This window comes from Nelumbo nucifera, chromosome 1, assembly GCF_055504915.1.
Source record: "Nelumbo nucifera cultivar China Antique chromosome 1, China Antique-T2T, whole genome shotgun sequence".
Taxonomy (NCBI): domain Eukaryota; kingdom Viridiplantae; phylum Streptophyta; class Magnoliopsida; order Proteales; family Nelumbonaceae; genus Nelumbo; species Nelumbo nucifera.
In genome coordinates this window covers 75,229,585-75,371,475 of record NC_142649.1, presented here as the reverse complement: position 1 = coordinate 75,371,475, position 141,891 = coordinate 75,229,585, and the positions used below count along the sequence as shown (strand labels likewise).

General features: G+C 39.4%; 3 protein-coding genes and 1 non-coding gene across 7 annotated transcripts; 2 read left to right on the top strand and 2 right to left on the bottom strand.

Annotated features, from left to right (window-relative positions):
* Nucleotides 1-24,374: 24,374 nt before the first annotated feature.
* LOC104604953 (uncharacterized) lies at nucleotides 24,375-31,904 on the top strand. Of its 4 annotated transcripts, none has more exons than XR_016068735.1 (5): nucleotides 24,375-24,970; nucleotides 25,902-28,064; nucleotides 28,189-28,297; nucleotides 30,113-30,612; nucleotides 30,718-30,974. It is a non-coding gene; the product is annotated as an uncharacterized LOC104604953 (transcript). The 4 variants fall into 4 exon arrangements; XR_016068737.1 differs by having other exon boundaries at nucleotides 24,376-24,970; nucleotides 30,347-30,612; XR_016068738.1 differs by having other exon boundaries at nucleotides 24,376-24,970; nucleotides 30,339-30,612.
* Nucleotides 31,905-36,472: 4,568 nt separating this feature from the next.
* On the bottom strand, nucleotides 36,473-59,406 carry LOC104604952 (eukaryotic translation initiation factor-like protein). The gene is made up of 6 exons (XM_010269534.3): nucleotides 59,134-59,406; nucleotides 57,830-58,844; nucleotides 57,550-57,737; nucleotides 37,743-37,779; nucleotides 37,304-37,371; nucleotides 36,473-37,187 (listed from the first exon to the last, which is right to left on the bottom strand). Exons 1-6 carry the CDS (start codon nucleotides 59,232-59,234, stop codon nucleotides 36,725-36,727), a joined length of 1,872 nt encoding a protein of 623 aa, XP_010267836.1. The 5' UTR covers nucleotides 59,235-59,406; the 3' UTR covers nucleotides 36,473-36,724.
* Nucleotides 59,407-97,957: 38,551 nt separating this feature from the next.
* On the top strand, nucleotides 97,958-116,634 carry LOC104604951 (histone-lysine N-methyltransferase ATXR3-like). Its single transcript, XM_010269532.3, has 20 exons — nucleotides 97,958-98,231; nucleotides 98,464-100,794; nucleotides 100,964-101,020; nucleotides 104,154-105,377; nucleotides 105,891-106,273; nucleotides 106,361-106,927; nucleotides 107,033-107,133; nucleotides 107,941-108,997; nucleotides 109,156-109,227; nucleotides 109,456-109,566; nucleotides 109,669-109,769; nucleotides 111,976-112,075; nucleotides 112,166-112,261; nucleotides 112,536-112,703; nucleotides 112,788-112,913; nucleotides 113,088-113,141; nucleotides 113,322-113,569; nucleotides 113,660-113,768; nucleotides 113,862-114,167; nucleotides 116,202-116,634. The coding sequence occupies exons 2-20, from the start codon at nucleotides 98,574-98,576 to the stop codon at nucleotides 116,376-116,378; spliced, it is 7,278 nt and encodes a 2,425-aa protein (XP_010267834.2). The 5' UTR covers nucleotides 97,958-98,231; nucleotides 98,464-98,573; the 3' UTR covers nucleotides 116,379-116,634.
* A 1,255-nt stretch (nucleotides 116,635-117,889) lies between these two features.
* OCT4 (organic cation/carnitine transporter4) lies at nucleotides 117,890-122,575 on the bottom strand. The gene is made up of 2 exons (XM_010269531.3): nucleotides 122,014-122,575; nucleotides 117,890-119,197 (listed from the first exon to the last, which is right to left on the bottom strand). The coding sequence occupies exons 1-2, from the start codon at nucleotides 122,426-122,428 to the stop codon at nucleotides 118,011-118,013; spliced, it is 1,602 nt and encodes a 533-aa protein (XP_010267833.1). The 5' UTR covers nucleotides 122,429-122,575; the 3' UTR covers nucleotides 117,890-118,010.
* Between the last annotated feature and the right edge of the window lie 19,316 nt (nucleotides 122,576-141,891).

The following is a 141,891-nucleotide window of genomic DNA, read 5'->3' as shown; positions in this document are numbered from 1 at the left end:
TGCTGTCGCCGCCATAACTCAGTTTTGTAGTCATCTTCGGCCACAAATGAAAAGGTCAAGAAAGACAAGAACAATAGAGAAGGTTGTCAGTTAACTACAAACAAGAGAAAGAAAACAAGAAGGCTAGAAGGAAGTTTGATGGTCAAGAAATGTAGAACCAAGGTTATGTCACCTGGCACTCTAATACCATGTGAAAAGGAAGAAGCCAAAAGGGAAAAATGTGTATGTTCTATTGACTTGCGATGAAAGGTATATATAGGCAAAACTACAAATTGCGATGAGGTGAAGTCCATCTGCGAAGAGAGTTTGTAAAAATAGTCGTAACTGTCTAACTAACTAACAACTTGACAGCTATCTAAACGAACTACAACTGTCTATCTATTACATTTGTTTAGACTTTAACATGCCCCCCTCAAGTTGGAGCAGGAGGTGGACGAATGCCCAACTTGGGTAAGCAGGTGTGGAATTGGTCGTGACCAAGTGCCTTGGTGAATATGTCTATAGGTTGTCCCTAGGAAGGAATATGAGCTGTAGTAATGAACTGCGATTGAATGAGCTCCCTTACAAAGTGACAATCTGTTTCGATATGCTTGGTCCGTTCATGAAAAACTAGATTTGCCACAATGTGTAGCGCTGCCTTGTTATCACAAAAAAGCTATATGGGTTATGGATGATCGAGTCCAAGGTGGTTAAGTAGCATGTTGTCGAGTGCGTTGTGATGGGGCAACCTGCCCAATCTGAATCACAATAAGCTCTAATTGTGAAATCACTAGAAGAGGATAAGAATATCCCATGGTCTGGAGAAGATCGGGGATATCACAAGACGTGCATTCCTGCATCAAGGTGTGGTTGTCGCGGATCAGACATGAACTAGGTGAGCGTGTTAACCGAATAGTTGATTTCAGGTCTTGTTATGGTTAGATATAGCAATCTACCCACAAGGCGTCAATATTGTGTTGGATCCTTAATAAGAGGACCAGTATTGGGTTGCAAATGATGATGTTGTTCCATAGAAAATGAGCTAGGTCGACAATCAGTCATGCTTGTGTCTTCAAGGATTCCTTTGATGTATTTTTGTTGATTAAGAAAAATGCCTTCAAATGTCCTAATGACTTCAACTCCAAGGAAGTAATGGAGGGCTCCAAGATCCTTAATGGGAAAATAGTTGTTGAGATATTTCTTGAGACTATTAATGTCATTGCGATCATCACCAGCTAACACAAGATCATCGGCTGAAACGTCATTCCTTCAAGGCATTGGCCAGTGTATCAAACCAGTTGTGGAAGGCCTGTTTTAGGCCATAGATGGACTTGTTCAGTTTGCAGACCCAATTATCTCTAGGTGGGAGTAGTCTGGGTGGTGGATCCATGTACACTTCTTCATGCAACTGTCCATGAAAAAAAGGCATTTTTCACATCTATTTGATGTAGATGCCAATGGCGGGCTGCAACAAGTGCCAATAAGAATCACACAATCACTAGTTTCGCAACTGGTGCATATGTTTCTGTGTAGTCCACACTTTTAACTTGGGTGTATCCCTTTGCAACTAGACACTCCTTGTAGCGTTCGATGCCACCATTAGGATTGGTCTTCACCTTGAAGACCCATCTACAACCCACAATGGATTTGTTGCTAGGCAGGTTAGTCAATGTCCATGTTTGAATGGTTTTGAGGGCTACTAACTCAATTGCCATTGTTGTTCTCCAATGATTAGATTTACATGCTTGCTGATATGTGGTGGGTTCCAAATTGGGAACATTGTCGATGACCATAGGTGGGTCAAGAGTGGCTAAATGAACCTTTAAAGCATGAATTGTTGGACAATCGTAGATGGATAGATGAGCTGAAAGTCGGTGCTCTCTCCTAGGTCGAGAGGGGAAATCAATGGAAATATTATCACTGTTTGGCAATTCAAGTGGAACATGTGTCAAATCCATGGTGGGCTGAGTTGTATTATGATTGTTTGTAGGTGAATGATCAATGGACTACAATGGTTTGGATGTAACATCATCAAATGCTGGCAAAGGTATGACTAGACTTTGGATGTCATTACTGAAAGAATTCTAATATGGAAACTGATCCTCAAAGAAGTGGATGTTTCGCAAGATGAACAATTTGTTCTCCTCCAAACTATACAGTGAAGCAAATTTGTCTCTACCTTGCTACAGTGTGCTTGTATAACAGAGGTAACCAAATGTTCTGAAATGATCATAGGTGGGTGCCCAGTGATACAGTAGTTCATTTGGTGTCTTACCCTTCAAGACTAAACTAGGGAGGTAGTTGATGATGTAGGCGGTAGTGAGAATGCATTCTCCCCAGGAACGTTAATGAAGAATGTCGTGTTCATTAAAGAAATATTTCATAGGCCCTGAATGGAATTCTTGTCCATTGTCTGTCCGTGTACACTTCACATGAGATTGTAATTGTGTTTGAACAAGATTACAAAACATAACTAGATACATGTATGCATCAGATTTATAGTTCATCAAATAACCCAAGTAGCATGAGAATGATCATCTACAATTGTGAGAAAACATCTAAAACCTAACAAAGAAGGGGTTCGATAACCACCCCAAATGTCTACATGTATTATCTCAAAACAATTGTTAAACTTAGTACTACTAATAGGGAAATGTAAAAGAGGTTGTTTAGCCTTTAAGCAAGTGTCACAACACCGCTCGTTATTACGTGCCAAAAGTTGTATTGCAGGGATCAAGGCCAGTCGTTCATAAGACGCATGTCCCAATCTTGAGTGGTAGAGACTGGAAGAAGTATCAGTATTTGAACCTGAGGAGTGTAAGGCTGCTAATTGTGTGACCGGTACAAAGTGGTAAAGACCATCACGCATCTTGCCGAACACAATCACTATCTTGGAGATCAGGTCCTATAATACATAGAAGGTTGAAAAAAAAAATTGCCACGCAGTTCAGTTGAGAAGTAATCATGTTGATTGATAGTAACTTGCACTTGAAACCAAAAATGAACAAAACATCTTTCAACTGAATCTTAGGTGTTATGTTCACAAAGCCATGAGATTCGGTAACTAATTTTGTGCCATCAAGTAGATGAATTGCCCTTCCAATCATTCTGGATTGGCTTTGATCAAAAATATCTATAGCGAGAGCCATGTAATCCAAGGCACCGCTATCAAGTAGCTAGTATTCGGCGTTCAAGATTGAGCAAGGATCTAAAGACTTACCAGCAAAATTGGAGGCAAAGGTTGCATGCTTACTCGCACCTAAGAAGGTAATGAATTGATGGTATTGTTCAAGTGACAGTCCAGGAACAGGGGAAGCACCACTACCTGCTCCAGGGGTAGGAACAAAGGATGTTTGATTCACAGAGTGTTTGGTGTTATAGTCATTATTTGTTCTAATTACCTATGATTTGCCCTTTTCCCATCCCAAAGGGTATCCAACCAATTCATAACACCGGTCCTTGCTATGACCCTGTTTCTTGCAGTGGTCACAACGAATCTTGTACCGTTCCTTCTATTTTATGGACAAACCTTTTGAACCAGAAGAAAAAGGAACAACAACTTCGGTGGTTGGGGAATGGGAAGTGGAGAACAATTAATGGTTCTCTTCTTGGGCAATCAAGGAATAGACCTTGGTGACAGGTGGTAAAGGATCCATGCTTAGAATGTTTGATCGTATGATATTGAAACGATCTCCCAGGCCCACCAAGAATTGATAAACCTTTTCTTTTTCCTTCTCTGTAATGAGATCTTTTGCTCCGCAACTGGATAGATCAATATTAGAGTATAAATAGAGAGTTCATCCCAAATCCCTTTCGTTTTGGTGCAATATGATGAAACAGAGAGATTTTCTTGACACAAAACAGCCAGTTCGTGCTTCCAATGAAAAATGCGCAAAGCTTTGCCCTGAGAAAATCTTTGCTTTAGGTCGAGCCAGATTTCTCTTGAAGTTTCAATATAGGCAACACTTAGGTGTAGTTCTCATGCCAGGGCATTGAACAACCACAAGACCACCATGCAGTTGCATTTTGACTAGGCTCTCAATTTTGTCGGTCTAGTGAGATCTAGCTTGCTTATCATTCCGTCCATGAATCCAATCTTATTTTTGGCACTGAGAGCATTGATCATTGCATGTCCCCAAGCCGGATAGTTTTCTCCCTTCAACAAGAACAATACATGTACTTCACTGGGATTGTTCGATGGATGAAGAAAATATGCTATTGACGGATCTATGAATGAATTGTTGTCGTCGCCATAACTCAGTTCTATAGTCATCTTTGGCCACAGATGAGAAAGTCAAGAAAGACAAGAACAATAGAGAAGGTTGTTACTTAACTATGGATAAGAGAAAGAAAACAAGAAGGATAGAAGGAAGTTTGATGGTCAAGAAATGGAGAACCAGGGTTTTGCCGCCTGGCGCTCTGATACCATGTGAAAAGTAAGAAGCCAAAAGGGGAAAATGTGTATGTAAAAACAGTCGTAATTGTCTAACTAACTAACAACTTGATAGTTGTCTAAACTAACTATAGTTGTCTGTCTGTTACATTTGTTTAGACTTTAACATGCAATCTCTATGTTTTTTATGGCTAAGACTTCATTTGTTTCCCACAATAGCTACAGAAGAAGAAGCAATGGCAGAACCGAACTTCCTCCCTTTGTTTCACCTTTACCCATTTAGTAGCTATAGAAGAAGAAGCAATGGCGGAAGTGAACTTCCTCCCTTTATTTCGTCTTTACCCATTCAGTAGCTACAGAAGAAGAAGCAATGGAAAGGCATTTTCACAGTGCAGCCTACTTCATCCCCACCCTTTAGTGCCAAAATAAATAAATACATATTCAAGCATCGACAATCTTCCCATTTTCTTCATCGACCATTATTGAAGTTTCATGACATCACCACAAGCAAGAACACCAACAAGTCCTACCAACTGTAGGGTCGTTCTTGTCCAAGGATCCGATGTTACGGGGATTATTATAGTGATCAACGACCCTCTCATGGTAGAGACGCAGTAGAGTTTATGGCTATGTTTGGTTCCTCAAGCTTGAAAACCCTAGAAATCTCTTACAACCAAGCCTCAACATTTTATCACCCTCCCAAATTAATATTTGTTTTTTGTTTATTCTCTAGTTCTCTAGAAGCAACAACAGCCAAGATAACTTGAGAGAAGAAAAAGCAGTGTGGTTGAGATGTATGATGCCCTTCGCCCCTTCCCTTTTTAATGACAAAAGAAAAAAAGGGGGGAACTAAAGGGAGAGAAGGGGAAAGAAGAAAAGAGAAAAGGGGAAAAAGAAGGACAAGGAGGAAGTGGAGGAGGAAGAGAGAGAGAAAGAAGGGCACCTTTGGTTCGTTGGGAGGTAGAAGTCGATGAATAGTGATTCTTCCAACATTTAGGGGCAGTTTGGTCATGAAAATCGCATCTATGCTGACATGGACAACATCATTTAATGAACACTAGCAGTGCTCTAACGGATGGTGAGATTTGGAAAACAAAAACTCAGTGACATGGATTCCTTGGAAGTTTTGAAAAGTTATGGTGAGTTCAAGAGAAATGCTGAAAAGTCATATATATGGTGAGTTTTAGACAATTTCCCTTTAGAATATCGAAAATTCTCCATCATTATAGTTTGTTTTACCGATGAAATCTTCTAACAAATCATCCATATGACTGATGCTAGATTTCTGATATACCCAACATTTTAAAAGAAGGAAACAACATGGTTTAAGCAATGTAAAAAGAAACTAATAAAATGAAAAAAAATAATCCATTAGGAAGAGAATTGAGATACAAAAATAGAGTAGATAGTATTTATTGTGGATTAAATAGAAAAATGACAATTTTATAATGTTAAATTTCTAATTACCCAAAAGTGTAGAATAATAAGAAGAAAAAAAGCCCACTTAATTTGACAAAGAAGGAAATGCGAATGATGAAGGTTTTTTAAAAACTCTCTTACATTGAACTCTTCCAAAACCCTAAATAAATTAGAAATTCTACTTGCTCTATTAGATTTTCATTCTGATCTTTTTATTTGGCTCAGAGTTATCAAAATGCCGTTTTCATATGTTTTGAACTTAGAAAAACTTAAAATAATATTTTTTTATTAAATAATTCATTTATCATAGGTTGTGAGGAGTTGAGATCTTCTCCCAACAAAACATGTTCCAACCCCCTACCAACGTGATCTAACACCGCACATCTCACCATGAGACTAGGAACCACCATAAAAGTGGGACCTGTTGTGTATGAAATGTGTGGTGTAAGATCATGTTGGTAGAGGGTTGGAACATGTTTTGTTGGCAGGTGATCCGAACATGGTTTTGAGGTTTATGCCTTTCTATTCTTCACGCCTTAAAGCTTGAAGCTTAGTCTACATTGGGCATTCCTTGTTTTAAGGACTCATCTCCTTTTGGGGGTTAAAAACTCAGTGTTCATAGGGACATTTTAACCACAAAAAGGAAAAAACACCTTAAAATAAGGAATGCCAAATGCAGATTTACACCTCTTTCTAACAAAGGCTTAAGCATCAAATCAAATTTATGAGACTTAAGCCTTGACTCCTTAAGGCTCAGTTTGAAAACAGTACAAGTAAAAGGCTCAATTTGGAAGGAATACAAATGCAAATACATACAAAATAATACAAAATACAAGGTTTCGCACTGAATATATTTGTATTTATAGTCCTTCCAATAGTACAAATACAAACATGTACAGTGTAATTTTACACTCTACAAATTTGTATTTATACTCTAGGGAAACTCTCATAACAAAGCCTTATTCCACAAGACTTGAGACTTTAATTAAAAACCATGATCACAACAACAAACTTTCATAGTAATGTGCATGTCCCATTACTAATAAAACTATAATTTCCACATACGGAATGCTGGTATTGCTACAAAACAATTGACACTGGAGGACCTTTTTTAGTCTATACATCTCCGAAAACGATGATAAACTAAAGGCAACAAAAGCTACTACAGCCTATCCCTTTCTTCCAAGTGTCATTGAGTTAGGGCCGAATGGAATCACGTTGCCCAGGACTGCAACCAGATTGGATTTGGATCTAACCCAGCTACATCTGCATTTGATCCGATTATCAAACCTTTAGATTTGAATCCGATTCAAAATCTAATATATAAGATTTGGATTGGATTCAGATTTAAAAAAATCTAATATATATATATATATATATATATATATATATATATATATATATATATATATATATATATATAATAAATATATACATATAATATCAGTATATACATAATTATATTACATATATAATATTTTTTTTCAAACTCGAATTTTAATCAAATTAGATGATACTAATCAAATACAAGTTCTAACATCTAAATCCAGGATAGTCAGATTCTGCATCTGAATTTTTGAAGTTCATTGATGGCTCTTGACGTTGCCATGTAAACAATTTACAGGTTGAGAAGTTGAGCAATCTCAATCTGTTGTGACCCCAAAGTTAAACATAGACGCACTAGCAATGAAAATACAAAAGCAGATAAGATGCATGATATTTCGAATTTTAACAAAGGACTGAAATGTCCATATTTAATTGAGAGTCGCGAGTAAGTGCTGCGACCATGGTTGCAGTAGATGTGGGTACTACTAGTAAGCGGAAAGCATCTTGGGCCTCTAGCACAGACTCTTAGGCCTGGCCCAAACATTAATCACGGACAAACTGGGCCTCCTGAGCTTTGTAAGATACCTGCTCACCATAAACGGCCCAAAGCTAGCTGCACCAGCTTGACCATGAAGCAACAAACACCACACAATTTCACGTATAATAAAAAGGTAAAATAGAAAACTAAATATTACATACACTAGATTACGTCAAAGAAAAATCTAGGTATTGAAATTTGAGACAGTGTTGAAGCTAAAATTTATATTAAAGTGAAATAAAATAAGAACTATCCATCACTTGGCTTGAGATAGAGTCATATGAATAAAATGATGATGACACGACAGCGATAAATGATAGAGGAAGAAAGAAGAAGATGATGGTACTGGTGTGTGAAATATCTTGTCTCCCACGGGATAAAGATGAATCAGAAATGGGTCGTGGACATTAATTTATGTGAGCTGAATTTTACGATCTTTCCCTGGAATCACAATCAAAGAACGGCTGAATGAGTGAGTGAATGGTAAGTGCAGAGCGCTCCAACAAAAGGGCACGATTATATAAAAATTGCCTCTGAAAATAAAACTTTGTTTTTTTTTTTTAATGGGCCTTAATCGCCCATGACACCGGTCAAATGGTCAAAATCCAGCATTGAGAAAGAGGGGCAGAATACAAAATCTTGCTATTGGTCTTTGTCACATTAATGGCCGAAGTGACTGAAATCAACAATCCATTGCTTTGTCGTCTAATGAGGCGTTAAGTAGTGTAAGCACGGCATTGATTTATTCTGATATATGTTTTATAATGGCTGATCGAAATGGGTGAATTAATGGTAATTAAGACCCTAAAACTCGTATATTGAAAAGGAGGGAGAATAAGCAGAGACGAAAACAACTCATTCCACGACAAGATTAATGTGTGCGAACGATATATAGTTTTTTCTTTTTAAAGGAAAAAAAAAAAAAAAAAGAAAAGTCTCATTAGCATGACTTCTATGTACCTAATAATATATTCTAAATTCTTCTTCTCTCCAGACACCCATGGATGGGATGGATGGATGTTCATGGGTGAATGAAACTCTCCTGAAAATATGGGGGGTAGAGAGAGATTTCGTATTTTAAAGGTAATAACCTGATTATTTATTTATTTGCAATCAATGAGGTTACTGGTTGTATGTACCAATGAACATAAGACAAGATAGCAGCGTCATAACACAAGTCATGTCGGGGTGCCTCCAAACATCTCAAATCTCAAATTCTCACTTGAGTGGACGTCGATTAGATTTAACAGGACTGCACTGGGACCATTCATGAATCATGAATCTTGACCACACTCTTCTTGCACAGGGCTCAGGTGTTTACTGTTTAGTGTATAGGCTCGACTCGACATTCGCGGCCAAACATGAACCACACTCTTGCACAGTATAGACAAGGGCAGAGGGTGATTGCCCTCTTTTCAAGGAAAACTGAAGGCCTTGCTGCTTGATGGGTAGGTACTACATGAAAATGGATTTTTATTTTTTATTCTTTTAAGTTGGAGTTGGAGATATATCTTTATTATGGTTAGATGGAAAGGAAATAGAAAGGGAGAGATGCGTGCTTTTGCGTCCTCATCCATCTGATGATACTGTTTTCGGCTCCACAGATATCCCAGTTGGTGGTGGTCACATGGTTAACAAGTTGCTTTCTTCCCAAGGAATTTTCTAGACACATCCAAGTAATGCTGTCCCAAGATGTCACGAGCACCATTGAAAAGACATGGTGGGAGATAAATTCTCAGTACCGAAATTAAATTATTGTGAAGGAAACCAGTTAAGATGTCTCCGCCTCTCCGCTCTCAGCTCTCCGGGATTGATTATATCTCGCTTGCTTGTGTTAATATCTTGGATTGATTCCAGATTGTTCTCTTCCCCTCAGCGACAATTACTAAAGTCCCCAAGTCTCGTGGACTACAATTAATACCAAAGCTCATCTCAATTTTGAATTCATCCTAATGCGTAAGTGGTTTGCCGTGAAGGGTAAATTGGCTAAGTTTTCATTTCGTAATTTCAGAATAAATAAGTCTTCCATCACTTTCCCCCTCTCATAACTAATTATTTATCTTACGATTTGAATTCGTATCAGCTAATTTCTGATTTCAAATTACATATTTGAATTCAATTTGATATCCAAAAGATATTGAAAATTCAGTTAAACATTCAAATATTTAATTTGATTTAAATTCGACCAATTAATTATTTTAGGCAATTAATAAATATATAAAATAGATATTTTATTTATATAAATATAATATATATTATATAAAAGGACAATTTTTTTAAACTACCCCTATTGTTTAGCTAATTCACAAACTCTACTCTTACTGTTTAACTATTGTCTTAAAGTATCCTTAAGTTTTCGGACAATTGACTAATTACTTCCCTATCGTTAGGTTTGCGTCACAATCCATCACAATTCGATTATATGCCACATCATGTGACTCTTATATTTTGAAAAAGTGGCAGTAATACCCTTTCTTTATAGAGAACCGAGAAATAACTCTCTTGGACAAATAAGAACATAATCTTTTCGAGAATATCTCTCCACTGCAACCTTCAAGCAAGTTTCTGAAGGTCTTTTGTACCCTGTCTTTGTGGTCATTCTTCTCGTTGTCGTCAAGTTTTGGTTGAGACGACCATAGTGATAGGGACATGTGCCTAGAGGTATCTTTTCTCGCTGCCGATATAGTACTCCTGGTCCAAGGGGCCATCTAAATCATTGCTAGAGTCGATACCAGAAGAATTATTCAAATCAACAAGTGTGCAGATGCACCATGAATCTTGTCCTCAGCAATTGTGAGGAGTTTCAGAAGCTCCCGCCTGCAAATGAAAATAAGAATAAGAACGTGAAGAACGTGAAGAACGGAGAACCCTCTTCATTTTTTGTTTTGTTTTTGACTTCTTCTCCCTCTTATTTTCTTTCTAATTTGAAAATTGCAGGTCAAGCTTCAGTTCGACACAGAGGGTAAAGCTTGCATCATTGAGTTTCATCGATCTGGTTGCAGACATGGAAGACAGAGGACGGAGGCCAAAGGGTCTAATTGCAAAAAAAGCTCTAATAATGGTCGAATTGATCTATTCGACTTTGATTAATGATATTTATAGAGTTACAAAGATAAGTCCTATCTTGATTAGGATGGGTTAGATGAAACCTAACTAGGATAGAGCTTATCTCACTAGGATAAGTTTATCCTTTACAAAAGTAATCTACAAAGATGAGGATTATCTACAAGGGAGAAGTACAGTAGAAGAGGTAATTACAAAGTGAGTTGGAGAGGGAGTCTACAACATCATAGAGGAGAAGAAGGAGTTCCACTTGCAGACGCCATACGTGCATGCGCCATGCACATATGCACATTATCATTTACACCCCCCCTCAAGCCCAGCTAGGGGAGCCACTGTGAGCTTGTGATGAAGGATCTCAAATTGTGGAAGACCAAGAAGTTTAGTGAGAATATCTGTGATTTGATCTGCCGAGGGTATGTACCATATATCAAGGAGCTTAGCCACAACTTTCTCTCGAATGAAGTGAATATCCAACTCGATGTGTTTGGAGTGAGAATGAAGTGCAGGGTTGTTAGCAAGAAATTTAGCTCCCATGTTGTCACACCATATCAAAGGAGTCGCAGAGAGGGAGACACCTAATTCTTGGAGGAGCATGTGAAGCCATAAAACCTCTGCAACAGCAGAGGCTAAGCTGCGATATTCTGATTTAGTGCTGGATCGTGCCACTGTAGGTTGCTTTTTAGAACTCCAAGAAATTAAGTTAGGACCAAGAAATACACAATATCCACTTTGAGAATGTCGATCCACAAGACAGCTTCCCCAATCAACATCAGAGTAAGCAACAAGAGAGAAGGTACGACATGGTTAAAGAAGCAGGCCATAAGTGATTGTACCTTTCAGATAGCGAAGAATCCTTTTTGCAACTGCTCAGTGGACCGTAGTAGGAGATTGCATGAACTGACATACCTTATTTATAGCAAAGGCAATTTCTGGACGAGTAATAGTAATGTATTGAAGAGCACCAACAATGCTACGGAAGAAAGTGGGATCAGTAAGCAGTTCACCCTCTGACTTGGTGAGATAAGCAAAGGCAGACATAGGAGTGGAGAGAGGTTTGGCATCATGCAGTTGTGCTCGATGCAGAAGATCATCAATATACTTGTGCCAAGAGAGATGAAGACCATGTGACGATCTGTGAAGTTCAATACCAAAAAAATAATGTGCAGAGCCCAAATCACGAAGAGAAAACTAAGAGGCAAGATTCTGAATGAGGGTGTTAGTGGCAAATGAAGATGAGCCTATAATGATAATGTCATCCACATAAATAAGAATTAAAATGATGTCAAAACCAGAACAAGAGATAAAAAGGAAGGAGCCCCAACTGAGGGGACGTGGTAAGGTAGAATCAGTGGATTCAGTAGTGGAAGATGAAGGCGCAACATCCTGAGGGGATGATGGGGAGGATGAGACTTCACCTGGAGAACCAATGTTTGAAGCAGCAACAAGGGGAGGAGCCCCAACTGGAGGAGGCGGGGTCAACAATGGTGGCAGTGCAGTAGCTGTATGATGAAGAAACAGAAAATGGTCCTCATTGAAAATAACATTGTGAGAAATAAAGACCCATCCTGTAGGTTGATGCAAATAAACATAACCTTTGTGAGAATTAGAATACCCAAGAAATACACATGAAAGGGAGTGAGGTTGTAACTTGTGCTTGTTATATGACCGAACATGAGAAAAACATTCACACCCAAATGCATAGAGTTCGAGGTAATCCGGAGGATGCCTAAAGAATTTCTCAAACGGAGAGCACGATCCAAGAACTAAAGTAGGAAGCCGATTAATGAGATAGGTGGCAGTGGAGAAGGATTCTAACCAATATTTAGGAGGGACTCTATGAGTCCTGAGAGCAAGACCAGTCTCAACAATATTGCGATGTTTTCATTCAGCTCACGCATTTTGTGCCTATGTGTATGGACATGATATACGGCGAGAGATACCCACATGATTAAAATAATTTTCAAAAGTCTTGAATTTAGAGCCACCATCACTTTGGAAACATTTAATTTTAGCATCAAATAATAATTCAACACTATCTTTAAATTTCAAGAACACATTAAAAGCCTCAGATTTGCAGGTGAGAGGAAAAATCCAACTATACCGACTGAAATCATCAACAAAAAGAATGTAGTAACAATAGCCAAAAGCAAAAGGTACTAGAGAGGGTCCCCATAAATCACAATGAATTAATTCCAAAGGAGTTTTACTAATAGTATGATTTCTGGCAAAGGGAAGTACCTGAATTTTGGACATTGAGCAAGCTGAGCAAAATTTAAATGTAGTACTAGAAATAAGAGGTAAATGCTGAGAAGAGATAATAGCTTGAGTCACTTTGAGAGCAGGGTGACCCAGGCGATGATGCTAGATCGTAGGGCTGGCATGAAAACCTTCAAACGTAGAGGGGGACGAAGTTGGTGTCATGATAGGGAGACGAAGTTGATACAAACCATCCTTATTCGGCCCTTGAAGAATTATCATCCCAGTGCGTCAATCCTTTACAAAAAATTCATCAGGATGAAATTCAAAGTAGACATTATTATCAGCAGCAAACCAAGCCAAAGATAAGAGCTTGAAGGAGATTCGGAGAACATGCGGAATATTATTCATAAGCAATGATCTGGAAGATAAAGTAGAAATAGTAGAAGATCCAGAATGAACAATCTAAAAACCTGAACCATCATCAATAGAGACTTGATCAGATCCATCATAGTCAGAATGGATTTGCAGTTTATTAAGATCTGAAGTGAAATGATGCGTCATTCCAGAATTAGGAACCAGATATCTGTATTCTGCTTATTGCCGCAGGAAGCAGCCATAAATGCCAAGGGTTGTGGTCATTTAGGGTTCTTCAAACTGTCAATATGTGCAAGTAATTTTCGATAGTATCTAGCAGAATGATTCCGTCCTCCACAAATATGGTAGGGATTATTGATATATTTCGAGGGCTTGGTGGAGCCATTACCCGAATGAGGTAGATCAATTTTATTATATTTCTTGGAATCTTTCCCTTTGGAGGCAAGATTTGCAGAAGGAGAGGTAGCATGTGCAGTTACGGAATGAAGCAAACGGTTTTCATGAGTGAGAAGCATACCTTGTAAGCTAGCAAATGATAACTTATCTGTCCGGGTAATGATAGCTATAGAGAAAGCATCATAGTCTGGACCGAGACCATTGAGGGCATGATGAATCAGCTGCGAATTTGTCAAAGGTTCTCCAATTGCGGCGAGTTTGTCACCAAGCACCATGAGATTTTGTAGATAGACGGTCATGGAGAGATCATTCTTTCGCAGTGCGCCAAGTTCATTTCTGAGGCCAACGGCACTAGCTGTTCCTTGAGGAAAATAGAGACTCTCAAGGGTTTCCCAAACATCCTTGCTGGTTTTGCTTTCCATGACTTGCGCCAGGGCTATTTCCATTAGAGAGGATAACAACCAACTGAAAATATAACGATCCTGCTTAACCCATTGTGTGTAGGGTTCTGTCATCAAGCAAGATGGACAAGGGTTTGTCCCATCAACATAGCCAAGGAGCTCATGGATCAAAAGTGCATTTTCAACTTGAAAACGCCATACAATATAGTTGGAACCATCCAACCGTACCAAAATCAACTGAGGAATGTGATTCCCCGATGCCTTGAAGTTGATTTGATTAATCGAACTATATGACAGGACGAAAGAAACCTGAAGAAGAAAAGAAAAAAGAGATAATTGTTTATGGCTCTGATACCATATGTGAATAATGGTTGAATTGATCTGTTCGACTTTGATTAATGATATTTATAGAGTTACAAAGACAAGTAAGTCCTATATTGATTAGGATGGGTTAGATGAAACCTAACTAGGATAGAGCTTATCTCACTAGGATAAGTTTATCCTTTACAAAAGTAATCTACAGAGATGAAGATTATCTACAAGTGAGAAGTACAGTAGAAGAGGTAATTACAAAGTGAGTTGGAGAGGGAGCCTACAACATGATAGAGGAGAAGGAGTTCCACTCGCAGACGCCATGTGCATGTATGTGCATGGTCTAGTTGATTATCATTAATTACAAAGTGAGTTGATTATCTACATGCACGTATGTGCATTATCGTTTACACTCTTTCTTGCATCGTCGAGTTTCACCAATCTATTTGTAGACTTGGAGAACAGAGGGTCAAGCTTCAATTCAGCATAAAGAATGAGAGGGAGCAGAGTCGTCGGTCTGGTTGACTTTGAGGATGGAAGGTCAAGCTTCAGTTCGACGCAAAGGATGAGAGGGAGCGGATCAGAGTCATTGGTTTGGTCGCAAACTTGGACGAAGGGTCCAAACTTCAATGTTGCCACTAATGCCCAATGTTAAGGCCTCTGCTTCTCTACCCCTCGCCCTGGCTATAACAACCACACTTATGGTTTGTTCCCAGAGAAAGCGGCAAGCTTGTAGAAGATGTGAAGCCCTTCCCTCTGCATATCAACAAAAAGAAGAAGTTGAAAACAAAACCAAACATGAAGAGAGGGTCCCTGTCGTCCATTATTTCCTCTTCTCATGTGCCTCAACACACCTCTTGGCTCATCTGAAGAGCAATGTCAAGGGAACAATTGGGACTACAAAGTCAAGACTGCGTAGTCGAGATCCCAATTGTGTCTCTCCAAGAAGAAGAGAGCCTCTCCTTCTTTGTATTAGAGTTTTTATCTCTCTCTCTCTCTCTCTCTCTGGGGCGAAGCTAGAATTTTTTTAAGGGGGGCCAAAACCTAAAAAACATGGATAGGGGGACCAAAAGCTAAGAAACATGGGTAAGAGGGTCAAAATGTAAGTGGAATTTAAATGTGTTTTGTGGGCATTTTGAAGGCATAGGGGGGGCCATGGCTCCCCTCCGCCACCCCTGGCTCCGCCCCTACTCTGTGTGTGTGTGTGTGTGTGTGTGTGGAAGATCTCATTCTTTAACGAGATCTACAACTCATTCCGACTCCTACCAGATCTACAACTCAATCACTATTTCGTCAACTTCACCCTTGGAGAATTGCCTTATAAACCCTGAGAATGAACTAGAGGGAGATCCCCTGTTATGCTAAAAACTTCTATGTCTCCTCCGTCCAAAAAATGGGTCGATCATCAGTTGGGTTTTATTTTAAAAAATCGAGAAATAATGGAGGGTAAATTTGACATTTTGCTTTTTGTCAATATTTAACAATGATGACAATTGTTAGAAAACTTGGGGATACTTTAAGACAATAGCTAAATAGTAGAGGTACTTTAAGAAATTTTTCCTATATAAAATATTTAAATGTTTTATATATTATATATAAGAATTAAATAATCGATGGAATTCAGATACTTATCGAATCAAGTCAGGTCATATTCAAATACAATTCAATTATTTAAAGTTTAAACAGTATGAACAGAATATACAAATTGGACTAATTATAATATTCCAATTTTCCAAAATTATGATGTAGGTGCATGTGGCATGCCTTGGATTGTGCCACATTGCATCGGTCGAATGGAATCCTGGCCATCCATCCATAACCGCCTCCAACCACTCCATGGCAAGGTCAACTATAAAAGGGGGTGCCCAACTCAAGGTAAATCCATCTTGCTCACTATTGCTATCTTGCATTCCTACTCTCAAGAGACCTCGCCTGAGCTCTTAAGGACTAAACGTTGAGCCCTTGTCTCAAATCTAACCTGACCCCTCTTTAAGCACCTGACTAACTTGACTGTCAGAGTCTCTGCCCCTGGGATAACACCCGGGGCCTCTAATGTGTACTTGAAGCAAAGTGAAATCGATCATATGGATGGCCGAACCATAGTTGAGCAAAATTTCAAAAATTTTCTTTTAGCCTTCCGGGAATCGTATTCCCTTATTTAGAAAAACTACATTTTCAAAGGTCGTTCTTGCACCGAAAACAAACCAAATTTGAAACCAAACTAGAGGGAGAAGTATACATAATACGGATTCCAAAAATATAGCTCCCAAAGTGGTAGTCCACGCCCAAATAGAATCCCAAAACCAGCCTCCACTGAAGTTGGCACAGCTTGGAATGAAGTCGGTTCAGCAACACAGTTTTCAGCAAAACTGCAATCCAACTCTTTGTACAAGGGAAGTGAGCACAAAATTTTTCTGATACTTTTTTGCAAAAATCAGAAATCAGACTGATCAAGATCAATCACAAAGGTGGAGAATGAATTAGGGTTTCTAAGGCAGCAAGAGCAGAGAGAAAGAGCTGATAACAGTGTGATTTGGAGCAGATCAAACTCTATTTTCTTAAACCTTAAGGAGCATCACTCCTATTCAAATTAGGAGGTTCTTAATCCAAACTTTTATTTGGATTTGGACTCTCTAAGTGGATAAGACTTATCCTCTTATCCTAATGGATGCTCCAGACCCTTTTCCCCACCCATATTCATCCAAGTTACATAACTGCTTAAGTTGTCATGTGACCACTTGATTAATCCAATTAATCATGGGTTTTAGGCCCATTAAACAAGTGGCTCATGTCCCTAGGTAGTTGCTGGCCCATTTAGGTTCACTTTGTATGGCGTGGGATTCCAACAATGGCCTTACATAAGCCCACATGGGTTCGGCCCAACCTCTAAGAAAAGGCCTGGCCAAATTCACTATAAAGTACAGTGAACCCTTGAGTCCATCAGTATGGTCTCTTAATGGGCCCAACATTTACAATTAAATGATCCTTGAGTCCAGCCATCCTATGAAGGCGCAAGGACAATGGACTTAAGTAAGATATAGTCCATCAGGTAAACAACCCTTAATGGTCTCTTACACTTAACCTCTCAGCCCATAATAATCAAACACTGCCCGACAGGGAAAGACCTCTCCCCAGACTGCAAGGTGTAGTATTGCACTCTTTGCTCAGATGGGTCTCGGGAATTAAAATCTTTTTTGCAAACAATTTTTCTTAAAACATAATATATAAATATCATATAAATATATTTTGCAAAACAAATCTCAAACATGATTGAAATCGATTGCTGACAGTTTTGGTTTCCATCAAAGAGAGTGCAGTCCCAATCATTCACTTTGTCTGACAAAGGGGTTGATCATATCTCTATGATCACCCACTCAAGTGAATTCTCAGACTGCCCCAACATACCCAGGTTTTGATCCCCAAAGGATCTCACTGATTGGCATATCAAAAATAGTCCGATCCGACATCAAGTGCAGTACCATAATCTAGTCCAGGGTGTGTAACTTTTCAGTTTTGCCCATCAATCTCTAAGGTCCAGAGCATAACAGGAAAATGGTTCAGGTTTAGTGCTTCAAACAAACACACACTACATGTGATTCGCGTCCAACCCTAGCAGTTGAGACAAGTTTCCAAATTTCTTTGGCAGCACATCAGTGTCAGCCTTAGCAGGATAAATTCCCCAAATCTATCCAACAGTTGAAAATATTTTAAACTAACACGAGTCTCATAAATATCCAGTTTAAGGGATAATTACATAGAAACACACCAATTATAACATAAAACAATTATATATTTTTATTCATTTACAATAAATGTATCTATATATCAATCTGATTGGAATTAAGGGCATACACTGTCTAACAGTGCTCTTCTCCTACTCGTAGATTGAACACATCATCATCGAACGTCAATAAAATTACCTCATTGCCCTCGGCCCCATCCTCAGCGACAACAAATTCAATTATATAGAATCTCAAATTTAAAATCGAATTTTGAGTAACATTTACACACTTTCTTATTTCCCTTTGTGTCATTGTGTTTCCATTTCTATTTCTCCTCTCCATCCACGACCCCTCCCCTCACAAACCCCCTGTCCGGTGTACAGACTCGAGAGTCTCTTTCTCGATTGGACGGTGAGGTTCTCCATGAACAGAGACAAGTCAGCTCCGCTTTTCTGGTTTAGTTGGATTGGTATCTTTGGTGAGGTTGCCGCTTCCACTTGACCACCCACCTCATCCGATTATTTTATTATTATTTATCTTTTAACAGTGCATTTGCGTCCGATTTCCTTGTATTTGACATTGATTAGTCTCCCCTACTAGGTAGTGGGCTACCCGTTACCTCTTTTTTTTTTAATTCTTTTCTTCCTTGGCTGAAGACAGAATTGCCGACTATTGATCCGACGTCCAAAACACCTCAAACCCGCCTGCATCCACGCTAAAAAATAACTAAGTTGGATTGGAGGCGAGTAGATAAGGCGACCAGTCTCAGTCTAGATTGATTTCGATTTGGGTGTTGTTTGGGCATTGTCCACCCAATTCACATTCAGCTGATCCCTAACCCTACAATCGACGAGTAAACAGGCTTTATTAAGTTGCAAAATGCAAACTACAATGCTTTTCGATGGGCGCGGAGTGGTACGTTGCATGACATCGTCCACAGACACCCAACCCATATTAAAGTTTCAAGTATATCCGATCCACGTTTTTGTTTTATTGGATAAAGCGCAAGGAAAATATTCATTACTATGAGGCCAAGACTATTAAGACAGTGACAAAAAGCAGAAATGAGAAATCCACATACATGATTTGCGCATTTTATATGATATATAGATATATAAGAAGGATTCCGTTTTTTATAAAGAAGGATTTGGTGAAGGCAACTTGGACTCATATGGGCTTTTGGGGCGTCCAAATGCAGGCCCCACCAAACCAAATTTTGCGGGACGTGGGACGCTATCAGAAATATATAAGAATAATGAACATTGCATATTAAAAATCCGAGGCCGTGGGCTCTTGGCCCAGGTCCCTAGGGCTTAGTCCACACAAACTTTATCGTCCAGGAATCAAAATTCTACAGACGTTATCAAATATCAATGATAGCACCATAAAGGACAAAAAAGTAAAATTCGGCATTGCTTTCAACTCTTTTTTATGGGAAACGTTTTTTAGGTGGATGTTTTTATATTCTTGATTGGCTTTTTTGTACATAGGATGACGTGGCCACTCCACCGAATATGGATAGGTGAATCACTCATGTTACCTTCTAGCTAGATTTGTCGCGTGTGTTTAAGGCTCGTATCGTATTCACATTGGCTGTGAAGTGTGTGGATTCCAGATTTTAGTGTTTTGGGGGCTGGAATCAGGCTGATGCCGATGCAGCCATGACAGTTTTCCCCACAGGGCCACGTGGGCAATCTTTTCCTCTTAGATAACCACGTGTGGCAAATCCAGATCATCTAATTGGAAGGGATAGGCCATCTGGTACAATCGTGAGGTCATATGCCCCACCCCCAGCTTGTAACATTGGATACATGGACAATATGCCTCCGAGCTCCATAAAAGAGAGAGAAAGTGGTTGGACCCACAAATTAAGTGAAGCCATTATGAAAAGGTTATGAGACCGAATCAGCCTCCCACAAAACTGTCCCCCACGACGTTTACGGCACATTCCCGCCATGTATTCGAAACATCTTCCGATGACGATATCATCATTTTTGATTTATCATTGGGAGATGTTTTTAATGCATGGAGGAAACGTGCTGTAGTACGTTGTTGGGGGCAATTTTGTGGGGGGCTGATTTGAACTCGAAGGTTATGGCTTATTTTAAAATTAATAAGATTTTATATCGATTATCAATATAAAATTATACTCCATCCGAATTCATACAAAACGGAATCGATATAAATTATTATTAATTTACATCGCATCCAATGCACCCTAAAGATCTGAAACTACTGAAGTAGCACATTGAAGCCCATGTGCCCATGTCCATGTGATAATAATGTAGACTGTAGAGTAGGGACTAGAGAAGGGAATGTAAGGCAAGCATAGAGGCAGTTAGCAGTTTTAATGAAGAAAAGTTGGGAAAAAAATGGATTCATCAAACACGAAGCCAACAAAAAGGACGCCTTTGGCCTAGCTGCATGGATGACTGTCACGTAAATATGAGGCAGCGAATCACAATATCACAATCACTACATACAAAGAAATTGTCAAATGAAGCCACACCAACTATGACCTACCTAAACACATGTATAACTAAGGTCCTGTATTTCTAATTTTTTTAGCCCTCCTAATTCATTAAAATTTGACTAGCGGAGGTGCCGTGTTTCGCAGGGGCTGGAATAGAATCGTTGATCCAATTTGTGGTAAAAAACTATTGAATCAGTCAATAATTTATTTATCTAAGTAGTTGAATCATTAATTTGTTGATCCGTAAAATAGTTTTTGACCATTTTTTATTTTTTTAATTGAGAATCATTCAGGTAATTGGTTCCGTTTTATCCAATCTCGGTTTCTGGCCAAAAATCATTGAATCGGTCAACGATCCATTGACCCGGGTAATCAAACCATTGACCCGTTCAATGGTTTTTGGTCATTTTTTTATTTTTTAATTTTTGTTGTCAAAATGGGCCATCCATTTAAATCGAACAGTCGAACCGTCGACCCGAAAACCGATGGCCAGAATGATTCCATTTTTAGGTTGTATGAGTCACACGCTCGAATGACACAACATATATGGTACTGCTTAATGGACCTCATACATTCAAATTTTTGCTTGTAATTTTTGTTGTCATAATGGGTGGTCCTTTTTTTATTCTTTTAATTGGGAACCGTCTAGGCAACCAGTTCCGTTGTACCCCAATCTCAATCACTGGCCAAAAACAATTGAATCAATCAACAACCCATTGACCCGTTCAATGGTTTTTGACCGTTTTTTTATTTTTTAATTTTTGTAGTCAAAACGGGCCATCCGTTCGAACCGGACGGTTGAATCGTCAACTCGAAAACCGGTGGCCAAAACGGTTCCATTTTCGGGTCGTATGAGTCACACGCTAAAATGACATAACATCATGGTTTTTAAAACTGACCTAGAGACCAAACCAGTCAAGGGTCCGGTTACCGGGTCAAACGGTCCAACCGTTCTAACAAAACTGTTCGAACGGTTCGATATAATAACTATTATATATTTATATAATTAGATAATTATATAAACAATATTTATATAATTAGATAATTATAATAACAGTATTTATAATTATATATAATAACTATTATATATTTATCTAACAATATTTATATAATTAATAAGAAATGGGATTAACAATATTTATAATAACTATTATATATTTATATAATTAGATAATTATAATAACAATATTTATAATTATATATAATAACTATTATATATCCAACAATATTTATATAATTAATGGGAAATGGGATTAACAATATTTATAATAACTATTATATATTTATATAATTAGATAATTATCTAATAATTAGGAAATGGATTGCTCTCACGTGGGAATCTACTCGCACGAGTAGATTCCAATTGGAGAGAGCATCCCAATCCTATATATATATATATATATATATATATATATATATATATATATATATATAAGATTTCCTAAAATACATTAATTCTCTTTTTTTTTCTGGCGATATCACAACTTTTACCCATTGGACAGGTTGTTGAACAGCGCACACGGAATGCTACCAAATCCGGGGTTGAACCTTCTTAACAAGTAGCCTGGAGTTGACTCACACGTGTCGCGTAGTAATGTGGTAGTAAATTCTGCAACCGGAAAACGATGTAAGGCTAGCATTTCCAATAGATAAATGTCTGGTGGCTTCCGACTGAATCAAGAAGCAAAGATAATATTTTATTGGGTATAATCAACGCGGTAGATGCAGAGATCCTACAAGCAACACCATAAGCGTTGTAGAACCGGTAACATCTAATATTTCTCCTTCGACTGTGCGATTCGAATGAATAGTCGGTTTTGACAATAAAAATTACAAATAAAAAATTATAGAATCGTTCTAGTTTGAATGGATGACCCGTTCTGACAACAAAAATTACAAGGAAAAAATTGAGTGTGTGAGGTCCATTAAGCAATATCATACGTGTTATGTCATTTGAGTGCGTGACTCATATGACCTGAAAGCGGAACCGTTCTAGCCACCGGTTTTTGGGTCAACGATTCGACCATCCAGTTTGAACAAACGAACGACCCATTCTGTCAACAAAAGATAAAAAATAAAAAACGGCTAAAAGCCATTGAACAGGTCGACGATTCGACTGCTCGGGTCAATGGGTCATTGACCAATTCAACGGTTTTTGGCTAGGGACTAGGATTAGGGTAAAACGGAATCGATTGCCTCAATGATTCCCAATTAAAAAAAAAATGGCAATTCGACCATCCAATTCAACAAACGGCCCGTTCTGACAACAAAAATTACAGGCAAAATATTCATTGTATGAGGTCTATTAAGCAATATCATACGTGTGATGTCATTCGAGCGCGTAACTCAAACGACCCGAAAAATGGAACCGTTATGACTACTGGTTTTCGAGTTGACAGTTGGACCATCCAATTCGAACGAATGGCCCATTCTGACAACAATGGCCAAAAACCATTGAACGGGTCAACAAGTCGGCAGTTCGACCGCCTGGGTCAATGGGTTGTTGACCGATTCAATGGTTTTTTTTCCAGGGACCGGGATTGGGATAAAATGGAACTGGTTTCCTGGACGATTCCCAATTAAAAAAATAAAAAAAACGATCAAAAACCATTGAATGGGTCAACGGGTCGACAGTTCGACTGCCCAGGTCAATGGGTCATTGAGTGATTCAACGGTTTTTGGCCAAGGACCGGGATTGGGGTAAAACGAAACTGGTTGCCTAGACGGTTCCCGGGCCGAAATCTCCGTCCATCCGGGTCAATGGCGGTTCTAAAACCATGGTTTTTTGTGCTTTTGGATTTTCATTATTCAAAGGTTTCTTTTACTATTGACTATATTCGAGCGTGTGCAGTATGTTCCTTTTTTTTCAATTTCTACTTTTTTTTTTATATTTGATCTTCTTCTTCAAGATACTCTAAAACGGTCTAGGATTTACTACCATTTTATTTCTTTCCTTTTGTTTTTTCTTTGGATTTTCTTATGTAATATTTTTTTTTTCTTACAAGATGATTTGCTTTTGTCTCTTTCTTTGATTGCATGCATGTATGTTTAGCTCCATTTCAAAGCAAAATTTTGAACTTGATTTTCTGTTTTTTTTCTATATCAACGATTCGATCGTCTAATTTGAACGGATGGCTAATTCTAACAATAAAAATAAAAAAAATAAAAATAACCAAAAACCATTAAACAAATTGACTCCTATATCGAATCGTTAATTAATTTAACGATTTTTAGCCAAATACCAAACTTAAGGTAAAATGGAACTGATTGCCTAAACGGTTCGATCTTACTATTCAAATCAACTGAGATTTCTCGATATAAAACCAAGGATATGTATGATGATATTAATTTTTTATATGAAATGTCAGCAAACAATATTTAAAAAACGAAGACATAATGATCTGTTATAAGTTTCAATACGTGGATAGTTATAATTGCGATTGCGAATTTAAATAACAATATTGCAATTCCAACCCATGCGAATCAGGGACCTTCGCTAGTTAAATAATTAATTAGAAATAAAGTCGCCTATCTTCCGAATCCACATCTAAGCAATACAATTAGCCGTCTTCCCCTGGACATTTTTGTCCGATCATTTTAGCTGAAATTATGATATTACCACTACCTAGCCTCGATCTAAAACAGAACTCGGAATGACGAGGGCATTGTCAGTAATAAGATGAGATATTTTGGTTAGTTGTTAAACATGGGATAATGATAAAACCTCCTCAACATGTGGGAGAAATAAAATAAAATTATTTCTATATAAGTTGTCGGCGTGTCATCAAAATTCATAACCCGTGGATTCTAGAGAGCACTGTTTCTCAGTTTTCCGTGTGTCCGAGAGAAACGAAGATACATAATATACAGAGAGAAGAAGAAGGTCCAAGAAAAATGAAAAAAGTTGGTACAGTTCGAAGATGGAAGAAGTTGTAGATACTGACAAAGTGAGCTATTCCTCATCCCTTCCTCCTTCCCTGACTTGTGGTTCTCCTTTTCCTCTTGCCGTTTCACTTTCCGGCCGGCCAATAGAAAGATGAGGTTCTCGCGGAATTTGCGGAACTTGATTTCCTGCTGTGGCCCATTTGCACGTCCGGCGGTGGCAACGACTCCACCGCGCGAAGAGACCCGCTCTCTGGTGCAGCAATCCCGATCATCGGTTACAACAGTGACCGAGCGTTTCCCTTGCACAAAACGCACCAACTCGATCTCGACAACTCAGTGGCGCCCTTCGCTTTGTGCAATTTCCGAGGACAACGTCATCGCCGCCGTGGTCACTAAGGCAGAACAAAAGGTCAAATCCGGCAAGAAAGCGGCGAGGAAGGCTGGATCCAGGGTCAAGGCCCGCGTCCGTAGCTACAGTGACGAATATCGGTAATTCATAACCCCTTTTCCTTAACAGTACGACTCTGTTTGGATGTTGTTGGATGACGATTGAATACTGAATACCCTCCCCCCAAACACCACCACCCTTGATATGATCAAAGAGGCAGTCGAGTCATTTTTGTATGCATTTAAATTGAATTAGTGTCGCTTGGTTACTTGTATTTTAATATTTTGTGCATGAAATTCCACCACGTTGTTTGTTTACTACGTATTTATAATCCTGAATTTCCTCGACTGATTTCTGATTCTTCATTCTTCATTCTTCGAAAATTTTTACCCCCAGAAGAATGGAATCCGAATTGACCACAGTAGCCTTGGATCTTCTAAACTCTTTGGGTGGGTTTTTTTGGACCATCGGAGTAAAAAATCGTCAACTGGTTTAATTTGGAGTCTTTTTCCTGCCAACTTTAGGCATTTCTCTTTGTTTTTATTTTTCAAATCCTATTTCAATCTTAGAGAGGGATACTTTAGTCATTTTCTAATAATCGTAAAAATTCACCGGGGTTTTGAGTGGTCAAAGCTCTTCCGGTATGTCTTTCCGGCATACGTTCAACAGTAATAAGAGTTTTATAAGTTAGTTAGAACGTCAAGCGTCAACAGCTGAAAATGGGTGAGATTATGATTTATTTATATAAAATTTTCTTTCTGCTTTTGATGAGTAAAAGCATATTATGATGAGAAAGTGCCATTTCAACAAAACTGATAAGATTTCTTTTGACTTCATATGCATTCGAATCAATCACTGAATGTTACGGGAGGCAGGACAAATGTCTCCGGCCCTACTTAACTGCCCTCAAAACTTTGTGCCTGTGAATGTTAAGAGGCAATATCTTGTTTATTTACTCTAGTAATTGGATAGGTTATATGCATAATCGCGCTTGGTTTGCTGAATTAATTGAGAAATTTGTGGTGGTTGCAGGCGATCTCCGATGCCGACGGTCATTCCAGCATTCTCTCCGACGGCATTCTTATTTTGAAGGGGTGGTATCTCGCTGGACTACCCATCCAACCGCTTTCTTTGATGAATGTATGCGTTCATAATTTCAGTATTTCACACACAAATGTTGTAAAGCCTGTGATAGTGTCATTGATCATGTTGTCATAGTAAGGAAACCTATTTCACTATTTTTGTGGTCGTTGATACATTTAAAGAGAGGGAGGGAGGGAGAGATGTGTAAATTGAAGCTGTTATGCAAAACCAATTAAAAACCTGATAAACAGAAGATCTGAGAGAGAGAGAGAGAGGGGGACTTTGTGCCAAACTGTTCAATCCACGGTCAGGATTCATTCCACCCCTAGGGTGGAGCTAAGATATTTGTAGGGGTGGATTGAACAGTTAAAACCCCTTCTCTCTTTTTCTTTGGGATGGAGGGAGGGGTTCAGCGATTGGCGATCCTTTTTTTTTCTTTTTCTTTGGCTCCATGCGGATACACAACGGGGGCCCACCGGCCCATCCCCCAACCCTGGTGCGTTTACTAATGCTTCCATTCTTTTCCTTTCAAGCTTCTGTTACCTTAATCAAATTTTCCTTAAGCCTTCAGTGCAAAATTGCAAATTGACGGTTGCTCATCATAAAAAAAAAAGTCAACAAAATAGGAGATTAACGGTAGAAATTTACTTGGACCTGGTTATCACAAGTCAAAGGTACAAAGAGATCGATGATGTTGGTGAGGAGTCCAGGCCAGGGTTGAGGTGTATATGTTGTAACGGAGCATGAATACCACAAAATTACAGAAGCATTTCAACCCTTTGGGCTTTGGACTTGTTATGTGCACGACCAACCATGAAGCTTGCAGCCTATATGATTGTTTTCAGCTTTTCGTTTGTTTTCTCGACGAGGAACTGCCCAGCCCAACAAGCAAATGCAGCGGAAGCTGTAATGGTTTCTATGCGCACAGCATAGATCTTGCTTTCACGGAAGAACCAGAGAAAATTTGCAAAGGGTTGAGTTGCATGCAGTAGGTTGGAGGTATGTATGCTACTGTGTTCTAGTGAACTGGTATGGTAAGTAGGAGTGTCAACGGACCGGTTTTGGGTTGGACTCCATCCAAATCAATATCTATTTGGACAGATTGGACGGACCAATAAGACATGTTAAATTTGGATGGACTGAACGGACCAATATAACATATTGGATTGAGCTAATATCTGGTCCATTGATAGAATATAAGAACATAGGTGTCAATAGACCAGGTTTGAGTTGAAACCATCTAAATTAATAGGAATTTGAACAGATTGAACAGTCTCTGGACCGGTCCAAAATGATCCAAAACATTCATTGGACTGGATTGCACCACGTCCATTTGTAATGGACACACATTGGACTGGACCGGATTGGACCAAATCCAGTCCAATTGACACCCCCTAATGGTAAGGCATGATTTTCAGGTCAAGAAACTTTGACGAGTGATGACTCCAATGTACGAGGTCCCAGCCCTCTACAACTGTTCGCTTTTTGACAAGTTACTTATCCCTAGTAAATGTTTTTCAGGAAAGATTTATCCAGGTCAACGTTTTTGAACCGTCATTGATTCGAACGGTAGGACCGTTTGGACCGGAAACTAATCACTCAAACAGTTCTAGGTTTACTCCAAACCGTTTTTTAGTGCAAAACCATTGAAAAAGTAAAAGAAATGTCAACCCGAATGGTCGAACCATTGACCCATTTGACCTGGGCAACGGTTAGCGGTTTAGTATTTTTTATTTTATTTTAAAATAAAAATAAAACAAAAAAAAATGACAAACATATCCTAAGTTCCTATCTACCTTCGATGACTCTCCTCTAGGGTTTTGTTTTGCCAAACCCAAAAGCCCAAAACTCCTTCAAGCCTTCACCGAAGAAGACAGTGGCGACACACCGGCACCTTCCTTCCCGAAATCTGAACAAGCACTCGCCAACGTCCAAAGTTTCGACATCTCTGAAGGAACAACTCAATGACATCTTGAAAGGAATTGCTCAACAACATCTCTTGAAGGGGACAGCGACAACCACTATTGACATCCAACCTTCGGCAACCAATCTTCGTTGCGGCTGCCGCCAACCAGTCTAGAAGGAGTACAGTGATGACTATTCAAATTTCAGGTAAATAAGTGTGTTTTTTTCTCTGATCTCTCATTTAGTCATTTGAATGATTTGATCTATGCATTAAGCCATTAACTCTTTTTTTTTTTTTTGCAATACTATGATTTCTCATTTTCTTGTGAAGGAACCAAACCACCATTTGTGCCGGCGACCACTCCATTGGAACTAAGAGCCACTACAGAATCTAAGAATCACATCCCTTGTTTTTCAATTTTGATTTGAAGCTTAAACTGGTATATTTCTATCTTATTTGAAGCTTAAAGCCTTAAAATTTGGATTTTATATCATGCATCATGCTTTGTTGGTATGCTTGAATCGGTTAATCTTGTATTTCCGGCTCTTTAGCTAGTTTTCTAAAATCTAAATGCTCAAGAAGGTAAAGTACTTTAGCCCAATTTCATTTGATTTGTTTGATAGTATATATTTCGGTTTTTGAGTTTAGTTTTTGGTTGTTTAGCTAGCTTTTAGTTTTATTTTTGATTGTTTAGCTGAATTGTGTAATCATATATTCATATATTCCAGTTTAATTGGTTGTTCAATTTTTTGTTGTTTAGCTGAATTGTGTAATCATATATTCATATATTTGAGTTTAATTGGTTGCTTAATTTTTGGTTGTTCAGTTGAATTGTGTAATCATTTATTCATATATTTGAGCTTAATTGGTTGTTTAATTTTTAGTTGTTTAGTTGAATTGGTTATTTAGTTTAATTTTTGGTTGATGGGTGTTTGTGATTCTTTTGTTGAATAGAAATGGAAGAAAGCACAAAAAATGATCAATCTGATCCACAACCAACAACTAAGTCGACCTCCTCAAATGTTATGGCCAAAATTAATCCTACATGGGAACATGTCACCCTTAAAGTAGATCCTATTAGTGGAGCAAAGTCAATGTCATGCATGTATTATCAAAAGACTTTTAAAGGGGGAGGCATTAATAGGATGAAACAACATCTTGCACAAAGAAAAGGAGAAATTGCAGTTTGTCGAAAAGTACCATATGATGTCAAGTTTAAAACGGAGCAGTTGTTGGATGGAATTATTGAAAAGAAAAAAAAAAAGCTTCTAGCTCTAAACTTGGATTGGGTGATTCTGAAACAAGTGATGATGTTGATGTTAGGGAAGTGCATCCATCTGATATAGATGGGGAGAATTTGAGTAGTTAAGGGAAAAAGTCAAATATACCCTTAGGAAAGAGGAAAGCACTTGCAAGACTAATAACTAACCATTTTGCTCCACGAACCACTCTAGGTGCACAACCATCCATTAAGAGTACATTAGCATCTAAGACAATAGTTAAACTTGTAGATCGTGTTGTTATGAGATGAATGTGTGATGCTTGCATTCCTTTGAATGCTATTAACTCAAAATATTTTCAACCCATATTGGATGCAATTGCTAGTATTGGTCTAGGTTATATAACTATAGTTGCAAGACTAATTTGTTGAGAAATTTGTTCAATGAGGTTCAATTGTTTACTGATAAACTTCGTAGGGAGTTGGGATCATTTGGTTGTTCCATAATGACTAATGGATGGATAGATACACGTAATCAGACTTTGATAAACTTTTTGGCATACTATTCTAGAGGAATTACATTTATTAAGTCTATGGATGCCTCTGACATGGTTAAGAGTGCAGATAACTTGTTTCGCTTGTTCAAGGAAGTTATAGATTGGATTAAGGTTGAAAATGTTGTTCAAGTTGTCACAGATAATGCATCAAATTATGTAACTATAAGAAGATTATTGGAAGAAGAATTTTCATGGATTTTTTGTCACTTTGTGCAACACATTGCTTGAACTTGATGTTAAAGGAAATTACAGAGATTGATTATATTAAAGATGTGATTCGACGTACTTCTAAAATAACAAAGTTTGCATACAATCATACTTTTGTATTACCAATGCTAAGGAAGAGACATGGATGGACAAAGATAGTGCGCCCTAGAGCCACCAGCTTTGCAATTAGTTTCATTGCATTAGATTGTATTTTGAAGCACATGCATAATCTGCAATATTTGGTGACTGATAGAAATTTCAATGAATCTAGATATGCAATAGATGCAAAGGGGAGAAAAGTGATAAAGATTGTATTGGATCCTATTTTTTAGAAATTATGCAAAACAATTATGGATTTCACATCACCACTTGTTAGTACATTGAGAATTGTTGATTCACACAAGAGGCCTGCAATGAGGTATATGTACCATATCATGTTGAAAGCAAAGGAAGCAATTAAAAATAGTTCCATAATATGAGATCTGAATATGGCCCAGTTTTGCAGATTGTTGAAAAAAAGATGAAATAGACAAATGGGTCAAAATCTTCATCTTGTAGGCTATTATCTCAATCCAGCCTTTCAATATGATATAAATTCAAAAATTAAAACCCCAACCGTTATGTCAGTTGTTCTTGATGTCATTGAAAGGCTCATAGATAAAGATGAAGATGTGAAAATACAGATCAACAAAGAGCTCTCTCTTTTTGAATCTCGTCTTGGTGATCTTGGGAGGGACATGGCTTTAAAAGCGATTAAGAGAATGGCTCCAGGTAATAGTTGTTTTCTTTCTTATGACATGTTTGTTATTTTGTTTTTATTATATAATCTCTTATTTCATTTTATTTATTTGGTTCTATCATCTATGTAATTTCTAGGTGAATGATGGATGAAGTTTGGTTGTGGTGTCCTAATTCTTACAAGAGTTGTTGTTCAGATTCTTAGTCAAACTTGTAATTCGTCTGGTTGTGAATGTAACTAGAGTATTTTGAATGCATTCACACAAAGAGAAAGAATAGGCTGGAGCATCAAAAGCTCAATGATCTTGTATACGTTCATTGTAACTTGCATTTGATGGATGGGTATGCATTTTATGTTTCATAATGCAAATTATTTATTATTTATTAGTACCTAATATATTTCTAATTTCTTGTGTCACTCCATCTTACTTTGTCATTTGCAATAATAATTTGTAAGAGACAAATTCAAAAGTTTGACCCAATTGAAGATCATCATATTAATATTTTAGAAGATTGGGTGGTAGATGAGGACAAGAATCATCTATTACTTGACAATGTTGAAAAGGATAATATGTTTTGTGGTGATGGTACAACAAATTTAATATTGAAACCTCAAGAAAATAAGTGATTTAGGGATGAAGATAACTTGATTAATATCATCTCATATTCTTCATTTCATACTTTAGTCTTGAATCTTGAACCTTATAATTAATGTGTGTAGAATTCTAATTTTGTCTATTTATTTTTTTTAGATAACTGTAATTTTTTCAATGAGATGTTGAGGAAAAATCTAGGACATGATCATCTAGATGTAGATGAAGATGAAACACAACCCATAGATGAAGGTGAAACACAACCCAGAAATGAGGATGATATACCACTTGGTTTTAGTTGGCTCCGTCGATAAAGAGTTTATGGATTTGAAATTTGGACTTGTTAGTTATATTTTAATTCGGTGACTAGTCTTTGACACTTTTTAGATTTTAATTTATGAACCTTATGTTTTATATTTACTATTTAGTTACAACTCATGAGTTATGGAGACTTGAAAAGGTTACTTAATTTCATGTTATTGCTTCTTGTTTTATGGTAGTTTAATTTGGCACTCTTGCACTCTTACACTTTTATGGTAATTTAACAAAGAACTCAAGTATAAATTCAAGAACTCAATCAAGAAGTCAAGAACTCATGAACTCAAGAACTCAACCATGGGCTATTACTTCATTGGAAATTGTTGTCCTAAGGTGAGTCTCTTTTCATATCTAAATTGTATAAGTTGGGTTAGAATACTATTTTGTCTTATTTTCATATTATGTATTTATGAACCTCATGTAAAGAATATAAAAAGAAAAGCTGAGAGAAAATAAAGCTTCCAATAAGAAGAATAAGAGAGCAGATTCATGCGACACTTATTTGAATTTCAGGTCATCAAATGAAGGTGCACAATACTTCTTTTGAAATAATCCAGCTTTTAAAAAGAAGGGAATATCACTCTATTTCACTTGGAATTAGGAAACATATTTGTATTTTTTTCTTTTTTCTTTTTTTGCAATTTTCTATGGAATACAAGTTACAGGTTTAACATCTGCAAAAAAAAAAAAGTGAAAAACCATAACTAATTCAGCCATTCCACATATCTAAGGTTCTTTTTCATCCCACTAAAGCAGTTCAAAAAAATCTACCAAAAAGCCAAATTCACAAAAGTTTCTAATTTTGAGACTCCCATGTAGTCTTTTTGTGTCCAAAACCACATCCCCCCTTATCTACACCTACCTCCATCCCCTCAAACCTAAAACCTTGGACCTAATCCCTTACTATCATCACTTATTTTATCAATTTCCCTCAAATTTATCATCGGTCAGCTTTGGATCACAGCAGTCCAACACTAGATATGTTCTAGAATTTAAGGTATTGATATAATCTCATAAATAAGTTAATATAAGCTACAATGATGAAAGAAAAAGAAATGAGATTGAACATTTAGTTTAGTCTCTAAAAGAGTTTCCAAAGAATGATATCAGCTTTGATTGTTTGATCAGTTTGATGTACCTTTGTATGTGACAACTCCCATTGATTGGAATAAAACTTAAACCGCCTGATTCTTGAAAAGAAGTACAAAACATAGCATATTCTAGTATCGAGATAAGTAAGAATCATGTAGAAGTGAAATAGAAACCTTTTCCACTAATGTCAACTCAAGGGACAGATTTTGAGCTACAACTCGCATGAGGATATCTTTTGAACTCGTATGACTGAATTTTTCCCCATACAAATTAGAGAAAAATATCTGTATTTTTTTGTAATTTTCTATAGTTTTTGGAATTTTTCTATATTTTTTTGTATTTTTGTATTTTATTATTTTTATTTTTTATATGGTGTTCTTTTTCCTATATTTTTTCTATGTATTTTCTGTATTTTATTTAATTTTTATGGCATTTTTATTATATATAAATATTTTTTGTTTTTAATTTATTTATGACATCACGGGTCGAATGGTTTGACCTGAACGGTTGAACCACGGAACCGGAAAACGGTGCCAAGAACGGTTCCATTTCTAGGTTGGTTTTTAAAACATTGATCCAGGTAAGTGTATTTACCTATGTTCTTTTATTTTTCAAGTAAATAAGGTAATGACCATTTTAGCCATAAAAATCCATTATTAAAATAGGTATTTTAGTTCCATTCAATTGTTAGCTAGCAACTTTCTTCCTAGGTGAAAAAGTTATTTACCCATCTAAGAGATGGGTATACATAGAAAAATAAACTTTCCTAACCCCCACATTAATTTAAAAAAAAAAAAAGAATATAAATTTCTTAATCTATAAGAATCAAAATTTCATTTACCAACTTTTCCCTTTCAAAATCCAAAACAAAAACACCCCGATAATATTTAAAACTGACAGAAAAGAGGGGGGAAAACCACTCATACTTCGTCCATTGCCACCAAGAATTTTCGGAGCTTAACTGCAGACTGCAGCACATCAATCAACAAATGAGTATTTCAGAGGCCCATCCTGTAGGAAATTGGAATATATAGTCGTAGATTTGTAATCTATCCAAGAAGGACGCATCGATGGATCAATAAGTTGCCTTTCTCTCCCCTACTAAACTGTCGTCGAGAGGGTGGACACAGACAGCACACAGGCTTCCAATTACCATTTACCACTAAATTGCCTGTTTATATGAGACCCATTACCTGATTTTCCTCCCCTTCCCATGTCTTCGCCCTTCTACTAAATTCTAATATCCTGTAACCACATCTGTAGACATTTTCCGTAACCACTCACAAACCAACAACGCTCGGAGAAAACGTATGATATGGTGCAAATCTCGTGTAATACATAAAAAGCAGAAATTTACATATAGGTCTTCTATACTTTTGAGGTATTTGACATTTGAATTTTTTTTAAGGCTTAAAACATATTTCATTCATTCAATAAAATACATAGACTTTCCAAAAAGATCAATCAAAACCCAAATACAATTTCTCATGAAGAACAAAATATAAAAATGGATGTAAGAGAACAAAAGAATTTCTGCAATCAAACAAAGGTGAAAAATCATCAACAAAAGTAGAAAAGCACAACTCTAATCCACCATAAACGGTTAGAGAAAAGACATGAGAGGTTCCCAAAAGAGATTGTAAATAGCCGATATAGCATGGTTGGGGTAGATTCACAAAAGATGACAGAGCCCCAAACATTACAACCGATACCAGATACTGTAGCTGCCTTCCATAATGGCACTCATCGGAGAATTATGAATGGAACTGATCATGAATTGTTTCCGCTAGAGAACCGCAATCGGACTTAACCATGGACGGCAAAACAAAAAGCAACACCCACTGGTATCGAAAGCGCAAACATTACAACCGATACCAGATACTGTAACTGCCTTTGGCATTTGAATTTTAAGTGCAATATTTTGAACTTTTATAAGTATCAATTAATCCTAATTCCATAATTTGGCATTATAATGTTTGCGATTCACGTGTGAATAATAATATAAAGAGTCCCACATTGGAAGGAAGACAGTTGCAAATGATAGAATACAAGTACATGTATATGTACGAGTCCCTTGATTTTGATGACTCCTCTCAATGCACAACATAATGAGTTAAAATCATTAAAATGCCCATATTCAGATTTTTCCTTTCTAGTGTTCCTCTTCAACTACTTTTACATGCAATCCAATAACACAAAGAAACACCCATTCATACAATAACAAAGCAATTAAAGCCTGCACCTAAATAAAAGCATCCAAAAACAAGCAAGAACATTTGAGTTCACTAGTGAAGCCTCCAAACGACAGGATGGATGAATACTAAGCAATACTTACATGTTGGTATTTGTATCCATACAAATGTACCAAGCACCAAATTTTTTATGCCACCACTGTTTAGGGATGCAATGGGATGAATTTAAGGAGGGTTTTATAATTCTAGACCCTACCCATCCCCTAGACCTCCCAACCCGCACCCTCCCCAAAACCCATAATGGGTTGGATTTTCATAATCCAACAAATGAAAATGCAAAACCACCTCAACCCTACCCTCTCTTTATATAATTTCCTATTATTTCCTGTTTTATGTCAACTAACATATAAAAAACACAAAAATTATCAATTATCCTTCACAAAAAAAAAATCAAAATATTATTACATTCAACACCTAGTATACAAATTCATATGCCTTCCAACAATATATAAGTCGGGAAGGGCATGGTTTTCAAACCGTTGTTGACCGAATGACCGGACCGTTCAGCCCAAAAATCATCCAGGCAACAAATTCTGTTTCACCCCAAACCTGGTCTTATGCAAAAAGATATTGACTTCATCAATAACCCATTAACCCGAGCAAGGAGCAACCGAACCACCAACCCCTTTGAAATGTTTTTGCACTTTTTTGTTTCAATTTTTTTATTTTTTTAAATTGTGACAGGCCATCCATTTGGACCAAATGGTCAAAACATTGACCCAAAAACCAGTGGTCAAAGAGGTTCCAATTCTGAGTTGGATTTTAAAACATTGGGGAGGGTTGGGTTTAGCCTAATACTAATGTCCTACCCATACCCGTATACCCATATGGATTGTGAAATCCGATAACTCTCCCACTTCAAAATCCTTTTTTTTTAGGGAAAAAGACCTCCCCATTGGGGCAAGTAGAGACAGATGCCCACCAGGTGGGTAAAAATTACCATTTTGTACCCAAAAGTAAAAGAATGAAAAAGAGAATCTAAACATTAGCATTTTATAATTTTATTCTTATCTTAATGTTGGTTTTAACGAATTTGGACCTCAAGTGTCCGAAAGAATAGTGTCAAGTTAAAAGTCTAGGCCCTCAAGTTTCCCTTCCCCCAAATTACACATCCCCATGTATAATTTACTCATGAAACCGACTATCATCTAAACCAAAATTATTGACTTTTTTCAGCTCTAGCAAGTACTAACACGCATATCTTACACTATATCGTGTATATATATATATAGAACCCCACCATCATTTGCAACAAAACCATTGATTTTTTCACAGCTCTTGTAAGTAATAACACGCATATCTTATACGTTTATTATCTCAGTCGGCTCTACTCCCGCCTAACACCAAGCCCTAAGCTAAGTATATCGTTGGTCTATCATTCATTGACGGTTACAGGCTTCTACCGTGTATATAGTCTTTTCTCCGGTCACCTAAGATTCTTGCATTCAACCTTGCAGCTCATCAAATAACAAGTATAGTCTCTTAAGATCCCCCACTATGCCAGACTTTCTGAATCTGTTTTCCTTCTCGGAACAGGAATTCTATCTATATTCTTTATGATCTGATGGGTAATAGGATTCCCATCACTTGTTGGGGCATGGGGGAAGAAAAATGATGAAGCAACTACGACCACAGATATAGCATCAGAAACCGGAATCTTACCCAAGGTAGCATAGTGAAATAAATTTTCTATAACAATAATCTGTAAAATTGAAAAGTTGAATTCGAAACCTTCTTTTCCTTGCTGAAGGGCCAGACCAATATCCCCTACTAAAACTTTCTAAATGCCCAGTGCCATAAAGTTAGACTTGATAGTAACCATCAATGATGGATTTTTTTTTTTGTTTTGCCTTTAAGCAAAACCAATGGACCCATTTCTCAGATGCCTTATTAGTAACCATTGATTTGACGCCTTGGTGTTGGACCCGAATAAAACTCACGGGTATCTGTCAGACGCGAAAAAGGCACCTGGTTCCGGCCAGGCAGGCCTCTCTGGCCAGAGAAGCGATCAGCTGCCTTTGGATCAGATATTGACCTTGAGAATGCTTGAGCAAGTTCCAAGGCTGTTGCTGCTTTCCCATAACGCAGACCAGGAGCATCAGGAGATGCTTTTGCCTGCTCAGCAGGCTTACGCCAGGTCTCAGGCTCAGGACGTCGTTCTTGTTGCTGCTTATCAGTCTCCCTACCATTCCTCTTATTCTCATTCCGCCATGAACTCCTCTGCATTTCTACTCTCTCAGGATCCCTTGTGACCCTTTGATCAGGACCAAAATTATCTGCCCTCTCACCATATCGGGCAAGTGGACCCACAGGCTCAGACTTTGTTTCAGTCTTGGGGAATTCATGTTTAATCCTGTGCATAAAAATGCGTTATGGTTAATGTATGCCTATAAAAAATTGTATTCTAATAATATCCAGGGTCGTGAATTCAAGCAATCCTACCAATGGACAATTGAAAAAGGCCTGTACCTGTTGGGCTGTTGATTTATGTCAAGGTTGTTGATGGAAACATCATCAATACCCCGCTCCTTCAAAACCTGAGAATATGCAGAACATCAAGCTAACATCATAAGACAATGTTTAGGTAAAAACACCAAAAATAGAAAAGCAAGAAGCACTCTAGTTCTAGACCGTAAATAAAGAAGCCTGCCTTGTTTGTTCTTAAACACAAAAAATAGAAGCAAGATGCGCTCTAGTTCTAGACTAGTAAATAATGAAGCCTGCCTTGTTTGTTTATTAAGCTATCAGCTAAAACTGAGAATTCCTCATAACTACCACAGCAACAAGAGATTAGCAAAAACGCTATTATTTACCATAGAAGCAATTATACCATGGGAAACTTTTATGAACTCTCCAAATAAATTAACCAGACAACCACTCTATACAAAAACTTGAGGAAACCACCTACCAGCTCTCGAGGGCGTGCACCACCAAATAACATCTGCCTGCATCAACAACGGGAAAAGAGTTAGCTCATAGTTGCAGAGTAAAAGAATAACATAATCAGATAAAGAACCTGTAACCAATCTGATGAGTTTTGAATGCCATATGAATACAAAGAAATCTAAATCAAATGAATAAATAATATACTGTTACATCCTTTTTATTAGTATATACTATATTTTAGAGTTCTGAGAAATTCCAACACTTGTGACTTAAGGCATCTTTCTTTTCCCACCTGATAGGAAGCCAGAGGCCCAGAGCACCCTAAATCAAATGACTTAATGTGATCTACCATTTTTGGAGCCAAATCCAGCCCTTGGTGTAATGGTCTTTATCTAACAATTTGGAGTTAGGAAGAATTAAGAATGCTAAATCTTACAACTTTATATTAAGTTAAATCCCAACCTTACCTGTTACACCTATCGTACATCATTCAGTAAGTCAAATACTCCATATTATTAGACAGAGAACAAGTTCATAAAGATGTCACACGCAATCTAGCTTGGGTGCATCCAAAGAATGTCCTCATTTGTTCTGCTTTCTTTTATCATGTTATGATTTCCAACTATCAAGTATGAACCCGAATAAGAGCCAGAAGATACCGAAGATAAAGATATTCTACCACAGTTATTGGTACTAGGACACTTCAGAAATACCAGATGTTTCCAAAATCTATGTTCACACAAACAAAATATCTAAAAAAAGACCATGTTTTAAATTCCATTTAGACCAAACATCTAAGCTATTGTACATCTCCCAGTGCCCAAACTGTATCAATCAAGATCCCTGTCCAGATTCCAGAACACAAACCAGCATAATCATAGGAAACCTGTCCACCTAAGACCATTAGCGTACCTAATTGTCTTGACCATAACTAAGTGCCTACATAAGAAATAGTTTGATCTAAGATGATATCCCTTGGAGCCAGGCTGACAAAGAGGATTAGGAAATGTTGGTGTCAATCAAAATGTCAAATGGAAATACTACAAAAATTGCATTGTGAAAACAATGTGAAAAATGTGAAAATATACAACGAAATTTATCTAGTGATAAAAGAAGCATAATTACACCCCTTTAGTAACTTATTTGTTTATAATATAGTATACTATGTATTAATATTTGTAGTGTATATATTTAAATTCTAATTTTACATATGGCATTTTCCTAATCCTATTTATTTTTCTTATTCTCCAATGTTGAACATGAAATTTAAATTAAAGATGGTAAAAAAACTATGATTATTTTAGTCATTTATTTGTTACTATGGATATATGTTATGCATACATTTTTATTCTAATAAGTACTTAGTTTACTCCTTAATCTTTATTTTTGTTTAATTGTAACATAAATGCCAAATTTAAATTAAAAATAAGAAACTAACTAATGACCATTTAAATAGCTTAATTGTTAATAACATAATATACTATATGCTAGCATCTGTAATCTTAAATTTTTAATTCATATTTCTCATATAAGTTTTTCCCAAGACTATTTCTTAATTTTTCTTATTATGCATATGTTGAATATGAAATTTAAATTAAAGATGGTAAATAACCATGTTTGTTTTAATCATTTATTTGTTACTAATATAAATATAAGTATATAAATATAATATATGTTGTCTGATCATTCTTGTCATTATTTATATGTTAAATATATTAGATTTAAATAAAAAACTAGTTGCTATTTTAGTATCTTTATTTTTGCGTACTTGTATTTATTGTTCACTAAGATTCAAATTGAGTGTCTTGCTTTATGAGTTTTTGCAAAACCTTTGCAAACTTTGATATATTGTAGTGGGCCTCCATATTGAAAGTGAATGCTGTTCAATAATGATGATTCTATTTCAGTGGTACTTTTGCAAGGGTCTACAAAATTTCTGTAGGCCTCCAATATTGTTTATAAAGATTCCATCTTAATTCTAGGCCTGCTTTCGAACTTTTACTTCATGTTTAAGATTGGTTTATGGTTTATGTTACAAGGTTTTACAAGATTTTCATAGACCTTCATATACTATAGCATGGCCCTTGTAAGTACAAGGATTTTACCGTTGATTATGCCATTTGACGAGTAATGACCTAAGATTGAGAGCAAGAAAAGAAGAGGCAATGAGGAGTTTGGGAGCACCAAACTAAGTACTGAACAGGAAGAAGCAACTGAGCTCTAAAAAAGCCTCCATTTCTTCACAACCTCCTCCCCCTCCTAATCTCCTCCTCTTTTTTTTTTTTTTTTGATGAATGAAGATAATTTATTAAAACAGAAATATGAGGCAATACAGTAGACCCAAGAGGAGGCACGAGTTGTTACCTCTTCTAATAAATATTACATCAAACTAAAGCAGAACTGACCAGAATTAACCAGAACTAAAATTACAAAGCAGCCCAAAATAAATGTTCCCTTGAGGCCCCTTGCTTAGCTAACCCATCCGCTAAGGCATTTGCTGATCTTCCCACCCAATGAAAGGTAACAGCCATGTCTTTTGTGATCCAGTTGACTTTCCTTAAAATATCTCCATGTCGCCACATAGCTGAAGCTGGTTCTGTCAGCCATCCCACAACAATCTCAGAGTCCCCTTCAACTACCAAGTGCTGGACTCCTAACTGTTCTGCAATCTGAATACCTTGTACTCCCGCTAATAACTCAGCTCTATTGGAGTCTCCTATTCCCACGGGGCCTGAAAACAATGCTAATATTTTGCTTTCATCATCTCTCAGCACCCCTCCTATCCCGGAAGGGCCTGGGTTTCCTTGGCTTGCTTCCATCAAAATTCAGCTTTACCCATCCTTCAGGTGGAGGCATCCACACAACAGAATTCCTGTCCTTCCTTGTATGGCTGTTAGCCACCGCTAACCAGTTTCTCCAAAAATCATCAAAGGAGAACGTATAAAATAGGTCCATAGTTCTCAACCAATGAATGGCCCTAGTTAATATACAGTCCTCAACAGCTTGAGTGCTTCTTTCTTCCTCCTTAAATGCCCTTGCATTCCTTTCTTCCCATATTGTCCACAAGGCAGCTGCTCTAATGCATCTCCACATTATTTTTCCTTTTTTTGTAGGCCACACAAAAAATGAAGGATCGAATAGCTGACTTAAATCTATGGGCAGATTCCACCTGCACCCAAACAAAGAGAAAATCCTACTCCAAATAGCACTAGAAAAGGAACAAGATACAAGTAAGTGAGAGCAGTCCTCACCACTAGACCAGCAAAGTACACACCAATTAGGGGTCAAACACAAAGAAGGCCTTTTCCTCTGCAAACAGTCCAGGGTATTAATCTTTCTATAGAACACCTCCCAGCAGAAAATAATAACTTTAGGTGGAACCAGTCTAGACCAAATCTCCTTGGTTGGAAAACCCCACTGTCCCTGGGAAGAACAAAGGGATTTGAAAATGGAAGCATAGGTAAAGTAACCTTTTGGGTGAGGGAACCATAACCTCACATCCAAACTACGGGGGTCCAAGAAGACATAGCCAAGAAGGGACAACAAATCTGAAACACTGTTAAGTTCACCATCCCTCAAGCCTCTCCGAAATCCAAAGTCCCAACTTAAGGAGGGGGTGAAAAAGGAGATTGGAAAACCCCACTGTCCCTGGGAAGAACAAAGGGATTTGAAAATGGAAGCATAGGTAAAGTAACCTTTTGGGTGAGGGAACCATAACCTCACATCCAAACTACGGGAGTCCAAGAAGACATAGCCAAGAAGGGACAACAAATCTGAAACACTGTTAAGTTCACCATCCCTCAAGCCTCTCCGAAATCCAAAGTCCCAACTTAAGGAGGGGGTGAAAAAGGAGATGGGAGAAAAAGAGAGAACCTTTTCCTTGTAAAGGGAAATGGAATAAAGAGATGGAATTTGGTCCTTTAGGGCAACATTACCCACCCAAGTGTCTTCCCAAAATAAAACAGAGGTACCAGAATTAACATCATACCTGACAAAGTTGAGAAACTGAGGGAGGATACACTGGATTGCTTTCCATGGGGAAGCCAACGTAGCTTGACGTGATACACCCGCATCCCAACCATTTTCCAGTCTACCATGTATACTAGCTATCACTTCATGCCACAACCTCTCCCTTTCTCTAGGCCATCTCCACAACCACTTTCTTAAGAGAGCTTTATTCTTGAGAGTTAGCCTTCCTAGTCCCAAGCCACCTTCCTCTTTACTCCTAGAAACTATTTCCCAGTTAATTAGGTGATCTTTCTTTTCCTCCACTAGCTCCCAAAGGAAATTTCTCATTAATCTCTCCAACTTTTTAGCTTCCCTAATAGGAATCCTGAAAACGGAGAGAAAACAGACCGGTAGATTTTCTAGAGTAGCTCTCAATAAAGTCACTCTACCCCCTATAGAGATGTAGTTCTTTTTCCATGAAGTTAATCTTTTCTCAAACTTTTCCAACACTAGGGTCCAGAAACTACTATCTTTTGGATTAGCCCCTAAAGGGAGACCGAAGTACTGTAGAGGCCAAGTAGTGACAGAACAACCTAGGCAATCTGCCACAATCTGGATGATCCCCTCATTCATATTCACACCTACCACACAACCCTTCTCCATGTTTATTCTCAAATTTGATACCTCCTCAAAGTGTTGTATCAATGCTCTAAGATTCCTCACTTTTTGCCTGTCACCCCCTTCACAAAAAATTATGATATCATCAGCAAACTATAGGTGGGTTATCCTAATGTTATTCCTTCCTATCTTCTAGCCACTCACTTCCTCTTCCCTATCTGCCTTAGAGATTAATCTACTGAAAACATCTACAACTAAGGTAAAAAGAAATGGGGAGAGAGGGTCACCTTGTCTAAGGCCTTTACAGGTAGGGAAAAAATATTTGACCACCCATTCACCAAAACTGAGTAATGACAGGAGCTAATACAACCCTTTACCCAGTTGCACCATCTATCTCCAAAACCACAGCACCCAAGGACCTCTAATAAAAAGCTCCAATCCACAAGATCATAAGCCTTCTCCAAGTCTAACTTACATACAAAACCTTGATTCCCCGACTTTCTCATGTCCTCCACATACTCATTTGCTATTAGGATCTGATCTGTTATTTGCCTTCCCTGCACAAAAGCACCTTGTGCTTGACTAATGGAGGGTAGTACTACTCGAATTCTCAAGGACAACACTTTGACCAGAGTTTTATAGATGCTTGTAACCAGACTAATCGGCCTGTACTCCTTAGGGTTCTTCGCATCTATCTTTTTTGGGATTAGGGCTAAGAAGGTGGCATTAACTCCAGGGCTTACCCTTTTCGTATCTGCAAACTCCTGAAACACCCCGATAAGATCTTCTTTTACCACATCCCAACAGTCCTGATAAAAAGCCATTATGAAGCCATCTGGGCCAAGTGCTTTGGATCTATCCATTGAAAATATCGCCTATCGGATCTCTACTTCACTGAAATCCCTCTCTAACCAAAAACACTTGTTCTTCAGATAACCTAGTCCACTCCAAATTCTCCAATGTTGGCCTCTTAATCAAAGGTTTTCTATAGATTGATTTCAAGTGATCCACAAACAATCTTGCTATCTCATCTTGATTTGTGACTTCCACCCCATTTACCTCTAACTTAGCTACAAAATTTTTCCTTCTCCTCCCATTAGCCAACGCATGGAAAAAATTTGTATTTCCATCCCCTTCCTTGATCCATCTATGTCTTGACTTTTGCCTCCAGGAAATTTCCTCTCTCAGAAGAACCTCTTCCAAATCCTTCTTTAAGTTTCTTCTCAAGATCCTTTCTTGTTCACTCATTGTCCTTTGGCCTTCTTTGGAATCAAATTCCTCAATCCTAGACACCAAGTTACTTTTTTGCTCCTCTATCCTTCCAAAGTGTTCCCTGTTTCAATCCTTGATCTTGGATCTCAACCTTATTAGCTTCTTGTGGAATCTCACTCCCTTCCACTTCACCCCTCTTACCTCTTCCCTCCACCAATCCCAAATCAGATTCACAAAATCCGGGTGAGTCAACCACATATTCTCAAATCTGAACGGTCATGTACCAAAGGCTAAACTTTTAGGACTTAACTGGATAGGGCAATGATCAGAAGTGACTCTGGGTAAGGCTCTAGCCATCAGGTTCCTCCAATGGTTCTCCCACTCTTCATTAAAGAGACATCTATCTAATTTCAAACAAAGAGGGTTTTCTTGGAAATTGGACCAAGTAAAATTGGCTTGTGAGAGGGGTAGCTCCTTTAACCCACAAATATTACCGAATTCATTAATTTTTTTCATACTGGTTGTGACTGTTCTTTGGGGATTGTTTGATTCATTACAAAACCTAATTACATTGAAATCCCCCCCAAGACACCAAGGACTCTCCCATAAACCTCGAATGCCATACAATTCTTCCCACATCTCATTCCTCTCTCTATAAGTGTTGGACCCATAGACATTGATTAGAACCCAAGTAAAGCCATCCCCCACATTCCTCACCTTTAAAGACACTGAATATCTCCCAATTAACTCCATTGATTCTATAGCATCCTCTCTCCATAATGTTACTAAACCTCCAGAGGCCCCCCAAGGAGCTGAAGTCCAACCAACTCCTCTTCATCTCCACACATTTCTAACCCATCTTCTATCCAATTCTGCCAATTTGGTTTCTTATATCAACACTATGTCCGGTTTCTGTCTTCTTAGCAAGTCCTTAATTGCCCTTCTCTTTCTTTCACTTCCCAATCCTCTCACATTCCAACTAATAATCTTCATTGAGCACTCCTTTCAGACACCCTTCCCAAGAGAGTCCACCTTACGGCAGAATCTTCCTTCTTTCCCCTCTCCCACTAAATTCAGTACCACCCTCAATATCTGAAATCAACCTTTCCACTTCTGATCTTTTCTTCTTTTTCCTTTTATTATTCCCCTCATTCTTCCTACATAAAGCATTATCTTCAGCCACCTCTCCCCCCAAATTGGACTTTCTGTAATATTCCTCCTCTTAATAAGTTGCTGCTCTCTCCCTTTGATCTAATTCCTCTTCTCCTTATACTCCAACAAAGCGCAAATCATTTCCCAAATTCTCTCTAATTCCACCTTCTATCTCTCTCTAGGTGTCCCTTTTCCCTCTCTCAGCTCACTGTCAAAGTTGTTATTCCCTCTTCTTTTCCCCCTAACTGGAACTTCTGCTTGGGATGCAGGAATATCTATTTCAAGCACAGAAGGCACATCAGTAACCAAAACCGAATGGACAACCATACCTTTGTTGTTGGGGACCGAAGGACCAGCAAACAATGGAGGGGGACTCGCACCAAGAGAAAGGCCTAAACCGATTCCCTTCGATTGAGCTTGCCTTAGAGAGTCTACAGTTGGATTCAATACCCTCTCCCCTTTAGCAGCTGAACTCTTCTTCCCATGATGTCCTTCTTCTAGTGTCCCATTACAGTTCGAAGTGTTGGAATTCTTCCCTACCGACCTGATATCCTGTTTTTCCTATACTATTGGGTTGATCTCCCTTGCAAATGCAGGTCGTACCTGTACCACATCCTTTGCCAGCCAAACCAAGAAGTTCTCGTCAACTCCTTCACCTGTTTGTGGGTCATCATCTTGCTTGTTCTCTTGAAACAGCAGCTTCGTACCCAAGCTCTCTTCATCAAACACATCTCTCGAACTGTTCAGGTCAATGCTCCCTAAACTGACTGTATCATCTGAATCAGAAATGCTGGAATTGTCCTCTGCTTCACTTCACCTGAGGCACCTCGGCTTGCAGTTTTCCGGCGAACTCCTGGAAGCTCTCTCTGACACGACCCACTGTAGTTCTATCGACACCACCTGCCTGGTCAAGTGACCTGTCCCCCCTTAGATAAGCCCATAGAGTTTGGCCCACTAATTCTGTCCTTTCTTCTATAAATTGGCCCAGGCCCACCAATTTGAGAAGGCCCACTCACTATTACCTGGCCTGGATTGGGTTGGGTCCTAAATAACTTCAAGTGGCCCAACAGTTCAGCTTCCCACTTGTCATCATAGTTGTCAAGGCGACCTTTGAGGCTCGCCTCGCCTAATCGCCTAACAGTTTTCTACTTCCTACTATAAAAAAACTTTTTTATTCATTCTTTTTTGATATTATAATTATAAAATAGACATTATTAAAATAAAATAATCATTTTGTGTGTTTATATACTAATTCCTTTTTATTAATTTCTTATTTATTTGGGTTTAATCAACACAAACATTGTTAAAGGCTGTATTGAACCCTCAAAGACTTAAAAACCTGAACCAATAAGGAAGAACTAAAAATTTTATCTAATCAGCACATTTTCCCCTTCCATATATTCTTCCTCTACTTCTTCTTCTTCTTCTTCTACTACTACTACTACTACCAATACTTTTTATTTTCTTTTCCTATAACAAAAATAAGGGTTCAGCCCTATATTTTTTGAATTTTATTTTCCTTCTTCCTTTTCTTCTCATGAATATGTTGAATTTCTGTACTTAAATATGAAATTTATACTTTTCTTATGAAAATCATGAATAATTATTAAAGAAATATGGTTATGGTACCTAGAGAACTATCCTAGGATCTATGTTTTTTAACATAAAAAATCCATCGCCTAGGCGACTAGGCAACTAGGCACCCCCCAGTCGCCTAGCCTCGCCTTGGCGCCTTGAAAACTATGCTTGTCCTTTGACTATAATTCAAGAAAACTTGCAGCCCCCTTATCACCTTTTCCCAAACAACCATGTGTGTTTAAGGAATTGGTTTTAATGCCATCTGTGACAGCTTGTGCAAATGATCTGTCAGAGGCCCAGCTAGTGCCTTGTAGAACACACTTGAGACTTCCCATCTTCAGCAAGGCTTTTGAATTTCCAAAACCTTGCTTGGCCTTTTCTGTGTAAATCTCTCTTCTTTGTAGGATTGCCAACCCCTTGCTGCCATGTAAGGTTTCTTCTTCAGTCTTACCATCTTCCTCCCTTCGAGCATCCCTCCACATTTCAGCTTCAATGGAGGAAGTCAACCAGACCGCCATGAAAGCTCCTTCAACTCTCAGGTTCACTTTCCTGGGAATCTCCTCAGGCTTGACCCCATTCAATAGATGGGCTACAGACCTGAGGTCTCCCCAAAAGACACCAGCCAGCCTTGCTCCACACAGTGCTGCGATGGATTTTGCTACTTCATCCTTCCAAAGATGGAAGGGTAGACCAACCACACGCACTTTTACCCCATCCATTACTGGGAATTCCTTCAAGTTTGATGAAGGAGACCACCTGAAAATATTCACCGAGCCCAGCTTGTCTTGCAGGCATACAACCTCAACTTCTGGGTTGTTATCCAGAGGATCAAGCAGAGCTTTGCACCCATCAAAAGGCGTTAATACAAATGTGGTTTTCATCCTCAACTGTTTTGTCACCAATATAGCTACCTCCTCCCAGGTTTTCCCTGGTTTATCAACTTCAACAACCAGCTTACTGGACCACTCTCTTTTATCTGCCGATAACAAGATTGCCGCTCTATTTCCATCTTGCATCACAGTAGGGACCAATTGGTTGGGGGACTCCAGGTCCACTTCTGTCCTCGAGAGGTCCTCTCTTATCTTCTTTTCCAAAACTTTTTCCTTCTTCGCTTTCATTCTAGACATAAACTCTCTCAATGCCTTGGCTATTTCAGTCCACCCCTAAGTTCTTCCTTCTGGGAAGCAGACCATTTGCTTCCTGGTACTGTTAAAATGCTCTGAGAGAGTTATGAAGAATCCTTTTTTATTTTTCCTGCACTCCACCACGTATCTCCTTCCCATCTCTGCTTGGAATTCTTTCCAGCACCTATCCTTCCCTTTTGTACTCGCTGCAACTATAAAATCAGTGAGCCACTCTACCACATTCAATCCTACCAACATCACCGTAGCTATCTTGGTTTCTCTGATTTTCAAACTAATCTGCCCTCCGATTCTTAGTTCTTCCAACAGAAAGTTCTTCGCCTCCACAAAGTTTTTTTCCTCCTCCATCGCGTATCAGTGACTCTTTGAAGACTGAAGTTATGGCAGTAGTGGAAGGGATAAGGCGATCCTAATCTCCTCTTTGTTTCATTTTTTTCATCTTCTATTTTGCAGGAACTGATTCATGGCAAGGATACATCCTTATCAAATAAGATGAACATGTGTTGTCTACTGCTGCCAAGATGAAGTTGCAAGCCTACCGCCAAGAGCTCCTCGGCTCCACTCAATCTGTTGGTGTACATCTTGCCCTAAGGTTCTAGTGCTTCACAACTTCAAAAGCTTCACAAATCTGGCACAGCTCCTCAACGTGTAGGTGGTATATAATGCAAACCTTCTTCCCCCCCCCCCTTCTATCTAATCTCTCCAATTGAGGGTTGCTTTTTTTCTTTCATGCCTTGTTTTTCTTTTGATTGTTTAATGCTTGCTATTCTATTCTCACATATATCATGAAACAAATTTGTCTTCCTCTCTTTTACCACATGAAATATTCTGTCTATATATTGAGTACCATCAACCTTTGAGACCAGATATTGTAATGAACAATATATATATAGTGTATATCAACCAATTTAGTCAACATTGACCGAAATGTTCATCACATTGATTGATCATCTTGTACTTCTAATATTCACATTAATGTTTCTGTCAATGGGGGTCTCAACACCAAAATATGTAAGGCAACATTTTCAACATTTCTCGACATTCTAAACCATGTGCTTGTAACTAAGCTTTAATGTTTTTATGATATATTATTTAACAATAACAGCTTCCCTATGGTTATTAATAAATGGTTTCTAAGAACTTGATAACTTTCTCTAAAGATGGATCTGTAAAGTGGGTCAGGCCACCAGCTCAGCCCTGCACAACACAGGTAGTGCCAAGCCCGGCTCATACCACCATTCCATGTCGGGCTTGGGTTTTGAGGCCCACGAGCCAACACAAAACAACATGAACAACTGGGGCATGCCAGCACAGACCACAACCCAAGCATGGCACGGCTTGGATAACGGGCCACAATTGTTTTAGTGCAGGTACCAGGGTATTGAAGGACAAGAGAAGCTATATTAATGATGAAAGTTTGGAGATATGCATATGTTTGAAGGATTGGCTAGATGCAAATGACAGATTCCAAGATCAAGGAGGACGTGACATTTCAATTGATGGTTCACCAGATGATGCAAATCAAAAAGGAGCATGTCCGGTAGTTGTGCCAAGCTTCCCTTTTGAGTATTCATGACATGAAGGCACAGTCTGCTGAGGCCCGCATGCCAGCACAATAAGGCCCACTACAGTGTAGGCAGCCCACAAAAGTGGGTCATGATTACACCTCTATCTAAGGATCATAATATTCTTTAATTCCTTTGTATTATCATTTATTCATTCATATGCTTCTATTTGATAATAATAATATAGCATTATGTCTGTAGAATCATTTAGACTTAACTCCATTGTTTGCATTATCATTTATTCATTAATGCTTCTATTAGATAATAATATACCTATTATGCATGATCTGATCAAAACAACATACTATCATGCATGTTTCTATAATCTCACATTAGTTTCATATTTTTCTTAAAAAGTACTTGAGGCTTTGTGCTTTATGCATCTAAAGGTCCCGGTGCCTTGCCTCGTGCCTCCATGTAAACATTGATTTGGCTACTTGAGGATGAATCTGAGGCATGTTCTTAGGCTGACCAGTGCTTGTTTGAGTTCCCAAGTGTGGTTCTTCAAATTTGACTTAGAGGACTATGGTAGGTGCCTAATGTTGATCTTCTTTAGTTGGTATTGTAAGAATTGGCGGTGCACATCTGCTTTATATGTTGCCTTAGATTTTCCTTTTTGATAAATTATGTTGCCTTTAATTTTCCTTTTTTTATCCATATTTTATACTGGAATGTTTTCTACAGATTTGATTTCAACTCTGATTTAATGCAGAAATTATATCAAATATATCTGATGTATCAATTACACCAAACATATCACAATAACTAAATGAGCATAGTTCATATTCGGCTGAGCTTCCCGAGCTTTGTTCAGTGTGGTTCAGTTAACCATTCTCAAGAGAATAATAACCATTCTTACATCTTCCTTATACAGTTATACCAAATAGAATTATTTTCTTTTCTTTTTGATCATGTACGAACCAGTGAAAATGTAATATGAAGAGGCTGTAAATTCTTGTTTCTATATTCAAGATTTACTTCTATTATTACCATTTAATAGTCATTAATGAGGAAATTCTTATTTTGAAGGTCAAATGCTAATTTTTACCATTTAATAATCCTAAAACAATGGTTTAAAAAGTCAAGAAATATCAGAAATGTTGGCTTAACATATTTCGCCAGTAACAAAAACATTAAGATGAATCTTAAAAGTACAAATGTCAATGTGTCAAAAAATTATGGTCATTGTCAACCAATTTGGTTGATATACACAAAACATTTATTGCTCAACACAGTAATTCATCTAAAATGTCAATGTTACTGAAAATACAGACAGAAAATTTCACGTCGGAAGAGAGAGACAGACAGACAGACAGACAGGCTTGGTGATATGTATGTGAGAATAGAACACCAAATATCAAATATTCAAAAGAAAAGAAAGGAATAAAAGCCAAAAAATAATTGATCAAGTGGAGAGTAAGAAAAATGGGAAAGGGGATTTACATACCTTAAACCCATAAGTTGAAGAGTTGTGCTAGATATGTGGAGTTTTTGGAGTTATTGAACACTGGAACTTCAGGGCAAGATGCCAAACAAGACACTGATTGAATGAGTGGAGCTAAGGAGCTCATGGAAGTAGTTTAGTGACTGCATCTTGGAAAAAGTAGAAAATACAACAAAGCTTGTGTTATCTGGTAAGGATGTATTCCTACCATAAATCTATCATTACAACAGAGAAAATGAAAAAAAAAAAAAAAAGAATAAGAATAAGAAGAGGAGACAAGGAGGAGGTTGTGAAGAAATGGAAGCTTCTGTAGAGCTCAGTTCTTCCTGCTCAACACTTAAATTTGGCATTCCCTACCATAAATCTGGTAGGGAATAGTAGAAAATACAACAAAGCTTGTGTTATCTGGTAAGGATGTATTCCTACCATAAATCTATCATTGCAACAGAGAAAATGGAAAAAAAACAAAAAAAGAATAAGAATAAGAAGAGGAGACAAGGAGGAGGTTGCGAAGAAATGGAAGCTTCTGTAGAGCTCAGTTCTTCCAGCTCAACACTTAAATTTGGCGTTCCCAACTAAAGCTCCATTTCAGCTCTCCCATTCCTACACTCAATCTCAGGAATCAGGACATTACTCATCGGCAATGTTTAAAGTATCGATACACCACGATACAGGGTGTAATGGAACTTTGTACTACGCGCTTTTTAAATTTGGCGTTCCCAACTAAAGCTCCATTTCAGCTCTCCCATTCCTACACTCAATCTCAGGAATCAGGACATTACTCATCGGCAAGGTTTTAAGTATCGATACACCACGATACAGCATAATGGGTGTAATGGAATATTGTACTACGCGCTTTTTATTTTTTCTTTTAATTTTTTTCGAAAATAGGGCTGAAGAGTAGGTTTAAGCATGGATTAACATATAAAATAAAAAGTTTGGTGATTAGCCTTAAAAAAGGCATATCAGCGTGTCATGTCAATACAACCTTGCTCACTGAATAGCATAATGAACAGTGAAACCCCTGTTGTAACTTGCAAAAGTCATGCAATAGTAGACAGTCTATGAAAATCTTGTAGACCCTCCTAACTTAATCCCCCAAAAAGAGTCCTAAATAAAAATCAAAAGTTCAAAACCAGACCTAGAAACCATTAAAATGAAACCTTTACAAACAATATAAGATAAATGAAGGTCTATAGATATTTTGTAGACCCCCACAAAAGAACCACTCAAATGGAATATTTAATAAACAATATTCACTTTTAATATAAAAGCCCACTACAATACATCAAGTTGGAAAGTGTTTTGCAAAAATTCATAAAACAAGCCAGTCATTTAGAATCATAGTGAACAATAAACCTCATTAAGTAATAAATACAAGTACATAAAAATAAATAAGATAGTAAAATAGTACTCAGCTAATTTATTATTCAAATCTAACAGATTTAACATAAAAACAAATGAAAAGAATGGTTAAATAAAATAACATATATCATATCTTATATACTTATATTTATATGAGTAACAAATAATTGATTAAAATAATCATTGTTAATTACCATCTTTAATTTAAATTTCATATTCAACAAATGATTAATAAGAAAAAATAAGAAATAGGGTTAGGAAAATATTATATGATAAATATGGATTATACTACAAATTCTAACACATAGTATATTATATTATTAACAAATAAGGTACTTAAATAGTCATTAGTTAGTTTATTGTTTTAAATTTAAATTTGACATTTAAGGTACAATTAAGCAAAAACAAAGATTAAGAAGTAGACTAATTACTTATTAGAATAAAAATATATACATACATGACACATAGTATATCTATAGTAACATATAAATCATTAAAATAATAATTTTACTGTCTTTAATTTAAATTTCAAGAAAATAAGAAAATTTTAAAAATAGAATTAGGAAAATGTAATATGCAAAATTCATACTAAGTTGGTGCCTTTACCACATGTTTATTGCCTTTGCTTAAGAAGTGATGAGACGGTGACTCAGCTTTTGATTTCATGTCCTTTTGCTTCTTGTGGGATTGGTTTTCCTCTCTTTTTGGTTGCAGGTGGAATCCCCCCTAATGTGTGTTAAACCTTTTTTTTTGATGAATTGTGTGTTGAACCTTTTTGACTCTAGCTTCTTCCAACAACCAAAGAAAAGAGGTAGGGTAATGTGGAAAATAACAAGAGAAGCCTTCCTTTGGTCAATTTGGGAAGAGAGAAATAATAGGATTTTCCAAGGGCAAGAAAAATCTAAGGAAGCACTTGTTGAGGGCCTTACCATCAAGATTCTACATCGGCTGAAAGCTCTTCAAGGACTTCTCCTCAATTGTTTTAATTAGGAGTTGGAATTCTATTGTTGTATCCTCTCCCTCTTCCCCTTAAGTTCAAGAGAGTTGGTCCCCACAGCCTCAGTTCAGGGTGAAATTAAATTTTGATGGAAGCTCATTAGGTAATCCAGGTCTATCGGGAGTTGGGGTGTTTTCAGAAACAAGGAAGGAAGAGTTTTAGCCCTACACTCGGGCCAGATTGGAGCAGGAGATTCCTTAAGGGCAGAAGTCAAGGCCTGAGATTGGCAAAACAATGGGGAATGAGCACTTAGAAGTGGAAGGAGACTTCAAGCTAGTAATAGGGTGGATGGATGCAATCTAGAAACTTGGGAGTGTGGTCACTTAGACAGCCTCTAAGAGAGATTGTAAGCTTAAAAAGGGAGCTTGGGGTGAAATTTAAATGGGTAAGAAGGTCAGCAAATGGAATGGCCGATGCTTTAGCTAAGCAAGGAGATAATAGAGAGGCTTTGTTGTGGGCTTTTTTGTAAGGCATTTTCTGTTTTTGACTTCTCCAACCATCCTGTGGGTGGGGTGATATTTGTACTCTTTATTTAACTTCATCAATGGAAGTTACCATTTCCTATCAAAAAAATGTAATATGCAAAATAAAAATTAAAAACATATACCACATATATTAACACATAGTATACTATACTATTAACAAATAAGTTACTAAAGGGGGTATATTTCTGCTTTTTTATCACTTCATAAAATATCATAGTATATTTTTCACATATTTCACAATGTTTCCACTATGTCTATAATTTTTACAATACTTCCATCCAGCATTTCCAACATTTTAAACTTTGCATATATAAGTCTGAGTCAAATACAATTAGAGATTAGCAAGTATGGGAATCCCCAGCCTATAGGTGCACATAAGAATTAGTGCAAGGCTTAATTCAAAAATGTTCTAATACACTAACCGGGAAAAATCATAATAACGAGATCAACTCATACAAACTTTTTTTACTTCCACACCAATTAATCATCATTAATAATAATTTAGAGCCCATTTGGGAGTACTGAAGGCTAGGTGATTTTTAACAAAAACAGATATAGAATAACAGTTTCAAGGAAGTTGAACAATGCTTGTCAGAATTTGGGTAGTTTTGTAATTAAGAAAAGATGAGAAGGGCATAAGAGGAAAAGAAAAATGGAATGCCATATTTAAGGTGAAGTCTTAAAGTGAAAACACAAAGAGTTGGGGCAGCTCTTTGCATAAGCTACATAATGAAGCTTGAGCTAACAATTGATCATTTGGGAGTACTGAAGGCTAGCTAACAATTGCATAAGCTACACAAAGAGTCGGGCCAACTGGTGCACATTCAGGGCCAAAACACATTGACGATTCCATTCGAACTGAAGTCCTACCCTTGCCACAGGGACTTTGACTAGACCACTTAAACTACTGCAACCTAATAACAGAAGGAGATTCTCAAGCATCTATAAGATGGATAAGAAAAGGCAACCTAAGCCCATAGCAGACACAGCATTTTTATAATGGAAGCAAGATCGTATGCTACCATAATGAACTTCTCCTTTAGATAGATACAAAGAACAGCAAAATCTTTTGCTCACTTGCAAGGGAAGGGGCAATAAGTCTTTGAAGTTTTTTTTTTATAATTGAAAATTTAATTCATTAATCAAAAGGTTAGATCAGTTACAAGTAATAAGTCTTTGAAGTTTGAACTACTGATTTTTGTATCATTAGAAGTTATAATGAAAAGAAAATCCAAGTACTGGACAAGCCATGTGCAATGTCACAATTCATGGCAGGCCCCCTAATGATATCAATGCATACTTTCACTTAATAACATGTTAAAGTGATTCTTCATAAATATTTGGAAACAAAAGCAAGTGGCGTCTCATCAGACAACTTTCTTTGCTTGAAACCCATGGGAAATATTTGCTAACAATTAGATTTAGAGAACCAGGTCAAATCTTTTTTAACATATTCACCTATATAACACAAGTTGCTAAATCAGCAAAAGGTCGCACTGCAAATTAGTGCAAATTGGAGGATTTTTTTCTGCACCCTAAAAGAAAAGGGAAGGGAATAGTAGGAAAAGGAGAAGTTTCTTCTTGCCAAAAAACAATTCAATAGTTCAGAAGATTCAGTTTCCTTGTCCGAGTCTAAACTGAACGTTTTGCAAATAAAACACATTTAGATGGATTACAGAAATTTTCCAGCGTATATTTCCACCCATTCAAGGGTTTCTTTTTAGTACCATAAAAGAGAATAGGGGAGAGAAGGAAGGGTGGGAGGGCGATATGTTCCTCTTGCTAAAAAACAATTCAATAGTTAAGTAAATAATTAGTCACTCATCAGAAGATTCAGTTTTCCTGATCTGAATCTAAACTGAACTTATTGTTAATGAAGCACATTTAGATGGATTACAGAAATCTTCTTGCATACATTTGCACCCATGACCCATCTACTTCAACTACAGTGGATTAGAAAATATATATACATACATACACATATATATATATAATGTTGAAATCTAGCTTTCTTTCATCTGTACCCAGAAAATTGTCAACACCAGAAACAAAAAAGTTTTGATAGAAAGCTCATACTATTAAAACCAAAAATTTCTAACCCGTTTTAAGAGAATATGTAATAGTATAAAGCATAACAAGGACACTATAAAGATCGAACTCCAATCAAAGAACATTTTCATATTCCCATATAACTTATGTATCTGAACAGTAAGGCAAAGGTCAGTCATGGGACTTTTTGGGGCTAAAACATAAGCCTAGGAAAAGTTTAAAAAAAATAAAATTAATAAATCATAATAAAAATAAACTGCTAATATAATTTTTGGGGCTAATAAACTACTAGTGTTTTTACATATAGGACTTCCCAATTTTTGTAAACACTAAAGCCATGTTTGGCCTGATAGAAAATAAGAGAGAGACAGAAAGGTGAAGGAATGTTCTTATTTCATAAGGAAACCTGTGAAATTCCTTAAGAACTTTCCCTCAATTCTCTGTTTCTCTCTTATTTTTTGTCAAACAAAACACAGCCTAAAATTTCTATTTATACTTTTGATGTAGGACAGAGGAAAAAGTCTTACGAGTAAGATCTATAATAGGCTAAATGGAGGAAAAGCAATGAAATATGTAGATTATGAAGGAAAATAAACTAGTAAAATCCTGAGAATTAATTTAGGATGGTTATAGTATGTTTAAGGAAGACATTGGTGGGCTAAGGAGAAGCAATGAAATTTGTAGATTATGAAGGAAAATAAACTAGTAAATTTCTGAGATTAGGATGGTTATAGTATGTTTAAGGAATAGATCGGTGGGTTAAGGATGAAGAAAAGGTAATGTTTTGAAGGTGTTTATATAGGGGATAGAACTAGTTTCGGGCTGCAACCTTTAGTAGTGGAATGTGCAATTTAAAGTAGATTATGTTACAAGCTATAGGTTGAAGCCCAAGGTGCTTGTGGTGCGTGTGAGAGAGAGAGAGAGGATAATGTACTTCAAATGGCATAACAACTCCAAATCAAACTCATATTCATTCCATTTCTTAAGTGAAGCTTTATACTATATTTATAAATTTGACACCCAAGAACTTCTAATCTCACACAAACTCGTTAAAGCAAGCAAGAACCACTAACTTAATCTAATTCTAAAGAAACCAGAAATTACTAAAAAATAGTAAACCACAATTGCTATAAAAAGCAAGCACAGGAACTGCCTGAAATAGTAAGTCTAAAAGTTCCTATAATAGCTTTTGCTTGCTTTTTCATTAAGAAAAGTAAATTTCTAAAATACCAGAACTCAACCCTACAACCACCTTCCCACAGCATCAACTTCCATGACCTCACTATGATTAAAGATTAAAACCATTTCTTAACACCTTTTAATATTTAATCAAATCAAAAATAAAATAAAATAACAGTTAGACAGAATGTTTGATTGATAATCAATCTAGAAAATATAAATACTAGAAGTCCAGAACACAAGCAAAAGGCAACATTTTTTGGTAGACTAGTAGGATAGTAAGATGACTTCAAATCAACATTCCAAAGAGAATAAGTAACTAAATTGAAGCGAATAGAACAGCGTATTTTTTGAGGAAAAAACAACTTATATAATATATATTAACAAACAAAGAAGCACAAAATGACTAAGAAAACCCTACAAATTACAAATTTCTCCAATCATAAAAAATAAAATAAAAAGAGAATAAAAGAGTGAACTAGAACTTCATTATCTCTTGTTTATCTGTTTGTTTCTTTGACTTGGTTAAGATATTAGAGGTCTACCGTGTCATGGCTAATGGCTTAGTAACAAGAAAAATAAAAAGATAAAATAAAGCTTTAACACAAACCAAGTGCTGCAGGAATACAAGGCATATGCCTTAGCTGCATCTGGCATCTTAAGCATTGAGGATATGGCTGACAAGGTGATGTTGTGATGACTTAAGTCTTACAGAGCAAACAATACGTTTCCTCAACCTCACCTTCTCATGTCTGAGTCCATAACCCTTTTAATTTTTAAACCATGACTCCAAGAAGACATGGATGAATATTCACATCAAGGAAGCATGGATATCAACACAATAAACATAAGTGAACGATCTTCATCAAGCATTCAACAAGCAAATTCAGGGATAGGAAACATCGCCAAATTTACCAACATACCAAAAGTCTTACAAAGTTCATTTTATCCAACAGTACATCATTCCATGTCTTTCTAACAGTTAAACACATTCAAGTTATCAGAAAATGGTATGTCATTCTGCATGCAGTGTAATAGTGTTCCATGAGCAGCCTAATTAACATTAACAAAAAGATTCAGGACGAGCTTACCAACCTTTCTCTTTCAACATTTCCTTCAGATTGTTCAAGAGGCTGTGAGCGGGGCTTTAGATTCAATTTGGGTCGTTCAGCTAGGCGATTTGACCCCTCAGCACCAGTTAACCCTGGTTTTGAAGAATTTGCATTTGCACATGGTTCGTCAAGAGTCTCTAAATGACCAGAGTTGGTGGACTGATGGTGCCCCTGAATTAAAACAGACATTAAATACTTGTCAAAATCAAACCATCCACAAACTCTATAAAGCAGAAAGTAACACCCAGTGGTTAAGGAAATACCTGCTTATAATCCACAAGATGTGGTTCTGAAGTCTCCAATGGCTTAGATCTTGGAAGAAGTTTCAATTTAGGCCTCTCAGATACTTCTGAAGGAACTGGTGGTGGTAATTGAGATCCAACAAATCTTCCTTCAGTAGAAGCTGGACGAACCCCATCAGAATAGAATGACAAATTCCTCTCCTTTGCTTCTGGATAAATCGGAGACCTTGCCCTTTCATAATCTACCGCCTCCTTCCCACCACTCCGTATCCCGTCTGCAGCAGTCCAGCCTTTTTCAGTATATCTTCCCTGTGTCACATTATGGTCACCCCTCTCACTCACTGGATCAACAACATTGTATGCATAGCCATCCTTTGGGCGAAAATCACCCTCAGTTTCAGGTAATCTTATTACTTCAACATCGGGCTGATGATGGACCGGATGCTTAGACTGCCATCTACCTGATGAAACCTTCTCAAGCGCAGTGGCTTGGGCAAACTTTGAGACAGCACTCGGACCAGACCAGGCAGATGAAGGAACAGGTTCACTGACGCCTACCACCTCCTTCCTCATCCCCCACGCATTTGGAGAAGAGCTGGAAACAGTAGAGCCATTAGAAGCATTCGATGGTTGTGGATTACCACCCACAGGTGACGCTCCAGTGAACCTCGATGGAAAGGAACTTGCAGCAGTACTTGTCGAGTAAGATACAGGGCTCGACACTTGCTTCCCAGATCCAGAAAACTTTACCGAAGACAGTGAATCTGGCTTCTGTTCGGGACGACTTGGTGGGCGTAGGCTTTCATCACTGACGGTCCGACGCGGAACAGAGAGACAATCTAACGGCTTGCGTTCATCTTCATCGAAATTCCGGCCGATGTGTGCAGGGTGGGAAAGGAACGAAGCTTTCTCGTCAAAGTTACGGGTTGCCCCAGAAGATCCTGGTCTTGAACGATGATCGGATCGTCCTATAGGGTTTCCCCAAGCTGTTGGGATGTGACGGTCAAAACCAGGGCGATCGGAAGGCCTTACAATGCTGCATAGATATAGGAAAGTTCAGAAAACTAGGGTTTCAATTCATAGATCCAGCCTAAGGTGGCATTGAGCTGAAATAAAAAGAAATTCTAACTCGAATATCTGAACTTCCGATTATCTGACTAAATAACAGATGTTTAAGGACAGAAACCCAGGAAGAAAAAAAAAACGAAAACTATTCTTCTGAACTAAATCTGTAGAAAATTCAATCAAAAAGGAAGTTGTATTGATATACAAAGATACACAAACAAAATAAAAGAAATGGATCAATAAGCTTGGTGGTAGCTTACACTCCAGGCGCAGAAGGTAAAGGAAGATCAGAAGGTATGGAACCGCCATGAAAGTCTTTCAGCGTCATTGTAGATCCGCTGAAAGCTTTCTTCTTCGACATTCTCCTTCTCTGCGTCCTCCGACCTTATTTCCTCTCTTCCTTTACTCTTGTAACTTCTTTCTTCAGGACGATGGATACCAGCGCTTAGGGAGAGAGCGTGCACCGACCCAATTCAGATCAAAAGCGAGGAGAGACGCCAAGAAAGGTTCCCCTGCTGCAATACAGTGATTTCCGGCCCCTATTAAATGAATGGCCAATCTCATACAAATGCCCTTCGTTTTCTTTCTTATTTACGAAATTACCCAAAGTTCACTCATCTGGTTAAATGCCGTTACGGGCCTTATGGCTTGTCCTGTCGGCGTTGTCGCTTGAGAGTTGAAACTGCATGTAATTTGAGCCTCACGGGATCGAGGCTGGCATAACGATGATCCAGGTTTACCCATTTGTAATTTTAATCCGGCCAAATTACACATTTGTATTTTATTTTTTGGAAAATTCTTGATTAATACCCTGAATTTTAACGGTTTTCTCAAGTCGGTACCCAAATTTTAAAATGTGTCCATATAGTACTTGAACTTTAAGAATATGTCTAATAGGTCCCAATCGTTAACGGCCGACCATGATGACATGTGCCACTTACAACTTTTTAAAATGTCAAAATTACCCTTCAAACGAAGACATTGTTCATTGTATTCTACTTTGAAAGAAGCTTCTTCGAGTCGAGCTCGAGCTCAAGCTCGTTTATTAATCGAGTCAAACTCAAGCCTAATAAATCTCGGCTCATGAGGCTTGCGAGTCGAGTTCGAATGGCTACATACAACAATAATAATAATCTATATATATTAAAAGTCTCTCCTTTGAGAAAATCTATTTATCTATTTTCTCCTTTTTTGAATTTTTTATTTTTTTAATTCCATGTCATTTTTGAAACAGATGCACTTTCCCAATAACCTAAATAATCTTTTCTCCTAAAATTACTCCTAAACAATCTCCCCTAATTTCTCCAATTTACTAGAGAGTTTCTCTCCTAAATTATCTTTAATTCCTATTTATCCTCTCCCATACTTTTTATCTATATCTATCTAAATAAGGTTTGGATTAAAAAATTTAAATATTATAACAAAATTATAAAATAACTTTAAAATATTTATTAAAACACAAAAAATAATTCTATATTTTTACAAAATATATCACGAAATTATGTACTAACAATTTAAATTATGTTTTTTCTAGATTATCAATTTAAAAGTTTTTTAAATATTTAATAATATGTAATAGCTTTAAATAAATAAAATTTGGATAACAAAGAAATTTAAATATTTTATAGAATACTTAAATATTTAAATAACTAGATTTTAAAGAGTTAAAATAACGAAATTATGTAATAAATTTAAAAAACTTCTTCAAAGTATAAAAATAATTATAACATAATATTTAAATTAATAATAATTTAATATATTACAAATTAAATAAAGAAATTATGTAATCATAGAATAAATTATGATTTTATGGAAAAATTAAATTCAAAAAATAATTAATATTTTAAAATTTAAATACCTTACATATTATTTAAGTATTTAAATAACAAAATATTTAACATAACTAGATTTTAAATAGTTAAAATAAATACATTATGTAACAAATTTAAAAAAAAAATCTAAAAAGTAGAAAAATAATTATAACATAATAAAGAAATTAATAATAATTTAATATTTTACATAATATTATAAATAATTAATTTCACTTATATCAAGTAATAATTCAAGAAAATAACTTTAAAAAAATAATATTTATTAATAATAATTTTAAACTCTTAATCTATATTTATTATATACTTATATATACTAAAATTAATATTTATTGTCTTTTGTGATAAATGTATTTTCAATAAGTATGTATAAATTTATTTTATTAAGCTATTTAATAGAAAACTTTCAATAATAATTGGAGATTAAATTACTGTTATTGAAATTTTTAAATTTAATTTATTGTACTTATTGTATTTATTGTGTTTTTGTTATAAGTTATTGATTAATATTTAGTAGAGATTATACTATTTATTGACTAAGTTAATATATTTTTAGTACTTATTGTATTTTTGTAATTTCTGTAATTATTGTAATTTTAATTATCAATATATTTTCAATAATTGTGTATTTTTGCTATAAATTTTCAATAATAATGAGAGATTAAACTATTGTTATTTATTAGAGATAAGACTATTAATTTAACTGAAATTATGAGTGTTCATTAGTTGGTTCGGTGTGGTCATAAGCTATTTGGCCAACCAAATTGACCTGGTCAGGTTAGGGAGTTGGTTAGTTAAAACCGACTAATCTTTTGTAAAAACCTACCTGCTCAAGTTATATTGGTTTGGGTCGATTTTTTTGTTTGGTCAGTCTGTTCAAAAGATTTAAACTTAAAAATTTAATTTAATTTTAAAAATTATAGTGTGATTATTAAATAATAAAATTAAAAAAATAGATTTATGATATAAAACATTTTAGACTAAGAAATATGGGAAAATTCCAACTTTTTCATATTAAAAGTTCTATTTAAAATATAAAATATTAATATATATATATATATCCATGGTTAGGTCGTTCGATTTTGGTTAGTTTACAAATGGCCAAAGTGGAATTGATCCAACTTGGTCGAATTGGGAAATTTTTTAACCAAAGCCAACCTAAAATACTAGAAAACCGACCAACTCGGGTCGAGTTAATTGGGTTGGTTGGTTTCATCAGTTTGATAAATAAACCTAACTAAAATTAATTATTGTTATTTTTGTATTATAAAAATTTTATTAAAATGAGTATATAAAATATGAATAATTATTAATTATTTAAAAGTTAAAAATATAAAATAATATACTCTTATGTATTTCTATTAGGGTCATTTATTAGAACACACTTTTAGGGGTGGCAATTTTCCTCATCCTCAATGGGAACCTGACTTCCCCAACCCAATGGGGGTGGGGATGGGATTATTTTGGCGGGGCAGGGGCAAGGACAAGGATTAATAGGAATCCCCAATCAAGGTCGGGGTCGGGGATGGGGATTGACGTCCCTGCCTCACCCCGGCGCGGATTATACATATGAGTGTGTATTAAATGTTATTTATATTAAATATACTGATGGAGGATGAATTGACCCGACCTATGAAATGATGACACGTGGACCTAACTCAGAACGGGCAACAGCTCAGCATCATAGCCTGATTACGGCTAAGTAACGAGCCCATAGACCAGCTCACTATATCATAGTTCGTTGTAGAAGGAGCTTGCTACAACACATGCTCCAAGTCCCCCGAGCTACACAGAAGGGAATACTCCAAGACTGCTTCAGCTCACGAGCTAGGGAAACCAGCTCGCTCCAGCCCCTAAGCGGATAAGTCACCCCAGAGAACAACCTTAGTAAGGGTAATCCCGAAGTATTCCTAAGCTCGCTACAAAGTAGCTCGCAAATCAGCAGCGTGGACGTTTCTCAGGAAGCTTCTACCTAACAAACCATACCGATCAAACTGCGCCACATCTCTTGACTGACTGCGTAGTCCCTGTTTTTTCAACAGTCTGCACCCACGTCTCTCAGCAGGCAGAGGCATGCCTGCCCCTTTAAGACGTGTCACTCATCTGAACAATAGGTACGTTGCAACGATCACCTGTGCAGCCCTGGCAGGTAACGGCTGCGGCAGGGGCCCAGTGGCGGTTACGCCCGATTTGACAAAAACTCCCCTATAAAAGCCCTTGAGGCAAAGGAGAAGAGGGAGATTTTTCTCAGATTTTTGAATACTTCTGCACTCTCATATTCTCAACCTGAGTCTTTACTTGCTCGCGAGCTAATCTCTCGAGCACAGTGATAAAGTGCGACCTACACTCTTAGCTTTCGCACTCTTCTTTCTCCTTCCCCAACGCTCTGACTGAAGCTTCGGATTAATCCCACCGGATAAATCCCCGGGAATCCTTCTTTTCCATCTTCTCAGGTGTCGTCCGTTGTCAACAAGGAGCCAGTCAGCAGCCAGCTAGGAGTGCCCGGATCATGCCGCATCATTTGGCGCCGTCTGTGGGAAACGCTTCTAAAAGCCTTCCTCCAAGCTTTTACAACACTTTTCTACCAAAAACTTAGCATTCTTCATGGCTTCTTCCAGCAATGTCGGGCGTGGCAATAGCCAAAACGCTAGTGGGGAGCAGCCCCAGTTTCCTACTATCTGCATTGGACAGTTTACCGTCCCCCTCACCGTGGACGGAGTCCCCAGTCTGAATGTGCCTCTTACAGTGGCACCCGCCATTGCTCCGCTCCCTTCAACTGTAGGAGCAACCTCTACTGAACCCTCAGTTGTGTCCCTAGCGACCAACCCGAACCAACTGGAGGACTTAGTGCAATGCATGCGGGCCATGCAAGCTCAAATGCAACAGTTCCAACAGTTTCAACTCTACCAACAGCAAGTGCTGCACCAGGTTTCCCAGTACTAGTACCAGCAGTAGTTTCCCTCTCTACCTCAGGCCCAAATGTCGCTTCCACCTCGGCACCCACCCACGAAGCAGGCCAAACCAACCTGCTGGAGTGAGCGGCCTCGTCGGGAAGAAGCCTCCCAGGTCCAAGATCCAGCCAAGAGTCGAGCCTCTTCCCATGGCAAGAAAGAGAAGCCGGCTGCCATCTCGGCACCCACCTCGCAGCCTGCGGGCGGGTCAGGGGCCTCTCGCCCAACAAAGCCCGTGTCACCACAACCTTCGCAGTTCGAGCTCCCGTTAGTAGACAACCCATTTGAGGTCCTAGTAGTGGGCTACAGACAAGGCCCTTCGGTCCAGAGCCGTCACCAGTAGTCCGAGCCTATCAAGCTCGGCAACACCGATGCATCGAACACCAAAGCCGAACCAGCAAAGCAGTGGTGAAGACGCCGGCAAGCTCGCCGAACTACTTCCAGAGCCTCTCCCGAGCTCAAAGGAAAGGAGGAGGTGTGCTCGGCTGAAGTGAAAACTACCCCCTCCTCTCGATTTCTTCCTCGTTATCTCCAGAACTCCTTATTGTCCCCATGCCAAAGGATTTCAAGCTCCCTCCTCTAGACAAGTATGATGGGTCTTTCGATCCAAATGACCATGTGGACGCCTTCCGATCCCAGATGCACCTGGCACGGGCTAGCGAGTCCTGCATGTGCGTGGCCTTTTCCACTACTTTCAAAGGAGTGGCCCGCACCTGGTATCGGAACCTCGCGACAGGATCGATAAGAAGTTGGCCGCAGTTCGTGCAGGTCTTCACCTCCCACTTCGTCACCAGCAAGAGATGTTCGCGAACTCAGGAAAGCCTCATCGGCATAGTGCCAAAGGAAGGGGAGTCCATCTGGAGCTACATCAAGCGGTTCAATGACGCTTGCTTGCAGATACCCGACCTGGATCCCGCAGTACGCCTCACAACAGCCAAGCGAGGTATCACCCATAAGGAGTTCAAGTGGCACGTAGTTGTCAACCAACCCAAAACTGTAACCGAGTTCCGTAAGCTCGCGGATAGGTTTATTGGGACTGAGGAGGAGATCAACCAGAAGGGCGAACAGGCCCTAGAAAAAAGAAATAGGGAAGCAGAACCCCCATTTCAGGGCGACAATAGGAAGAAGAAGGACATAGCTCAGGGGGCGAGGCCAGTCCAGCCCTCCCGAGCCCCAGCAGCAGAAAGGGACTACACGCCCCTCAATACAAAATTGGCTGAGATCCTCATGGCGATCAAGGACGCTCCGTATGTGAAGTGGCCACCTCGGCTGAAGGCCGACCCTAGCACTCGGAATAAAAATTTGTATTGTAGTTTTCATAAAGATCACCATCATAGTACCGATAGTTGTAAAAACCTCCGCGATGAGATAGAAGAGCTCATCCGTCGTGGATATTTATGAAATTTTGTACAAAATAATAATAGTAATAATAATAATAAAGCAGATCAACAGGGGGAGCAAGGCAGAGACGCCCCCAAATCTAGCCAACAAGCGGAGCAACCGTAGAAGCAGCCCCCCGAAGAGAGACCAGTTTAGGGGATCATCCATGACATAGTCGGAGGATCGATTGTAGCGGGTTGCACTTCAGCAGCAGCTCGCGCGTCAGCTTATGAATCCGGCAGGGAAGAGCAGAACCCTCCAAAACGGCCAAGGACAGAAGACCCCATCTTCTTCACAGAGGACGATGCACGCGGGGTCCACTACCCCCATGACGACGCGCTTGTCATAAAGCTGAGGGTCAACGACTTCGAAGTCAAGCGAGTCCTTGTTGATTCAGGCAGTTTGGCGGATATCCTCTTCAAAGCGGCCTTCGACAAACTCCAGCTTCAAGAGAGCGACCTAAAGCCCACAAACACTTCCCTAGTTGTCTTCAACGGAGAGGAAGTTCGGCCCCTAGGAAGAGTAACAATACCTATGGAAGTCGGCACCTGGCCTAGCATTGTAAGGCTCAACCACGACTTCTTAGTGGTCGCGACCCCTTCCCCATACAACGCCATAGTAGGCTGGCCGATTACCCATGTCTTACGGGTTGTGGTGTCCACCTACTACTTGGCCATAAAGTTTCCCACAGACTTCGGTTTCGGGGTAGCGCGGGGTGACCAGCTTGAGTCCCGTAAGTGCTATGTTGCCGCCCTCAAGGGAAAAGCCAAGGTGGCCGACGACCTCGAGCTAGAGCGACCTACGGAGCAGAGCGAGGAGCGAGCTGCACCTATGGAGAAGACTGTCTCCATTCTGACCTCGGCAGAGGACCCTACCCGAACGCTTCAAATCGGCGCTTCCGTCGAGGAGCCCCTACAGTCCGAACTGGTACGCTTTTTACTTAAGAATTTAGATGTTTTTGCTTGGTTCGCGGCAGAAATGCCCGGCATAGACCCCGACATTATAACTCATAAGCTTAATACCGATCCTGTAGTTAGGCCTGTTAAGCAAAAGAAATGCAACCTAGCCCAGAGCGGTGGAGGGCAGTCGACGAGGAGGTTGGGAAGTTCCTTGCAGCCGATTTTATCAGGGAAGGCCATTACCTGAGCTGGGTGGCCAACCCCGTTCTGGTGAAAAAGGCTAACGGTAAATGGCGCATGTGCATCAACTACACCGACCTGAACCGAGCTTGCCCAAAGGATTGCTTCCCACTCCCCAGGATTGACCGCCTAGTAGACGCGACCTCGGGGCATGAGTTTCTGAGCATTCTAGATGCCTACTCGGACTACAATCAGATCAGGATGGACCCAGTAGACGAGGAGAAAACTACCTTCATAACCGAGCTTGGCCTGTACTATTACAAGGTCATGCCCTTCGGGTTAAAAAATGTCGGGCCGACCTTCCAAAGACATGTAAATAAAATGTTCGAGCCATTAATTGGCCAAAAAGTGGAATGTTATGTATACGACATGGTCTTCAAAACCCAACTTTCTTGTAATTTAATACAAGACTTGAACTTAGTTTGTGAAATTCTGTGTAAATTCAGTATGAAGTTGATCCCGAATAAGTGTGTCTTTGGAGTCGCTTCAGGTAAATTCTTAGGGTATATTGTGAACCAGCGCGGCATCGAGGCCAACCCGGACAAGATAAAGGCCATCTTAGATATGAGACCACCTCGAAAAGTGAAGGAGGTTCAGTGGTTGAACGGTAGGATAGCCGCTTCATGTCCAAATCGGCAGACCGCTGCCTACCTTTATTTAAGGCAATGAAAAGCAAAGGGTTCGAATGGACCCAAGATTGTCAGCTCGTGTTTGACGAGCTCAAAAGGTACCTCTCCAATATTCCGGTTTTAACCCGGCTCGAAGAGGGTGACGTTTTAGGGTTGTACATCTCGGCTAGCAACGAAGTGGTCAACTTGGTACTAATAAAGGAAGTAGATCGGGTCCAACGACCTATCTACTACAATAGTAAAGTGTTGCAGGGAGCAGAGACAAGATATCCAGAGATAGAAAAATTACCCTACGCACTGGTTATCGCAGCCCGAAAGCTTCGCCTGTACTTCCAAGCTCATACTGTTGTCGTCCTCACCAACAAACCTCTGAGGCAAGTCTTACTCAAGCCCAAGGTCTCCGGTCGACTGACGAAGTGGTCCGTTGAGCTCAGCGAGTACGATCTCCAATATAAGTCACAAAACTGCTATCAAAGCCCAAGCCTTAACAGATTTTGTTGCAGAATGCACTTTTGGCTCCGAAGTCCCCAGGCCGATTGATGACGAGGCCCCCAGCCCAGGCGAGCCCGAAGCTCCCAAGCCGGTCGAGTCTGAGCACCGTGAGGTTGCAGCCAGTATGGCATCTCTCCTAGTTAGGCCGAGCGCGAACTGGCATGAGGATCCCTGGATTCTTCATGTAGATGGCTCCTCGAACTAGCAGGGTAGCGGATCCAGAATAGTCCTGCATGGCCCAAGTGGCACAAAGTTAGAGTACGCACTGCGCTTCGAGTTTGCGGCATCCAACAATGAAGTAGAGTACGAAGTGTTGATAGTTGGGCTAGCTCTAGCCAAAGAAATGAAAAACCAAGCACATTATCATCTACAACGACTCCCAGCTCGTAGTCAATCAGGTCACAGGAGAATACAAAGCTAGCGAACTGACTATGATTGCTTACTTAGCCAAAGTACAGGAGGCCCTACTCAAATTCCAGTCATACTTCATCAGGCAAATCCCAAGGTCGGAGAACGCTGAGGCGATGCTCTGTCCTGGTTGGCCAGCACCAGTGATAACACCATGAAGACCGTGTACATAGAGGACCTACCTCGGCCTAGCATTCTCGGGGGGTAGAGGAGGCCGCTCCCGTCATTCAAGCAAAGCCGAGCTGGATCGACCTGCTCGCGAGCTTCCTGATACACATGCCCTCCTTGTGGACCGCAATGCCGCCAGAAGGGTAGAGCGTTAGGCGGCCAAATACGTCATAATAGACGAATGGCAGTACCGAAGATCCTACACGCTCCCCTACCTGCGTTGTCTGCGACCTTCCGAAGTCGAGCTTGTACTCCATGACACTCATGAAGGCCTGTGCGGCAAACACTTGGGGGGCAGGGCCCTTGCCCAAAAAGCACTACGACAAGGGTACTACTGGCAACAATGAAAGCAGACGCCACCGAACTCGTTAGAAAATGCGACAAGTGCCAGAAGCACGCCAACATCCATCATCAGCCTGCTGTCGACTTCATACCTCACCAGCCCGTGGCCTTTTGCACAATGAGGTATCGACATACTTGGGCCGTTTCCACCAGCGACAGGCCAGAGGAAGTTCCTAGTGGTAGCAGTGGATTATTTCACCAAGTGGGTAGAAGCTGAACCTCTTGTAACAATTACAGCCCGAAACGTCTAGAACTTCTTTTGGAAACAAGTTGGCCACAATGACTTCCTGTAAGTATCCTTGCTTCTATAACATTTCTACCCAAGTGAACAATAACTAAGCAACTCCCATTACATAAGCCAATTTATTGGATCAAATTTCTTAGTAGCATGACTGGGGTTCCATTTTTAAGTTGAAGCTCGTGATTTGGTAACCCATCGAACCTGGGTATTTAAAGGCTTCAATTTTAAGTTGAATCTCGTGATTTGGTAACCGACTAAACCTTAAGGTGTTTAAAAATTCTGTAGGATATATGCTCATTTCAAAAGATTGTGAGCACAGTGTCTCAATGGTGTCAACACTACAGTAGGTGTTAATTTCTTCAAGTAACAAGTGTAAAACCTCAGCATTTATTTTATCAATTTCATCATTCCTAGGACGTGATAAGTGGTTCACTTCCCTTAATATCATCATTTATCAAAATATCAATAGGTAGAGATATCCAACATTCAGTTGTATCCAATTGGGATGATTACTTGTAATATCGCCCTCACCAATGTTAAGCACCCATTTTGCAAATAGTTCATATTCAGCTGATTTGACATATAGATTCCTGAGTAATCTTATGTTGGTTTCTAATGTTATAACCTAACAAGAATGCCATAGTTCTAATTTTTGTATTGATATGGAAATTATATCTACGCGACCTCCTTTAGATACAACGGGCAAGATCTGCCTAAAATCTCCACCAAGGACAACTATTTTTCCACCAAAAGGACGATGGATTGCATTTTGATTAATCATTTTCATCAAATCTCTCAATGTGTGATTCAAGGCTTCGAAAGCATAATGATGTGCCATTGGCATTTCGCCCAAATTATTAAATGGCTTTTCTTGAGCAATTATGCTAGATTGGATTTTAGTTAATTGCACATGTTGATGTTTCATTTAGGTCAATAGTGATTTTAAACCAAGGTATGTCGTCCTACCGCTTGGTAATAACAAAGCTACAATTCCTGATGTTGCAACTGTGAACACAATCTTTTGATCTAACCAAAGTTTTGATATAATTGTATTCTAAAGAAAGGTTTTTCTAGTCCCTCCACTTCCTTAAACAAAGTAGAATCAACTTAAATTTAATGCACACGAGTCTAATATAGTGTCCTATATCAATCTTTGTCCAGTGTTTATTTGAGGGTACATTTGTTGAAATTGTACCAATGCTAATTGAGGGTCATAATTTAGCTCTTCCCAAATAAGGTGATTTTCCAGTTTTGTTTAAAAAATGTCCACTTGGAAGGGAATGCTAGGATATCCTTAATAGACTTTCCATTTTTATTGAGAATATGTTTTATCTCTATTAATGCCCAATTTTGTTGTTATGCATCAGGCATTGAAAACAATAGCTCATGTACGAGTCTTGCAGCTCTCACTAGCAAGTCATCATAAAGTTCCTTCAAATATTTTGTTTGTAGCTCGTTTGGGTTAAGTACTTCATTGAAGGTCAATATTGAAGAAAAAAGCTCATAAAGTTGCATCGTTGATACTCAAACAGAAGCTTCTGATAAAGCATACTCTCACTCATTATCATCTTTAAGAAGGCCAAGAGTAGAGCAAACAGTTTTATAAGTATTATATCTTATTCCATTGATTGTTCACAATTCTTTGAAGTTTCTAGGGCCACGCACAATGTAGAGTAACATTCAAAAATAAAAATGTTCTCCTGGTGATGGATGTGCATAGTAAAGTCTTCTGATTGAAAACCCTTTCGCCTTGTCTATATTTTTCCATTATCATCCCAAACCCAATGTCGAGGGAATTCAACATATGTTAAACCACTTGCTTTAGAATAAATATTGTTTGCATCAAACCAAGCAGTAAACAATGTACGCTCATTTACAACTTTAGACACAACCCTAAGCACATTTTCTCTATCAGGAAAAATAACAACTTGCTCATTTTCTAGATGATATTGTAAACTTTTAACATGTGGATTCCTTTGCTGTAATGGAAATTAAAAAAAAAATTCAATATGCTTTGAAATCCAGAACATATCTACAGTCTACATAATTTTTTACCTCGACACCAGTATTTGATTGAGTGTTGTCATGTTCAGAATGAATCACAATAGATACTTTGTCGAATTCCTTATGTATATATTTATAGAGATATTTCACAACATAGAAACGTGTAATAATTTCAACATTTATGTGGACTTTATACTTCCTTGATAAATCCTTATTATAAGGGACAACCCAATGGTTATCAACTTCATACCTGTCAACATTTACCTTTCATCATTCCTTTGCCTAAAAAATGACTGAATAATATTTTAGAACATTTGGAATCGGTTGTACAAGGCAATTTTGGATTCGTGTGCTCACATGGACCATGTATCATAAATTTCACTACCATCTCATATAATAAAGGATTTTCATTTTCATCAGGAATCTCTGCCAAAACAATGTGGTCAATGTCAATACTTGTTAAAGGTTTAGAGTCTTAAGAAAGTATGATAAAAATATGGGCATGAGGCATACCATGTTTTTGAAATTCTATAATGTGAAGATCTATGAGACAAGAAAACAAAAACTAATTAATACACTGTGTAGGAAAAAAGAATGATAAAGTCTTATATGATAAAAAGAAAAGTAACTTTAAGTGTGAACAAACCTGATATAATAATTCCAAACAATTTTTTAACTTTGATATCATCCAATAACTCTTTAAGTGTGATCCGAATAACACATGCAATGATATTTGATCGATCTCTCGATTTTAAGCAAGGTAAATGAGCAATGGCATCAAAAATATTTTTCCAATTTGGATGTGCAATGAATGTAATAAATAAGTCTAGAGGTCCTAATGCTTGATAAATTGCCATTGCATCCTATAATGTTGAACCATATAACAAGGCCCACTAGTGAAACTCGAGGGTAAAATGAATCGTCGGCCTACTCTAAAAGCATTGACGTCTTCTGCGTGCAATACATCTTGCAAACCTCCGTATAACTCAAAACGTAACTGTTTTTTATTTTGCCTTATAAATCTAAGACGACCATCCTTGATTGCAACATATGAATCACACATAAATTGCTGAAATGCTCGACCACCTTGCAAAAGGGTCTTGCCTTCCAATGGTCGGTCTTATAATCTATATGCATAAAATTTGCACATAGAAATCTTTGTTCTTTGGCGAGATGATTGCATATCTCTTGAATTTATATAAATCCTTCAGTCATTTTCACCATAAGGAAAGAAAAGCGGATACTAGAGTGCCATGTAACTTGGATGTGTTTCTTTAATGAATTGCAATTGATGATCAATTGTTGAAACAATAACATCATGATGATTAACATGTTCTTGACCATCACCCACCATGAGAATTACAACTTCATCTGATGTGGGCTTAGTATACTATCTTCTATCTTTACCCCGCTTTTCTAAGATCTTTATTTTTAAATTAACTCGATGATCAACCTCGTAAATGTCCCTAATAGTCCAAAATATCTTAACATATGGATTAATGAGATCTAACATTCATTGCAAGTGATGTACTATTGTAGGATCAACTCTGTGATTGTCAGGATCTTTAGGGAAAATACTTAGTCTATTATGAACTTCATGTGTTGTGTCATATATATACAAAACTATGCATATCTTGGACATTGACCATCTGTAGGCAATAACGAGCCAATTCGATAGTAGTTAGAGCACCTAATTTTAAAGCAATATGGGCCCTTACCATCCATAACAGTCTAATCAATTTTGCTACCCATTGTTGTGAAAGAAAACATTTACTTATATATGTGGATCTTATCAGAAAATTTTGAAGCCTAAGTATCAAATTTCCTATCAAATAGCTCTTAAAGGAATCTTGGTGTTTCTAGCAATAGTGGTAGTATAACTTTTCCATTTTGACAATATAGATGAAATTGTGGTCATGATATAGAACTGCTAGGGCTACACTCTTGAACCCACATCTTAGCTTTGCATTTTGGGCAGTTGGTAGTAAGCCTACCAAAGTCATGCCTTTCGTTAAAGTCAACCCTTGGCCTCTTTTGGTGAGGAGATGTATAGTTGTTTAGTGTAGAGTTGAGTACTCCTGGTTGTGACCTTCGTTGTCTCAATATGCCTTGCCTATGATGATGACACTGTGCCCAACATGAATGGACTTTTGACTCAAAAGACATAGGGAAGAGTGCACTAACAAAGGGAGGAAAATTAGTAGGAATAAAATTCGTGTATTAAAGAATCTACACCTCTATGAATGAAAGGGTAGTACCTGGAGTAGTAGTTCTGGTCCTATCTAATGTGAATGGTAGAGAGCGTGTGGAAGATTAATTAGGATTAACACAAAGTAACCTTTGTTGAAATGGAGCACGCCTAGACTGCGATGCAAGGGAACAAAAATAGTTGACATCTAAAGTTCCTATTGTTTAAGAGTGGCTTAGTTCATAGATAAATAAGATTGGGTTAGAAATAAGGAAGAACTAATTAGTATGTATATTACTAGGAATAATGTTGGCATCGTCTCTATTAGTATTATATAAATAGGTGGAATGATAAAATGCTGGATAAATAGAGGAAAAGGAAGAACCATCATCATGGATGGAATATTTCCCCATGAAACTGTCATATTTGAAAAGCATAAGTGATGCAACGCGATCCGGGCACTCCTAACTGGCGACAGACGGTACCTGAGAAGAGGAAGGTGAAGGATTCCCGGGGAGCTTGCCCTGTGGGAATACTCCGATGCTTAAGTTAGAACTCTCAGAGAGCTGTAAGAAATGCAAAGAGAGCTAAGAGTGTAGATAGCGCTAGATCAATTCAATTACCCTCGCCCCTTGGAAACCAAGGCTTTTAAAAATAGATGTTCTTGTCAAATCGGGCGTAACCGCCACAGGCCCTCTGTCGTAGCCGTTATTTGCCATGGCTGCACAGATAACCGCTGCAGGGTACTGCCCAATCAGATGAGAGACACGACCCGGAAAGGACAGGCACGCCGCCACCTGTCGAGAGACGTTGGTGCAGTCCGCTGGGCTGGCAGGGACTGCATCGTCAGTCAGGAGACGTGGTGCAGTCTGATGGGTACGGTCTTGTCAAATAAGAAGCTTCCTAAAAACACCGCGTCGCTCAATAGGGAACTATCCTGTAAAGAGCTGCCTTGTAGCGAGCTCCTAGAGGTATCCCGAGGTGATTCCGCTCGAGGTTGCCTTTGAGGCGGTCCTCCTGCCTAAGTGTTGGAGTGAGCTGATTGTCCGAGCTCGTGAGCTGGGATAGACTTAGCTTGGAGTGTTCCCTTTCAGCATACTGGGGTCCTTGAGCTTGCGTTGTAACGAGCTCGTTCCGTGGCGAGCTATAATGTAGCGAGCTGCCCTACGAGGATTTTAACAAGCTCGTTACTCAGTTGTAGCCAGGCTGTCACGCTGAGCTGTTACTTATGTCGTGTCGCCTTCTTAGGAGGTCAGGTCAAATCACCCTCCATCAATTGCCCCCCACTCCTCGGGCTAAGGGTTCTACCCTAGCGCGAGGAGTTCATGGAGTGTGACGGGTGGATTTGACTTGAAATTCAAACTGGATTGACTGATCACATTAAATACACACGCGGATGTCAAGCGATTTCTGGACTTTTCAAATGCCAAAAAGTGTGCCAAAAAGGGCTCTCAGTTTCGGAAGACGTGCAGCCGGCATTACCTTAATCACGGAAGACATGCAACCAATCACATTTTCAGTTTCAGAAGACGTGCAGTAAGTTTGATTACGAACCGTCGGATTCGCCTTGATCTGAGCCATTGGTTTGTGGGTACAGTGGCTATAAGTAGGAGAGCCCCAGGCCTTGTTTCTTTTATGCCAACTTGCCTTGCTTTCGGATTTGAGGTCGCGCCTTTACCTAGTTGCTTGAGCTCTTCTTCTGTTCACACCATCCTTCCGGTTTAGCTTTTTCCTGGTGAGTCCTCTTGCTTTGTCAGCAATGTCTGGGTACCCATACAATATCTTTCCCCGGGGCGGTAACCTAGACGACGCCCCTTCAAGCTCAGGGGGAGCGTGGGGGCAAGCTCCGGAGGTTCGGGAGGCCTCCGGCGAAATGGCTTCCACTTCTCGGGGTAGGGAGCCGGACAGCTTCGGTCCTTCCTCCATGTCGATGGAGAGACTCAGGACCTTGGTCCTTCAATTTGACATTCCCAAAAATCTCATCTACAGTCTTCCATCCGACGACTATCCTTGGGAACATGGTCACAACGAAATCGTGATCTTCCAGAAACAGCTCATGGCTGGCCTTCGTCTTCCTCTGCATCCCCTGGTAGTGGAGGTTTTGAACCATTTTAATGTTACTATAGACCAGCTTCACCCCAAGTCAATCTGAAACGTGGTTGGGACAATTTCTTTGTTTTATGAGTATTGTCTTCCTCTCGACCTCGACATTTTCTCTTCTATTATTTCCATCAAGAATGCCTCCCCTGGAGTGCCTCTAGAAAGGCGTTCTTATTACTTCTCTCCCCGTCCCGGCATCAAGCTCCTTCATGAGCTACCAAACAGGATCCCGGCTTGGAAGCGGGATTATTTTGTAGTTCACAACCCCGAAGGGTGGCCCTTCCCGACCCACTAGAGGGCCGTCATCCAGGAGTCGGGTGTTGACTTGGGTCCAAAAGTTCGGGAGACGCTGCAATCCTGGGCAGCGATTGGCTTCCATTGCTCGGACTATTTGGCTGAGAATAAGCTCGCATAGGCCGGCCTGAGCCCTGGTAGGTTCCCTTTAGGTCGTGCTCTTCTTTTTTTTTTGTTGGACTAATGCCTTGTGATTTTTGGCAGCCAACATGTCTGGTGTAGATGCACGTCGCCTTCTGTCGAGCAACCAGAAGCGCAGGGCCAAGAGGTCGCGCCTTGACCGAGCGTCCACTTCTGGGGGCGCTGAGTTCGAGGCTCCTGTGGATCCAGCCTTTGTTTCGCCACCGCCAGAGGTTCCACTGGTTCCATTCGAGGGAGTAGCCACGGAAGGTGGCGCAGAAGAAGGGGAGGTCCCGCCCCAAGGGCAATGCCCTCTATCTGTGCAGTCCCGTCCCATCACCTTCCTGCGGCTCCCTACCGAGGGGAAGGAGGAAAGCGTCACCAACTTCATCGTGGCCTCGCGAAGGAGACGGCAGGCGGTCACCCACGAGGAGGTCGCCGACTGGGGAGGGATGGACCCTAGGCAGCTCGCCAGGCTGGCCTCAGCTCACTGCATGGTGGTAAGTGGTTGCTTTTTTCCTTCCAATCTTCTTCTTCTTTTTTTTTACCTCGACCTTTTGCTGTCAGGTAAACTCTGCCATCCACGCCATGGCCCTCCAGAATAACATCCACGCCATGGCCCTCCAGAGGTCGAACATGCAGAAGCTCCGGGGCAAGCTCGACCAGGCTCGAGGAGAAATTCTCCAGGCACGGAAGGGGAGCGAGGCTCAGGAGCTGCTCGTCCGGGACCAAGAAGCACAAATCGCCCGTCTGTCTGAGGAGAGCGCTCGCTACCGGGAGGTGTCATCGAGGGTGATAGTAGAGAGGGAGCTCCTTCGCCAGCAGGTCCAGAACTTGGAGTCCACGCTTTAGGATCGGACTCGGAATTTTGACGCCATGGTGGAGGAAGAGCGAGCTAAGGCGGTGTGGGACTTCAAAGACTCCTAGGAGTACCACGACCTCCAGGTGGAGTACCACTCGAGCTCCTACCGTTCGGGATTCAAACTCTGTCGATGGTTGGTCCGGAAGAAGTTCTACGGGCTCAACCTTGAAGGCATAACAATGAAGGGTCTGGACTCAGAAACGGCGGACATGGCGGAGGAGGAGAAGCCCGACTCTCTGGAAGACGACGAGGACGTGGAGGCGGTGGAACCTTGAGGCCAGTAGTTCTTGTTTTTTCTTCTTGATTGAATTTTGGAGTGGTTGTTCCCAGGTGTCTGAACCTGGTTTTAAGTATTTCTTTCTTTTTTTGATGAACTGTCTTGGGCTGTTAGGCCCGTTTTTTTTTTGTTTATAAGAACTAGTAATGAAATGTTTCTTTCTTCTGCTAAGTGTTGTGTGCTCTTTACTTTCTGCCAAAGCGACTTTATCACTCGAGCTGTTAGAGCTACATACCCGAAGTAGGGTCTTTTGGTAATTGTTATCCCGAATTGTTCCCCAGTACTTGGGGTAGTTGTATAATGTTAGAGTTAAATCCCTTAACAGGTTCAACTTGTATACCGAAGCAAGCCATGCATCAGAGGGTTCACTCGAGCTGCCCGTGCATTCGGTATTAATACTTAGCCTATGCCGATGAAGCGGTTAGGTCTTATACGGTGCCAAGGTCTTCGTTAGCTCGACATTTTAGCCCTTAGTCTAGGGGAGTGACTTATAGTCCACTCTCCTAGAGTTTGCCCATGCCATAGAGGCACCTGGGTCTTATGGTGTCGAGGTCTTTGTTAGCTCGGCGTTTTGGCCCTTATGATCTGAGAGTGACTCGTGGTCTACTCGGTAACTTATAGGTAAAATTGTCTTAAGTTGACAATATTCCATGCCCAAGGTACTTGTTTCTCGTCTAGGGTTTTGAGTTCGTATGTTCCTTCCCCAAGCACCCGCTTTACTCGGTAGGGTCCTTCCCAATTTGGTCCGAGCTTACCAACACCGGGCTCAGGCACCATAACTTTGCGAAGAACCATATCGCCGACGCGGAGGTTCTGCTTCTTGACCCTGGCGTTATAGTACCGATCTACTCTCTGCTGGTAGGCCGCGATCCTAATATATGCGAGGTCCCGTACTTCGTCAAGTAGGTCGAGGTTTGGTGCATAGCTCGTCTTCATTTGCCTTGTCATCATACACTTCTAGACGTAGCGAGGGAACCTCGATCTCGGCTGGGATGACTGCTTCAGTACCGTAGGTGAGGTTGAAGGGGGTCTCACCTGTAGCGGTCTTCACTGTGGTCCGATAAGCCCATAGGACATTAGGTAGCTCGTCTGCCCATAGTCCTTTAGCTCGGTCCAGGCGTGCTTTCAATCCGCGGAGGATAGTTCTGTTCGTGACTTCTGCTTAGCCGTTTGCTTGAGGGTGTTCCATTGAAGTAAAGTTCTGTTGAATTCCCATGTCTTAGCACCAGTTCTGGAATTTAATGTCCTCAAACTGCTTACCATTGTTAGAGATCAGCACTCGAGGTAACCCAAAGCGGAACACTATATTTTTGCAGAAGAAGTTCTGTACGTTCCGAGTTGTGATCGTTACAAGGGGTTCAGCTTCTACCCACTTAGTGAAATAATCAACTATCACCACTAAGAACCTTCTCTGTTCTGTCGCTGGCGGTAATGGTCTGATTATATCGATCCCCCACTGTGTGAAAGGCCACGGACTGGTGAGGTACTTCAGGTCAGTGGCTGGTTGGTGGTGGATATTGGCATGCTTCTTGCACTTGTCACACTTTCTGACAAGCTCGATCGCATCTGTTTTCATTGTTGGCCAGTAATACCCCTCTCTTGGTGCTTTCCGGGCAAGAACCCTGCCCCCCAAGTGTCCGTCGCACTGGCCCTCATGAGTATCGTGGAGGACGAGGTCGGCCTCAGAGGGTCACAAGCAGTGCAGATAGGGGAGCGTGTAGGACCTCCAGTACAGTCGTCCGCCTATTATGACATATTTGGCCGCCTAACGCTTCACCCTTCTGGCGGCATTACGGTCCACGGGGAGGGTCCCATGTAGTAGGAAGCTCACGAGCGGATCAATCCAGCTCGGCTTTGCTTGCACGATAGGAGCGGCCTCCTCTGCCCCCCCGAGAATGCTAGGCCGAGGTAGGTTCTCTATGTACACGGTTCTCATGGTATTATCACTGGTGCTGGCTAACCGGGACAGGGCATCGACCTCAGCGTTCTCTGATCTCGGGATTTGCTTGATGAAGTGTGACTGGAAGTAGAGCAGAGCCTCTCTTACTTTGGCTAAGTAGGTGATCATGGTTGGTTTGCGAGCTTCATATTCGCCTGTGACTTGATTGACCACGAGCTGAGAATCACTACAAATGATGATATGCTTGGCTTTCACTTCCTTGGCTAGAGCCAACCCGGCTATTAACGCCTCATACTCTGCTTCATTGTTGGATGTCGCGAACTCGAAGCGTAGTGCATACTCCAGTTTTGTGCCACTTGGGCCATACAGAATGATTCCGGCTCCGCTGCCCTGTTAATTTGATGAGCCATCTACGTGAAGGATCCAGGGCTCCTCATCCCAATTCGCGCTCGGCCTAACTAGGAGAGTTGCCGCACTGGTTGCTACTTCACGGTGCTCGAGCTCAATCGGCCTGGGAACTTCGGGCTCACCCGAGCTAAGGGCCTCGTGCTCGACCGGCCTGAGAACTTCGGAGTTGAAAGTACATTCCACAATGAAGTCTGCTAAGGCTTGGGCCATGATAGGAGTTCGTGGCTTGTATTGGAGGTCGTACTCGCTGAGCTCGATGGCCCACTTCGTCAGCCAACCAGAGACCTCGGGCTTGAGCAGAACTTGCCTCTGAGGTTTGTTGGTAAGGATGATGACAGTGTGAGCTTGGAAGTACGGACGAAGCTTCCGGGCTGCAATAACTAGTGCATAGGCCAACTTTTCTATCTTTGGATATCTCGTCTTTGCTCCCTGCAACACTTTTCTAACATAGTAGATAGGTCGTTGGATCCGATCTACCTCTTTTATCAGTACCGTGACCACCTCATCACTTATTGAGATGTACAACTCTAAAACATTGCCCTCCTCGGCCCGGGTTAAGACTGATATATTAGCGAGGTACTTTTTGAGCTCGTCGAACACGAGTTGGCACTCTTCGGTCCATTCAGAACCTTTGCTTTTAATTTCCTTGAACAAAGACAGGCAACGGTCTGCCGACTTGAACATAAAGCGGCTTAGAGCAGCTATTCAGCCATTCATCCTCTGAACCTCCTTCAGTTTCTGGGGTGGTCTCATGTCTAGGATGGCCTTAATTTTATCCGGGTTGGCCTCAATGCCGCGCCAATTAACGATGTACCCTAGGAATTTACTCGAGGTGACACCGAAGACACACTTATTCGGGTTCAATTTCATGTTAAATTTAGGCAGAATTTCAAAAATTGAATGCAAGTCTTGTATTAAATCATGCGAAAATTGGGTTTTGACGACCATGTCGTCTACATAACAATCTATTTTTCTGCCAATCAATGGCTCAAATAATTTATTTACAAGTCTCTGAAAAGTTGTCCCGGCATTTTTTAATCCAAAGGACATGACCTTGTAACAGTACAGGCCGAGCTCGGTTATGAAGGCTGTCTTTTCTTTGTCAGCTGGGTCCTTCCTGATCTGGTTGTAGCCCGAATAGGCATCTAGGAAACTCAACAACTCTTTTCCTGAGGTCGTATCCACCAGACGGTCGATCCTGGGGAGTGGGAAGCAGTCCTTTGGGTAACCTCGGTTCAGGTCAGTATAATCGACGCACATGCGCCATTTACCGTTGGCCTTTTTTACCAGAACGGGGTTGGCCACCCAGCTCGGGTAATGGACCTCTCTTATGAAATTGGTTGCGAGGAGCTTCCCGACCTTCTCGCTGATAGCCCTCCATCGCTCTGGGGCTAAGTTGCGTTTCTTCTGTCTAATGGGCCTAACTACAAGATCAATATTAAGCTTGTGAGTTACGAGGCTAGGGTCTATGCCGAGCATCTCTGCCGCGGACCATGCAAAAACATCTAAATTTTCAAGTAAGAAGCTTACTAGTTGGGATCGCAGAGGCTCGTCAATGGAAACGCTGATCTGAAGCGTCCGAGCTGGGTCCTCCGTCAATGCCGGGATGGAGACAGTCTCTTCCATGGGTGTAGCTCGCTCCTCACATTGCTCCGTAGGTCGCTCCAGCTCGAGGTTGTCGGCCACCTTGACTTTCCCTTTGAGGGCAGCAACGTAGCACTTGCGAGACTCAAGTTGGTCACCTCGCGCTATCCCAATTCTGAAGTCCGTGGGGAACTTCATTGCCAAATAGTAAGTGGAGACCACCGCACATAGGGCATGGGTGATCGGCCGTCCTACTATGGCATTGTACGGGGAAGGGGTTGCAACCACTAAGAAGTCATGGTTGAGGCTCACTATGCTAGGCCAGGTTCCGACTTCCACCGGTACTGTAATCCTTACCAGGGGCTTGACTTCCTCTCTGCTGAAGCCTACCGGGGGAGTATTTGCAGGCTTCAGGTCGCTCTCTTTGAGTTGGAGTTTGTCAAATGCTGCTTTGAAAAGGATATCTACCGAGCTACCAGAGCCGACGAGGACACACCTGACTTCAAAGTCGTTAATCTTTACCTTTATAATGAGCGCATCATCATGGGGATAGTGGACCCCACGCGTGTCATCCTCTATGAAGATCGGATCCCCTGTCCTTGGCCGCTTCGGGGGATTCTGCTTTTCCCTGGCGGCCTCGCGAGCTAATGTCCGAGCTGCAGCTGAGGTATAGTCCGCAACGACCGAACCTCCGAAAATCACGTTGACAGTCCCCCGAACTGGTCTCTCTTCAGGGGGTTGCCTCTGCGTTTGTTCTGCCTGCCTGCTAGATTCGGGAGCATCTCTACTCTGCTCTCCCTGCCGACCTGCTTTATTATTATTATTTTGTACAAAATTTCCTAAGTATCCGCGACGGATGTGCTCATTTATCTCGTCGCGGTGGTTTTTACAATTTTCGGTGCTATGACCATGGTCTTTATGAAAATTACAATACAAATTCTTATTTCTTACACTAGGATCTACCTTCAACCGAGGTGGTCACTTCACATACGGGGCGTCCTTGATCGCCATAAGGATCTCGGCCCGCTTCGCGTTCAGGGGGGTGTAGTCCGTTCTTTCGGCTGGCGGAGCTCGGAAAGGCTGACTTGGCCTTGCCCCCTAAGCTGGGTCTTTTTTCTTCTTACTATCCCCTTGAATCAAGGACTCGCCTTCCCTTTTTCTTTTCTCAGGCGCACTTACGTTTTTCTGGTTGATATCCTCCTCCGTTCCTATAAACTGATCTGCGAGCTTGAGGAATTCGATCACAGTCTTGGGCAGATTAACAACCACATGCCACTTGAATTCTTTGTGGGTAATGCCTTGCTTGGCCGCGGTGAGCCAAAATGCGGGGTCCAGGTTGGGTATTTGCAAACAAGCGTCCTTGAACCGCTTGATATAACTCCGAATGGACTCCCCTTCCTTCTAGATTATGCCAAAGAGGCTCTCCTGAGTTCTCGGGCACCTCTTGCTGGTGACAAAATGAGAAGTGAAGATTTGCACGAACTGCGCCCAGCTTTTTATTGATTTGGACATGAGATTCCGGTACCATGTGTGGGCCACTCCTTTGAAGGTGGTGGAGAAAGCCACGCACATGCAGGATTCACTGGCCCTTGCCAGGTGCATCTAGGACTGGAAGGCATCAACATGGTCATTCGGATCGAAGGATCCGTCATACTTATCCGGGGGAGGAAGCTTAAAGTCCTTTGGCATAGGGACAACAAGAAGTTTTGGAGATAGGGGGGAGGGAACTGAAAGGAGAGGAGTAGCTTTTACTTCACTTGAGCTTACCTCCTCCTTACCCTTGAGCTCGGGTAGGTCGTGAGTGGCAGTTCGGCGAGCTCGCCGGCGCCTCCGCTGCTGCTTCGCCGGCTCAGCGTTGGGGTTGCTTGCTTCAGAATTACCGAGCTCGATGGGCCTAGGGAGGGGCTCTGACTGTGTGATGATAGTTTTGAACCGAAGGGCCTTGCTTGTAATCCGCGACTAGGACCTCAAACTGGTTTTCGACGAGTGGGAGCTCGAACTGAGAGTGCTGAGGCGATGTGGACCTGACCGGCTGGGAGGCCCCCGACCTGCCTGTAGGCTGCGAGGCGAAGGTGGCTGATCTCCCCTTCCTGCCGTGGGATGAGGCTTGGCTCTTGGAAGGATTTTGGGTTTGAGAGGCCTTTCCCCGGTGAGGACGTTCGCTCCGACGGGGGGGCTTGGATTTCTTCGTGATCGGACGCCGAGGGGGAAGCGGTTGTTGGACCTGAGCTAATGGAGGGAACTGCTGTTGATACTGGTACTGAGAAACTTGATGCAACACTTGCTGCTGATAGAGTTGAAACTGCTAGAACTGTTGCATTTGAGCATGCATATCTCGCATGCACTGCACCAGGTCTTCAAGCTGGTTTTGGTTGGTCACTAAGGGAACAACAGAAGGTTTAGTGAAGGTTGTTCCAACTGTGAAAGGGAGCGGAGTGTTCACAGGTGCCACTGTCTGAGGCACATTCAAGTTGGGAACTCCGTCCACAGAGAGGGGGACAGTGAACTATCCAATGCAGACAGTGGGGAGTTGGGGTCGCACCCCAGAAGTATTTTGGTCGGCACCTCGTCCGGCATTGCTAGAGGAAGCCATGGATGCTGAGTTCTTAGAGAAAGTTGCAGAGATTAGAGGAAGACCTTTTGAAGTGTTCCCACAGACGGTGCCAAATGATGCAGCGCGATCCGGGAACTCCTAGCAGGCGGACGTCTGGCTCCTAGCTGGTGACGGACGGTACCTGAGAAGAGGAAGGTGAAGAATTCCAGGGGAGCTCGCCCGGTGGGAATACTACAATGCTTAAGTTAGAACTCTCAGAGAGCTGTAAGAAATGTAAAGAGAGCTAAGTGTGTAGATAGCGCTAGATCAGTTCAATTACCCTCGCCCCTTGGAAACTGGGGCCTTTCAATACAGATGTTCTTGTCAAATCGGGCATAACTGCCACTGGCCCTCTGTCGCAGTCGTTATTTTCCAGGGCTGCGTAGGTAATCGCTGCAGGATACTGCCCAATCAGATGAGAGACACGACCCGGAAAGGACCGGAACGCCGCCACCTATCGAGAGACGTGAGTGCAGTCCGCTGGGCTGGCAGGGACAGCGCCGTCAGTCAGGAGACATGGTGCAGTCTGACGGGTACGGTCTTGTCAGATAAGAAGCTTCCTGAAAATGCCGTGTCGCTCAATAGCGAGCTGCCTTGTAGCGAGCTATCCCGTAGCGAGCTCCTGGAGGTATCCCAAGGTGATTCCGCTTGAGGTTGCCTTTGAGGCGGTCCTCCTGCCTAAGTGTTGGAGCGAGCTGATTGTCCGAGCTCGCGAGTGGGGATAGACTTAGCTTGGAGTGTTCCCTTTCAGCATAGTGGGGTCCTTGAGCTCGCGCTGTAGCGAGCTCGTTCCATGGCGAGCTGACCTGCGAGGACTTTAACGAGCTCGTTACTCAGTTGTAGTCAGGCTGTCACACTGAGTTGTTACTTATGTCGGGTCACGTCCACGTGTCGCCTTCTTAGGAGGTCGTGTCAAATCACCCTCCATCAATAAGTATTCTTGATTATAAAAAAAAAAAAACACATGACCCAACAAAATCTTTAAATAATTATGAATGCTTATTAATAATTAGGTAAAGCAACAAAACTAAGCCTTGCATGTAAGTAATGCATTTTGGAGAATATATGTATGTGTGTATGTATTTATATGAAGGCATAGGTAGAGGAGTATATAAACAAATTTATTAGCAAATCTTAATTTCACCTAAATAGGATACTATATATCTCCCATATCCAATATAGTCATGGTATGGTTTTACTCGGTAAAAAACAATAAACATGGAAGAAAAGCAATGTTTTTTTGAGCATATATAGTAAAAAAGAATTGCAAATAAAGATTTAGTTGACATAAATATACCTTTTTGAAAGAGGTAGGAGTGTTTATATAAGATTAAAAAAGAAAGACAAACAAGGTTAGAGCTGCTTCTTGACCATTTATAGAGGATATAGAAGAAGCTTACAAAAAATTGAAAACATTAGGAATTACTAATTTTAGAACCGATGGGTTGTAGGCGCTATAAGAAGATAAATAGTTATTTTCAAGGGTTGTGAGGCTGAAATTCATTACAGAAAGAAAAATAATTTGTCAAAAAAAAAAATAAATTGACATTTTAAACAAAATAAATATAAATAGCTTTCATTAAAATAAAAACATTACATTTTTTTAAAGTAAACTCATTTAAGATGTAAATTTCCTAAGTTTATTTAGTTAGGGTTTATTAGAAAAACAACTTATCATTTCAAATAAAAGAAAATAAATGTAAATAGTGTTCATTAAAAAAATGTTAGTGCTTTTTTAAACACAGCTAAAAGTTAAACATTTTATCTTTATTTACTTAGGGTCTATTAATTAATCTTCTTAACTTTGTTATAGTAATAAATGATTAACCTGAATTATTTATATTATCATATTAAGTTATTTAAGGTAAATGCAATAAATTAATAAATGGTATGTGATCAAATTATGTCAAATAAATCAAATTCGTCTAATATAATTTTTTCAGTTTTTGTTACTTAATTTCAGATTCAATAATTTTCAATATTAGATAGAAATTATTAAAACTTTGTTCATTAAATAGTTTATTTACAAAAGTTTACTACTCTTTTAATGTTTTTTAAAAGTAAACACACCCAAAAACTTAAATGTTTTATGTTTATTTACTCATGGTCTATTAATTAATCTTCTTAACTTAGTTATAGTAATAAATGATGAACCTGAATTATTTATCTTATCATATTAATTTATTTAAGGTAAATTCAATAAATTAATAAACAGTATGTGATCAAATTAATTTGCTATGCTTTCTTATTTCTAAGGTTTATTAGAAAATTAATTTGTCAGTTTAAATGAAATAAAATACTTGTAAATAGCTTTCATTAAAATAAAAGTTTTTTTTTTAAGTAAACACATCTAAAACCTGAATGTTCTATGTTTATTTACATATGGTTTACTATTTATTATTTTTTAACTTAGTTATGGTAATAAATGATTAACTTAACTTATTTATCTTATCATATTAAGTTATTTCCATTAAATTCAACAAATTAATAAATGTTATATGATCAAATTACGTGAAGTAAATTAAATTCATCTAACTATTAAAGCTTTATTTAGTTTTCTTAATTTGATTATGGTATATACTTTTTTGGTGTTCTATTGTTCAAAATGCTAACAGGAAAGTGCTTAGAATATAACCCTTGCATGTGGCTCTTGAATGCATGGAACCAGATCTAACGTGATGCCCAAGGATGAAAACAATGTTGAGAATCTTGATGGTAAAATATGTTAAAATCGTGTGTCTCAAAACAATCTTTGGTTTCTTATTTTCAAGTTTTATTCTTATTACAATACATTGAAATCTCAGATTAGCATCTTTCCAAATTTAAACCATGGATAACGACGACTTGTGAAAGTGGTTGTTTATATATATATACACCTTTTGCATTAAAAAAAAACCCACAATGATCATAAAAATAACAAAACTTCCAAGTAACAGTGTAAAAGTAGGAATTAAGTATACACCATTCAAGAGTACAGAAAACACCATTTAAGGCAAAATTACATGACGGCCCTTTTTGACCAATGTTGTACCCAAAATAAATAGGCTAACATATAGCCTCACAAACAAAAAAATGGGCTAAAAGATGCAAAAAAAAAGAAAACACATATACACATAGTACCAACCATCAAAAGCTCGTCCTCCAAGAAGAAATGAGAAACAAAATGATGTGGCCAAACTGTAAAAGCACTATACGTATTAGGAAACCCAACTTAAAGGGAAGACTAATAAATTGGTTTCTTAATTCCTTCACTTCCTGCTCTAAAATCTTGACATACTCTTGGGTTGGACGAACTGCTAACTGGTATTCTAGGCTCCTCACAGTCTCTTCTAATTGCTTGACATACTGTTCAAGACTCTGACTCTTCCACTGAAAATATTGGTAGTCCTGGAAGTTAACATCTTCTATATCTATACCAAAAGTTTGTTTAGTTTTTTTATAGCTTGCTCGGAGGCCCTCTTACGGGACTCCATTTTAAAATATTCGGAAACCCCAACGAAAATCCACTCATCCCCAAACTCTTCAAACCCAACCTAGGCCCAACAACCATGGTTGTACCTTTGGATTATCCATGTGGGATGAGGCAAACACAGTTTGCTCACAATCGGTTTTAATAATTTTTTGAAATGCATAGGTATTACTGTTTTCCCATGACCATCCATTAGCTACAAAAAAAAAAACATGATGCTTATGGGTGGTCAAATTGTCAAGTAAAACCTAAACTAGTTGAACCATCTATGGGTTGGGCTAGGTAGCGTGGCCCATCCCAGATCATTAGAACCAACGGCCTTGTTCAAGAGAAAACCAAAAATATCTATGGAAAATAAGTTAAACAAAGGAAGAGGGAGATCAAGCCATGACAAACCGCCAATAAAAATAGGTCAAAAATAATAAAAGCACAAAACAAAGGCTAAAGGCCAAAAAAAAAACATAAAACAACACCGATGGTCAAGCAATTAAAATGGACAAACAAAGAAATGTTAAAAAGCATTAAGGTTATCAAGGTAGTATCCTTAATGGACCACCCAGTTGGAACCACATGTAAAATGGGCTTTATGGACCAGCCCAAACGACTAAAACTCAGATTGCTGCAACATCAATAATGGGAGATCCAAGTCTAACCATCAATGGGCCATGTGTTATGACCCGTCGGAGATCATTGGTACCAATAGCCTTGGTCGATCTAAAGTCACACATGTTCAGGACTAAAAAGTAAGACATACGAAGAGTGAGCTCAATCCAAGGAAAACCGGATACAAAAGCAAAAGAAAAAAAAAATACAAAAAAATGCTTAAGGGAATAGAAACCAAAACAAAGAAATACCATCAAACAATCCAAAGTGAAAAATAAAGAAACTTTTAGAAAACTTTGAGTGTGAGAGGAAATCCCACATAATGAAATAACCATAGTCTGCATAAGACGAAAACAATTACAATGGTTCGAAAAGATGATCAACAATAAAATATTAATAAAAGAGGGAAAATCAGAGAAATATACAACAAAAAGGAAAACTGAAATGAAAGCTTACCCTAGGTGTTATAGAAGAATACTCGACAAAGTAAAAAAGAATTAAAATATTGCATCATTGCTCCCAACAAACTATAAAGAAAAAAGGTAGAGAAAAGCAAAATGATAGCAAGAGGAAGAAAAAAGTTAGAATACAAGAGTGACAATAAAAACACATTAGAATGAACATGCATAAATACAATATCATCATGGGGTATCATAACATATCCATCAACCATAAGTACCACCAAAATAAAACACATCACTGACATACATAGGATACATGTGTAAGTGCAAGTGGATTCATAATTAATAATCAACAAATGTGTGCACTAAAAAATTAAGCCAGAAGTGTAATTGGACTAACTTTTAAGACAATTCTAGAAATAAAGAGAACAAGCAATAAAGGAGAGCAAAAAAAGCGATGAGAGGATGCATACACATAATGAGATATAGAACCAATATATAGAGAGTAGCAAAGGCAAGAGAGCCGAGAAAGATGGACACAAAATACTATTACAGCTGGCAAATAGACACCTGTAATGCTCTAATAGGGCAACCACTTGAAAGCAATCTAGGTATCAAACCAAAGATAATAGGTTTGCATTAACAAGATAAGGATAACCAATCGCACATAAGCATCATTTATCATCGATGGCTTAATAGCTAACAAATAACCAATAATGTATCTGCCACATGGAGTCAGCAATACTAATGGAAAAATAGGTATCATTTATTAGTAATGGGATTAATCACTAAGGAAAAAAAAAAGCAGCAATGAACCCAATACTAATTCAAGTAGAAACAACAAAACAATAATAAAACATTAAAACTTCCATAGAAGAGTTAAAAAAGGAAATAGTGATAGCACGTGCAATAGGCAAAAGGCAGACAAGTGAAAGTAAATAGCAAAAGTTAGACAAGTACTCTAAGAATAACTATAATAAGAAAGACATGTCGAATAGATATAACTACATGTTTAATATAGCTTATAGGTAAAAGAGACAATAACCAACAAATTGAACGCATCAAAAGTTTAAAACATTTTTTTACTGATGGGACTAATCACTGAAAAAGGGAATAATCAGACAAACCCCATATCAATTACTATAATATCAACAAGATTATATACATTTCAAATGGACCACCTTGCAATCACTAGAACTTATGGACAATGTAATTAATAACTAAAAAAAGGAATAATCAAACAACCCCCATAGCAATTATTATAATATCAAGAATATTAATTATACACATTTCAAATCCACCACCCTGCAACCACCAGAACTTGTGAATAAGAAAGAAATAGATAAACTTGGCATTAATCCATACTCCATCACAACTTAGATCCAACGAAGGGTTTACAACAATGAAACAAAATAAATAGTTAGAAGATAATAGTTTGTAGGTCCAAGAGACAATAGCTAACAGATTGAATGCCCCAACAGTTTGAAATATTTATTGCAGATGGGACTAATCACTAAAAGAGGAATTAAAATATGTGATGAACTGAATACTAACCAAAAACAACAAAAAAAGTGCCATTATATTAAAGTTTTCATGGAAGAAATGCCAAAAAAGGGAATAATGATTGCACACCTAACAGGCACAATAGCCAATAAATTGAATGCCTCAATAGTTTAAAACATTTATTACGGATAAGATTAATTACTAAAAAAATGAATTAAAAAGGAGGCACGAACCAAATACTAACCCAAAACAACAAAAAAAAAAGTGCCAATATATTAAAGCTTTCATGGAAGGAGTGCTAAAAAAAGGAAATAATGATTATACGTCTAGTAGGCACTTGATGGTAACAAAGAAATTGATTAGATTTGCATGAATCCATATTGAATCATAACTTAGATTTAATGAGGGTTTTCCAACAACAACCTATAAAAGGGAAGGAAAGTAAATAGTAAGAAGAGAATCCACCACACACTTGATCATAGATATGAATCCATATTGGATCACAACTTAGACCTAATGAGGGCTTCCCAACAACAACCTACAAAAAAAAAAAGAAATAGTTAGAAAAGAATCTATCACAAGGAAGTCAAAACTATTTAATCAAAAAAAGGGAAAACAAATTGTAGAAGATAAATACAAAATCAACAAGATTATACACACTTCAAAACCACCACCCTACAACCACCAAAACTTGTTAGTAACAAAGAAATTGATTAGCTTTGCTTGAATCTATATTGGATCATAACCTGGATCAAATGAGGGCTTTCCAACAACAACCTACAAAAAAAGAAGTAAAAGAAATAGTTAGAAGAGAATCCACCACACTCCAGATCATCATAGATATGAATCCATTTTAAATCATAATTCAAATCCAATGAGGGGTTCCCAACAACAACCTACAAAAAATAGCTTACTTAGCAGTAGATTGAACAGTCTCTTCAAGAGTCTACCAAACCCCTCCTCAAAAGTAGATTCCTCACTATATATGACTAGAGTTATAGAGGCCTTATATAAGGAGCACCCTCTCTTTTGATGATCAAGGAGAACCAAGGCTCAAATAACTGGCCCATTATCATAAGCCATGTTTTGAAAAAAATATATATATATTATATATACTAAAGCAGGATGAGCCTTCGTTAAGGAACCGTAGCCTTCTTTTCCTGCAAGAAAAGGTATCGGAACGTGATTTTTGTTTTATCGTGCAAAAGATAACAAATAAGGTTCTTGGGTTGCTATTCACATGCTTAAATTTTGTCATCTTTTATTTACTGCCTCAAACATGTATGAAGGGATGGGATTGTTTTTCATCTTTCACCAGACTCCACCGTTTACCACCATTCTTCGTGGAATTGCCTTCTACACATCAGTGTCATTTTCTCTCTTTCTCGTTTATAAGTCTCAAGGTCGATCATTCTTCCATCTACCTTTTTATTCTAACGAATCGGATTCCTGTATTTGAATCGTTCTTCACCACATACAATGGCCATTCAAGTTTTTAAAGCCACATAATACCGCATGTTCAGCCATTCACATTTCCCAATCCCCCAACAAATAATCAAAGGTGTCGTTGAATCAATCACAACTGTAAATTGACTCTTCTCTATCACTTTAAAAATGCCCTCTCTGTTTTCAATAACTTCTAACTTTTGTTCAAAGAATAGAGGTGAAGCATTTACCTCTTTCAAACACCGATTTTTGCATCACCTCCAGGTATGTTTTTCGATCACCCTAAAATAGGGGAGTCTTACTCCCAGCACTAAAAATCACCAACCATCGGTGACCAAATGGGTCAGTTTTGCTATGAATAATGATCGTTATTGTTGTTCCAAAGAGCAACTTGGTTTTCCTCAATCAAAACCACTATTTTAGCATTTTTTTAGCAATCAAAACCACTATTTTGGCATTTTTTTTAGCGATCAAAATCACTATTCTTTTCTGAAATAGGGGAGCATCTGCCTCCTAATCATTTAAAAATCATTGATTGGTCACCAAATAGGCCGTTTAATGGACGCTAGGGTCATTCCAATGAGCGATGTGTTTTTATACCATCAAACCACCCTAAATTCGAGCGACAACCGTAAAGAAACCCGGGTCAAGAAGGTGATTAATTTGATATGAGTTATGGGTATAATGATTCATACGCATTTCCAAATTCACTACTTTCCCAATTTTTTTGTTTTATTAAATATTAAATTTTCACTTACTTCATTAAATCAAGCAACTTTTTTCTTATTTGCCAACAATAATCAACTTCTCATCCGACCATTGTTTTACTATTTCGTGAATCAGTTTATTTCCTATTGAATCTGGATTGATATGCACAAATTATGCAATCAAAGACAAAAACTTATGAAAAACACATTTGATTAGTTCAAGGTGAATAGTACATTCCACTAAGATCAGCGAAAGCTGAGTGATATTATTGTGTTTTTGAATGTTTATTTATTTTGTCAGTTGAGATTCACATGTTTATGTTTTGTCTTATCTCGTTTATGGTTTGAATCACGTGTAAATGTTGAAGGTGCCAGAACCGCCTTTGAACACCAATCAACAAAAATATACACTTGGTTCCTCTTCACCCCTGATTTGTTATCTAACGTCAACCACTTTGTGGTACTTTGAATACAGAGTTACAATGCTCCTCATCAAAGAACAATTCCCATAAACTATTGGCTTCGTCATTTCATGATTGGCTTCGAGCCAACCTCATCTTCCTCTCGAGTTCTGGTTTTATCTCTGCCTATAAGCTCCACTCTAAGTAATGACTCTATTCGATCACTTGTCAACCATCTCTTTCTCTCCTGGTTATTGATATCATGAGTCACACGAAAGCCATAACAGCCACAATAGGCCTTGAGCTGCAAATTTCAGAATTGGGTGGTACAACAGAAGGGACTATTGAATGATGAAACTCTCCTTCCATTTGTTTGGACGTGTGTTTTTCTTCTTTCTCCTACTACTTTTCAGTCCTCTCCACCATTAATTAATCAAACTCTTTTTCTTTGTTTTATTGTTTATAGGGTGTTCTTCTTTCTTGAGAGCAATTAAAATCAACCAATTGACAACTACGACTTGTAGAAAAATTAAAAGAAGAAGAAAAAAGGTAAAACAATTCTATGAAATTGATATATAATAGATAATTAATTTATAATAGTTCCATCAACTTCAAAGTCCGTACTCACATTTTTACCTGACCTTCTATTTTATCCCTCAATCTCGTGCTCAGAACGGGTTACTTCGCTAGTAGTAAACTACATCAGGATCATGTGTAAATATAAATAACTTGTAAACACATCCTACAAGGAGCAAGTGCAACAGCCTTGTTGAAGAAGACAACAATAAGCAAGAGTATAAATAACTAACAACTATCTAAGATAATTGCATCAAAGAAAACAAAAAACATGTACATGCTCAGCAAAAAAGAGAATCAAACAAGGCACAACACCCCTTCTGGATGTAGCCCTCAAGGTGCCAAATCCACTCCACATGGCTGCTAAATAAATAAAACAAAGATAACAATAACCAAAATTAGTTTAAGAACCAAAAAAGGAATCTTAGAGAAAACCCATTATTTACAAGGTCTAATAAAACACATAAAACAAATCAACATCGAAACTTAAACAAAAAATTTGAAAAAAAAATTCTAAGGAAACCGATTGGTAGCCAAGATTAATTACCAAATAGCAGAGACAAATAAACCAAACCTAAACCACAAAGAAATTAGTAAAAATTCTAAGATAACAGTAGCCAAAATTAGTTTAAGAACCAGAAAAGGAAGATCAAAGAAAACCCATTGCTTACAAGGTCTAATAAAACACATAAAACAAATCAATATCAAAACTTAAACAAAAACTTCAAAAAAAAATTCTAAGGAAGCCGATTGGATGAAACCCAAGCATCAAACTAACTGGCATAACACACCCAAGAAGATAAAGCAAGTAGATCAGCTTTCCAAACCCAACAAAAATACAAACATTAATAAAAAAATCGAAGAGAGTAACTGGTACAAACAAGAAGGCAATAGAACATTTAATACCCCTTCCAATAGGACAGAAATTAACAGATACAATTATATAAACCAATAGAAAATAACAGAACATTGCAAAAGTATCAATAGAAAAGAATATACATATAAATACATAAGTAGAAACTAACAGAACACAACCAAATTAGACCAATAGAAACTAACGGGACAAAGCAAAATTATTAACATAGATGAATAAATGAACGAAACTGTGAAGGAGATTACATAATAAAAATATATAATACCAAGCAAAGTTGAATAGAAAAATCCAAGCATGCAATAACAAAATTAGGTAGAGGAGAAACACATCAAAATACAAATACCAGGTAGAGCAGAATGGCAAAACCCAAGCATGACCTCATTAAAAGGTTCTTCAAGGCAATGGACTAAGCAAAAGAGAAACAAATAAAAGAAAACCCCAAACACATGGGCATCACAACCAAGATTTATTAACAAATACCACTATAAACGCATACTTGACTTTCAGCATAACGAGAGGGAAAAAGATGAAGAGCGATAGAGATTAGAGCAAACAAAGGCTCCCTCATTACTATAAACTTATATCTGACTTCCAACATAACGAGATTAGAGCAAGAAAAAGCTCCCTCAGTAGCGATATAGATTAGAGCAAGAAAAGGCTCCCTCAATAAAAGCTTATTCAAGATGATGAACGGCTATAGAAAAGGTTCTCAGGAAAAAAGCTCCTCTTGGAAGATGAATCGGAAAAGAAGAAGGCAAAGAAAAGGTTCTCGGGTAAAAGCTCCTATCGGAAGATGAATCCAAAAAGAAGAAGGCTCTCCAAGACAACAAACGACTTAAGAGAAGGTTATTAACAAATACCATTATAAATGCATACTTGACTTCCGGCATAACGAGAGGGAAAAAGATGGAGAGCGATAGAGATTAGAGCAAGCAAAGGTTCCCTCATTACTATAAACGTATACCTAACTTCCAGCATAACGAGATTAGAGCAAGAAAAGGCTCCCTCAATAAAAGCTTATTCAAGACGATGAACAGCTAAAGAAAACTTTCTCGGGAAAAAAGCTCATCTTGGAAGATGAATCGGAAAAGAAGAAGGCAAAAAAAAGGTTCTCGGGTAAAAGCTCCTATCGAAAGATGAATTCGAAAAGAAGAAGGCTCTCTAAGACAACAAACGACTAAAGAAAAGGTTATCGGGAAACAAATGCCTTCCTCAACAATTCAATAGTAGCATTTTTCTTCAAGATGATGAACAACTAAAGAAAAAGGTTCTCAAGAAATAAATGCCTTCCCCAACAATCCAATAGTAGCAGCTAATCGGTCACGTTGGTGCCAACTTTCCACACATGGCAATCATGTCGCGTTTCACGTTGACCCTTATCAAGCATTAGTCAATCCGTCAGTCAGAAGTCAGTCCTCACGTAAAGGCACAACTGGCAAGCGTGTCGTGTTTTACGCTAGCCCCAATCTCAGTTAGTCGGTCTCGTTAGTATCGAAGTTTGCGCAGGTATTGGCCACCATTGGATCTTACACATGTCAATCGATTTGTTAAGGTTCTTGCTTGAAAGGAAATAAATAAAACTGTGGAGGGCACTAGAGGGAAAGCAACACGAAAGTTACTATTAGATTCTAAATAGCGAATTCTCAGCATCTCTTCCGTACCTATTTCCGATTAGTAATATATATTGCAACATGTTCAATGCTCTAACATTTAGAAAAGGGTCATTTTTCAACTTGTTTGATTGAGTTGTTCATGGTGATGGAGAACCAACAATGAAGATATTGGTTCATACTTGCACATGGGTGCTTTGGATCAAGGTTCAAAGTATCGGAAAATGCCAAATGTATCAAAAAGACAATTTTAAGAGACGTATCGGGATACACTTTGGATACACATGCATATTGGAGAAAAACTAAGATACGCATAGATACGCTTGGAAACACTATAAATACTTTAATAAATCATAAAACTACATCAACAACACTAAATGTAGTTAATTATAATTTCATTAAAAATCCTATGCTTAACTATAATTTATAAATTATAATTCTTAAGTTTTAATGTTTTATGGGATGAGAAAAGCCCAACTCTCCTATCCAACTATAAAACATGCATTGGCATAACTCTAAGTGAAAATATAATTAATAATTATTATTTATTTCCAAAAATTATAAAAAATAAATAAACATTATATAACATATTCAAAAAATAATTATTAAAGAAGAAATTTCAATTGCTTTGTGTATATGATAGATCATCCATAGAATTATAATATATTCAATCATTGTGATCAAATGATAAAATATAATTAATTAATTAATTTTTAATTTTAAAAATAAAAAAAAGTTATTAAAGATGATTTCAATTGGTCTCTGAATATGATAAATCATTTATAGAATTATAGTATATTCAATCGTTGTGATCAAATGATAAAATATAATTGATTATTATTTATTTTTAATTCTAAAAATAAAAAAATAAAAAATATATATATTAAAGAAGAAATTTCAATTGCTCTATGGATATGATGGATAAATCCATAGATCTAAAACATATTTAGTCTTTGTAGGTAGGGAAAAATTATATTTTCAAAATTTTTGTTAATTTATATTTTCCCCAAATATCTTCATGAAATTTCCATCAATCTACTGATAACACAAAAAAATTGTGATTTTGAACGTAAGAAATGTAGATCAGCATAAATTTAAACATTCAAGAGAAAAAGAAATCACAAGATATTATAAAAAAATTGAAAAGTTAATCTATTTTTGCCATATTTTTTCAAAATTTGAAAAATCTTAAAAAATTAATGATTAACACTTGTTTCTTGCAAATTTTTTGCAAATCTAGCACTTGGAATGGGGTTTGGAGTTTTAGAGTCATTTGGGGGGTGAAAGAAGGCTTATTTCAGGGAAAAGAAACTTGCTTTCTCCCTTTATTTTTTTTTTCAATTTTTGGCGGTATCTTTTTCGTTGATATGCTATTGATACACCCTTGATACAGATCCAATACGTATCTCGTATATGTTTTTCAAAGATATGATATGATACGCCCCATATCAAGCATATCATATCGAAATTTTAAACCTTGCTTTGGATTGGATTGAAGAATTGACACTAAACAAGGGCTAGATGAAGCACATGGTGGTTTGTACAGTGATTGAATGGGAAGGGAAGGGAAGGGAAGGGATGAGAGAGAGAGAGAGAGAGAGAGGTAAAATGAGATCGGATCTCCTGTCCACTGTTGTGGATGCATTCGTGGGAAGAATTACCGCCGCTGGTAGCAGCAGTGAGGGGGGCCCACACAGCAGCTTATCTTGCCACGCCAGCTCTTCTTGCCAACTCGCCAATAGTTTACTTATTCCAGTTCTGTTCTTACTTATCTAGTTATGTTCTTACTTATCTATTAGAGATAGGAACTGAGTTCTGTTAGAAGTAGGAGTTCTGTTCTTATTTATCTAGTTATGTTCTTATCTATTAGAGATAAGAATTGAGTTCTGTTAGAAGTAGGAGTTTGATTTAAAGTTGGATTGTCCTAGCTTAGTCGAATGGAGTAAGGAGTCTCCTCTTGTAATCTCCTATTTAAGGAGCTGTGATTTGGGAATAAAGTATTCAGTTTCCAGTCAAGAGAAGAGTGAGGAGAGTTCTGGTGGTCTCTTGGACAAATCACCCATTCGGTTTTCCACAATAGGGTTTGCACGCAAGGGAAGGTGCAAGGGAAAGCAAGAGGTTCTCCTCGTAGACCGACCTATGACGAGATCCTACACCCGGGCCCATAACACCCACATCTACCCACAACACACTACCCCCCGTGAATTGGGAACATCTCCCCCTACATAATACTATGCAGAGGATGAGATGTTCTCCATGTGTGGCTGCGATAAACGTGGGCAGGAGATCTGGACTCAGGTAAAACACCTACTGATGCGGTTTGGTGGTGGTGCGACTGTGCAAGAGGTTGAACTGTTGAAGATAACCTCTCATTTGTTCAATTATAATTTTATATAATATTAATATATTAATATTTTATAAATACTATTTTATATTAATATTAATATTAAAGATATTTTATAATATTAATATTTGCACATTGATATTAATATTTTGAAGACAAATTAAAAATAACAAATATTAATATTTTATAATATTTTTTTGTAACATTACATTATACAATTTTAATAAATTTTGTTATTATTATTTAAAAAAAACAATACAAAGGGTAAATTTGCAAAATGCATATTTTCAAATGCCAAAAATTTAGATTGCCGAACAACTCCGCTACATTCAGATATATGTAAAAGCAGAAAAGCAAATTTTCTAGATCTCCGACATTTTATCGAACACGAACACCACCATATTGAAGTGATGCAATCCCCATTCCCATAGTTCAGGGGAATTTTTTGGGAGTTTATTCTTATTTATTTAAACATTTGTTGGGCGAACTGTAGTAATCCAACCATGGGCAAGAAACTGGACCAAGCCGGTAGAAAACCAAAGGGAGAGGCGATATGAGCGCAACCGAGATCCCTTTTCCCGCCCTGCCCATATATGCACACACCAGTACAGGCACTAGGCATGCCTTAAAACAATGGAATCTGGCACAGGCACTAACGCACTTACAAGGCAAGGCAGAGACAGAGCAACTTGAACTTTCACCTGTTATGGTTAGACCATCATACTCCGCTCCAACAACTTTGGGCTCCAAACATTACAGAGAATCCCGGGCTCCATCACTTGGTGCGCAAGAAATATATATATACTCTTTGCCTCTCCCTCCATCTCGGAAGAAATCAAGTTGAGTTGAGCGCCCATTAGGTTTCAATTGACCAAAATACCCTTCCAAAGTGAAATAGTATACCATCGAAATTAACCAAAGAAAACGAAATGTCTCTCATAATCCCAAACATATGGTAATTTTGGCGCGGTAACAAACACAAAAGTCATCCGTATCTCACAACACAAATATGTTATGGTAAAGCTAGTAATATACGATTCACCAAGATCGGGCAGCTCGAAACTATTGAGCATTTGCAAATTAGCAACCTCTATGTATGTACGTTGCCTGCCCGCTGACCGTCCGTATGCGGTATGTCCCATTGATCCGTGGTCTAATAATACGTTAACGCCTGACTCTGGAGCCTGGACGGTATTTCTCCTCTCTCGTTCTTCGAATAAATACTAGGTGGGAAAGGTAGAGAGGAAGGAAAAAAAGAGAAGGGAAGAAAAAAAAAAAAATAATAATTATAGACGAAAACTTTCGTTTCCTTGATTGTGAGAGAGCTAAAAAATAACGAGAGAAAGGGAGGGAAGAGAACAGAGGAGATAAACAGGGTGTCAGAGCTTCCTTCTTAGACCTCTCATGGCCTTTTGTCGATCGCGTGTATACATGAGTGTTTCTTCCTAAGTTGTTGCAGTTGAAGTTCCTGAAATCTCTTCACGGATCTGCTGCTCAAGCTCTTCGGTTTTCGTCGTGAGTTTTATTTTAATTTTTTCTTATCGGTTTTGTTTTGTTTTGTTTTCTTTTAATTTGAGATTTGGAACTTCGGTTATGAATTTTCGTGTTTCTTTTTTTCTTCCTTTTCTTTTGTAATTCGAGGTTCTTGTGTAATTTGTGTTCTTTCCGATGTTTCCGGAACCCTACATTGCTTCAGTTAGATTTCCGTGTTGATTTGGTTTATGATTTTATTTTTGGTTCAAATTAGGGTTTCAGTTTGGTGTTTGGATTGATCCGGCCAAAGAATCTGCAGTATGAGCATCGATAGCCCCAAGGAAGGGGAGAATTAGGGTTCTTTTCTGCAGTCCTTGGATTTCCATGGGCGATGGCGGAGTCGCGTGCGTGCCTTTGCAGCATGTTATGGAAAGATTTCCGATTCCAGATACGTTCTGTGGAGGCAATGGTGGTTTCAGCTCCAAGTCATTTCAATTTGCAGAGTCACAGCTTCAGCGAAAGCATGAGAAGAAGATGGAAGTAGAGAAAGAAGAATCCGGTTCAGTCAAAGGGCGCAAAAAAGGCTCGGAGGAGGCCTTGGCTTCTGGGAGAGAGAAGAAAGGGGAAGTAGAAAAGGACGATATTGTTTCAGACAAGCTGCCGAAGGAAGAAATTGAGGAGGGAGAACTGTGTCCATGGAAGGGGTCAAAAGCAGAATTGGAAAATGGTGAGTTTATTCCAGATAAGTTGCCGAAAAGAGAAGTTGAGAAGGGGGAGTTCGTGCCTGATAGATGGAGAAAGGGGGAAGTAGAGAAGGGAGAGTTTGTTCCAGAGAAATGGCGGAAGGGGGAAGTAGAAAAGGGGGAACTTGGCACAGGAAAAGTGCGGAGAGAAGTAGACAAGGGAGAGTCCAATTCGATGAAGTGGAGAAGAGGAGAAGCAGAACGGTCAGACTATAGTTCAGGTAAACCACGGAGAGGTGAACTGGAGAAAGGTGAGTTTATCCCAGAAAAATGGCGAAAAGGAGAAGTCGTGAAGGATGAATTTAGTTCCGGAAGAGGGCGGAAATGGGAAGTAGAGAAAGATGACACTGCCAAGGAGAAGGGCTGGAAATGTCAGCAAGAGCGTACCCCACCTCCTACTAAGTTTTCGGATGAGGATGCTTCTCTGAGAAAAGACTTCACTAGGAGTGGTAGTGAGCGTAGAAGGAGGTCTTCCAGGTGGGACCATGAGAGAGACTCAAGAATCAGTTCGAGAACTATAGACGAGGAACTGAGTTCCTATAAGCATGAAAACACTAATGGAAAGAGCTATGGAAGGGAGTATTCCTCTGGAAGTTGGCTGAAACGGCATGGTACAGACTCAGAGACCGGCACACGGAAATACCATGGAGAATATGGTGATTATTCTGGTTCTAAAAGCAGGAGGATTTCTGAGGACAGTAACAGGTCTGGCCACCCAGAGAAGCAACATTCTCGCAGTTCAGTCGAGAGCTCACATAGGAATTCTTCCTCTTCATTAAGGGTCTCTTCGTCAAGCAGGTATTCTTCTAGGCATCATGATTCCTTTTTGTCTTCTAGGGGAGTGCATGATAGACATTACCGGAGTCGAAGTCCTGGTTATTCCGAGCGGTCCCCACACGATCGGGCCCGACATCATGATCACAGGGACAGAAGTCCAGTCCACTCTGATAGATCTCCACATGATCGGGCCCGTTACCATGATCACAGGAACCGAAGTCCCGCTCATTCTGAGCGGTCCCCACATGACCGAGTGCGCCACCATGACCGCAGGGACCGGACTCCGGGTTACTTGGAACGATCTCCACTTGATCGTGGACGGGCCCATGATCACCGGGAAACCAGTCGAAAGAGTGAAGGACATCATAGTCGATATGGAAGCCAAGCACAGCAAGAAAAGCTTGGCCAGGTGGATTCTGTTGGAAAAGATTCCCATAGGCATTCCTCAAGTAAACAACCACAGGACAGCAGTTCACACGGTGGTGGTGGTTCTGTTGAGAAAAATGTCAATGATCAGACTCACAAGGAAGAACAATTGCAAAATCCAAATACTGATGCCAACGAACAACCTCCTCAAGTTGATGGAGGTCCAGAAGAGCTGCTCTCCATGGAAGAAGACATGGATATATGTGACACACCGCCACATGTTCCTCTCATGGCTGATTCCAACCCAGGAAAATGGTTTTACCTCGATCATCTTGGTATTGAACAAGGTCCTTCTAAGTTATCTGACCTTAAGAGGCTTGTTGCTGAAGGGGTTCTTCTGTCAGATCATTTAATAAAGCACTCTGAGAGTGACCGGTGGATGACAGTTGAAAATGCTGCTTCTCCATTGGTGCCTATGAACTTCTCATCAATTGTTTCAGATTCTATTACTAAGCTTGTAAGCCCCCCTGAAGCTCCTGGAAATGTATTGGAAGATGGTGGTGATGCTGGGCAATCTTTCTATCAATATGGGCAGGAACGACCCGCCAGTAGTATAGTTGCATCCGAGCCTTTAGAAGATCTCCACATTGATGAAAGGGTTGGGGCATTGTTAAGGGGTTATACTGTTATTCCTGGAAGGGAACTTGAGACTATAGGAGGTATGCTCTTCTTTTCTTGTTTTATTTCCCTTTCCCATTTTTCTTGCTTTCCTGAATCATTCTTTATGTTTTATTTATCAAAAAAAAATCATTCTTTATGTTTTGTCATTTTTGATTTATGGTTGAGTATCTTGATTCTATATATTTCTCCACTTCTTTTGGTTTGCAGAAATTTTACAGACAACCTTTGAGCACACGGATTGGGAGAAATGGGGTAGCCATGAAGGTACATCTTATTTTGCATTGGGTTTTATTTTATTAATTTTATTTCTCTGGGTTTGCCTTTACTCATATGAACTACTTTAGATTGATCCAAAAAATGGAAAAAGAATAGGGTGAGAGAGAGAGCGAGAGAGAGTTTAGTCATTGTGCTGTTCTTTTCTATTTGACTGTTTCTATCACTGGGTAAATAACTAACTTTCAAATTGCAATATAGTGTTATATGATGACTGTTCTAGCACTGCATTGTACAAAGTTTATCAATAATGTTATCACATTTTTTTGTTGATTCAGTTTTTCTATTTTGTAATTTGTTATGGCTGTGGCCCACATAGAGAGGGTTGAATATGTATATGTCTGTATATGTAACTTGATTTGTTTTCTTTACTTGAATGAAAATTGTCAATATTTGATTACTTGATAATGACTTTATTATATTGGAGTTACCACAAACTTAAGGGCATTTTGAGACCTGATGAGTGGGGAAACATGAATTTCATGCCTCCTACATACTTAAAGCTTTGGACAGATTATTCTGATAAATCTTATTGCACACCTTCACTAATATCTGACTGCAGGATTCTTCACTCTGAGTAATCAAGTACCTTTCTAAAACTTAACATTTTGCTAAATCTTGTAGTATAATGTGAATAGTATGATGTAAAATGGTACTACAAACAAATTGAGGGCATGCTGGGTGGTTGGTTAGTCTCATCAAGTCTAGCCTATGGGATCTCTTAAATAGGAATAAATTCACCTGGCATGAGGGGACCAGTAAATAAGGTGGCATTTCATAGCTTCTGATTTTGGCGGTTCAAGATAAGGTGTTTTGAAATCAGCTTCAAAGGGTGTTTGTAAGATCTCATATTGGTGTTGTTTTCAGAACAGTTTTGTGGAAACATATTTGCCAGTACCTGTTTTCAGCATGCCAGTTTTAGTTTTATACTTAATTGACTGTCTTTACAAATATCAGGTGCTTGTTCTACATCAATTTGTTGATGATAGTGGTTTCTATAATAACAGAAATCATTATCTTATGATTACAGAAGTTGACCAAATTGCGAAACCTGAGAAAGTTGTTACATTGCTATTTTCTTTATAAGAAGAGGTAGCAACCATGTTTTATGCAATTTTTGCTGATATGGCCCCTTCAGTGCTATTGCCAAATACTACCCAAGTGGCCAGAGTGAGGTTTGAAAGTTAGAGGAGAACCATAACAGTGCCAAGCTTTTGAATCTAGTGCCCCAGACTGTCTCTGATTGATGTGGTTGGGGTGGGGGAAAATATTATTGCCATCTAACTAACATAAATAGAACTTTTGATTGAATGACAGAAACGATGGTGCTTAAATCTTGTCTAGGCAACACATGACTAGACCTGTTCATGGGCTGGGATTGGGCTTAGCTTTTGCCAAAATTTGAATTGACCCAGCCCAAAGCCCAAGCCAGAAGCAATGTAAAATTTGCATGGGCTGAGCCTGAAGCTGGGCCTGTGAACAGGTCTACACATGACCTCTGTAGTGCCCTAGGTAATAGAAAAATTAATTTATGTAATAATTTTGGATAATGATACCAAGACTATTTAATGGCCTTTATACTATACCAAGACTATGTAATGTGCTACATAATAAGAGATATCGAGCATTCTACTATGTAAAGCAGTTTACCATACCATGAAGGCACATAAGCAATTGTTGCAGTAACATGGAAATTTAAGTATCAAAGAAAACCTTACAACTCTAAGCTTAACTATTATAGTTTGTGGCTTTGTTCCTATGAAATACCAAGCTGATTATCTTACCTTTTAGCCTCTTATAGTTTTTATTATTATACATAACACTTTTAATTCATTAAACTTTAATAACCAACCAACTTGGTCCTAGACCTCGACTGACTGATGCTGTGAAAGTGATTTGGGTGCACTGCCCATAAAGGGTACAATATATTTCAAGGAAGTCTACTAGCATAATGCTTATGTATGTATACAAGATCAAAGAAGAGCGCACCTAATTGCTTGCACAAGAATGATCATATGATTTTTTTTTTTTTTTGATAATTGTCATATGATTAAAATTTTCATATGATATTCAACCATATACTTTGTTTTTGGTTCTAGGAAATCTTTTAGGTAGCCAGATGGTACCATCCAATGGCACAATGGCATTTCACAAATAAACATGTCTTCAGGAAATATTCAATATATATTAGAGTCTACAAACAGAACCTGGAGATAATTTTGAGAGAGAAATAAGATCAAATTTAGTTGTTTTTTTTTTTAATCAGGGTGGGATTATATTTGTAGGTGGAATTGGGGGACCGATATCACAAGTCTCTATGTTAACCTTTTGGATCCATTTTGTCAGCAGATCATAATGAGCAAGGAGCATACTCCTTATCGAAAATAATTTTTTCTTTTCTGCTCTTTCCTTATTTTCCTAGTAGAGGGTACTAAATTGAATTCTGAAGAATTGAGTGTGTGGAATTCAATTACAAATCTACTCTCCAACTTTTTTTTTTTTTTTGAGAAAAGTTGACCAAATCTACTCTCCAATCTAAACACAGCCTTTCATGACAATTGAATGAGAAAGTCAAGAATAACAAAGGGGTTAAGGTAAGTGGCATATCTTTAGATTGAGTAAACAAGTAAGTTGAAATTTATGCAGCTTTCCAGAATTTGTTTTGTGGCCACAGATTTTAGTGCTTTGGCTGTCAATTTTCTATTCAATGCATTAATTGCTGGAATGGAAACTAGTGTAATGGATCAGGGCACTAATCTGGATCTCACTGAACCTTTTTTCCCCTTTCTGGCCAGCAACTTCTAGTTCATTATGACAGGGTCTGCCTTCAACCGGCCTCAACCCCAGCTGGTCTTTTAGAATTAGCTGTCTGGGTGTTACAAAGAAGCTATTTCTAAGCATGCTCAAATGATAAAAGCTAAATTTTAGAAGATGGTCTAGCTTTAGTGTAACATCATGCAGTGTGAATTGTGAAGTTCTACTATTATGTTATCAATTTTGTTTTTACCTATCAGTGCATCCCTTACAACTGTCATTCCTATACAAGTTTTCAAGGATCAGTTAACAATTATTTTCTACTCCAGTTTGTATCAGACGATGAATAATTTCTTGTATGAACATGCAGGTTTTACAAGGTTCCGACCTGGCACTGGGGAGACATTTGGATATCGAAGAGATGAGGAATTTGGGAGATCTTTTGATGCTATATCAAAAGAAGTTGCAGAAACTAGGTTGGCTGCACCTCATGATAAGGATTACGCCTTTGGAAGTGGTGATCCCATTGACTGGTTTTCTGTGCGGTGGTCCTGCAAGGGTGGTGATTGGAAGAGGAATGATGAAGCTTCCCAAGATAGATCATCAAAAAAGAAACTTGTCCTAAATGATGGTTTTCCACTTTGCCAGATGCCAAAATCTGGGTATGAGGACCCTCGGTGGCATAGGAAAGATGAGTTATACTTTCCTTCTCGCAGCAGAAGACTTGATTTACCCACCTGGGCATTTACCTGTCCAGATGAGAGGAATGATTGCAATGGTGTAAGCCGGTCAGTTCAAGCCAAGCCTCTAGTTGCTAGAGGAGCGAAGGGGATTATGCTAAAAGTTATCAGGATAAATGCTTGTGTTGTCAAGGACCATGGTTCATTTATCTCTGAAACTCGCATAAGAGTTAGAGGAAGTGATCGGCATTCTTCAAGATCTATTCGTTCTTTATCTGGAAGTAGTGACGGCAAGAATTCATCATTGGATGGTGCTTCTCGATCCAAAAGGATTGAGCATGACTTGCCAGGTTTGCAGAAGTGCATAATACCCATAAACACTCCAAAAGACCGTGTCTGCACAGTAGATGAGCTACAGTTGCATTTGGGTGATTGGTATTACCTTGATGGTGCTGGCTATGAACATGGACCGTCATCGTTTTTGGAGCTGCAAGCTTTGCTTGATAAAGGTGCTATTATGAATTATACCAGTATTTTCAGGAAGGTGGATAATGTCTGGGTTCCTGTTACATCTAATTCACAAGTATCTAATGTTGCTTTGCATAGCCAAGAAGGAAAAGTAGGAACAAATGACGAATCATCTGGAGCTAATCCTTTTCAATCAGAGATTGCATCACAAGATGTGAGCAACATATCAATCAGTTCATTTCACAGCTTGCACCCACAATTCATTGGTTACACTCGGGGCAAGTTGCATGAGTTGGTAATGAAGTCTTACAAGAGCCGGGAATTTGCTGCTGCTATAAATGAGGTCTTGGATCCATGGATTACTGCCAAGCAGCCAAAGAAGGAGTTGGACAAACACCCTTTGACTTCGGTTACAATGAAAGGTTATGCCTCACTCCGAAGATCAGGTATGAAAGTCCTTTGTATTTCTGGATTGTTTTCCTCTCTCTTTCTCTCTCTCTCTCTAGCAAGTATTAATGTGAAGATGGTTGGAAAGAAAGGCTGCCTTTTGGTGCCTCGTCTATGGAATACATACAGGGGAAGAGAACGTTCATCAATAGTTATCTGTCCAAGGGATGCCTTCTGCCAAAATTTAACCCAACTACTTGATCTTGACATCTAATCTTATCCCATTCTCTTGGAGGGTCATGTTATCTAGATTAATTTGGGTGGTTTTATCATTATATGAGTAAATCAATAACCTGTAAGCTCTCCCATTAGAAGTTTGGAACATATTTCAGGCTGAAGTCAAATTTTGCAGGCATGAATCATGATAGGATCCTATTCTCCAGTCCTGATGATTAATCTTTTGTGGCACCGCATTATATTCTGTTGATTTTTTTTTGTTGGTATTTTTTTTCATCTGTTTTATCTCATACTTTCCATTTGTTTTTATGGTTTTTTTTTTTTAAATACTACAGATGATGATGGTAAAGACAGCATTCGTGTCAGTAAAAGAGCTCGGCTGCTGATTGATGAGATTGAAGAAGAATGTGAAATGGAAGAAGACCTACTTACAAGTCAGAAGGATGATTATTCATTCGAGGAATTATGTGGTGATGCTACTTTTGATGAAGAAAATACTGCAAGCCCTGAAACTGGGGAGAGCTGGGGTTTGCTAAGTAGAAAAGTACTGGCTCGGGTTTTCCATTTTCTGAGGGCTGATATGAAGGCCCTTGCATTCTCCGCTGCTACTTGTAAGTGCTGGAACACTGTAGTCAAGTTTTACAAGGGTATCTCGAAAAAAGTTGACTTATCATCCATAGGCCCCAACTGCACTGACTCCATGTTCCAGAACATCATGGTAGGCTTTTCCTTTCTCTAGTAATATTGGTTATTAATCAATTGACAGTTTCCCTTATGCAAATATATCTATTTGTTTGGCTTGCAGAATGGTTATAACAAAGAAAAGATAGTGTCTATTGTCTTACTTGGTTGCACAAACATTAGTGCTGAGAAACTTGAAGAAGTTCTTCATTTGTTTCCTTGTATATCTAAAATAGATATTAGAGGTTGCAGTCAGTTTAGAGATTTGACAGAGAAGTTTCAGAATGTGAAATGGATCAAAAACCGTACTCATGACACCAAGATCTTTGAAGAATCTCATTCAAAGATGAGGAGCCTCAGACAAATAACTGAGAAAAGTTCCTCAGTTTCTAAACCTTTTAAGGCTACAAGTAGTCAACTGAATGATTTTAGTGAGCCTGGAGATCCTTTTGATCATGGTTCTAGCTTGGATAGAAGAGACTTAATGAACCAATCGTTCCGACAGAGTTCTTACAGGCGTGCAAAATTACTCGATGCCAGAAAGTCCTCAGCTCTCCTATCAAGGGATGCCCATATGAGGCATTTACTCCGCAAGAAATGTGAAAATGGCTATAAGAGGATGGAGGAATTCCTTGCAGTTAGTCTGAAGGACATCATGAAGGAGAACACCTTTGATTTCTTTGTGCCTAAGGTTTGACCACTTTCTGTTCGTGCAAATAAACTGTGCCAGCTCTGGGCTTGAAATTTCTAAGTTCTGATTTATCACTTGTATTCTTTTGTCATTTCAATGCATCAGGTTGCAGAAATTGAAGATAGGATGAAGAATGGTTATTACATAGGTCATGGCTTAAGCTCTGTCAAGGAGGATATCAGTCGGATGTGCCGGGATGCAATAAAGTAAGCTTGCTTGCCACTTGCTGCATTTGATTCTTTTTGCATTACATAAGATTTAAAGGCACTTTAAGATTCAAGAGGCAAGGTCTTCCAAAACTCAGGCTTTCGGGTTAAGTGGAGTTGCAGAAAAATCACTAGATACTCCTTTTGGGTTTGTCTATACGTTTTTGGGATATATTTTATCACATTCGATACACACACAATTCACAATTTTATAAATGTGTGCTAAGTTCTGTTGTTCAGCTTTATCATTGACATGTTTCTAATTTCAAATTTTTATCCATAACTGTGAATATCTGTGTTCATTAAGAGTGAATCAAATATTGAAAGAAGGCCAAAGTCTCACACTAAAAGACAGAGATTGGGGCAGCCCAAGGGCTCTGTAGAAATGTACAATAGCAAAAAGTGGTCTGTCTCAGTTTGTTAGGGAAAAAAATTCCCAACAAAGCTCATTCCTTACCACTCTGCTAAGCTGAGAGCTATAACTTTGGCTGAGCTGGGAGCCCAAATACCCAATGGAATGAAGAGTCAAAGCTGAGTTCTAAAGATCTTGCCTCTTGAAGCTGATAGGATAGTCTCCATGCACCTGAAGTAGGATTCTTGTCTGTCATCTCACTCCAAACTAATAGGATGAATGACTTGTCTTTCTGTTGCCTATGAATTGTTTATCGAATATGCTGCTAGCTTTTGCTCTTGCTTTTTATTTACTATTTCATGCTGCAACCATCTGCTAGCTTTTGCTCTTGCTTTATATTTACTATTCCATGCTGCAACCATTTTTTGGTAATTTTATATTTTGTACCAATTCAGAGCAAAAACTCGAGGTGATGCTGGAGATATGAATCATATTATCATGTTATTTATCCAACTTGTCACAAGTTTGGAAAACAACTCCAAGTCCTCCCATGAAAGAGATGAAATTATGAGGACATTGAAAGATGGATCATCTTCAGGGTTTTTTTCATCAGCCTCCAAGTATAAAAAGAAACAGAGTAAGATGGTGAGTGAGAGGAAACACATGAATAGGAGTAATGGCTCATCCTATGTCAATGGTGGTACAGATAACGGGGATTTTGCAACTGATCATGAAATTAGAAGGCGCTTATCCAAATTGAATAGGAGAGCTCTAGATTCAGAAAGTGACACTTCTGATGAACCTGACAATTCTTCTGATGAGGCTAAGAATGGTGGTGAAAGTACTGCCTCAGATACAGAAAGTGACTTAGATTTCCGGTCAGAGGGTGTACCTGGAGATTTAAGAGGAGAAGGATATTTTACAGCTGAGGAGAACTTTGATTCAATGAGTGAAGATCGTGAGTGGGGTGCTCGTATGACGAAAGAAAGCCTCGTTCCTCCTGTTACTCGGAAGTATGAAGTCATTGATCAATATGTTATTGTAGCAGATAAGGAGGAAGTAAAACGGAAGATGTGCGTTTCTTTACCTGATGATTATGCAGAGAAGCTTAATGCACAAAATGGCATGGATGAGTCAGATATGGAAATTCCTGAAGTGAAGGAATACAGACCTAGAAAACAGCTGGGAGATGAGGTCCTAGAGCAGGAAGTCTATGGTATAGATCCTTATACTCACAATCTTCTCCTTGACTCAATGCCTGAAGAATTGGATTGGTCACTTCAGGAGAAGCATTTGTTTATTGAAGATGTGCTTCTACGAACACTTAATAAACAAGTTAGATCTTTCACTGGTTCTGGAAATGCTCCTATGTTGTATCCATTGAAGACTGTTCTTGAAGAGATAAAAACGAATGCTGAACAAGGCGGTGATGCATGCATTCTGAAAATGTGTCTTGGCATCTTGAAGGCTATTGACAGTCGACCTGAAGACAATTATGTTGCATACAGAAAGGTATATTTTTACTTTGTTACTCTATATTTTCTGATGTAAATATCACCTGGTCTATGCCTTTTTTCTAAGATGGATGGTTTTGCAGCCTTGACTTCTACTGAAACTTTTTTGTTTTTCTACTGTTGCTTTTGCTACCTGTCTATTAACGTGGCAATCAGGGGCTTGGAGTTGTTTGCAACAAAGAAGGCGGTTTTGCTGAAGATGATTTTGTTGTGGAGTTTCTGGGGGAGGTATGATTTTCTGCTTTCCTTTACAAAGTTATGCTGTAATGCTTATTTATTCTCTGTTTTCAACTAGTCTGTGCGGTACAAAATGCATGGCTATTTCCTAATTGTTTCTATGCTTATTCTTGTTGTGGAGTTTCTGTCTCCTAATTATTTCTATCAACATGACTGGGTCCTTCAAAGATTTATTTTTGATCTCAAGCTTCTTTTGCATTGTATTTTCAATGTTTTTAGGTTTATCCAGCATGGAAATGGTTTGAGAAGCAGGATGGGATTAGGTCTTTGCAAAAAAACAATAAAGATCCAGCTCCAGAGTTTTACAACATATATCTTGAGAGGCCAAAGGTGTGCAACTTCTTTTTCTTTTTGATTTATATTATGGGTTCCTTACTCCTTTTCTCCTTTTCTCCTTTTCCATATTGATCTGATATATTTTCCCGCCTACAGGGTGATCGTGATGGGTATGATTTAGTTGTTGTTGATGCCATGCACAAAGCAAACTATGCAAGTCGGATTTGTCATTCATGTCGACCTAATTGTGAAGCAAAGTAAGTGGTTCCACTTTTGTTTTGCATAGGCAGCAAGTATTTTTGCTTTAACTCATTTTCCATTGCTGCTTCTTTGATGTGTGAACTTTCCTTTAAAATATCTTGGTTTCCATGTTGGGAAAAAGGAAAGTGGGAGAATGATGACTGTGTTTTGTAGTTTTATTTGTTGCAGATTTTAGTGAAATCAGTAGAAAATAAATATAACAGCAATCAAATCAGTACGGTAGTTAGTACCCCTATCATTTTGGAGGGGTTATGTTAGTTAGTACCCAGACATGCCTGTTCCCAATATTATATACCTTTGTAGAGTAGAAACCCAATGCAAAGCACTCAGCTACTTCATTGGTTGATCTTCTAATCTGCCTGAGTGAGGATACAAAGAGAAGGCTAGAGATCTTTCCTGGAATGACTGCAAATCCATGTCCCCTGGTCACCATCCACCATACTCCATATCCTAGGTTTGGCTGAATCTCAGATTTTGAGAAAGTGCAAGGAACTCAGCTTGGATTTAATCGTCAGACTAAGAAAATGCAATGAAGATCTGAAATCATTTATTAACAGCGGACAGTAAAAAAATATAAGAAAAACTTGTAATAGGAGAACATTAAATTGCTACTTGCTAGATAGTGATCTCCTGTGCCCCCCTCCCCGTGCAAGCATATTACTGACTGGAAAGTAGGCATAACTAGCACCCAAGTCAATATCAAATAAATAGTAAATGGATGCCCCAAAAGGAATGCTGACTTCGAATGCTTTATTCTCCTAAAGCTATTAGATAAGTAGTTCATTTTAATTAATTAATTGCCATTTGTTGCTGCAATTATGGCAAAAGAAAATGAAGTTTCTAGCCTTTTTCATACGAATGCTATACCTAATTCTGGTTGAAGTGGATATTGGGAACAAAGAAAATGTTTTTTGAGAACAGGTAAAGTAAAAATATCATTAAAGTAAGAAAACATGTACAACAAGATGCTGTACACAGGAATTTACATCACACTGCCCAAGCAGCCCTATACCCTACAAAAAAGGTTAACATAATAAAAAAGAGAACTGAAATTTCTATCTATAAGCACCTTGTTTACAGAAAGCCAAAAAAAATTTTGCCCACTATTTTCTGAAAAAATTGAATCTGAAGAACTTTTAAGCTTGAAGATTCTTGCATTTCTCTTCTGCCAGATGCATCAAAAAACTGCTGCAGGAGTCAGATTCCATGCCAATCTTCCTTTCTTGGATAGCCCCCCTATATACCAGCCTTTCACAAAATCAGTTATTGATTCTGGACAGCAGCCTTTCACCTCAAAAAGATTCCAGACTTTAGACCAAATCTCAAAAGAAAATCTACAATGTAGCAGCAAGTGATTCACAGACTCCTCATGCTCCTCACAGAGAACACAGTTAGTGGATTTCAACTGCATACCCTTTCTCACCAAATTCTCCCTGGTTAAGATTTTATTCAAGTAGGCAGTCCACACGAAGGACACCTTTGTGGGCACCTATTTGCACCAAACAATCTTGACAGGAATTTTCTGCTCCTCCGATCTGGATAAATAATTGCAGGACTTAAACTGAAACATTTCCAGAATTGTCCCAAACCCATAATCTCATCTAAATGAAAGTCATGTATTATAATTTAGTTACTATCTCATCTAACATCTCCATGAGACTTTTTTTTTTGAAAAAGGTAAGGCAAAACTTTATTAAAATTAAAAGGAAAGTGTACAAGCGGTACACGACAGAAGGAAACTATGCTATCTCTTGGAGTACTGGCTCATGATCATTAACCGCAATGCCCTTGGAGCACAGCCTAACATCTCCATGAGAATTAGTTTCATGTAACCGCAATGCTCATGATCATTACGCTGCATGGATCAACTATGCTATCTCTTGGAGCATGGGCTTGCAAATTGATTAGGCTGCCTTTGAATTGTCATGGAGGAGCAACTTTTTTGTCATATTTAATTGGGTCCTACTGAAATCTAGACTCAAGTGGGTTCTATGTATCAAAAAATGTTTTTCTGGCAATGTGTTGCAAACAAACTTTTTTTTTTTTAATTTTCCCCTTTTTGCTCTAAAAACAATTATTGTTATGGTTTTCTAAAGTCATAATGATCTGATTATGTGCATTGATATCCTGGTGCTTTAGGATTAATTTTAATTTGCAATGATTTCTGAAGTGTATACTCATCTATCCACTTCATGGCAACAGGGTTACAGCTGTAGACGGTCAATACCAGATTGGAATTTATACTTTAAGACCTATTGCATATGGTGAGGAGATAACATTTGATTATAATTCTGTCACAGAGGTATGTTCTGACCGTGGGTCTGTCTCTATTATGTCTTGGGAGGAGTATTCTTTAATTCCTATTGATTGGTACCTCTTATTTTTGCTTCAGAGCAAGGAAGAGTATGAAGCATCAGTTTGTTTGTGTGGTAGCCAAGTATGCAGGGGAAGTTATTTGAATCTTACTGGTGAAGGGGCTTTTCAAAAGGTAGAAAATAGAAATTTAATCGTTTGGTTTGCCCTTATTCATCATTTTTCTTTTTATTTGAATCTTACTGGTGATTTTTCTTTTTTCTTTTTATCATTTTTTTTTTTAATTTTGTGAGGTCAGGGTGGTGTTTGTCCTGATTTGACATGCTGGCTTTTTTTTCTTGCTTTTCTTTCTGTATCATCTCAGCTAATTGACTATAGTTGGACATCATTCAAGCAAAGTTCCTTGTCACATTATATAGCCGCTGCTCACCAGATTTTGATGTTTACAGGTACTAAAGGAGTGCCATGGTATGTTAGATCGGCATAAGTTGATGCTAGAAGCTTGTGAATTGACTTCCGTATCTGAGGAGGATTATATTGACTTGGGAAGGGCTGGTCTAGGCACCTGCTTGCTTGCTGGGTTACCTGGTTGGCTTATTGCATATTCAGCCCGTCTGGTATGTTGTTACCTTATAATTTGTCACAGAATTGATGCTTCTCTGGTTTGTTTCTGAATATACTTTATACAAATTTGAATGAAGGTGAGGTTTATAAATTTTGAAAGAACAAAGCTTCCTGAGGAGATTCTAAGGCATAACTTGGAAGAGAAGAGGAAATTTTTCCAAGATATTTCTGAAGAAGTTGAGAAAAATGAAGCTGAGATTCAGGTGACTGTTGGTTATAGATATGTTTATATCATATCATTCATTGCATGTTTGCAGACTCTGCACATTGTTTTGTTATGTGATGCATGGGTGGACATAAGCTTATGAATGTTATGCTTGTGGGTTGATGAATGATTGTATAATAACTTGTGTCTTATCTCTTTTTGCATGATACAGGCTGAAGGGGTCTATAACCAGAGGCTTCAGAATTTGGCTCTTACTCTTGATAAGGTGCTTACCTTAATCTTTTTACTTAAGAGGGAGGTTCTCTCTCTCTCTCTCTCTCCCTCTCCCCCCCACCCCACCCCAATGTTTGTCTCTTTCAATGTGATCTGAATTTTATTGATATGATTAAGTTATTAAATTCTGGGATCAATTTGGCCTTCTTCTGAATGTAATTCATATTAATAGGTAAGGTATGTAATGAGAAGTGTATTTGGTGACCCAAATAAAGCTCCACCCCCACTGGAGAAGCTTAGTCCTGAAGCAGTAGTTTCAGTCCTATGGAAAGGGGAAGGATCATTTGTTGAAGAGTTAGTCCAGTGCATGGCTCCTCATATGGAAGAGGGCTTGCTGAATGACTTAAAAGAGAAGATTCGAGAGCATGACCCTTCTGGATCTGAAGATCTCCGGAGAGAACTGCAGAAATCTTTATTATGGTAAGCAATGTGGTTTACTGTCTCTTACAGCTGATGTTTATAATGATTTTATGATTGTCACTCATTACCCCACCCCCCTTCTTTTACAAGGTTGAGGGATGAAGTCCGAAGTCTTCCATGTACATACAAGTGTCGGCATGATGCAGCTGCTGATTTGATCCACCTTTATGCTTATACAAAATATTTTTTTAGAGTTCGGGTTAGTTGAAATTTCGTAGCAGTGTTCTCCTGTATTTGATTAATCTGGAGGCGATTTTCTTTGCTTTGACTAAAAAGAGTTCTTCACATGCAGGCATACAGGACTGTAACTTCTCCTCCTGTATACATTAGTCCTCTAGACTTGGGCCCCAAGTATACTGATAAGTTGGGGTCAGGTTTCCAGGAGTATTGCAAGACATATGGTGAAAATTATTGTTTGGGGCAGTTGATTTATTGGCATAACCAAGCTAATGCTGATCCAGATTGCAGCCTAGGGAGGGCGAGAAGGGGTTGTTTGTTGTTGCCTGATATTGCCTCCTTCTATGCCAAGGTTCAGAAGCCATCACATCGTCAACGTGTCTATGGCCCAAGAACCCTCAGATTTATGCTTGCAAGAATGGTAAGTACCTGTCAATCTTTTTACCGCATTTCTTTGCATCTTACTTTTTACTGAGTATCTTGAGGTCTGCACTTAGCGAAAAATTCCAACCTAAACGTGGGATGCCAACTGGTATCATTTGGATAAAATATGGGTTGATCAGGTACAGAACGGGTCTATTAGACTAGACCTGCTCCAGATACAAATGACCTGGGAAGATAGAAACTGTACACTAGTATAAATGGTTAGTTGGAACCTGATGTGATGAGCTAGATAGGATCCATCTGTTTCTCATGCACCTATCTACATTTGTCAACTATAAGCCCAATATCCTCTTGCCAGATGGAAAGTTGCTGTGGACCCTTGCCTATTTTCTCCATTTTTACATTTAACTACAAACTTGCACATGTAAAGAGGATTAATGGTGAATTTCCCCAATGAATGTGCAAAGCTTGTTTAATTTCTCTTCTTTCAACTGCCCAACAAAAAAGTCAAGGATCATGTGGAGATGTGTGAGAGCTGCTGTTTGCTGGACTATATGGGAAGAAAGAAACTCAAGGATTTTTTCAGAAAAGGAGAGAAGCTTGGAAACTATGCTAGAAGTGATCCATATAAGGGCAATACATTGGTTGAAAACAATGGACTTGTTCACAGATTATTCAATGGATGATATGTTAAGAAATTGGAAAGAAATTGCAAGTTCTGCCTCAATTAAGAAGACCTCGAATCCCACCTGGAACCCTCCACCTCTTGGTTTTATCAAACTAAATTTTGATGGCAGCAGCATGGGGAATCCAAGGCCTTTGGGTATTGGGGGGGGGGTGCTAAGAGATGAGAAAGGGAATATAATAGCCATGTTCTCTAGCCCAATTGGAGTGGGAGACTCTTTGAGGGCTGAGGTGTTAGCAGCTTTGGAAGGGGTACAATGGGCTTAAGACCTGAATGTCCAGAAACTGATTATAGAAGGAGATTCTGAGATTGTAGTGAACTGGCTAAAAGAAGACACCTCTAAGCTTTGGAGCTACAACAATGAAAAGAGAAATTTCAAATGGCTGATCAAGAACATGGAAGTTCAGTGTACTTGGGTAAAGAGAAATGCAAACTCCTTTGCTGATGGATTAACTAGGCAAGGGGTGAATAGGGATTCTGGTTTCTGGGCTCAGTTGTAATTGTTCTTTTCCTTTTGGGTGCCTGCCCACCCTCTTGGGGAGTTAAGATACTTCAGTTCCTCTACTCTGTAAGCTTATTCCTATTTGTTATTGATTCAAAAACAAAAAAAAAAAAACTTTTTGGGCTTGCCACCTCATCTATCTTGTGGCCAAAGAGAGCCTCCAATGCAAGCTTTGAAGAAGTGGAGTCTTCCCTTTGGCTGTCATGTCAAATATTTGGTAGCAATAGAGATCACTATTGTTGAGAGATGGATGGGATGTCGGGTCTGTACTCTCTGTGCCTTGTTGTATATACCTTGGTGTGCCATATTAGAGGGATCAAGACATCAACGAGGAACCCACTTAATAGACCAACTGCACCAAAACTTGTCTCGAAAAGATAACCCTGACCATTTTCTATTGTTTACACTGATTCAATAGATCTTAAGAAAGCTCCAAAATAGCATACAGATCATGTGGTTGATAATATTTACTTATAAGAAAACACTTGGCCATTTCACCTTTTAATAATTTGCTAACAGGAATACTATACACAGGATGTCTTTTTGTATATGAGATGATAGTTGTGCATCTTTTTTGTTTTGAATTAATACAATACTAATGCCATATTTCAGAAAAGAAAAAAGAATCCATTGATAAGAAAATATGTCAAAAAAGTATCTAAGCCTTTGATCATTGAAGTATTTGGAGCGGCGGGTCATTCTGTGTCACTTGCCTACATCTCTCTTTGGGATTGAAAGACAGTTGGCGAAGTTGGATGTAGCCAGCCGTGTAGGCTGGGAATGCAGTGATACTGTCTGGTTTGCAGCATTGTTAAATATTTTGATATTTGTTTCCAAGGAAGGCAAGTATAGGTTTCTCATTAAAGTTATGTTCATTCCAACAGGAGAAACAGCCTCAGAGACCGTGGCCGAAGGATCGAATATGGTCATTTAAGAGCACCCCAAATGTTTTTGGCAGTCCAATGCTGGATGCAGTTCTTAAGGAATCTCCGCTGGACAGGGAGATGGTGCATTGGCTGAAGAACAGACCACCCGTGTTCCAAGCCATGTGGGACGACTGAGCTATACTGAGTAGGAGCAGTGGAATTATTAACCAACCTATTTTGTTTTGGAATGATTATTCCATTTTAATTTCACAGCTACCCCTTTTAATGTGGGAGCTATGATCATTCCTTGTGCTCCTTTCGCCCTCCATTCCTATGTACAGTTCAATTATCCTTTTGTAATTTGTATTCATTATTTCAGTGGTAGAGCATTGGTTCTTTTCTATTGTCAAAAAAAATGAAAAGAAAAAGAAAGGTAAAGGTTTCGTTTCAATCTGTCTTACAGTATTAATGGTCCAATTGCAAACTTACATTGTTACATTTTTCAACTAGGAAAGCATTCTATGCGATGGCATTTTCTATTTTCACTGGGCAAATTATTTGGAAAATATGTACGTGTGACCGGACTTCGAAGTGGGTTCTGTTAGTCAATGAACGTAATGTAACTTTTCATTCAGATCTCGGCACGGTGACAAGGACAGGTGTGGTGTGGGGCGCCGATACGAATTCCTCGTGAGTTCAGATTGGCACCTCGTGAACAAGTTCACACTTCACATTGGTGCCCCACAACACCCCACTGGGCGCTGATGTGATCTCTCCACGAGCGCTTCCACATGCACATCTCAACATGTATGGGGAAAGAGGGAGAGAATCAGAGAGGGCTGGGAGGGGAGGGTTATCTCAGTTGGGCTGGTTTTTCGGTGAGCTTCCAAGATATGATATGTACTCCTTGATCTTCTTTGCGTTCTGCTCCGACCGAGTGAGGGAAAGAGAGAGAGAGAGAGAAACAGAGTTGAGACAGAGAGGGTTATTTCAACTAGGCTGGTTTTCCGGTGAGCTCCTGAGATACGAAGAGGGTAAGTGAAGAGGGAGAGGGGGCGAAGGAAGAATATCACCGCCACTCTTGGAAGTTGCAGTGGTGGCGACGATTTTTGTAGATCCAAAAACATAGGTGAAGGGGGGAGGAAGAAAAACAGAGGGAAAAGAGAGCTTTGTTGTTCGAACTGAACACCATCAGTTAGAGAACTCTTGATTTCCCGGTGCATATCTGTTCAGGTGCATCCTTCGTAATTCCGCCCTCCCCTGTTCCACTGTCCAGTAGCGGCGCAATCACTCTCTCTCTTTGACCAAGGAGGTTTTAGTCAATTGTCACAGTTTGTCAATTACCTAAATAGTAAGAATAGTTTAAAAAATTTGTCGATTTTATATTTACGCAAGAATGGGAATAAATTACATTACAAAATTCTTACCATAGGCCACTTGCTGCATCATAACATTTCCCCAATGTGCGTTAGCCGGGCCACTGTGCTCATTTATCCTTTTCCTTCAACTTGCTAGATCTACAGAACTGGATATGTTCATAGACAGAAGGGAAGAGTTGTTACATTTTACATGGCTGGCCAAAGTTTGCGAAAGCAATTCGACTTCTTAGTCAACGCCTACTTTGTACAATTGTACTCTCAGCATCAATTCCTCATTGTTGTGTTTGTGTAGTACGTCATTTAAGGTGAAAAGAAAACAGAAATGCATTTGGAAGAACCAAATCGATCAAAACTTAATAATTTGCTCATCCTAGACGCGCATAAAATCACAAAATCAGCCTGCAGCAGGGCCTAGCCTGATTTCTCACTGGTATACATATGTAAAAGTTCAAACACCTATCCTTCCGTCTTCCATTCCGGCCAAGGTGTCATACAACGGCTGGTTCAGAGTCTCAGGCAGATAGAATGCAAGCAGAGCCCCGAGAGTTCCACATGCTCCGAAGACTGCAAATGGCAATCCCCCACCCAAAACCACCACCAAAGGTGCCAGTATCGCTCCCATCTGCGCAGCCTGTGTCGCACACCCCAGTGCTGCATTCCTAACCACAGTCGGAAACAGCTCAGCTGTGTATATGAACAACAAGTTGTAGGTCCCGGCCATCCCAAATATCCCCAAGATCCCACACACCATCCTTACCACCTTCCCTACTCCGTAGTTCCTCACGACGCCCCCCGCCCAGCAAAACACTCCGCTAAACAACATCGTCCCAATCGCCAGTGGTTTCCTTCCAAACCTGTCCAACAGAATTGCGGTTATCAGGAATGCTGGCATCTCCGCAACGGCGTTGAGGAGCACGCTGAGGTAGAGATTAGTTTTCAGGTTGACGACGTTCAAGCTGAGTCCGTAGTATACAACAGAACACACGAAGTTGATGGCTATGGTTAGGAATAGGCGCACACGGGTGAGGGGTGATCGGATGACATCAAGTAGGGATCCTGTTGCAACAGCCTCTTTCACTGTCACTGCCTGCTTGCAGTTCTTTTGCGTGTCGTTTGAGACATTGGCGCCGGCGTTCATGAGCTCATCGTCCAGGGCCAGGCGAACCCCGTCGGGTAGCTGTTTTCCATTGGATTCAGCAATGCTACTCATGATCTTCATGGCATGGTCCACCTTGCCTCGAACAAGATACCAGCGAGGTGACTCAGAGATGAAGGGGATCACTGCAACTAGGTAGAGGATAGAGGGGACGGAGGATGCAACATAGAGAGCGCGCCACGACTGGAAGATATATGCTATCCCGGAAAGTAGAGCAATTCCGGACGAGAAGAAGTAGAAAGTGGACATTCCGGCAAAGCCGCGCTTGGTAGGGCCGATAGGTTCAGTGGCGAGGACGAAGGCACAGAGACCCACACCACCCGTGCTGAAGCCAGTGAGGAAACGAAGAACGACGTAGACCCAGTAAGCTGGGGACAGGGCCGTTAAGCAACCAAAAACAGCGTTCATGATGCAAACCACCATTAGAGAGCCTTTCCTCCCGAGGAAAGAATCCGAGAGATGGCCAAATATTCCAGCACCTGAAAAGGGAAACGCCCAACATACATGGATTAGTCCTGATCCTCTGCTGCACCCTTGTAAGTTGTAACACGTACGCTAGTTAATTTCGAGCTAGCAATCTGATTCTTACAGTACAAAATACAGACTGTTGGTTGAGCTGTAATTAATGCAAAAGAAGAAAAAAAGGTTGGTTGTAGACTGGTAGCTAGGTAGAGACAGCATTTTCTGATTCATCATTCATCAATGGACGAACGTCCAACAGGAGAGCACATCTGTTGCATGCAACCCCCCAATGAATGAACAGATGTCTGGAGGTCGAAAGATTCCAATCAATATTCAAAATTTCAAGTGCCAATTGACAACTAACTGGTTCACAAGACACAAGCATTGATGACTCCATCCCCTTAATTTTTTATTGATGACTTATGATTGTTATTTGTTAATTACAATACCATATTTTAAAAATTATCATATTAATTGTTATATCTAATTATGTTATTTAAATCATGTTGAGATTCTTATATTAAAATACTTCAGAAATAGTAAACTAGAAGCATTTTTAAATTTTAATCGAAAGAAACCCTTTAAAAACAACTTTCTATCCTCAAGGCACAGTGAGCTGTAAGCTTAAAAGATTATAAAAAAAATTAAGTCGAACTAATAAATGATAAAAAAAACCCAAGATTTCCAAATTATTCAAATGATAAATAGTAATTTATAGAGATATTAGAAACTAAGAATCAAATCAGTATATAAGATGATACGATTTGGTACATATTAAAGAAATGATTGGGAATAAATATGTAAAATAAAACCATACAAACTTCAAGCACATGGGGATAGAAAATATACATGTAGCACATAAATGATGTAGAATTAAAACACTTAAATAATAAACATATACAAATTGAATTAACATTATATAAGAAAAATAAACAAAAAACAAAAAAAGAAAACCTTGTGCATTTGTGTAAGTCTAAAATTCAACAATGTAGAGGACATTAGGACTAACATGTGGCTTGAAGAGTGAGATCGCCTATTGCTTATGGGCATTCTTTAACAAAAGTCTACATGAAAAATTCAATAAAAAGGAAAAGAAGGGGTTAAGCCTCAAAACAATACTCTAAACGCTTAAGCCTGGAGGATAGATAATATCTCTGTGTCTCACTTTAACACATATGCCTCATCATCTCTCTTCCTGTAGGCTGTAGCTAGTTCCTGCTCTATCATTCCTGTAGCAATCCTGCTCTATCAACTATTACTATCCATCCATGATGCAAAATGTAATGTAGTCATCAATGTAAGACCGGAGTGGCACAAACATCCCACCTAAATAACAATAAGGGCATGCATATAGGACACTAATAAAGAATTATTAAAGAGCAAGCAAAAGCACTCAGTTGAAACTGAATTCAACTTTATAATCTTACCAAATAATAATAATAAAAAAAAAATTCTTTGAATCCACGGAACTGTTCTAGAATTTGCCGTTCCATAAGAAAACGAAATTTCATATTTATCTTCATTTGTCTTCCTTTCATGATCATCATAATTTTATAAGGGTAAAGATCGAGCAAGACGACAAAATGATGAAACACAAGTACATAACAATACTGAGAAGAGAGACGGACAGACAAATTATCCTAGCATAGTTCGCGTGCCCCAACCCATCTTCTCCATGCTTTCTTAGTTTTTGCTGTCATATTTGCTTTATTCACTTTTATTTCCTCCATTATTTTTCTGCACAGTATCAAGCTGATCTAATCGCAATTAAATTCAATATCTTGCTAACCTAATCTCAATTAAACATAATATCTTCTTCCCAACTTTCAAGTTTCAATCTCCATTAATTGCTCTATAATAAATATATTCTTTATTTGTTTCTAAGTGATAATGCATGATAATAACCAAATGGTAGTAGGGGAATTCATGCACTGTGTCAATCTATCACTTAAACTGTAATTACATCGTTCTAAGAAATTATTAATTTTAAGGTTGCAAAATCACCAATTTCTCCCAAAATGGGTATTTAAACTGACATATCAATTTCTCAAAGTTTTTTTTTTTTTTTTTTAGATTTTCCCCACCTCACAAATTTTCTTCTGTTTGACACAGTACAAAGGGGCTACTGTATGGGGGGGGGGGGGGGGGGGGTTTGAAAAATAAAATAAAAAATTATGAAATGGGATAAAATCATAAAAGTGAAGTTATCTCTTTGAAAAAAGTGAAGCACATGATTAACATGGACAAATCACTTCCGTGTCAAGAATGACTTTGAAAATAGCCCAGGTTGAGAATGTCCTCTAGATTTATATGAAAATCAAAAGAAACAATTACCTATAGATATGCGAGTTCTAATATCTCATATGATGTAGCAAGATGAGAAACTGTAATCCATGAACTGATTCTTCTTACCAAACACCCCCTTTATGTGCTACAATCTAGTGACAACAACCATTACTTCTCAGGTCTCAGGGAACCTCTGAAACAGTAACATGACGATGATGATAAATAAATACAATACAGACAAAGGAGCGGAGTCCAAATCTGCTACACAACACTAACTTGCGAGTTGCGATCCCCCCAAAAGAAGGATGAAGTCTTATTTTTAATGATGGTTTTGCTGCTAAATATTAATTAAAAAGTTAAACAGACACCTACACTACAACTGTTTAGATTCTTAAGACTAGCTAGGCCTCCTTGGTTGGAAATTGGAGTGATTAGATGAAAGATATAAGAAAAAAAGGAACAAAAAAGATAAACAGAGAGAAGTGGACAAAAGCTTAAGACTTAAGAGGGATTGATTGAATGGAGTGGAGTGGACGATGAATCTTACCAACCATACAGCCGGCGAAGAAAGTCGACTGTGCCAGTCCAACCATATACTTTTTTCCACAGATGAGACCCCACTCCGACACCGTAGAGCTCCTTGATCCGCCGATCCACTCCCACGAACCCGGTTTCAACCCACAGACGTTCTGTGCCGACGAACAACCGGGATCGGGAAGAGTCCCCGTGCAGTGCCAAGCCGGTTCCCAGTCCGCGAAGATCATGACCATGGTGTGAAAAGCTTCCAGGGCCCATGCCAAGCTCGTGAGAACGAAGTGTCTCAATTGCCAGCGTCCGAACTCTCCACAGTATTTCTGAAGCATATCGTCGACACCCATCTTTTCATAGTATCCGGCGGATTTCCTTTGGGGAGGAAGAAGCGCCGAGGTGAGCCCATCGGGATTGAGAGAAGATGCCGGCATCTTTCTTTGTATGGGCTTTCAGGAAGCTGGGAGATGGATGATCAGGTTGACTGGCTGAGTGGTTGCGAGTTATGGAACCTTGGGAAGAGGGAGGCGTCGATGCAGATGGATATCCTTGCATGCCTCTCGCCTCTTTTATATATATGGAGAGATCGATGAATATCCTCATTAAATCCCAACTCCTAATAAAAAACGAAGTTGCCAAAGAAAAAATAAAAACCTCGAATAAAAAGTTAAAAACAAAGCACAAGAACACTAGGAGAGGGACTCGCGGTAAAGTGTGGGGAGGAAAATAAAAAGGGTAAATAAAACCATAAAAGAAGGGAAGAGCCAGAGCTGTCTATGATCTATCCCTTGATCCCTTCCCACTTAATGAAATTTGATACGTGGATCTCCTCCAACCTTTGATTTTTGCAATTTTAAATATGAGAAAACTTCAAAGCTGAACGTTTTTTTTGGCAGGCGAGCTTTTCGCAGAGAAAGCATAACTGACCCTACACAACACTGATATGGTTGTCGACTTGTCATAGATACAAATAAGAGACAAGTAGTAGATATTAGATGGATTCCAAAGTTCAAACAGATAAGGGGAGACGACTAATATAGGTATTGTTACAATTAATTAAACGTGGCGAAATAATTTATTCATTACAATTCTTGTAGCTAGCCCATCTGTAACTTCTCATGGAGACATTATCCTACTTAATTTAGGGCTCCTAAAAGATAGGTAGGAGCAGAACTCGAGTGTCTTTACCAGACACAAGTCAGAATTTTAAATAAGCTGTTGAATACTGTTCCTTTTTTTTTAGGGTCATTTACTAAACACCTCTGGTATGGATTTATTAAAACCTATCTTATAATTTGTGTTTTATTAAAATATCTCTTATGTTTTGCAATCATCAATTTATTCAATCGATCTTCCACTACATGATAGTTGAAAATGACAGTTTTGACTCTAATTTCCATTCAAATAAATTAAAAATGAAAATATCATTTTTGTTTCCTAATAAGATACTTACAACCACTCTATTTTACGATATTTGGTTAATTTCATTTTTTATATGAAAAAGTGTTAGGGGTACTTTTGGAATAAATAAACATGGGTACATACCATTAACATTTTCCAATTTTCACCCAGTTTAGGGGTATTTTTGGAATAAACAACCACGGGCCCATGCCCTTGAACATCTTCCACTTAGTTTAGGTGATCATGTTACTGTTTTTAGATGACAAAACAAATAGTTCTTAATGAATGGTCGATTAAGTAAATATATTCGCAAACTATAGGGGTACTTTAATAAAATGAAAATTATAGGGTAGGTTTAAGTAAATCCATAAAACTATAGGGGTGTTCTAGTAAATGACCATTCTTTTTATTTTTTTTTCTATTCTTGTTATTGAGTTATTATGAGTCCACTTTTGTTCTTCTTTTATAAAGCAATGATATTTTATAAATTCAGTTTAGAAAGAGTGCAAATACAATAAACATATTCACGGCAAAGCATATGGTATTTCTAAACCTTGTATTTATACTATATATATATATATATATATATATTTGTATTTGAACTCTTCCCAAACTAAGCCTTAATCAAAATCAAATTACATCATGTGCATTTGTAACATATCCGATGGAGTCTTACTATACTATATGTGTTGCTCTATGTTTAATTTGAAAACAATTTTTTTCTTTTTTATTCAATAAAATGTGTTTTATTTATATTAAAATCCCTTAAAACTAAAATATAATAAAAGATCTCACTATTACTTGAAAAAAGAGAAGAAAAACAAATAAAAAATATTATATATATATATTTTATTAAATAAAAATGTTTTTTATTATATAATATATATTATCAAGTCGAGCTTAGACTTAGGCCAGACTTTTTTGAAAACCCGAGCGTGGCCCGAAAAAGGGTTGGGCCCGGTGTTTAGGCCCGAGCCCATGGGTCTAAAATAATGTCGAAGCCCAACTTAGAACAGGCCAGGCCAGCCCATCGAGCTACCCAGCCCATGAATAGGTCTAGTTGTGATTGTAGGACACTTTTGCTCCTTTCAAGGAACCATGAGCACATAATCAGGTCATTAACATTTTGTTATTTTATGTTGACTAGGTAAGTTAATGACTTGTTTACTTGTGATTGGAATTGGTGTAAAACGTCATTGGTGTAAAAGTACACCGACGGTGTTTTACATTGAACCGTGAAGAAGTGACCATTGTACTTTTGAAAAGCGTGATGTGATTGGTGTAAATTTTATGTAAAACTTTACGCTTGATGAGGTTTTATATCGATCCATGACGTAAAACTCCACTCCATCCAAACGCACGCAAAACTGAACCACGTCAATCATGATTACAAATTCCTTCCAAATGCCGAAAAAATCAAATCGACATAAACTCTTACATCGTTCTTGATTTACACCGATTCCAAACACAACCCAAGTTGAGTTGTATTGTTGCAGTTTGGGAAGAGTGCAATTGTAAATACAAAATTTAGAAATAATATATACAATTAAATGAACCAAGACTAATAAAACATTTGATTGCACCACTACTAAGTGATAAGTGGTCAATAGACCCGTTCATAGGTTGGTCAGTCTTGGTTTGTCCGAGCTTTGCCTCTATATTAACACAACACATTTAGGCCCATTCCCAAGCTCGATTCAACTATTGGTCTTAGATCTTGGCCCTGCGCATGGTCTTCATATAAAGCCTAAAGCCTTCTTGGAAATTGGGAAGATGTTTTTTTACTCAACAATAAAACTGATTTATTTATATTGAATAAACTCAAAACCCAAAAATATTGAAACATCTCACTATATCTCAAGAAAAAAGAAAAGAATAGGAACAAAAAAATATTAGGAAAAATTCTCGATCAGTATACTTAGCAGCAAATTTGTACCCAAACTTTTAATTTGTGACAATCTGGCATGGCATTAACTCAGTGTCAATCAGGGCATAAAATGACATAAATACCCATCTCATTTTCCATAACTACGTTTAAGTCATTTTTGAAATGACAAAAAAGAATTCCACTACAATAACCTTTCTTCACTGCCCTAACCTTTTGAAAAGCAGAGTTCTCCCTGCTGGTGCTGATAATCGGAATATAGTGCCGAAAAAGCTGAAATCAAGGGAAAAACATCACTGGAAAGCATCATAAAAAGATTTTCACCATTTTATTAGAAAAATATTGTTGGACTAGAGAGCATTTGCTGCCATTGGAAGTGTTTTTAATCCCATCGTCGTTGGAGAAGAGAACACCTTTTGCCGGCGCCGGAGAAGACGAACAATATTTTTTTTTGCTGTTTTGTTTCTATCCATTTTCTATGTAACTTAATATAGGGTTTATTATATCGACTTTAGTTGATGTTGATGCCAATTTTTTTTAGGGTTTATTATTCCCTTGTATTATATACACCATAAACAATGACTGATGGATATATGGATGAGTTTAACGAATGTTTCCTTTTCCTATGTGAACTGTCATTGTTTATGGTGGTTCCCCACCTTGTCTGTAGACGACCTTTGCTTGCAAGATCATGGCAGAACCAACAATTATGTGGATTGGGTCACAGTAGCGGAAGAACATCAACAAGGCGAGGAAGTCTACGACACCATTTAGACCAGGCAGAATGGTGGTGGAGCCGGAGGAGAGCTCAAAGCGATCTTAGAGTTGTGGCAACACACGACTTCTTGTAAGGGGTTCCATCCAGAGGCATTATGAAGGGAGACATCAGCGCCGACAACGGTGAGGGTACGAGCGACGAAAGTCATTGAGACGAATGATGAGGTGGAGTGGGGTTTCACGATGAGGAATGTCGTGACAGATGAGATGGATGGAGGAGGGAGGTTGGTACCACCACTGGTTCTCTGCTGCTTTGTTCTATCGTTGGTCTTCCAACCTAAGATTGAGGAGGAAAGAGCATTTTTCTCTTCTTTTATTTGTTTAAGGAGAAAGGGTAAAATGGTTTGAAAATTATAAATAAGGGTAATTTTGACATTTTTTAATTATTTAATTCGCATATGGTTGACGGTCCATTAATAATAAGTACCGAATTATCACATTTTGAAAATTCGAATACTGAATTATTGTATTTTAAAGTTGACTAAATTATCACTAGAGGCAAAATACAGGATACTTACTGATTCGGAATTTTCCCAAAATATTATATATATTTTTTATTATATAAAATATTATTAGGCTGAACTCAGAATTGGGCCAAGCTTTTTTTTTTTTACAAAGTCCAAGCTCATAAGCCTAAAATTATGTCAAAGCTGATATATGGTAAAAAAAAAACTGATATGTGGTATATCTATCAAAAGAAAAAAAAAAAAACTGACATGTGGTCACCTATCTATAATAATAATAATAAAAAAAGAAAAGAAACTGATACGTGGTCACCTATCTATCAAAAAAAAAAAAAGGAATTCACCTAATCCCTTATTAATGTTAGTAAGGGTCACAGTTCTATTTAAGCTAAGGTAGTGATAGTGCTCAAGCAAGAAGCGCAAAAGCAACTGCATAAAACACAAATTAGGAGGAATTTATTAGTTTGTAGGACAAGGCACATTGATTCAATGTTGTTCTTGAATATGGCTCTGCCCCCTAATGAACAATCTAGCCTAATCAAGTCGCATCAGAAAGCACAAAAAATGCAAAAGAGAAAAACATAGAGAATAGGGTTTTTATAAGACTTGCCCACATTTGCAACGACAGTGTTGTCCTTTGATTTATTGCCATAACCCCACCATGAATCAGATGGAGTGACTCTTTAGTGGGGCCACTGTAGTACATTTAAGATAATAATTTTCTGTTTTAGCCAAAAGTGAACTCTCGTGATCATTATTCCAAAGCCCACTACACCCACGACCATATTAGATTAGCCCTGCAACAAAGCTTGTTATATCTTAATTGCTAAATGATAGTGTGTAAATAGACTAAGTCAAAATAAAAAGAAAAATAAAGATAGCCTGGGAAAAGCTGCCGAAACACACATGCACATAGATAGCCTATCATGGCACACAAGTGGTGGGCGTGCACAGATGTGAGCCCAACCCAACACAGAATGGCAGAACGTGATTAATTACAAAAGAGAGCTACAATAGATGAAGCGTACCAACCATGCACAGATGTGGGCATGCACACATGCACACAGAATGGCAACTTCTTAGGTGCTGCCACTTATTGACTGCTTTTTCATGTTCTCTACTCTCTAGTGTAATGAGGAATTATAATGTTGGCATTCGTTAATTTTGAATGAGTCTCAACCCTAACCTGATGAGTACAATATTGGTTAATGATTTGGTAAAGAGGGGATACGTGAACACTGACCAAGAGATGACAATTCAGCTTAACGTAATTAGTTCGTAGCAGATCGAGCTTGGATATCCAACCACCCCGAGTTAAAATGATCTCGGGATAAGCTCACTTCGAGACGAGATCGGCTCGGTACCAGATCACAACAAGAATACCTCGATGCCAAGACACTTCGACATTCAACCCAGTTCGAGACTTAAAAACATCAGTTCGGGGATAACGACACGCCACTACGTGGTGATCCCGAAAACCCCTCCAATGAATCCCGGGCCTCACGGGCTCACGTCGTGTAACAGCTAGCATTACCTCCCCGCCCGATCAGGGCGGAATTGATGAATCTTATCAGTTGGTAGCATTATCTTCCAACTTACACGGAAATGGATCCTATTGTGACGATGATCCCGGAACCAATCAGTAAAACCCGCGAGGACTCCATTATATAAAGGCTCTGCCCCCGGTGGTTCAAGGTACACGTGATTTATATGCTCTCTACCTCTCTGCATTCTTAAGCTATTTTCAGCTCACAACAAGTATACTGACTTAAGCATCGGAGCGACCTCACCGGGCTAGCAACCCCGGGTTCTCTGATCCTCTTGTAGATCAACTGTTTGCCGTCCACCTGGAAGCTAGATCACCTCCAGCAGGGAGCAGCTAGATCGCGCAACATCATTTGGCATCGTCTATGGGAAATGCTACAAAAAGCCTTACTCCAACATCAATAATAGAATCAAATCCATGGCTTCCTCTAGCAACACCGGACAAAACAACGAAGCGAATGTCTCCGAGGGGCAACCTCAGTTCCCGTCTGTCTGCATATGTTAGTTTACCATACCGTTTGCTGCGGCTGGGGTCCCAATGCTGACCATGCCCCAAGCGATTGCACAAGTGAACGTGCCACTCCCTCCTGTAGTCGGCGCAACTTTCGCTGAACCATCTGCGGTTCCCCCTGGGGTCGGGCAATTTCAACTTGACGACCTGGTACACTGCGTTCGGGCCATCCAGGTCCAAATGCAACAGGTCCAACAATTTCAGCATTATCAACAATAAGTTCTCCATCACTTTTACCATCAACAGTATCAACAGCAGTTCCCTCCGCTACAGCAGAATCTACAGCTAGTTCCACCTCGGCATCCGGCGGCGCAGCAAAATCAACACCGCTGTCGTCAGCAGAATCGCTCTCCCCGCCGAGGCGAGACCTCCCAAGTCCTACTTCCTCTTGGGAGTCAGGTCTCATCCTGCAACAGGAGGGATAAACAAGTCACCCCGCCCGCTTCTCAGGGCAACTTGAACAGATCGGGAGATACTCAGCCCGCCAGAGCCACCTTACCTCGGACTTCTCATCAAGAGGGCTTGCTCGCAGGCAACCGGTTTGGGCCCCTGGCCGCGGACTCAAAACAAGGCCCATCTGTCCATGGTAGCCAAGCTCAGCACTAAGAGCCACTAATGCAGAGCCGGTCAAGAAGAAGCAACAAAAGCGTCACAAGGCATGATGAAGTACAACTCGTAGCCAGCTCGCTGTTCCCAGTCAACCAGAACCAGTGAAAGGAAAAGAGGACGCAAGCTCAACGGCCACAAAGACTGCTCCTCTCTTGTCCGGGTCGTCTTCTCTATCCTCCGAGCTCCTGGCGACCACTATGCTGAAGGATTTTAAAATGCCTCCTCTGGACAAGTATGACGGATCCTTCGATCCGAATGACCATGTAGACTCCTTCCAGTCCCAGATGCACCTAGTTGGGGCTGACAAGTCCTGCATGTGTGTAGCCTTCTCCACAACATTTAAAGGAGTAGCTCGCACGTGGTACAGGAACCTCGCACCAGGGACGATCAGAAGTTGGGTGCAGTTCGTGGAATTGTTCACCTCGCACTTCATCACCAGTAAGAAGTGTCTGAGGTCACAAGAAAGCCTCTTAAACATAGTTCAAAGATAATGGGAGTCGATTAAAAGCTATATCAAACGCTTCAACGACACCTGCTTGCAGATCCCCGACCTAGATCTAGCAGTGAGGCTCACGGTGGCGAAGAAAGGGATAACACAGAGAATTCAAGTGGCACGTGGTGGCCAATAAAACAAAGGACATCACGGAATTCCTCAAGCTTGCCGATTAGTTCATCGGGACCGAGGAAGAGATGAACCAAAAGACTGAGAATCCAGCATAAAAGAGGAAGAGAGAAGGTGACAGCGCGGGTAACGGTGGCAGCAAGCGAAGAAAGAGCAAGTCCCCGACTAAGGGAGGAAACAAGTCCGGGAGCCGATCTCCTTCATAATCTCATAGGTCAGGTCGGCGTTCCCGAACTCCACCAGTTGAACGAATGAGCTACACGCCTCTCAACGCGAAGCGAGGAGAAATCCTTATGGCAATCAAGGACTCCTCCTACATCAAGTGGCCACCTCGGTTGAGGGGGGACCTCGCCACCAGAAACATAAATGTATATTGTCACTTTCACAAAGGTCATGGTCATAGCACTGAAAGTTGTAGAAACCTCCGCGATGAGATTGAAGAACTCATCCGTCGCGGATATCTAAAAAATTTCATACAAAAAGAAAATAAAAACCAAGCAGATCGACAGGAGGAGCAAAGAAGAAATGCTCCCGAGTCCAGTAGCAGGCAGAATGAGCAACCGCAAAGGTAGATACCAGAAGAAAGGCCGATCCGCGGAGTAATCAAATGATTACTAGCGGGTCCATCATCACGAGCTGCACCTTAGCGGCGAGTAAAGCTTCAGTTCACGACCTAGAGCATGAAGAGCAGAATCCACCAAAGTGACCCAGGCTCGAAGATCCCATTTATTTCACAGAAGATGATGCACGTGGGATCCAATACCCCCATGACGATGCCCTAGTGATAAAGATGAGACTGAATGACTTCGAAGTGAAGCGCGTCCTAGTGGATTCGGGCAATTCAGCCGACATTTTGTTCAAGGACGCCTATGACAAGCTCCAGCTCCAAGAAAGCAATCTCAAGCCGACAGATACACCCTTGGTAGGCTTCAGCGGCGAATAGGTCAGACTGCTTGGGCAAGTCTCAGTACCTGTAGAGGTTGGCACGTGGCCCAACATTGCAAGGTTCGAGCACACATTCCTGGTGGTCGCGACTCCCTCTCCATACAACGCCATTGTAGGTCGGCCTATTACGCACGCCCTACGTGCAGTAGTATCCACCTACTACTTGGCGATGAAGTTCCCTACGAATTATGGAGTAGGGGTTGTGCGAGGCGACCAACTCGAGTCTCGCAAATGCTACGTTGTCGCTCTCAAGGGGAAAGCTAAGCTAGCGGCTGATATCGAGCTCGAGCAACCTGTGGAGTATCCCAAGGAGCGAGCTATGCCAATGGAAGAGACGATCCACATCCCGGTCTCAATAGAAGATCCAGCCAGAACTCTTTAAATCGGAACTTCGATCGAGGAACCACTGTTCTCAGCTGGTAAGTTTTTTAATTAAAAATTTAGATGTATTTGCATGGTCCGTGATAGAAATGCCTGACATAGATTCCAAAATCTTAACTCATAAGTTAAATACTAATCCTTTAGTCAGGCCCGTTAGACAGAAAAAGCGCAACCTCGCCCCGGAGCGCTGGAGGATAGTCGACGAGGAGGTCGAGAAACTCTTAGCGGCCAATTTCATCAAGGAGGTCCATTACCCGAGCTGGGTAGCTAACCCAGTCCTGGTAAAAAAGGCCAACGGTAAATAGTGCATGTGCGTCGATTATACCGACCTGAATTGAGCTTGCCCAAAGGATTGTTTCCCACTCCCTAAGATCGACCGTCTATTGGACGCGACCTCAAGGCACGAGTTGCTAAGCTTTTTGGATGCGTACTCGGGATACAACCAAATCAGGATGGACCCTGCCGACGAGGAAAAAATAGCCTTCATAACTGAGCATGGACTGTACTGTTACAAGGTTATGCCCTTCGGACTAAAAAATGCCGGGGTGACCTTTCAAAGACTTGTAAAAAGAATTTTTGAGCCGTTGATCGGCAACAAGGTTGAATGCTATGTAGATGATATGGTCATTAAGACCCAGTTTTCGAAATTTTTAATGAATGATTTGCAAAATGTTTTTGAAATCTTGCGTAAGTATAACATGAAATTGAATCCCAACAAGTGCGTCTTCGGTGTCACCTTGGGTAAATTCTTGGGCTACATAGTCAACCGACATGGCATCAAATCCAACCCCGAGAAAATAAAAGCCATCCTAGACATGAAACCACCTCACAAAGTAAAGGAGGTTTAGAGACTGAACGGTAGGATAGCTGCGCTGAACCGCTTCATATCCAAGTCGGTAGATCGTTGCTTGACTTTCTTTAAGGCCATTAAGAAAAGTAAAGACTTCGAGTGGACCACAGAGTGCCAACTCACCTTCAATGAGTTGAAAAAATACCTAGTTAGCATCCCTGTTCTGACCCGACCCAAGGAGGGAGATGTTTTAAAGCTGTACTTCCCCGCGAGTGATGAGGTAGTTAGCTCGGTACTGATAAAGGAAGTAGATCGGGTCTAACGACCCATCTACTATGTCAGCAAGGTTTTGCAGGATGCCGAAACAAGGTACCCGGAGATCGAGAAGTTGGCATACGCCCTGGTCACAGCAGCTCGGAAGCTTCGTCCTTACTTCCAAGCCCACACCGTCGTCGTCCTCACCAACAAACCATTGAGGAAAATCCTACTCAAGCCCGAGGTGTCTGGCAGACTAACGAAATGGGCCATTGAACTCAGCAAGTACGACATCCGGTACGAACCTCGGACGATGATTAAGGCCCAAGCCTTAGCCGACTTTGTCGCAGAATGTACCTTCGCCTCCGCAGTCCCTGAACTGACTGAGCTCGGGCACATGGAGGAAGCTTCAACTTGCGCGGCACCAATCCCGGTTCGAGCAAGTCCGACCTGGGACGAGGAGCCCTGGATCCTCCATGTTGACGGCTCGTCCAATCAGCAAGGAAGCGGGGCAGGCATTATTCTGTACGGTCCAAGCGGGGTGAAGCTGGAGTACGCACTTCGGTTCGGGTTCGCAGCGTCTAACAACGAAGCAGAATACGAAGCATTGATAGCTGGGCTCACCTTAGCGAAGGAAGTGAAAGCTAAACACCTCATCATTTGTAGTGATTCCCAGCTCGTGGTCAACCAGATAAACGACGAATATGAAGTCCGCGACCCCACCATGGCTGCTTATTTAGCCAAGGTCAGAGAAGTTCTATGCGGCTTTTTATCCTACTTCATCAGGCAAATCCCAAGATTTGAGAATGCTGAGGCCGACGCCTTGTCCCGGTTAGCCAACACAAGCGACCTAGTATTCTTGGGGGGGCAGGAGAGGTCGCTCCTGTAGTACAAGCAGAGCCGAGCTGGATTGACCCACTCGTGAGCTATCTGCTTCACGGGACCCTCCCTACAGATCGCAATGCGGCCCGAAGGGTAGAGCGCCAGTTAGCGAAGTACGTCATTATAGACGGACAAAAAGCGTCATGCTCCCCTACTTGCGCTGCTTGCGGCCTCAGAGGCTGAGCTCGTTTTCCACGACACTCATGAAGGCTTGTGTTGCGGACACTTGGGGGGCAGGGCTCTCGCCCAAAAAGCGTTGCGACAGGGGTACTATTGTCCCACAATGAAGACAGGCGCACTCGAGCTCGTCAAGAAGTGCAATCAGTGTCAAAGGCATGCCAACATCCACCATCGATTTGCTGCCGACCTCAAATATCTCACTAACCCGTGGCCCTTCGCACAATGGGGAATCGACATTCTTGGTCCTTTCCCACCAGCGACAAGACAGAGGAGATTCCTAGTGGTAGCAGTGGATTACTTCATGAAGTGGGTGGAGGTGGAACCCCTAACAACGATCACAGCCCGCAACATACAAAATTTCTTTTGGAGGAATATAGTATGTCGCTTTGAGCTACCTCGGTTACTTATCTACGACAACGGAAAGCAGATCGAGGACATCAAGTTTCAGAATTAGTGTGCTGAGATGGGGATACAACAGAACTTCACATCGGTGGCACGCCCTCAGGAAAATGGGCAAGTAGAAGTCACGAACAGAGCCATACTCCGTGGACTGAAGGCTCGCTTAGCCCGAGTTAAAGAACTATGGGTAGACGAGCTGCCTAGTGTGTTATTGGCCTACCAAACTACCGTTAAGACCGCCATGAGCGAGACCCCCTTCAACCTCACCTACGGCACAAAAGCGATGATCCCAATAGAGATCGAGGTGCCTACGCTATGCTTGGAAGCCTACAACGAGGAAGCAAACGACGACGAGCTCCGTACTAACCTCGACCTGGTGGAAGAAGTACGAGACCTGGCATACATTCGGATTGCAGCCTACCAGCAAAGGGTGGCTTGGTACTATAACGCCTGGGTCAAGAAATGGCACTTCCGTGTCGGCGACCTGGTTCTTAGGAAAGTTATGGTACCTAAGCATGGTGTCGGTAAGCTCGGACCAAACTGAGAAGGTCCGTACCGAGTAAGATGGGTACTCGGGGAAGGTACGTACGAGCTCAAGACCTTGGAAGGAAAATAAGTACCTCGAGCATGGAACATCGACAACCTGAGATGATACTACCTGTGATTGCCGAACTGGAGAGAGGACTACGAGTCACTCCCAGAAGTCCCAAGGACTAAAGTGTCGAGCTGATAAAAGACCTCGGCACTACGATAAGTCCCAGTTGCCTCCTCGGCATGGGCACATAGGACTCAGTCGCCTCCTCGGCATGGGCAAAACCAAGGATAAGGAGACTGGACTGCGAGTGGTTCCCAGAGCCTAAGGGCTAAGGTACCGAGCTGACAAAAGACCTCGGCACCACATAAGTCCCAGTCGCCTCCTCAGCATGGGCACATAAGTCCCGATCGCCTCCTCGGCATGGGCATACAAGTCATAGTCACCTCCTCGGCATGGGTAGACAAGACCTAATCGCCTCTTCGGCATAGGCAACTCATCTCCTCGTGCCTAAGGTATAGACAGCTCGGGTATAAACCCTACGATGTCTAGCCCACTTCGGCATATAATGAAAAAGTTGAACCACCCCAGCAAAGGGACAACTAACATAACCAAGTAGCCCGCACGCGAACAGGTCGGGTATATGCCCTACAATGTCCGCGTACCTCGGTGTACATCATGCGAAGTTACCCCTACTGGTAGTCCAGCTCGGTAGCTCGACGGTTCGGGGTAACCTATACCTATTTTGTTAGTTCGCCAGTCAGGGAGTTATTTACACTTGTAACATTTGACAAAAAGACGTGTATTTCATTAATATGAGGAGTTCATTACAAAAAAAAACAAAAAAAAAAGATTTTCTACTATAGATCGAGCTCACAGGCCCGGGGTATACAATATGGAGTCTATTCGTCTGGGTGCTCTTCGCCCTTGCTCAAGGCTTCGGTAGGAAGGTTCACCCTCTCGTTAGCACTGGTCTCTTCGATGTCGATGAGCAGCTCGCTGTCACTTTCCGCCTCGGAGTCCGGATCTTTGGCAGCATCGACAACCATCTTATCTGTGACCCTTGAGGTGGTGATGGCACTTAGATCGAGCTACGGAAATTCACGTCGGGTCAGCCACCTGCTAAGCTTGAAGCCCTTACGGTAGCCTTCCGTCCCCGCCTTAATCAGCACTCCGTGGAACTCCTCCGAGGTCTTGTATTCCTCGACGGCCTTTGCCTTGGCCTCCTCCACGGCTTGGAGGAGTATTTTAGTTCGCTCCTTGACGTGGGCCTCGAGGTTCTCCACCTCTCGCTTCAGCACTGCTTTCTCCCTCTCGAGCTCCTCCTTCTCAGACATCAGCAATGATATCAGTTCCTTCTGAGCCCGTGCATCATTCTTCAACTGGCAGATTTCATTTCGGGCTAGATTCAGCTCAACGTGAGCTTCGCGAGACGAGGACTCAGCTGCAATAGCTCGCTTCAGGTGCATTTTGGACTGATATGTCAAAGCGTGCACAATGGAGTTCACTTGCCAAGAGAAGAATAGCAGTTAGTACAAGAAAAGTTCTCGAAGTATAGAGTTGAAGAAGTAAAGGCAACTTACCACCATACAGTGAGTAGCCGTTCGAGGTCCGAGCTGAGCGACCGACAGCTCGGCCCAGTTGGCGACCTCCTCGGCGTATACCGCGCTCTTGCTCTTGAGGAGGCTGTACTTAGGAGTTAGGAAGCTCTGAACTGCCCCCTCGCTGCCCGAAGAAGTGACAACAGTAGGGGCGGGCTCCGAAGATGTTGCCTCCTCGGGCGCGCGGGGTGGGGAAACCCTTCCTAGTTCCTCCTCGATCAGATCGATCACTGGAGGTTGCGCAGTAGAGGGCTGCTCGGGCTCAGGGACGGTAGCCTGCGGAGACTCAACGCGGGGTCTTTTGACAGCTCGCTTTTTCTTCCCCTTCATCCTTCCAAGGAGCTTGTTCGCAGGAAGCTTCATGGTTGCTGTAACAAAAGCAAAAAGTCAGAAATAGCATCAAAATAAAACAAAAGCAGCACAAAAGTAACTACCTACCAGGACTCAGACCGGCCTGCACGAGCTTGTCTTCGGTCACATAGTCTGCGAACTTGAGACCGAGCTCCGCTCAGGATTGGAGCGCTTTCCTTGCCTTCAAGTCCAGCTTGACACCGGGATCCTAGATGGCCACCCTCCAATGGGTTAGGAAAGGCCACCCCTCAGTGTTACGGACTAAAAAGTAGCCCCTTTTCCAGGTCGGGACCCTGTTCGGGAGTTCGTGTAAGAGCTTGTAGCCCGGACGTAGGGACAAGTAGTAAGTCCACCTATGCTCGGGTAGAACACAGGAGGAATTCTTTTTTATTGAAAGGATGGAAGAGAAGATGTCGAAGTCAAGGGGCAGGTTATAATCATGGAAGAGCAAGATGGTTACTACTATGTTACGAATGGAGTTCGGATGTAACTGATCTATGGTGATATTGAAGAGCTTTGTGACCTCTACGATCAGGGGGTGAAGTGGGAGACGAAGGCCATGTGCGAGTTGTTCTCGAAGATCACGATCTTGTCGTGACCGTGCTCCTAGGGAAAATTACCTAAGGGAAGGCTATATACAAGGTCGCTCGGAAGCCTATACCGAGCTACTAAGGTCTAGAGTCTGTCCGCTGTCATCGTCAATGGACCAAAGTTGTCTGGCTGCCGACCTCGATGCGAGGTGGACGCCAGACCACTTGAGGCCTCTCGCGCCTCCCGGGGTGATTCCACCTTGGGAGGACCGCGGGCCGCTCTTTAACCCGAAGTAACTTCTTCGGTGAGGCAATCTATGACCTGAGCCGAGGTACCCACCTCGGCCCCTGCGGAATCACCGCGTTCATCTAAGAGACTATCGAAACTAAAACTAGACATTGCGAAGAAAAGACAATTCAGAAAAGGAGAGCTAGGGAAGACTCACCAAAGAAAGACCGAACTGAAAGAAGACACCGGACTAGAGAAACCGAGCTAAGAAGCTTGAACGCAACCTCAGAACGAAGATTTATGAATGTGGCGAAGCAAATGAGTCTCGGGCCCCCTATTTATAGCCGGTATGTCCAAAATCAACAGTCAAGATTGAAGCAATCCAACGGCTCCTAGAAAAACCGGTTGCGCGACCCTCGAGGTTGAAATCGATTTAATGCATTTTTTGACATCCACGGAGTTTATAGATCGCGTGACGTCCGCACGTAAACCGGACGCGACCTGGGTTATTCCTGGTTGAGTCGGATAGCCGAACAAGTCCGACCAGCGATTCGTCCGACAAGCCGCCCGGACCTCGGGGCAAATCCACTTGTCTTGTCATGAACTCCCCGCACCAAGTCGGGACCCCTGGCTCGGGGAGTGGGGGGCAATTGATGAAGGGTGATTTGGCCCGGCCTAGTAAAGAGGGGACACGTGAACATGACCTGACCAAGAGATGACAACTTAGCTTAATGTAACTAGTCCGCAACAGATCGAGCTCGGGTACCCAACCACCCCGTGCTAAAATGACCTCGGGACAAGTTCACCTCGAGACGAGATCGGCTCGGTACCAGATCGCAACAAGAACACCTCGATGCCAAGGCACTTCGGCATTCAACCCAGTTCGAGACTTATAGACATCAGTTCGGGGATACCGATACGCCACTACGTGGTGATCCCGAAAACCCCTCCAACGGATCCCGGGCCTCACGGGCTCACGCTATGTAACAGCTAGCATTACCTCCCCCACCCAATTAGGGCGGAATTGATGAACCTTATCGGTTGGCAGCATTATCTTCCAACTTACACGAAAACGGATCCTATCGTGACGATGATCCCGGAACCGATCCGTAAAACCAACGAGGACTCCATTATATAAAGGCTCCACCCCTGGTGGTTTAAGGTATGCGTGATTTATATGCTCTCTAGCTCTCTGCATTCTTAAGCTATTTTCAGCTCGCAACAAGTATACTGACTTAAGCATCGGAGTGACCTCGCCGAATTAGCAACCCTGAGTTCTTTGATCTTCTTGCAAATCAACTGTCCGTCGTCCGCCTATAAACCAAATCACCTCCGGCAAGGAGATCGCGCAACATCAGTTACGGGGTTAATTGATCTAAGTTTTTCTAATTGATATCGAAATGAATGAGTGCTTTCTGTTTTTTAATTCCTTTCTTTTAAAGAAAATCACTGATAAAGACACAAAGACACAAATCACTGATAAAGACATAAAGACACAAAGACATACCCCTGTTTTGATTTCTATTAAAAAAAGGTGTCCTTATCAGTCATCGATCTCCAGTTATAACCATTCCCCACCAAAAAGTAAACAACCAAACATTTCCCACTTCCAGAAGATAGAAAGGCAATCTCCAAAGTTCAGGTTGGATTCTATAATCTCCATGCTATATACGTGGAGTAGGTACCTCATAAGTCTTCATCTTATCCCATGTCATCATGTCATGTCTTTTGAACAACCAGGGACCCTTCCTCTATTTTACCACGGCTGATGGCTCTGTGAGGATTGGGACAAAGAACCAAAAAGAAAGTGAGGATTGGAGCCACACATCTCTATTATGAATTGAGAGATGTGTGGCTGCAATTCACTATCGAATGGGTAAAAAAGTAAATAGGAAATCTGGACTCATCTAAAATAGGGGAGAACAATTTGTTCTCTCTCTTGGTCCGGTTCATAAGATTTGGTTCAATTATCATGGTATGGCGTGTCCCTTCTAGTTTAATTAAATCTATATCTATATTATTACAAAAATTATGAATGAACTAACATTATGTTTAGAATTTTTGTTTGATATAAAATGTATGTTCTCCCCTCTTGCTGTTAACTACACATTAAAAAAACATTCCAAAAATTACATAAAAATGATTTTTCAAAATCTATTTAATACATTATATTAAAAGACAAGTACTACCCTATGCATTAAATAAGTTGCTATCCATCAATATAATTGAAGTGAAATGCAATAAAAAATAGAGTAAAATATAAAAGCCTCTCCTAAAGTTTCATTTTAACAAAAACTTCCCTATTAATTTTGAAAAATCCGGCAACTACCTCTCTTCCCTCATTGTATCAGTTCATTATCAAGAAAATAAAATATTATTGTCTCCATAATAGAGACTTTGGAGTTACAAAATTGCCCTTACTATTTGTTAGAAAATTTTTTAATATAATCAAAATGTCAGATTTGCACTGTTAGACTTTACTTAATCATAGCGAGTTTATAAAGTTAAATTATTTTACTCTTTAAGCCAATGTTTTCTAATTGGGACAATGATGGAAGGAAGGTAACTGTAGGATTTTTAAAAAGTACAGGGAAGGTTTTGTTAAAATGAAACTTCAAGGGAGAAGCTGATATAAATGCGTTAGGAGTCTAAAAAATAACTTATATTAATTCTCTATTAAATGCGTTAGGAGTCTATCAAGATGCCTTTGTCACTAAAATCTTCAATGTTTCTCAAGAAAAAATACCATATTAATTTAATGATAGATTCCTACCTAAAGTTAGTGGGGGTAAGGTTGTTTTTGCATCATCAGATTGGAATCTGTACTTCACACCATACCCCACATGGGGTGGTTGGTGAAGTTGATAATTGGTTTGAAATCATGGTCTTTAAAATAGAATCGGTGATCGAATTGGTCAGGGGTCTGGTTACCGGTTTGAACAGTCCGATCATTTGACCTAAACGTCTGGCCCGTTTTGACAAAAAAAATTAAAAATTGGAAAACGGTCAAAACCGTTCGAATGGTTAACCAGCTGGTTCAACAGTTTGTTGACCAAAATCAACGGTTTTAGGGGAAAAAGCGGTTTTGGAGGAAAATGGAACCGGTCAGGTGAAGATTTTTCCTGTCCGACCGTCCAGTCTGGTCTGGTTTTGAACTGTTTGAAATTGACTAAAAGTGAAACCACTATTCTATTGAAGTGGTGGGTAATTGGTTTAAACATCCTAATCAAATGGACTAATCCATGATGTTATAATTAAATAATAAAAATTTTAAATATATAAAATATAAAATTTATATAATTTTTTAAATAAATCTCAATTCTCTCACATTAGATATTCATCATATTAAACAAAAAAAAAATAAAAATAAATAATAATAATAATAATATTATTATTATCTGAAATTTTCATATACAACGCACACGCACTTTTACAATAGATGAAGTTTATATAAATCATGGTTCAAAGTATCGATATCTATCAGATTTTATAATTAACAGTACATAACTATATAAAATGGAATTTAGGGCCACTCTTTAACTTTAAAAAAATAATAATAATCTAATGGGTGTCGAATTAAGAATTTCGATGGCTAAAAATGCTAACTATCTCTATATTGAATACTTTGAACGGAGATGATTAATTTTAGGGGTGTATGATTTTGCTGATGTGGCATCAACCATGTTGTCTAACACCTCATTAGAATTTCCTTGAGATGGAGAAATCCGTTTGAAAATTGAAATTTAGATTGAACCAGTAGTTGAGATGATCAATGAGCTTTATTTAAAATAACAGGGTGCTTGAGATCAAACACCTGATCCGCAGATTTTCTGGTGGTAAATGGTCCAGTGGGCCTCGCCCATACCCTTGAGTCTCCATTAATGTGTACTACGTCAGAAGTTTCAGAACCCCACCCCCTCCCCTTAGAGGTTTCTAATAAAAAGTAGTCAATGAAATTAAAAGCTATGCAGTACAATTTTATCCCAGAGAGTCCTGCATCTACAGGCTTCTTTATTTTCATCATCTGGCATCTGACATAATGCATCCGGACCATTTTATTTTTATATTTTGTCCACGCATAAAAAATAAGTCTTACCGTTTTAATTTTAAAGTCAGCCCACTTATCCTTATGGAAGATCCACTTATTTATATCTATACTATATAATTAAAATAAGATTTACGTTAGAGGGGCAATTATATTAGTGTATATAGTTATTAAGTGGAGGTAGGATAAAAATTATAGTAAAGTGAGTCTTTCGCCCCTTCAAAACTTGAACTAAAATGTAAAAATGTAAAGGATCACTCTCTAACGCCCTTCCAACTCCAAAAATTAAAAAAAAAAAAATCTTTATTTTCCTTTAACAAAAATCTGTAATAGATCCAAACCTTCTCAAACTATTTTTCTCTAAGCCCTATCTCTTCTACTCCATATCTCATTTTCTTGTTTAAGTTGGTCCCTCCAAAAGAAAATTCTTGGATCAATTACTATTTATATGATTTGTTTTTGCTCTAAAATCTTCTTATCTTCATTCTAGTTTTCCTCAATTTTAATTTCCCTTGTATTTTAATTCTCTTGAAAATGATGTAACCACTCCTCCATTTATTCTTACTTTTTCCCTTATTTAATTGTTACTTTCTAGAGTCGGCTGTAAAGGGGTAGTTTGGTTATTTTGTTTTATGTTAAGAGTGTGCTGTAATGTCTGTTATATTTTGGTTTAAGTGTTGTGTGCGTCTCATACTTAAGTGGGGGCATAACTGTCTTTGTTCTTTTAATTAGAAACCTATAAATAATATCCAACCGATTAGAGACAATTGACTTCTCCGGTTCAAACCAGTCTTTCTCTTCTACTTCTCTTCTTTCTCTCTCCTCTCTTTTTTCTCTGTTATTCTAGAATTGAAACTTGTACAGATTTGAACTGTAACATGGTATCAGAGTAACTGTAACTAGTCAAGATCTGCCCAAAATTTTTGCATCGCCCTCTACCCTAGGGTTCTACAGATATCTCAT

Excerpts from the sequence above, each read along its gene's own strand:
- OCT4 (XM_010269531.3), bottom strand. The coding sequence starts at position 122,428 with ATGCCGGCATCTTCTCTCAATCCCGATGGGCTCACCTCGGCGCTTCTT. Across the intron at positions 119,198-122,013 it reads CTTCGCCGGCTGTATGGTTG|GTGCTGGAATATTTGGCCAT; the intron begins GTAAGATTCATC and ends TTCCCTTTTCAG.
- LOC104604952 (XM_010269534.3), bottom strand. The coding sequence starts at position 59,234 with ATGTCGAAGAAGAAAGCTTTCAGCGGATCTACAATGACGCTGAAAGAC. Across the intron at positions 57,738-57,829 it reads ATCTTGTGGATTATAAGCAG|GGGCACCATCAGTCCACCAA; the intron begins GTATTTCCTTAA and ends GTTTTAATTCAG. Across the intron at positions 37,372-37,742 it reads GTGCACGCCCTCGAGAGCTG|GTTTTGAAGGAGCGGGGTAT; the intron begins GTAGGTGGTTTC and ends GCATATTCTCAG.
- LOC104604951 (XM_010269532.3), top strand. The coding sequence starts at position 98,574 with ATGGGCGATGGCGGAGTCGCGTGCGTGCCTTTGCAGCATGTTATGGAA. Across the intron at positions 107,134-107,940 it reads ATGTGCCGGGATGCAATAAA|AGCAAAAACTCGAGGTGATG; the intron begins GTAAGCTTGCTT and ends GTACCAATTCAG. Across the intron at positions 113,769-113,861 it reads AATATTTTTTTAGAGTTCGG|GCATACAGGACTGTAACTTC; the intron begins GTTAGTTGAAAT and ends CTTCACATGCAG.